This window comes from Patella vulgata, chromosome 3 (assembly GCF_932274485.2).
Source record: "Patella vulgata chromosome 3, xgPatVulg1.2, whole genome shotgun sequence".
NCBI classification, from domain to species: Eukaryota; Metazoa; Mollusca; class Gastropoda; family Patellidae; genus Patella; species Patella vulgata.
Window position 1 is genome coordinate 13,657,312 of NC_065881.2, and position 144,179 is coordinate 13,801,490.

The 144,179-nt window shown below is 38.5% G+C and overlaps 2 protein-coding genes and 6 long non-coding RNA genes across 8 annotated transcripts; 1 reads left to right on the forward strand and 7 right to left on the reverse strand.

The window, feature by feature from the left end:
• Nucleotides 1-17,276: 17,276 nt before the first annotated feature.
• On the reverse strand, nucleotides 17,277-67,281 carry LOC126816140 (uncharacterized). Its single transcript, XM_056099694.1, has 35 exons — nucleotides 67,161-67,281; nucleotides 66,327-66,462; nucleotides 64,445-64,578; nucleotides 63,699-63,828; nucleotides 61,271-61,593; nucleotides 55,552-55,687; nucleotides 55,190-55,341; nucleotides 54,209-54,362; nucleotides 53,107-53,264; nucleotides 52,363-52,483; nucleotides 51,471-51,616; nucleotides 50,616-50,751; nucleotides 49,943-50,091; nucleotides 47,119-47,239; nucleotides 45,955-46,088; nucleotides 45,206-45,335; nucleotides 44,272-44,420; nucleotides 44,031-44,115; nucleotides 42,488-42,612; nucleotides 41,600-41,887; nucleotides 40,095-40,430; nucleotides 39,035-39,367; nucleotides 38,036-38,359; nucleotides 36,751-36,929; nucleotides 35,733-35,898; nucleotides 34,588-34,896; nucleotides 33,298-33,606; nucleotides 31,468-31,687; nucleotides 30,945-31,069; nucleotides 29,803-29,929; nucleotides 28,988-29,278; nucleotides 28,212-28,414; nucleotides 22,462-22,579; nucleotides 20,973-21,245; nucleotides 17,277-19,587 (listed from the first exon to the last, which is right to left on the reverse strand). The coding sequence occupies exons 1-35, from the start codon at nucleotides 67,249-67,251 to the stop codon at nucleotides 19,434-19,436; spliced, it is 6,465 nt and encodes a 2,154-aa protein (XP_055955669.1). The 5' UTR covers nucleotides 67,252-67,281; the 3' UTR covers nucleotides 17,277-19,433.
• On the reverse strand, nucleotides 56,167-60,501 carry LOC126816238 (uncharacterized). The gene is made up of 3 exons (XR_007678272.2): nucleotides 60,234-60,501; nucleotides 59,691-59,780; nucleotides 56,167-58,166 (listed from the first exon to the last, which is right to left on the reverse strand). It is a non-coding gene; the product is annotated as an uncharacterized LOC126816238 (long non-coding RNA).
• Nucleotides 67,282-67,826: 545 nt separating the features above from the next.
• Nucleotides 67,827-71,639, reverse strand: LOC130012257 (uncharacterized). The gene is made up of 6 exons (XR_008787648.1): nucleotides 71,557-71,639; nucleotides 70,814-70,922; nucleotides 69,854-69,996; nucleotides 68,805-68,940; nucleotides 68,121-68,275; nucleotides 67,827-67,955 (listed from the first exon to the last, which is right to left on the reverse strand). It is a non-coding gene; the product is annotated as an uncharacterized LOC130012257 (long non-coding RNA).
• Nucleotides 71,640-76,114: 4,475 nt separating this feature from the next.
• Nucleotides 76,115-77,435, reverse strand: LOC130012258 (uncharacterized). The gene is made up of 3 exons (XR_008787649.1): nucleotides 77,309-77,435; nucleotides 76,521-76,711; nucleotides 76,115-76,216 (listed from the first exon to the last, which is right to left on the reverse strand). It is a non-coding gene; the product is annotated as an uncharacterized LOC130012258 (long non-coding RNA).
• An 8,101-nt stretch (nucleotides 77,436-85,536) lies between these two features.
• On the reverse strand, nucleotides 85,537-86,971 carry LOC130012145 (uncharacterized). The gene is made up of 3 exons (XR_008787473.1): nucleotides 86,844-86,971; nucleotides 86,066-86,140; nucleotides 85,537-85,594 (listed from the first exon to the last, which is right to left on the reverse strand). It is a non-coding gene; the product is annotated as an uncharacterized LOC130012145 (long non-coding RNA).
• A 45-nt stretch (nucleotides 86,972-87,016) lies between these two features.
• LOC126816246 (uncharacterized) lies at nucleotides 87,017-99,123 on the reverse strand. The gene is made up of 3 exons (XR_007678282.2): nucleotides 98,988-99,123; nucleotides 87,814-87,964; nucleotides 87,017-87,155 (listed from the first exon to the last, which is right to left on the reverse strand). It is a non-coding gene; the product is annotated as an uncharacterized LOC126816246 (long non-coding RNA).
• A 1,958-nt stretch (nucleotides 99,124-101,081) lies between these two features.
• On the forward strand, nucleotides 101,082-118,810 carry LOC126815310 (uncharacterized). Its single transcript, XM_050540879.2, has 15 exons — nucleotides 101,082-101,104; nucleotides 102,967-103,082; nucleotides 104,130-104,333; nucleotides 105,129-105,377; nucleotides 106,572-106,732; nucleotides 107,806-107,928; nucleotides 108,696-108,810; nucleotides 109,661-109,821; nucleotides 110,622-110,726; nucleotides 112,134-112,208; nucleotides 113,479-113,602; nucleotides 115,504-115,613; nucleotides 116,473-116,649; nucleotides 117,483-117,585; nucleotides 118,292-118,810. The coding sequence occupies exons 1-15, from the start codon at nucleotides 101,082-101,084 to the stop codon at nucleotides 118,465-118,467; spliced, it is 2,022 nt and encodes a 673-aa protein (XP_050396836.1). The 3' UTR covers nucleotides 118,468-118,810.
• A 2,792-nt stretch (nucleotides 118,811-121,602) lies between these two features.
• Nucleotides 121,603-129,811, reverse strand: LOC126816230 (uncharacterized). The gene is made up of 2 exons (XR_007678257.2): nucleotides 129,573-129,811; nucleotides 121,603-121,875 (listed from the first exon to the last, which is right to left on the reverse strand). It is a non-coding gene; the product is annotated as an uncharacterized LOC126816230 (long non-coding RNA).
• Between the last annotated feature and the right edge of the window lie 14,368 nt (nucleotides 129,812-144,179).

Consider the following 144,179-nt stretch of genomic DNA (forward strand, 5'->3'; position numbering starts at 1 on the left):
CATGTTCTTATCTGGAGAGCATGCGCAATAAATACTATCTGTGTGGACTGGAATAACCAGACGCTAGAGATTGCCATTCGATTGAGACGTCTGGCGTATATCGCCGAACATAACTGATTAGAAATTACAGTAAAAAAAGAAAGGATTGAATGTAAATAGGTTGATATACATAATGCATTCATATTACATTATTATATGCGTTGTGACCCATTAGTTGGGGGGGGGGGTGGACGGCTGAATGGTTAGCGTGCGCGCGCTGTATCATAAAGTCTGTCATTGAGTCGACTGGCGTGGTTTCGAATCCCCGGTTGTACGTGACAAGGAGTAGGGTCGCCTGTCCAACCTCGTGGGTTTTCTCCGGGTCCTCCGGTTTCCTCCCACTGCTAAAGACCCATATGCGCAAGTGAATTATTGAAATAAAATTAAACCATATGTTAGTCCCAAAATGACCTAGTTTGTGTCGAGTGAACGTTAAACCCCTTCTCTCTTTCTCCCCATTAGTGTAATTTTCTAGGTCCCAAATATTAGCGATTTAGCTCCTTTAAAACATTGGATTTGTCTGAATTAATGCAATGGTGTGTAGCGTTCTACTCGGAGTTATAATTAGAATATGAACTTTGGAACTCTGACCTATCTTGTATAGAATCCTGTTTCTATGTTAAGTGGAATGTTTCTAAATATGGTGCAATATTGACGACGTACTTGTAATCCGGGTTGGCCACACTATGACTCATGCCAGATAATTTCATAGTCGTGTGCAATAATAAATACAGTTTTTTTTAATATAGTTAGGTTATTTATCGCTTAACGGCATAAAAATATGATGAAATGTGATGGAACGAAATCAAATGAAGTTTAAACTTTAACGCCCTTAGCGACCCTCCTCCTTGTCGTGTGCAATAATAAATACAGTTTTTTTAATATAGTTAGGTTATTTATCGCTTAACGGCATAAAAATATGATGAAATGTGATGGAACGAAATCAAATGAAGTTTAAACTTTAAAGCTCTTAGCGACCCTACTCCTTGTCACATATAAGCGACTCATTGACAAATCTTACGACCCAACGCACACGCGTTAAACAATTTGGCCCCTTACCGACTAAGAGTCCAGTTAATAATATTAAGGGGGGTTGGGTGGCCGAATGGTTAGCACGCGCGCGCTGTATCACGAGGTCTGTCATTGAGTCAACTGGCGTGGTTTCGAATCCCCGGTTGTACGTGACAAGGTGTAGGGTTGCCTGTCCAACCTCGTGGATTTTCTCCGGGTCCTCCGGTATCCTCCCACTGCTAAAGATCCCTACGCGCAAGCGAATTATTGAAATAAAATTAAACTATATGTTAGTCCCGAAATGACCTGGTCTGTGTCGAGTGGACGTTAAACCCATCTCTCTCTCTCTCTCTCTCTCTCTCTCTCTCTCTCTCTCAATAATATTAATACATGAAACTTGTAAAATGCTGTTAAAGATAGTTTTACTTTGCCCGGGTGGTGGCGCTACGCCTACTCTTATACTGAATTACAACTGCCTTAGGATCTTTTACATACACGCCAATGTGTTCACGGGAACCTTGGATTCTCGTCCCATCCGAACGACTGCACGTTGTCCCTTACAAGGCCCCGTGTACTTCGCCACTGACAAAGGGGACCATGCTGGAAAATCTCGGCCAACACCGGGATCTCACACGGGGCCTACAGGTTAACGAGTCAGTGCCTCGCTCACTGGGTCACCGCGGCTTCAAGCACACACACACTTTATGCTGTTGTCTACACTGGCGGTGTGCTTTTCCAAAACATGTAGATGGGGGGGGGGGACACGGTGGCTCAGAGAGTAAGACACTTGCTAATTAACGAGGAGAGGATCCCAGGTCAGGACCCATATGCAGGGCCGGAATAAGACCCATATAGGCCTGCCTTAGGCACTTAACAGAATTCGGTGTCTCCATATACATGTACTCTCCATACTTCCATATGAAGAGTCCTGGGCCCCCGTTTCTCAAAATCTTAACTAAAGATAAAATCTAAATTTTAGTAGATACTTCAATTTTGATTGGCTAAGCGCTAAAATCAATCTAGTATTATCCAATGAAATTACTAAAATTTTGATTTTATCTTAGTTAAAATTTCGTGAAACAGGCCCCAGGGGATGAACGATCTAAGTCACATTTTTGTCTTTTCGCATAAAGGGCAAAACAGACTTTTGGACGAGAATGCTTGACGCGAACATAACAACGAGTGGGTTTAATTACAACTTGAAAATGATGTTTAATACGAATCATAATTACCAGTCCAACATCTGACTTTTCAGCCAAATTAAGGTCAAATAAAGGGTACGATGGACGTGTATTTGTCCGGGAGGCCATTTCAGAAGGGCCTTGGTTCGATGTGAATCCGATCGTTTAAAATGAAATTGATTATTCCACAGAAAGCTTATACAATTTGCTACCAGATGGCGCCATTAACTGGGGTTCTTTAAAAAAGTGACTTAGATCGTAAAAAAAATGAAATAAAATGGGGTTTAACGTCCTACTGTTCTGCTCCGAACTGGGCTAATGAAGACGGAAAAACGCCATACAGTGTGCTATGAGGAAAATTTTGCCCGGACAGCGGCACTATGGCCTACTCTTAAATCGAATTCCAACCGTCAAGGGATCTTTTACGTGCACGCCAATATGTACACGGGACCTCGGTTTTTCGTCTCATCCGAAGGACTAGACAGCTGTCCTTGTCAGGCCTTCCGTCCTGCATCACTGACAAGGGGAAACCACGCCGGAAAATCTGGATGAACTTTCTCGGCCAATGCTGGAATCAACACCCGACCTCCAGGCTAGCGAGCCAGCGTCTTACCCACTTAGCCACGTGATCCCCAACTTAGATCGTTCTTCCACGGGGCTCTTCATATGCAATACTAGAGGTTTGGTATATATTAACCAGGAAATAAATCTGTCAAATGTGTCAAAATGAGATTTATATACGTCATTATTAATTGAGACAAAGCAAGTAACAATAAGAAAAGACAAAAACAATGAAAAACTAATAGTAAGTTCTTAAGTTTAATATTTTAAATTTGGCATCTAAGTAAGCAGGAACTCTGTGGTGTTCCATGATACTGACGTGGTTTCGATTCTTCGGTTGTATGTGACAAGGAGTGGGGTCGCCTGTCCAACCTCGTGGGTTTCCCGGGTCCTCCGGTTTCCTCCCACAGCAAGCGAATTATTGAAATAAAATTGAACCATGTGTTAGTCCCGAAATGACCTAGTGGACGTTAACCCCCGCCCCCCTCTCTCTATCTCTCTCTCTCATTCTCGCTCTCTCTCTCTCTCTATCTCTCTCTCTTACAGGTAAATCTAATGAGAGATACCAATACAAGGGTGTGCCGATTATATTTAGTCGTTTAAAAATGTCGTATGAGTGGAAAGCAACGTGGCATTTAGTATTTGTTAAAATCTTGAACAATATATGTTTTCGCTATTTATAATAATATAATATACCGTTCAGGCGTTCATATCCAAACTAGTGAGAGCGTGCGCTGTTTGTATTACGTTGACGTATTATTATTATTATTACATCATATACATTGATATAACGCATCTTTCACCGAAGTGTTCAGACGTATATTAGGACTTTTTATGCTGGGGTGCGTAGCTCTAATATATACGTCGAAGCACAGTGCTCTCACAATATTTATTATTCAAGGAAATCTAGGCCCTTATTCACGAAAACTTAAACTAAGTTACAACCGAAATTTTAAGAAATACTGCAACTTCATTGGATATATGCAAATTGATTTTACTGGTCAGCCAATCGAATTGCAGTATTTCTTAAAAATTTCGATTGTATCTTAGTTTAAGTTTTCGTGAATAAGGGCCCTGATCTATATGTAACATAAGTACTAATTATTTGACGTCGAACTGCGTTTATTAACGAATGAACATAATAACACTAATGAAGCTATTGAAATCACAATTAAAACATCAATTACATATTATCTATTATTTGCTTACATTATTATATGTTTATCTTTATTTTATATCTTAATCCAGTGGTTCTCTTTCGCTAACGACACGCGTGAACAAATAGCTTGCTAAATATATATGAAAAATATTTGAATTTTGCTAAATAAAAACATGGCAAGTCATAGACGGCATACAACCGTAGACAGAGAGACTAGTCATAGACACGTAGAATGACTCAAACTGAATAAAGAAAAACACAGCTATGAACTTACCAGAAGACATCAGTGAATACTCAAATGGGATCACGTGGTTTTTCGCATTTTCTTAGAAATGAAATGAAATGAAATGGGGTTTAACGTCCTACTGTTTTGCTCCGAACTGGGCTAATGAAGACGGGCATACGCCATACAGTGTGCTATGAGGGAAATTTTGCCCGGACAGCGGCACTACGGCCTTCTCTTATATCGAATTCCAACTGTCAAGGGATCTTTTACGTGCACGTCAATGTGTACACGGGACCTCGGTTTTTCGTCTCATCCGAATGACTAGACAGCTGTCCTTGCCAGGCCCTGCATTTTCTTAGAGTGCCGTTCAAAATTTCGCGTTACACTCAGGAGGATCTCGCAGCATACTTGTTTTCCGCGGCACACTGTTTGAGAATCATTGTATTAAAATCTTTTAATATATCCATGATTCTATTACCTTAATTAAGTTCATCTTCATAATACGCCCATTATATTGTATACATTACTATCTTAATCTTTAAATATACATAATGCAAGAGCTAAATATGCCTGTTGCGGGTCTTTCTTAGGGTCTGAATTGTTATCTAAATTATTAATTATACATTAATTCACTTATCCAGACCATAATCAACTATCGATATTTACTGGATTAGGATCATATTTGCTGCACAACTTTCATTCATGATTAAATCAAGAAATGGATAACCCAGACCATGTATTTTATTGTACAAACTGTAGTAATGATGATCGAGGCTAGGCCCAAAATTCAATCGCTAAATTCTCGGTTCAGAGTGGATCAATTTCACTGAAATATTCAGCAAATTCCCTTTACATCATCTAGATTTTAACTATTATCGTGAGAACTGCCATCTCTTTATCTAATCTCCCAAAATGTATCTTTAAATATGGTTTTGGTATATTTAACCTCGGTTTCGAAGACTTTCGTTTCTACGGACGAAAGCTTGTCGAGGTGGTGGGTGTTGATATTGTATACACATTTTCGTCGTTCAAAATAATTGTTTTAAATTTAACATGACAGTAGCAAGTCTATCTCTCGTCGTTATCGTTATCTTAGAACCTGACCACAGTTCAGTATGTCATATTATGTTACATAATATAGTATACGTGTATCACTTATGGTACACAACTCATTAAATAATACTCACGAAATGTTAGCTTGTAACCCATTAGTATGTTTAAATGGTCTTGCGACTATCTCTTTCTCAAAGGGTTAATCTTTGTGAATCTACCTATAATCCCAAGGATACGACAGGTTTTTAAAAACAACCTTTTTGATGTCGAATAGAGAGCTGGGATATTTAAATGGGATTATTTGAGACACCTTCCCGTCGAAACGACAAAGCTAAACTGCTTATTCTCACTATCACGATTCGCGCTACGATTCAAATCCTGGGGCCAGTTTCACGAAATTTTAACTAAGATAAAATCCAGTTTAGTAATTTGATTGGATAATATTAGACTGATTTTAGTACTTAGCCAATCAAAATTGAAGTATCTACTAAAATTTGGATTTTATCTTTAGTTAAGATTTCGAGAAACAGGGCCCTGGTTTTTATAGCGGGGTAATCGTGGTGATCCTATCAGGTCTTATCATATATTGAGGCGTTGATCGTATCGAAACGTATCAGAACGTATCGAAACGTATCTGAGCTTGGGCTCAATGGGGACATTCCTATCGTAACGCATCGCATGACAGTCGGAACCTAGCATAATCGATCGCCTATAACTGCGTTTACACCGTTCAGTTCTTGGCAATATTCCTCGGGCGCTGGGGGGGGGGGGGGGTGGATTGCTGAATGGTTAGCGTGCGCGCGCTGTATCATAAAGTCTGTCATTGAGTCGACTGGCGTGGTTTCGAATCCCCGGTTGTACGTGACAAGGAGTAGGGTCGTCTGTCCATCCTCGTGGGTTTTCTCCGGGTCCTCCGGCTTCCTCCCACTGCTAAAGACCCCTACGCGCAAGCAAATTATGTAAATAAAATTAAACCATATGTTAGTCCCGAAATGACCTAGTTTGTGTCGAGTGGACGTTAAACCCCATTTCTCTCTCTCTCCCTCGGGCGCTGTAATGTAATGTGATTGGAGCTATTAGATAATGGGATGCCACGCCCCATTGACAACAATGTTATTCAAAACGCACAAAAGGCACTTATTAAACAAAGGTCAGTAATTATACAAATGTCAAAATCCTATTCTACATTTTTAGCTATATCACTCTCAATCAAATAGCTTCGTTTATGGCCAACCACTGATTTCCCAATTGTTGCGTGGATTGGTTTCAAAAGACAACAAACAATCAATCAGCCATTTGCATCCAGCGTGTATTCTCCAATGATAAGATAAATTCCGCTTCATCCCCCATACAATAAATTAAATTACTTGTTTGAACGTGAATATCTTCCTCATTAAGTTTCGTGGCTTCACGATATCTTTTATACCGCCGTTTCCATTCCGGCCATTCACTGGGGTTAAGAAAATCAAATTCTTTAGGTGGTTCCAGCTTCGCCATAATCAAATAAATTACTTAAATGAAATATCTGGACCTTTCTTCGGTAAATTATTCTGATGCCCACTTCTGACACCATGTTGAGTGGATTGGTTTCAAAAGACAACAAACAATCAATCAGCCATTTGCATCCAGCGTGTATTCTCCAATGATCACATGATACAAACACAAGGAATTCCCTAAAGGATTTCCCTTACGTCATCATCACTATTTAATACCATAACACAATGACTGTAATATGTAAATGTAACGAGGTTTAACGTTATACTTTCTACTCCAACCAGAAAAATAAAGTCTGCGAGAATACGCGGGGTTGGGGGGTGGGGGGGGGATGCGAATCTGTTTTGCTCCGGTACATAAAATTTCTATCTGCGGCATGAACTCCATATGTTACAGGTGTGCTATTAGGACAATTTTGACAAGACAGTGGCGTTTTCGCCTTTTCTTCATCGAATTCCAACTATCAGCGATCATTTTATCAACAAAAATCACAAGAAGGCACTGACATTAGAATGTCCTTGAGTTCAAAACCCCGTTGTAGACCGAGATAAATCTCGTAATGGTTCCGTCTGTGAGCTTGAAATGACTGTCATTTGTTCCCTAGCCGTTGGGATGGGGCGTAAAATCGTGCTTCAACAGTTTTCATGTTGTCATGCACGTAAAATCGTGCTTCAACCGTCGTCATGTTGGCATGAACGTAAAACCGTGCTTCACCCGTCGCGATTTTGGCATGCACGCAAAACCGTGCTTCACCCGTGGTCATTTTGGGATGCCCGCAAAACTTTGCTTCACCCGTCGTCATGTCGGCATGCATGTAAAACCGTGCTTCAGGTGTCGTTATGTTGGGATGCCCGCAAAACCGTGCTTCACCCGTCATCATGTTGGTATACACGTAAAACCGTGCTTAACTCGTGGTCATGTTGGGATGCCCGTAAAACCCTGCTTCACCTGTCGTCATGTTGGCATGCACGCAAAACCGTGCTTCACCCGTCTTCATGTTGGCATGCCCATAAAAGTCGTAATTCGAGGAATAGGAGGCGGAAATGCCACCGCTGCCAGGGTTAGATGCTCCCACACAGCACAGCACATCTGTCCACAGAAAAATCATCGTATACTAGTCTTAAAATAAATGAAATGAAATGAAATGGGGTTTAACGTCCTACTGTTCTGCTCCTATACTGGGCTAATGAAGACGGGCATACGCCATACAGTGTGCTATTAGGGAAATTTTGCCCGGGCAGCGGCACTATCGCCTACTCTTATATCGAATTCCAACTGCCAGGGGATCTTTTACGTACATTCCAATATATACACGGGACTTCGGTTTTTCGTCTCATCCGAAGGACTAGACAGCTGTCCTTGTCAGGCCCTCCGTCCTGCATCACTGACAAGGAGGAACCACGCCGGAAAATCTGGATGAACTTTCTCGGCCAATGCAGGGATCGAACACCCGACCTCCAGGATAGCGAGCCAGCGTCCTACCCACTTAGCCACCGTGAGCCCCGTCTTAAAATAACCGAAGTATTCCGTTTGTTTCAGTTAACGGGGATCACGTGGCTAAGTGGGTAAGACGCTGGCTCGCTAGCCTGGAGGTCGGGTGTTCGATCCCTGCATTGGCCGAGAAAGTTCATCCAGATTTTCCGGCGTGGTTCTCCCTTGTCAGTGCTGCAGGATGGAGGGGCTGACAAGGAAAGCTGTCTAGTCGTTCGGATGACGAAAAACCGAGGTCCCGTGTACACATTGGCGTGCACGTAAAAGATCCCTTGGCAGTTGGAATTCGATATAAGAGTAGGCCATAGTGCCGCTGCCCGGGCAAAATTTCCCTCATAGCACACTGTATGGCGTATGCCCGTCTTCATTAGCCCAGGTTAGGAGCAGAACAGTAGGACGTTAAACCCCATTTCATTTCATTTCATTTTGTTTCAGTTAACACTATACCAATATGTTTCTAATCACAAAAAAGAGTAGCACTATACTTATATTCTAGTAAGTTATTTTTCAATGGCGTTGTTTACCGGTAAACTCCTTGAAAACCGCCTTAAACTTGTTTAATTAGGAAAAACACATGCACTGCCTCGGTCACATGCATTCGGAATCAGCAGGAATCAAGCCGGAATGAAGAATTCTCAAAATTCGCGCCACATTCGGAAGGGAATTTCAAATTGACCAAAACTCTTACAGCTTTGTAAGAATGCCGTTCGAATACTTGGAATACGCCCCGAACTCGCCTCGAATGATTCTTGCACGTTCCGGGTGTAATAGTTCTCGAATGCGATAGGAATATTTAGAATGCTGTTAGAATGCATTCAGAATATTTAGAATGCACCTCGAATGCCGTACGATTGTAGTTCGATTGTCGCCCAAATACCGCCCGCAGTCTGGTTGAAAGGTGTCTCGAACGCTGTACAAATTCACCTCGAATGCAGCCAGAACGCTCCCGGAATGACCGCCGAATTTGGTTCGAACGTCCACTAACTCAAACCGAATGCATCTCGAATATTTAGAATGTTCTTAGAATGTAACAGGAATAGATCCAGACAGCAATCGAGATACATTCGAGGCGCATTCGAAGCATATTCGGTATTTTCTGACAATATTTGAATGTTTCGAATGCTCTTGGGGTGCCGTAAGACTATTTAGAATCCACTAGTGTCGTTCGATATTTCTCCACTTCGAAAGTTTTGAGCATGAGAAAAACATTCGGGCCGGCCACAAGAATGGGCCCGAATAATAGGAATGCACTCAGAATGTCATTAAGTCAAGTAGCGTGTTTTCAATTTATTTCATCACATTACTTATGCCGTTAAGCGATAAATAACATAACATTATTATAGAAACTGTATTAATTATTGCACACGGCTATGAAATTATCTGATATGAGTCATGGTGTTGCCAACCCGGATTACAAGTACAAGTATTCCTTGTCACGTACAACCGGGGATTCGAAACCACGCCAGTTGACTCAATGACAGGCCGTATAAATATATAGAGAAAGATGGGGTTTAACGTCCACTCGACACAAACTAGGCCATTATGGGAGACTAACACGCGGTTCAAATTTATTTCATTAATTCGCTTGCGAATATGGGCATTTAGGGAGGAACCGGGGGACCCAGGGAGAACCGACGTGGTTGAACAGGCGACCCTACTCCTGATCACGCACAAATGGGGAATCGAAACCACGCCACTGACTTAATGACATACCTTATGAACTAAAGCCCACGCTTTAGACCTTTGCCCCAACCCCTCCCCACTACCGCGAAGATAAGAGAATTAAACATACATTATACAAGAGCTAAATCTGTCTATTAATTGGACACTTATTAACAAAACAAGACCATAATCAACTCTCGATGTCATCGGATACTCGAGATTTTAACTAGATTAGAACGGTTCGCCATTTAAAAATTTAATTTAAAAATGGGGAAAGCGAAGCTAAGGCTCGAATATACCAGTGCCCTGGTTACCACAATGCACACATCTTGTCAAAACTACGTACATTGATAACTTGGCTCAGAATGATGTAATTTGAATGAAAGTTTCATTTTAAATATTTTCATTTTACATTATCTATTTTGGGACTTATAAATCAAAACTCATATTTACTAATTATTTATACATATATCGCAACAAATTGTAGGCTGTAGGGCAAAATGTTCCCCGTAGCACAATGTTGGTGTAAAATCAAGAAATGAAATGAAATGGAGTTTAACGTCCTACTGTCCTGCTCCTAAACTGGGCTAATGAAGACGGGCATACGCCATACAGTATGCTATGAGGGAAATTTTGCCCGGGCAGCGGCGCTACGCCCTACTCTTATATCGAATTCCAACTGCCAAGGGATCTTTTACGTGCACGCCAATGTGTACACGGGACCTCGGTTCTTCGTCCCATCCGAACGACTAGACAGCTGCAAGTAGGCTAATGAAAACGAGCAGCAGCGCTGCGGTCTATTAAAGGTTATTTACGCACACGTTAACATGTACACGGGATCCTCGTTATTTTTACCGTCCGAACGACTACGCGCTGTGTAATTTCTTTGAAAGAGTCTCCGCCCTGCGTCAACGACAAGGGGAAACCACGAGAAACATTGTTGGCAAACACGCGGATCGAACCCAGCATCTTACTCACTGAGCCACCGTGGCTCCCTTGTATGACTACAGAACTACCAAACAGAAAATCCACATAAACCAAAGAGGTCATTTTCTATCAAATCATGTATTATGTGTCATTACATCCTACTATATCGCTAGTGTAGGAGTAGCTACCAATAGAGGGTAGACCTGCTATCTATGGAAGACCAAACGACTCTTTATTCAGTGCTCTTAATTCTTAGTTCTTTAATATACATTATGTAAGATTTAGATAAAGAACTAGCCATTCTTGCTATAATAGTTCGAAAGTAGATGGTGTAAAATGAATAATTTGAAAATTTCATTCAAATTACTCTATTGCAAGCGAAGATATTAGCCTTTGAAGGTTTGACAGACGTGTGCAATAATTTCAACCACCGTACTGGTTGATCGAAGCTAAGTCTCGGTCCTCCACATTTGATTAAATCACAGTATCGCTGAACCATTCTAATCTATTTAATATCGGAGAAATCTGATGCCATCGAGAGTTGATTAAGGCCTGGATCAGTTAATTAATGTCTAATTAATACTTTAGAAAACATTTCAGGCCTAAAGAAAGACCTGCAATAGGCAGATTTAGCTCTTGCATAATGCATGTTTAATTCATAGCGATTAATTCTTATTTCTTCATTTGTTGTCGTAATTCGACATTTGTACATTAAAATTAACATTTGTATCTTACATTCAATAGTTGTTTTACAAATCAGATATTTGTCATCAGATTTGTAAAATGTACTTTTGTTTATTTTAATTGTATTTTAATATATAAAGATAAACTTTATTTTAGTAAATCAAAACTACAGCCTACACCTACATTTCAACAAAGACATACAACGAAAACAAATTTCGAACAACAAATTTCCAAATACATTCCTCCAAAAACATTTTTTAATAAACATTTCCCCAAAAAACATTTTTTAATCAACATTTCCCCCCAAAACATTTCTCGAAATTCGTCGAACCGGAACATCATGACGACGTAAGTCGAAATCAACCTGGCATACAATAAGTCACCATACAATAAAGGAGAATCGTGCAAGCATATACAATAAGAAAAATCGCTCGATGACCGTGACTGTAGGCTATTTTTTTTTTGGGGGGGGGGGTGTTGATTTTCTAAAATAAATGTTATCTTATATGACAAAAATGTCTCATTTTTATGACAAAAAGACAAAAATGTCTCATTTTTATGACAAAAAGACAAAAATGTCTCATTTTTATGACAAAAAGACAAAAATGTCTCATTTTTATGACAAAAATGTCTCATTTTTATGACAGACATGTTTATGACAAAAATGTCTCATTTTTATGACAAAAATGGCTGATTTGTCTCATTTTTATGACAAAAATGGCTGATTTTTATGACAAATTTCTGATTTGTAAAACAAATATTGAGTGTAAGATACAAATGTTAATTTTAGTGTACAAATGTTGATATACGACAACAAATGAAGAATTAAAGACTGTGAGTTAAAAACTAAGAATAAAGAGCTGTTTGGTGTTCCATAACTATTTGTTTAAGAAAATCGATATGTCTTGAAGACGGTAGGATCAATTTATCGTTGATGGGTCCAAAGATTAGATCCTTTCTATTCCGACTGAACGACTTATTTTATATGACCAGGAATTAATCAGCTCAGATTCACAGTTTTACAGTAATATCTGGGATTCTAGTTTGGTCCAACAATTTTCGTTATTAGCACTTTTCGATACATAACGGAACGATACAATCCAATGAAACATATTAATTAGCGAAGCTGAAAAGCAGAATCTCTTCGCATCATGAGTATTTGGATTAAATAATGAACGAGTTACACCCGATCAATAAAATCTATTTCAGAAACCTTTTTGTTTGCTGTATTTTGTTGAAACCCCAACACAAAATATCCATTGCATTAGTAAGGAAACATTCAAACTGAATTAGTTTTAGCCATTAACTGCGTCTTTACGATAAGAGCAAAGTTTGAAATGTGGGCAGCGGTTTTACTTTTCTGCACAAATCGGGCTAGTAGTCATTAATACTTCGGACGACTTAAATTTCAATTTACAACTGTATGTGTTCTTTAACGTGTTGCCAATGTCATGTTCAAGATCCCCCATTGAACCCCATACAGCACCGCATACTAAACTTACTCCGTCTGTCTATAAATAGCCCCGTTTGAGAACAGACACTAAGCTAGTTGACCGAGGATTTTAGTCGAAAACCCTGAGTATATTTCGTGAATTTGGAGATGTTTATATTCTGCTTTCATGTAATAAAATTGAAAGTGTATAACCGATGTTAACCGGAGTAAGACCACATTGGAGCCACGGTGGCTAAGTGTGTAAGACGCTAAGAATATTTCGAGAATTGTGAGAAGTTTATATTCTGCGTTCATTTAATAAAATTGAAAAGGTTTAACTATTTTTGTGCATAACCGATAGGACCGCATTACAAAACAGTATACTATTGCATTGTTGTTTGATATGGACACAGATCACTAAAGATTTCCCCATTGACTCCAATGTTAATTCTCGTATCTTAGACTGGCTCTAACTTTTTCCCAAATTTTCGTTGGGTAGAACGCTTTCTACCACAGATGGAGCAACATGTGGCAACCACTTGCCCAAAAGCACGTATGAGGTTCTTCATGAAAAACTTGAGATACACAAGCTGGAAGTAGAGACAAGTAAACATGCAATTTCAGGCCCTACATTTCAACGTAACCAACCTCTCAACTCTTGTATCCTTCCGCATCAAAATTATGAATATTCACCAAAACCTGGCAGAAAATGTATTTTCAAACCCTTTTCCTCAATTCTACACCAAAAAGTCAACAAAAATCGCCATGCAAAAGGGGGAAAAAGGAAAAGGGAGAGGAAGACTAAAAATAGCTTTGGCCCTTGTTTCGTGGGTGACGGCGTAGGAATATTTGGTGATCTGTGTCCATATGGCCGGGGGGTGGGGGGTGGATGGTTGAGTCAACTGGCGTGGTTTCAAATCCCCGGTTGTACGTGAAAAGGAGTAGGGTCGCTTGTCCAACCTCGTGGGTTTTCTCCGAGTCCTCCGGTTTCCTCCCACTGCTAAAGACCCCTACGCGCAAGCGAATTATTGAAATAAAGTTGAACCATATGTTGGTCCCGAGATGACCTAGTTTGTGTCGAGTGGACGTTAAACCCCATCTCTCTCTCTCTCTCTCTCTCTCTCTCTCTCTCTCGCTTTGATATGACGGCTATTTAGGGTAGAGATCTATTCTCGAAGTAGAGTAAACAGTTTTCTCTGTACAGATTGACATTACCGTTATAAATTCAAATGTGGCCATGACCAAACCAGAAACCTTCTGCGTAGATAGCCGGTTCTATATTGTACGCGACCGCGAACGCGCCTCTGAATTATTTGTTCGCGCGGAGATGGACCCGGGACGAATATTTGAGAACAGTTACAGTTCGAGTGAACATCCAACTTTTCTGCACCGACTGGGCTAATGAAGACGGCCATACCCAATATATTGTGCAATAGCGGAAATGTTGCCCGGACAGCGACGCTACGGTCTACTATTATTTAGAATTTCAAATGCCAAGGGATCTTTTACGTGCACGTCAATGTGTACATGGGACCTAGGTTTCTCGTCCCACCCGAACGACTAGAAGCTGCCCTTGCTAAACCCTCCGTCCCGCCCCACCGACACGAGTACGCTAGAAGTTACCTGGCTAAGTGGGTAAGACGCTGGCTCGCTAGCCTGGAGGTCGGGTGTTCGATCCCTGCATTGGCCGAGAAAGTTCATCCCGATTTTCCGGCGTCGTTTCCCCTTGTCAGTGATGCAGGACGGAGGGCCTGACAAGGACTGCTGTCAAAAACCGAGGTCCCGTGTATACATTGGAATGCACGTAAAAGATCCCTTGCAATTGGAATTCGAATGCACGTAAAAGATCCCTTGGCAGTTGGAATTCGATATAAGAGTAGGCGATAGTGCCGCTGCCCGGGCAAAATTTCCCTCATAGCACACTGTATGGCGTATGCCCGTTTTCATTAGCCCAGTATAGGGGCAGAACAGTAGGACGTTAAACCCCATTTCATTTCATTTATCAGCCAACACTAGGGGGGTCAACGTCTTACTCATTGAGCCAGCGCGGCTCCTATTAGCCAATAAAAGTGTGCCAAATCCTCAATGCCCGTCCCACCCCATCCCAGTATTGCCGCCTTTAGTACGAATGGTGACCGAACGGTTTCGGGTTTCGATTCTGATGCTAGCTGAGTAAGTTCCGTGGGATTTTCCAGTATGACCCCCCCCCCCCCTTTTCAGTGAGCCGCACTGGCTCAGTACTCTGTAGGTCGGACATTCGATCCCTGTATTGGCCGAGAAAGTACATTGTGATTTTCTGGCGTGGTTCCTCCTTGTCACTGGTGCAACAAAGAAACCTGGCAAGGGACAATGTTTAAATCGTTCGTATGGGACGAACAACCGAGGTCTAGTGTATACATTGGCGTGCACGTAAATGATCCCTTGGCAGTTGGAATTCGATATAAGAGTATGACGTGGTGCCGCTGTCCCGGCAAAATTTCCCATATAACACACTGTATGGCGTATGCCCGTCTTCATTAGCCCAGTCAGAACAGAACAGTAGGGAGTTAAACCCCATTTCTGTTCATTTTCATTTCTGAATATAACCGATGTATTCAAATGCATGAATTGCCAGGCAAATCTGAGGCGATATAATTAAAATGTGCAAATTATATCGCAGGCAGTGGTGCAGGACGAAGGACCGGGCAAGAAATGACATCCTAGCATACTGTCAGACAATCTGATTAAAATACAGATCTATATTTCGTTTCGTTTTTTTTATACTTTCGATGGCCTCTACTACATGAAGATCTGACAAGTTATAGCCATAGGTCACGTCAGGGGTCAAAAGACCGACTTATGACCCGATGATGTCAGACATTTGATTAACAAATCAGCATTGATGTTACTAGTGGATTACCCACAGTTCCGTGCAAAACACGCCTAAAGTTCGCCGTGACAGACCGTTTCATTGGCTTATCCCTGACACCATTCAGAACACGAGTTAAATAACAACTCTTCCAGACCCAAGTGTAGTAAAGACAAGTAAAACGAAATTTTGAACTATAAAAACGAAACGAAATAGGATCTGTGTTTAACCAGATTGACTGTAAGATGACGTATGTCAATCTTCATTAGCCATGTTGCACCTGTTCCGCTAGCTCAAATGTACCCCTACAAGAACGCTGCATGGTATCCTCCCATGTTCATTAGCCTTGTTAATCGAGAAATGTTTAACATCATTTCACTGTCATATCTCTACCGCATGTTTATCATCAACTACAAAATCGGCCAATTTCAGTACTGGCTAACTACAAAATCGGATGAGTGTAAACCCGGCTTAAGATATCATCGTTTCATTGGATTCATTAACCCCCTGGATGGCACCAAACCACTTTCAATATCGGATAACTACAAAATCGGATGAGTGTAAACCCGGCTTAAGATATCACCGTTTCATTGGATGTATTAACCCCTGGAAGGCACCAAACCACTTTCAATATCGGCTAACTACAAACTTGGATGAATGTAAACCCGGCTTAAGATATGATCGTTTCATTGGCTTTATTAAGCCCTGGATGGCACCAAACCACTAATATACTTGACCTTTATCCGTGATGGTCTATGAATTATGCATTAGCTCACCCAGCGGCCATGAGGCAGACAATCATGATAAGAAAACATTAATATCATAAATATAACAAATATAAACGTTAGCTATGTCAAATATCCAACATGGGGTATGTTATCAATATTGATGGAATAGATTTCCTCAGCATTTAAAAAGCAGTCATCAGTCCAGTTGTGCAAACAGGAAAGTCATTTTAGTGTGTTGGTTTCTGCAGAGATTATTTCGGAATCGATAAAAGATTTGCCAAATGGAATAATTATTTTATCGGATCTGTGTCATTGGTACGAGTGTGTGTGTTTCGTTAGAATACAGGATTCCACTTTTCGTATTAAATAGTGTGAATTGGGAGGGGACGGGGCCCGCCATCATCGTTGAAGTTCCTAAAGCGCACCCATTGTGGTTTTGATACTACTCTTGCAGGTGAAAACACATCTTGTTATTCAGTGCAGAAAATGTTGTCAATGGTATGATTTTTAGAGTGATATATTGATAAATTATTAGAACACTTCCCACACTATCCTCACTAACCTCGTGGGTTTTCAAATGGGTTCTCTAGTTTCAGTCGCATAACTGGACATCTCAAACCCAACAGTCGCACAGGCAACCGTACGCGTACAAGATGGGAATTAAAACCACGTCACTTGACTCAATGACATCCTTATTAGACCCCCCTGGATCCTTTTCCCCGGGCTCTCCCCCGTCTCTCAAAACGAAAGAAAAGACAATAAAAGTTTAGATGCCATCGATGATTTATTAATCCTAATACATGTACAACTTTTATGTGAACTTTATATACAAGAAACAAACTATCAAGATTCGGATTATTATATTCTAGCACTGTTCATCATTTTGTATAATATAAAAATAATATAATACACAATGGGTTTTGACATTATAATACAATTATTTAAACGATTTTATCGTCTTGAGATTATATACAATGTTTACACGAATGATATACGAATAACAAAATGTAACTGAATCCGATTTATTTAAGTACAAATTGTAACAGATTGTGGTTTATTTAATAAAATACAAATTTAACATAATCCGATTTATTTAAGAAAGTACAAAATGGAACAGGATCTGATTAATTTAATAAAGTACAAATTTAACAAAATGCGATTTCTTTAAGAAAGTACAAAATGTAATAAATCTGATGTATTTAATAAAGTACAAATTGTAACAGATTCCGATATATTTAATAGAGTACAACTTTAACAGAATTCGATTACTTATTTAAGAAAGTACAAACTGTATTGAACCCGAGTTCATTAAGCATAAAAAAGTAACAGAATCCGATGTTTTGTTTAAAAAAAGAGTACAAATTGTAACAGGGTTCGATGTATTTAATACAGTACACACTGTAAATAATCCGGTTTATTTAAGAAAATACAAAATGAAACTGTAATGTTTGAACAATATATTGAACAATATATTACTTGGCATTTTTAGCCAAAACATATCTGAAAAGTGTTCTCTAAATACTGACTGAAATAAAAATCACACAGGATAATACCATCCTGGCGTTGATGTTCATAGATGTACATAATAATTATAAGATAAAGAAGATGACCGCCTGAAGGGAATAGAAAGTAAAATGAACTTCAGATTAATTTTAAATAAAAAAAAAAACATGTCCGATTCTTGTACTGACTGAAATAAAAATCACACAGGATAATACCATCCTGGCGTTGATGTTCATGGATGCACATAATAATTATAAGATAAAGAAGATGACCGCCTGAAGGGAATAGAAAGTAAAATGAACTTTAGATTAATTTCAAATAAAAAAAAAACATGTCCGAGTCTTTTACAATTTTTTTTTTTTTTTTTTTTTGGTGCCTGGACCAAGATGAGGGATTTTGAATTGAAGCTACATCGTGTTTTTGTACAAACATGGCGCTATATATTTACCATATGTCATCATCGACATGAAAAGAAAGTTCTAATCTCGTTACAAGGCAGATTTCCGTGGGATTTCTTTTTTTGTAAACTTATAAATATGTGGCTGCTAGTAGACAATATAATGATTTGTTGGGAGATTCTACAACGCCGCGTTTACGTACTTGTGGGTCTTGTGGAGATAATTATTTAGTTGGCCTCAAGTTTATAGACCACGGGCCATACTCAGGGCCCTATACATATTGTAAGGGGCCCATACTCAATGCTCTATACTATACTTATAGCCGGTGTAGAGGGGGAGGGTCTCAGTTCGGAGCGCGGGGGTGGGGGGACTATTTGCCAGAATATTTTCTTTGTTACCCGAATTTTCAGAATATATCAATCATTAACTAAAATGAGTTTTCTACAAAGTTCTATTAAGTATTATAATATTCACAACGTAAACCGCGAGCGATTTCTTTTTACAATTATACATTTATATTTCTATGATATATTGTCTCATTCCCGGATGTTTGTGCCCGAACAACGGAAATACATTGCCCGAAAACTGGACGGTTCACCGAATCTTCAGCAGCCCCACCCCACCCCTCTGCCTATATTCATTGCACATGGGCCATTGTGGTTTTGAATATAGTAAAATACCCGGTATATACATGAAACATGGTTACACACTGGCACGCTGTGTGACAAATTAGTAGGGGGGGGGGGCAGAAGCCCGTGGGCCAATGATCTATTATGCCTACTGCTATTGGCGAATCTGGTCGAAAGATTCTATAAGACAAGTTAAGTAGTTTATAGTATATTATATCATAAACACAATAAGCAACAATAACAAACAAAACACATAGCACTTTATCATCGAAAACAAACAAAATAAACTGAAATGATAGTAGAGTATGTAGGGTAATACAAAAGTATGATATGGAATCAGACCACCAATTCATTTTTATTTATAATCCTTCTAGTTTGATTTCCTTAAACTGAGATTTTAAATGTCATTATCCACTAAGTTTGAAACACACTGAGACGTCAAATCCAAATTTATCTGTAAACCATTGTTGATTTTGAATTACTAACGAGATCTCTAGCGAGCATGTGATATCCAGTTTAAAAAGTTCTCCTTGGAGACACTGTATTACTGATGGAGCTTGACTGAAAAATATAATACATACACATGAATAATAAGTATAACATATGATTATCATACAACGAGTCGACGTTTCTTAAACTCCACAAGTTTATTTTAGCCAAATAGGTGACTAGGTGGTTAAGACGCTGGCTAGCTAGCCTGGAGGTCGCGGGTTCGATCCCTGCCTTGGCCGAGAAAGTTCATCGGGATGTTCCGACGTTGTTTCCCCGTGTCAGTGGTGCAGAACGGAACGCCTGGCAATAACAGCTGTCTAGTCCTTCGGATGATACGAAAAACCGAGGCCCCGTGTATATATTGAGATCCCCTGGCAGTTGGAATTCGATATAAGAGTAGGCGATAGTGCCGCTGCCCGGGCAAAATTTCCTTCATAGCACACTGTATGGCGTATGCCTGTCTTCATTAGACCAGTATAGGAGCAGAACACAAGGACGTTAAACCCCATTTCATTTAGCCAAATAACGCAAATATTTTTTTTTACGTTATTCGTTATATTCTATATTTAGCTTAAACGTACATTATGCAAGATCTAAATCTGCCAAATGCAGGTCTTTCTTTAGGCCTGAAATGCTATCTAAATTATTAATTAGACATTAATTATAACTTATCCAGATCATAATCAACTCTTGATATTTACTGGATTATGATGCCATTTGCTGCTCGACTTCCATTCATAATTTAATAATGAAATGGATGATCGAGACTATGTTTTTTTTTTATCGTACAGTCTTTAGTAATGATAATCGAGGCTAGGTCGCAATTTCAATTGCTTAATTCTCGGGTTCATACATGGTTTTCAATAGAATTTTCACCTCCATATTATTATTCCAGTTCAATTACTAAATAATATTGAAACAATTTAAGATTATTTTTGTAATTTCAAAATATTTTGTAACCGCAATTGAAACAAAATTATTTGACGTTTCCGCCTACACAATCCAACTGTCAACGTTTTGTACGTGAACGGCAACGTGTACGTAAACGGCAACGTGTACGTAAACGGCAACGGTACGTGTACGACAACTTGTACGTGGTGTTTCGTCCTATAGCTTAGCATCTTTGAAATGATATGTGAAATCTTATAACTACAGTAAATTCCCTTCAAGCATTGTCAGATGAACATTCAGTTGTTATCAGTCAGACATGAATCAAGGGAAATAACTCCAACCCCATTTAAGTAGGATTCAGACCATATTAATTCTTAATTGTAAATCAGGCGTATTCGAATTATTTGAGGTTTCTTTTCTGAGAGACTGAGTGGCTGAGAGAGGGAGAGAGGGAGAGAGAGAGAGAGAAAGAGAGAGAGAGAGAGAAAGAGAGAGATTAACGTCCAACTGACAAAAAGAAACATATAGCTCTTTATAACATGGAGTATTATAACACTACTTACCTACAAAGTTGTTGTATTGTAGATGGATCAGTTATAGTAGTATTAGGTGTGGTATAACACTGGGGTAGAACACGTGATATCAATGGTAATGACGTACAACCAGTAGATGGTTGCCACGTCATACCATCACACGCATCAGTATTTAAACCACCAGTAATATTTATGATGTCATCTCTATTCTGACGTAATACAGTGAAAATATCACTTTCTGTACAAATAATATCTCTACTGATCATTTTCTCTGATAAACAACTCACAAGACCAGGAAAATATCTGCAAAAATATTAAAGATAATATTTTACTATGTGAAGAAATATTTAAATGAAAATGTTGAAAGGACAGAAACCAGGAAGTTCTCTGATAAAAGCACCGACATTACATCGCATATGAATAGTTAATTGCGTTGGATTCAGGTGTTCTGGAACTCGCAAATTGGTCCGAATTTTACATTACATCCGTTATTAGTGAAAGCTACCGATCGTTAAATAATGTACTCTTGTGGCAAAAGCCATCATTAGATTCAATGTAATGATAATTTGCATAAATACAGAAATAGGTCGTCTATATCTTAAACGACACAGAAGTCGAATCGAATCGATTAAATTACGCTCTGATCTTTCATTAATGTAACCTCAGGGAAAAGGAATCCATCAAATTCAATGTAAGGATAAACTGGGTAAATTGCAGAAATTAATTAAATAGATCTGTTATGATAAAGAGAGAGAGAGAGAAATTGGGTTTAACGTCCACTCGACACAAACAAGGTCATTTCGGGACTAACATATGGTTTAATTTTATTTACATAATTCGCTTGCGCGTAGTGGTCTTTAGCAGTGGGAGGAAACCGGAGGAACCGGAGAAAACCCACGAGGTTGGACAGGCGACCCTACTCCTTGCCACGTACAACCGGGGATTCGAAACCACGCCAGTCGACTCAATGACAGACTTTATGATACAACGCGCGCACGCTAACCATTCAGCCATCCAACCCCCCTGTTATGATAAAAGGTACAGGAGCCGGATCTAGCAAATGGCCACCCCCAGGAGGGTAGTGTCATCATTTCATTCAAGGTAGGAAGTAGAATTGGGTAAATGGCCATCAGCAGATTTACTGTAATCTCGCTACAAAAGGTCACCAGTCCGATGGTAGATTTAACATTTCTTTCAACATAGGAAGTAGACTCGATACAAGAGTAGGCCGTAGCGCCGCTGCCCGGGCAAAATGTCCCTCATAGCACACTGTATGGCGTATGCCCGTCTTCATTAGCCCAGGTTAGGAGCAGAACATTAGGACGTTAAACCCCATTTCATTTCATTTCATTTCTTTCAAGGTAGAAAGTAGACTCGGGAGAAAATGGCCATCAGCAGATCTACTGTCATCTCGTACGAAATGGCCACCAGCAAGAGTTTTGTCAAGGTAGAATATTACTCGAGAGAAAATGTCTATCAGCAGATTTACTGAACCGGTTAATACAAAATAATAACTTACTGACAAGCTGACATCTGTGATATTTCAACTGCACTTGTTATATTATCAATGACGTCATCGCAATCTTTGTCAACCATTTCAAAATACGTGGCATTAGAACATCTATCAATACGGGTTCCTGTTTTACAAATATTCAAGATTCAAATATGTGTTTTATGTGCTACTTTGTATGAATCGAAATGTGAAATTCGGAAATCTAGATATAATTCAGTGAATAAAACTGACTAATTCTCTGATGAAGACTCTTATAACACTTCATTCTAGCCACAGGCAACTATTTTAAGCTCCGTGATATGTTGTGAGTAGCAATTATCTTGTAGCCGGATAAACATGTCTATAACCCACTGTAGCTGGATGAACATGCCTATAACCCACTGTAGCTGGATAAACATGTCTATAACCCACTGTAGCTGGATGAACATGCCTATAACCCACTGTAGCTTGATAAACATGTATATAACCCACTGTAGCTGGATGAACATGCCTATAACCCACTGTAGCTTGTAGCTGGATGAACATGCCTATAATCCACTGTAGCTGGATAAACATCTCTATAACCCACTGTAGCGGGATGAACATGCCGATAGTCCAGTAACTGATAAAGCTCACAGTCCACTGTAGCTGGATGAACATGCCTATAACCCATTGAACTCGATCGGCATTTTTTTTATTTTCCAGTGAATAATAGCATTTTGTTGTTTTCCAGCGAATAACAGAATTTTGCAATTTATTACCGAGTTTTAATTACATCTTGACAAGGATTACAATCCGTAGAGGTTAGTTACGATTTCCAGAGTTGACTGTTCTACCCATATGCTTTGTTTATTGTTTTCGAGCGAATAATAGGCAGGGTAAGCTTACTCTTCCGGACACCTGTTACCACTGTTTGTCGTGTATTTTGTACACGAGGAGCAGTCCATTTGCTGATTACACTATTTTGCTTGAATACACTATAACGTTTTTTAGGACTTCGAATTATGTCTTATGGTTTGGATTGTTCGTACTTGGTTTTATTTTCTTATAGTTTTTTAAAACTAGTTTACAATCCTGGGCCCTTATTCACGAAAACTTAACTTAGATAAAATCCAAATTTTAGTAATTTGATTGGATAATATTAGATTGATTTTAGTGCTTAGCCAATCAAAATTGAGGTATCTACTAAAATTTGGATTTTATCTTCAGTTAAAATTTCGTGAATCAGGGCCCAGTACATTTATCTGTTTAAAAGTATGTACGCTATTAAATGCCCATTCAGATATGTGCCGGCGTTTGTTTTTTTTCAAATTCATTTCCAATCCAATACATGGGGATCTATTTGAATGTTCGAACAATATCAATTGTCCCTACAGGTATGTGCGCCGTATTTTGCGGGACGCCACGGAAATTTAAAGTATTAATTTCGAAAACTACATAGAGTCTCCATATTTTTGATCGAATGCTATCCGTCTTCCCAGATATAAATGCTAATTTACCTGTAGTAGATTTGCTAATGTCGGGATAGCTAGAAGTTGCATTACTTGGTTGTTCGGAACACTTCGATAAATCAAACTTTATCTTCTCCATGACAAATGTTGGATTCATGGCAAAATATTTACCAATGTCCTCAACTCTGCATGATGCGTTGTTGTCAATATTATTTAATGCGCCAACCAGACAATTCATAAACATCTCACCTTGACTATAAATGAAGAAAATAATACGAATAATAAGAATAACTAGATCTGTCAGGCAGATATGACAGCTTTCATATTCATGGTCACTTCCTGTCACATGTCACGGGTTTATAAAGAATCTCAAAACGAAAAAGGATAATAATAAATCGGTCAAATTCTCGCTAAGTTATCAGCTAAAATATAAGGAGAAACATTTCATCCGGGCTAAAAAAAATGATCCGAAAAATATAAAGGGAGATAGCTGAGACTTATATTCTTGGAATCCCATTGACTTCCTGTTCCAGAGAAGCTTCAGAAAAATTGATCAAACCTTTTAAAAACAGGAATGATCAGAAAATGGCGGGAAGAAACTAAAAAATAAATGGCAGGAAAATATCGAAAAATAAAGATAACTTTGAATGAAACCTATAGTTTTGCAATCGGATTGACCTCAAATTTAGGTCAAATTTGTGAATTTTGAAATTCAAGGAAAACAATTGTCCAGTAAACAACTATGTCGACACGAAAAACTTCACAGTGAAAATTCGAAATTTTGAAATTTGCAAATACCATATGTATTCATTTTAGTATTAGGAGACGGATTCACCAAACTACGACTTAATGTGTTTATTGTCAAGCCCGTTAATGTGGATTTTTCACTATTTTTCATATTCAATTATACATGGTGACATCAGATATTTTTTTAGGCATTCCTCCACGTAATCAGAAAATGTAATTCCAATATCTGTATTTCACGTTTCGAGATGGTGACACTTCCGGATCGATAGACAATCTTCATACTGTGTGCACCCATCAGCAGTGTCTTAGCTAGCACAGGAAAATCCGGGCAATCTGACTTTCTTTTTTCGATTTTTTGAAAATTTTGATCCTTAATTTCTCCTTGACAATTGGAATTCGTAATAAGAGTTGGCTGTAGTTCCGCGTTTACCACCAAAATGTCCCTTATTGAACACTGCATGGCGTATGCCACTCTTCATTAGCCCAGTCGGTGCACGAAAGTAGGATGTTAAACCCCAGTTCACTTTACCTTACCTACAAAGTTGTTGTATTTGGATGGGGTCAGTTATAGTTTCATTCGGTGTGGTGTAACACTGAGGTAGAACATTGGGGATGGATGGTAATGACGTACAGCCAGTAGAATTGCTAATGTCGGGAAACAATTTAAGATTATTTTTGTAATTTCAAAATATTTAGTAACCGCAATTGAAACAAAATTATTTGACGTTTCCGCCTACACTTCATCACAATCCAACTGTCAACGTTTTGTACGTGAACGTGTACGTAAACGGCAACGGTACGTGTACGACAACTTGTACGTGGTGTTTCGTCCTATAGCTTAGCATCTTTGAAATGATATGTGAAATCTTATAACTACAGTAAATTCCCTTCAAGCATTGTCAGATGAACATTCAGTTGTTATCAGTCAGACATGAATCAAGGGAAATAACTCCAACCCCATTTAAGTAGGATTCAGACCATATTAATTCTTAATTGTAAATCAGGCGTATTCGAATTATTTGAGGTTTCTTTTCTGAGAGACTGAGTGGCTGAGAGAGGGAGGGATAGAGAGAGAGGGGGAGGGAGGGAGAGAGAGAGGGGGAGGGAGGGAGGGAGGAGAGAGAGAGAGAGAGAGAGAGAGAGAGAGAGAGAGAGAGAGAGATTAACGTCCAACTGACAAAAAGAAACATATAGCTCTTTATAACATGGAGTATTATAACACTACTTACCTACAAAGTTGTTGTATTGTAGACGGATCAGTTATAGTAGTATTAGGTGTGGTATAACACTGGGGTAGAACACGTGATATCAATGGTAATGACGTACAACCAGTAGATGGTTGCCACGTCATACCATCACACGCATCAGTATTTAAACCACCAGTAATATTTATGATGTCATCTCTATTCTGACGTAATACAGTGACAATATCACTTTCTGTACAAATAATATCTCTACTGATCATTTTCTCTGATAAACAACTCACAAGACCAGGAAAATATCTGTAAAAATATTAAAGAATTATATTTTACTATGAAGAAATATTTAAACGAAAATGTTGAAAAGACAGAAACCAGGAAGTTCTCTGATAAAAGCACCGACATTACATCGCATATATCGCATATGAATAGTTAATTGCGTTGGATTCAGGTGTTCTGGAACGCGCAAATTGGTCTGAATTTTACACTACACCCGTTATTAGTGAGAGAGAGAGAAATGGGGTTTAATGTACACTCGACACAAACTAGGTCATTTCGGGACTAACATATGGTTTAATTGTATTTCAATAATTCGCTTGCGCGTAGGGGTCTTTAGCAGTGGGAGGAATCCGGAGGACCCGGAGAAAACCCACGAGATTGGACAGGCGACCCTACTCCTTGTCACGTACAACCGGGGATTCGAAACCACGCCAGTTGACTCAATGACAGGCTTTATGATACAGCGCGCGCACGCTAACCATTCAGCCATCAACCCCCCCCCCCCCCGTTATTAGTGAAAGCTACACTGTGCGATTGTTTCTACCGATCGTTAAATAATGTACTCTCGTGGCAAAAGCCATCATTAGATTCAATGAAATCATAATTTGCATAAATACAGAAATAGGTCATCTATATCTTAAACGACACAGAAGTCGAATCGAATCGATTAAATTACGTTCTGATCTTTCAGTAATGTAACCTCAGGGAAAAGGAATCCATCAAATTCAGTGTAAGGTTAAAGTGGGTAAATGCAGAAATTAATTAAATAGATCTGTTATGATAAAAGGTAGAGAAGCCGGATCTAGCAAATGGCCACCCCAAGGATGGTAGTGTCATCATTTCATTCAAGGTAGGAAGTAGACTCGGGTAAATGACCATCGGCAGATATACTGTAATCTCGCTGCAAAAGGTCATCAGCCCGATGGTCGAGTTAACATTTCTTTCAATCTAGGAAGCAGACTCGGGCGTAAATGGCCATCAGCAGATCTACTGTCATTTCGTACGAAATGGCCACCAGCAAGAGTTTTGTCAAGGTAGAATATTACTCGAGAGAAAATGTCTATCAGCAGATTTACTGACCCGGTTAATACAAAATAATAACTTACTGACAAGCTGACATCTGTGATATTTCAACTGCACTTGTTATATTATCAATGACGTCATCGCAATCTTTGTCAACCATTTTAAAATATGTGGCATTAGAACATCTATCAATACGGATTCCTGTTTTACAAATATTCAAGATTCAAATATGTGCTTTATGTGCTACTTTGTATGAATCGAAATGTGAAATTCGGAAATCTAGATATAATTCAGTGAATAAAACTGACTAATTCTCTGATGAAGACTCTTATAACACTTCATTCTAGCCACAGGCAACTATTTTAAGCTCCGTGATATGTTGTGAGTAGCAATTATCTTGTAGCCGGATAAACATGTCTATAACCCACTGTAGCTGGATGAACATGCCTATAATCCTCTGTAGCTGGATAAACATGTCTATAACCCACTGTAGCTGGATGAACATGCTTATAACCCACTGTAGTTTGTAGCTGGATGAACATGCCTATAATCCACTGTAGCTGGATAAACATCTCTATAACCCACTTTAGCGGGATGCACATGCCTATAACCCATTGCACTCGATCGGCATTTTTTTTATTTTCCAGTGAATAATAGCATTTTGTTGTTTTCAAGCGAATAACAGAATTTTGCAATTTATTACCGAGTTTTAATTACATCTTGACAAGGTTTACAATCTGTAGAGGTTAGTTGCGATTGTCCAGAGTTGACTGTTCTACCCATATGCTTTGTTTATTGTTTTCCAGCGAATAATATTATAATTTTTAAAAACTAATTTACAATCCAGTACATTTATCTGTTTAAAAGTATGTAGGCTATTAAATGCCCATGCAGATATGTGCCGGCGTTTGTTTTTTTTTTCAAATTCATTTCCAATCCAATGCGCCGCATTTTGCGGGACGCCACGGAAATTTAAAGTATTAATTTCGAAAACTACATATTTCATGGAGACTATAATATAGTCTCCATGTTTTTGATCGAATGCTATCCGTCTTCCCAGATATAAATGCTAATTTACCTGTAGTAAAATTGGTACTTCCGGGATTTCCGGAAGTTGTATTACTTGGTTGTTCGGAACACTTCGACAAATCAAACTTTATCTTCTCCATGACAAATGTTGGATTCATGGCAAAAAATTTACTAATGTCCTCAACCCTGCATGACGTGTTGGCAGAATTTTTTAATTCACGCACGAGGCAGTTCATAAACATCTCGCCTTGACTACAAAAAAAAGTAAATGATGATGATGATGATGATGATGATGTTGGATGATGGATGATGGTCTTATTGTTGTGCCGAACCAATGCGCAAATTACAATCAGAAATAGATTAATTACATTTGTACACTAAAATTAACATTTGTATCTTAAAATTAACATTTGTATCTTAAAATTAACATTTGTATCTTAAAATTAATATTTGTTTTACAAATCAGATATTTGGCATAAAACATTTGTGCATTGTATTTTGGTTAAATTTAATTTTAGTTATAATGATAAAATTTATTGTAGAAAATCAAAAAATTAGTCTACAGTTACATTTCATCAGAGACGTACAATGAAAAACAATTCTCAAACCCCAAATACAAATCTTGAAAAACATTTCTCCAAAAACATTTCTCGAAATTCATCGAACCGGAACTAGAAGGGTGGTACGAAAAACCAGGGCCCCGTGTAAAGATATAAGAATAGGCGGTAGTGCACACTGTATGGCGTATGCCCGTCTTCATTAGTCCAGTCGGAGCAAAACAGTGGAACGTTAAACCCAATTTCATTAAATTTTTAATATTCTTACCTACAAAGTTGTTGTATTTTAATAGGATCAGTTATAGTCTTATTCGGTGTTTGGTAACACAGAGGTAGAACACGTGACATCAATGGCAATGACGTACAACCAGTAGAATTGCTACTACCAGTAGATGGTTGCCACTTCATACCATCACAAACATCAGTATTTAAACCACCCGTAATATTTATGATGTCATCCCTATTCTGACGTAATACAGTGAAAATATCACTTTCTGTACAAATAATATTTCTACTAATCATTTTCTCTGATAGACACCTTACAAGATCTGGAAAATATCTGAAAATAACCAAATAGAATTAATACACATTCTTTATCATACATGTTCTGTAGAAAGCCTATTTCGTAAAACACAAGAAAAAGTCTTATTACGTATACGATTGGAAATTCATACTTTATAAGACAAGTATAAGTCATAGTTTGTACACAAGTCAAGTTTCATATAACATCAATATGTCATGTTTTGTATATCCTGCATGCATACATAAGTTATGTCTTGTATAACGTCATGTTTTGTATATCATCCATAAATAACGTTCATAAGTCATGTTTTGTATATGATGTATAAGTTATGTCTTGTGTAACGTCCATGCGTTTAACAGTTTAATGCTTTCTGTTTTTTGCGATGAGGGCGTAGTCAGCTTCAGTGGGAAATAGTCTGGCGGCACCGGCTTATTCCTACGCGTGACGACTAGAAATTTCAAAGTAAAGGAACTAGCTAAATATTTTAGTCCATTATAATCGTATATACGGTATATACGGTATAACGAAATGTATCATAATAACTGTGAAACATAACTTACTGACAAGCTGACATCTGTGATACCTGAACAGCACGTGCTATATTATCTATGACGTCATCACAATCTTTATCAAGCATTTCAAAATATTTGATATTAGAGCACAAGCTGGTACTGTTGACGGATGATGCTAAAAGGGAAAATATTAAAAGAAATATTAAAATCTACAGGCACCTTGTAACAAATAAATTACCACCCTTGTGGAAACACGGTTTCAATAATGCCGATAATAATTATTTCATTATAAGGAGGTAGTATGTGTCGTATTTAGATGAGTTGAGTTTATTATGGATAACATTGGATCGTATTAGATACTATCCAATGATACTATTGAATAATGGTAGGTCATATTGGATACTATTGGGTTGTATTTGGTAATTTGAATGTGTATATAGGGTAATATTGGTAGGAAATAGGATAATATTGGTAGGTAATAGGATAATATGGTATCGTATTGGATAATTTATTGGATAATATAAGGTCGCATTGGATAATATTGTTTCGTAATGGATAATATTGGTTGGTATTCGATAATATCGGGTCTAATTGGTCAATATTGGGTCGTATCGGATAATAGTGGGTCGCATTGAATAATATTGTGTCGTATTGGATAATATTAGGTTGTATTGGAAAATAATGGGTCGTATTAGATAATATCGGCTAGAATTGGTTCGTTTTGGTTTGTATTCGGATAATATTTGGACGTATTGGATGCTATTGGTAGCATTGGATCATATTGGGGTTGTTTTGGTTGGTATTCGGAAAATATTGGAAAGAATTGGACAATATTCGCAGGCACTGGACAATATTGTGTGGTATTGGATAATATTGGATCCTATTTGGGCGTGTTGGATAATATATTATGTTGGATAATATTATGTCGTATTGATTAATATTGGGTCGCATTGATTACTATTGGGTGGGATTGAGTAATATTTGGTCGTATTGAATACTGTTGTATTGTATTGGATACTATTGGTTGGTATTGAATAATATTGGTTTGGATTGAGTAATATTGGGTCGTGATGGGCGGTATTGGATAGTATTGTATAGTATTGCGTGAGCAGTTTTGATGAAATCATCTTTCTCTAGCAGCAGTGACAATGTACGCCATGAAGCAACTGAACAAGAAAACGGTTACAAACCTTGCCCACTACAGGTAACTGTTGCGGTATTATACTGACAAACTCTATATCCATTCATCCACGATTCCATGACCCATTCACCCTCTAAGCAAGCCTGCAGATTTATGGGACCTTGGTTTTTCGAACTACAGATATAAAATGAAATGAAATGTGATTGAACGTAATTAGACATTAATTAACATATCCAGACCATAATCAACTCAAGATGGTTATGCTAGCCTACGATCTTTAGTTGATTATGATCCGATTTACAGCAAAACTTTCCTTCACGATTTAACGATTAAATGGATAATCGAGACAATGCTGTTTATCGTACTGATGATCGGGGCTAGGAGGAAATTTCAACCGCTTAGTTCTCGGTTCATAGTGGATCAATTTGAATGAAACTTTCAGCAAATTGCCTTTACATTATCTAGTTTTTAACTATTATAGTGAGAACTGTCAACTCGTTATCGAATGTATCTTTAAATGCAGAGTCACATCTATGATAGATAGAAATGAAAATAAACAAAAATGGACTCACCTCGGACAGTAGAACCCTATTTTCCATGCCTCCTTTAAAATAGTGCTATCTCCACTGTAGTATTGTCCTCGCTCACCATCATTATAACCAAGATGCTGACATACTATTCTGGCATCTTCGGTCGAAAAATAGTCAGGATCACAAAAATAGGCAGTCTTGTTAGCCCTGGTAACTAAGAGTCGCCCGGATGAAGACCCACCTTCTATAGAAAGCTCAAATTCTGAAAAAAGGAATGTACAACAGCTCTACAAATGTTTAATAACTATGTAAATATTATTTAAATGTTTTAGTTATCATTTAAATACACTCCGCCCGATTATAGGGTTCATATGCCCCGTTATCCCATTACGTCAGAGCTGATACAATTTACGACGGCTTGCCTAGAGGTAAACTGGCAATGTCATAGACAATATTCCCACTTCTCCAGATGACAACATGAAGATGGCACGTTATTCGGGATTCAGGATTCCAATAATCAGCCAGCTCTGGCCTACTCTTATATCGAATTCCAACTACCAAGGGATCTTTTATGTGCACGCCATTGAATACATAGGATATTGTTTCGTCCACCCGAACGACTACACAGCTGTCTTTGTCAGATCCTCCGCCCTGCACCACTGACAACGGGAAACCACGCCGGAAACTGCACATGTAACATGTCTCCGTTGACCCGTTAAGTCAGAGCTAAGTTATAACAGATTGGTTTGACGTATTAAACAGCATTGTCCAAGACCTAAAGCTACACCTGGGGATTGAGTTATAGTTATACCATGGACCCATGGTTATAGAATAATGAAAACTACAAATGAAAAAATACAAAATACACTTGTTATCACCACGGACATACTGTCTTTTGATCCAAATATACTCTTCCAAAAAAAGTAGGGGATATTCAGAAACAATACAAATTACTTGCTATTATTATTAGAGGTAACCAGTGTATGTTAATAACAGGCTAATTGCCTACACATGAACTTAAACCGTTCATATGGGCGGCTTATCTGACGGCCCCATTTCACTCGCAAAGATGTACACTGTCAAAAGTGAAAATGGACGTTTTTGATTTTTGTCTTAATAATTAGTAATTGCTCCACCAATCCTCAGACATTCAGCAATTCGTCGTGGCATGCTCCTAATCAACCGTCCAATCACGATTTGGGGCAATCTGACCCACTCTTCTTGCAGTGCCATGGACAATTCTTGCAGTGTTGTCGGTTGACGTTGACGTCGACGAACACGTCTCCCGATCACATTAAACGTAACACACTAAAACAAAGATACGTTAAACAGGAATTCTTATGCAAGAACCGAGAGGACAGCAAACGTGGATAGGATAAACCAGCAAGCGGCAGTTTTCATCAACTCTTCCTTGAAGTGTCAAATTTGACAATGAACCCCTCCCACGTGTATGACGCTATTGCGTGTCGCATGTGCAGCTCAGTGGTTCTGTTGGGGCGATAAGTTCTTCATCTGTGAACATACTCTCAAAGCATGTCAGGTGTCCATGACTATTTATCATATCACAACCTGCATAGGTATTTGCATTTCAATATCCCCAATTGTTTTTTTGTTGTTTTTTTTGAATAGTATATTTAGAGCACCATTCACTGACAAGGGAAAACACGCTTGAAAACCCTGGGCAACTTATGCGGCCAGCACCGGGATCAAACCCCGAGACCTTCTGTCAGTAAACAAGCGACTTACTAATTGAGCCACCGTAGCCTATGGCCTGAAAACCCAGACTGAGCCAGTGACTTACTCATCCAGCCACTGTGAGTTAAAAACTTAAAAACTAATCAACGGTAATTCAATATTTAAAAATTCACTTACTGTCATTAGGTTCCAAACATCGAACAGCAACATCGCTATAACAATAAGAATCGGTGGTATTGCCCATACGACTGCTATCACAATCTCTGAGATTAGTTTCAGAACCAAGACACTTCATAGCTGGGAATAGTGGTCGTCTTTCATCCGAATATTTGGAGTTTTTAGTTACTCCTCCCTCAAAACCACGTGACCGACACAATACGTCTGTCTCTGTCTGATTCCACAGGTCGTTACAAACCGAGCCCCATACATTATATTTCTTGATTAGAACTCGACCATCTGGCTGGATCACAACGTCTTGGATTTCATCTAAATGGAACATTAAGTTATGAATGACAAAGAAAAAAGACACTTCACGCAAAATAGAACTCGTCCATCCGACTGGATTGTCATATCCCGGCGTCCATCTAAATGAACAAATAAGTTATGAATGACACAGAATTTCTATCTGCAATGATGATACCAAACATCAACCGGCTGGACCTCCTGTTTTAATTTGACTTTTGTTATGAGGAAGGCAGCAGATAACCTACCCTCTCTTCTCACGTCAGTGAATTTTAACACCGTGATTTAAAGTGGCATCGCTAGCCTGGAGCTCGGGTGTTCGATCCCTGCATTGGCCGATTTTCCGGCGTGATTTCCCCTTGTCAGTGATGCAGGACGGAGGGCCTGACAAGGACAGCTGTCTAGTCGTTCGGATGGGACGAAAAACCGAGGTCCCGTGTTCATATTGGCGTGCACGTAAAAGATCCCTTGGCAGTTGGAATTCGATATAAGAGTAGGCCGTAGCACATTGTATGGCGTATTCCCGTCTCCATTAGCCCCAGTTTAGGAGCAGAACAGTAGGAGGTAAAACCCCATTTCATTTAATTTCATTTAAAGTGACATTTTTATATAAAGAACGGATTTATGTTTACCTATAGTTTTATTACTCCTTCATATTATGTAAATATTCTTAATTAAATCGGGGTGGGGGGGGGGTGGTGGATGGCCGAATGGTTCGCGTGTGCGCGTTGTATCAAAGGCCTGTCATTGAGTCAACTGGCGTGGTTTCGATTCCCCGGTTGTACGTGGCAAGGAGTAGGGTCGCCTGTCCAACCTCGTGGGTTTTCTCTGGAACATCCGTTTCCGCCCACTGCTAAAGACCCCCATGCGCAAGCGAATTATTGACAGAAAATTGAATCATATGTTAGTCCCGAAATAGCCTAGTTTGTGTCTATAATATCACTTGTCTATAATACCACGTATTGGACGCCATATTTGTAATAAACAACAACAACTACAACCTACCTGACACTGTGAAATTGTCTTGACAAACAATTGCTATTGGTTTAGTACAAAAGCCATATTTTAATGTAAAGGGACAATCAGACAATTTAGATTCATCACCCGTGCAGGTATACTGCTTTCCGGCGTTTGAGCGATATCCTGCGAAGTTGATTGGTAAAGCATGCCCTTGGTTTGACAGATTCAGTTGTCGACATATCACATTGTAAGCTGCTGGGTTTAGTTGACCAGGACAGAACATTTCCCATTTCTTCTCCCGGTTAATCATTTGTACCTCACCCGATGTATTGTGATAACCAGTGTTTAGACGAACTGAAAACAAAATATAAAATTGTAAATACAACAAAAAATGAATGTGTTGTTTGTGTTTGTCAATGAACTAAAATCAAAACGGGTTTAACATATAGTCCTATGCTAATGAAGGCTATTAGTTGGTTTTACGTTGACAGCGATTTTTCTGTTCATTCTTTATCGAAATCCAACTGCCGAGGATTCTGTCACGTATGGTAGAAGTTTAATTCTTTTACCATTATGGAGGGAGAGCGAGAGAAATGGGGTTTAACGTCCACTCGACACAAACTAGGTCATTTCGGGACTAACCTATGGTTCAATTTTTTTCAATAACTGGCTTGCGCGTAGGGGTCTTTAGCAGTGGGAGGAAACCGGAGGACTCAGAGAAAACCCACGAGGTGGAACAGGCGACCCTAATCACGTGTAAACGGGAAATCTTACTTTCCGATCCTTGTGGCATACACCACGTACAAGGAGAAACCAAGCTGATAGATCCTGACGGTTTTTCTCAGCCAACATAGGGATCGAACCCCGGACATCCTGCTTGGTTAACCACCGACTTACTCACTGATCCACCGTGGCTTGTATTTACCGTGAAACAATGATAAACACCGCATAACTATTTTAAAGTGAATGCTGTCTTGTATCAAAGACAGTAGGACGTTAAACCTCACTTTATTTCATTTGCATCAAAAACATTGACATTTGCATGTACTATGGTAATTTCGAGAGTAACACACGTTATTTAAATGTCTGACAATTTGCAAGCGGGTTCAAAACGTCGACGACCCGAACACAGTGATCGAACCCCATTTTCAGCTGTTTCTTAGTTTTGTTATAAAAGACATGTACTTCACCTTCTCCGTAACAGAAGACTTCATGCATCATTTCTCTACCGCATGATATTTCTGATGGCACTGATGCATTATTGGCGATCCAGGTCCAGTTACCTGCATTGCGACACACACTAATAGCCGTCTCAGATCCACTACAATCCATTTCAGATCTCCACGAACCATCACTCTGAAATAAACCAATGTTTCATAAGAATGATTATAGGTTCATCATAATATTATTGGATCAAGTGGCATCTTGAAATCAAATATACAAAGAAGGTCCAAAATCTACATGTCAGAAATGTCGCTTAAGGTCCTACTTTTCTGCTCCAGCAGGACTAATGAAGACGAACAGCGTTTCCATATACCCTTCATTGAGGTTCAGCTGCCAGGGGTTCTTTTGTGTGCACTCCAACGTAGTATTGTTGTCCTATCCGTCCTTTTCTGGTGTGGCTCCCCCTTGTCAGTGATGCAGGACGGAGGCCCTGACAAGGACAGCTGTCTAGTCATTCGGATGAGACGAAAACCCGAGGCCCTGTGTACACAATGGCGTGCAGGTAAAAGATCCCCTGACAGTTGGAATTCGATATAATAGTAGGCCGTAGTGCCGCTGTCCGGGCAAAATTTCCCTCATAGTACACTGTATGGCGTATGCACGTCTTCATTAGCCAAGTTCGGAGTAAAACAGTAGGACGTTAAACCCCATTTCATTCCCATCCGTCCTGCACCACCGACCAGGGAAAACCCGTATGCAAAATCCAGGGGAACTTTCTCGGTAAACGCCGGGATCGAATCCGGCACCTCCCTTGCTTATCAGCCTGCTCCTTCCTGGGCCACGCTCCACATCTCAACTGATGGAAGGAGAAATGACAGACCACCGCTTCCCCACTTTTGAAAATCGGTGGCTTCTTAACAATGTTCCTAACTCTTTAGTTCGCATCGGGATAAAAGATGAACATTACATATTTGTTATTGTTTTTTTAGTGCTTACCATTGCAGGGTCTGTCTGGACCAACCTAAACAAAATAAAAATTCCTACCTTTGGCAGTTGTAAATCTGCGTGATAAATTTCACCATCAGTGTAACCTTGACCTCTACATATAACAGGTGCTAGATTGTAAGCATTAGGTGAACATACAGGCCCTTCTTGTCCCCGGATGTTAACATATACCCGTCCATAGTTAGAACTGACACCATCTTGTAATGACACTCGTGGCACTGAAATATAATATTCATTATTATTGCTACAAAACATTTCTATAATGTGATGAGAGAGAGAGAGAGAGAGAGAGAGAGTTTAACGTCCACTCGACACAAATTAGGTCATTTCGGGACTAACATATGGTTCAATTTTATTTCAATAATTCGATTGTGCGTAGGGTCTTTAGCAGTGGGAGGAAACCGGAGAATCCGGAGAAAACCCACGAGGTTGGTCAGGCGTCCCTACTCCTTGTCACGTACAACAGGGGATTCGAAACCACGCCAGTTGACTCAATGACAGTCCTTATGATAAACGCGCAAGTGCTAACCATTCGGCCATCCACCCCCCCCCCCCTTTTAATGTGATGAGAATTCTTGTTATATAGCCGACCATGGCTCACGTTTGGAAATATTCCCCTATTTATCATGGATTGTTTCCCTTATTTTGAGTGAAGCCCAAATCACTACAATCCCGAAATTGTACAGCACAGAAAACGCTTACGGCGTGACCCCCCCCCCCCCGATCCATTCACTTGATGAGATATATATACGTTTCGATTTTGTAGTTTGCAATTTATGTGTATTTCGCGTGTCCTGTACGCCGATTTGTCTTATTTTTGTGTATTTGGTGTGTCCTGTACGAGGGTTTGTGTTTTTTGTGTGTATTTGGAGTGTCCTGTACGAGGGTATTTGACGTGTTCTGTACGCCGATTTGTCTTATTTATGTGTATTTGGTGTGTCCTGTACGCGGGTTTGTCTTATTTGTGTGTATTTTTTGTGTCATGTATGGGTGTTTGTCTTGTTTGTGTGTATTTGGAGTGTCCTGTACGAGGGTTTGTGTTATTTGTGTGTATTTGGTGTGTTCTGTATGTGGGTCTGTCTTACTTGTGTGTATTTGGTGTGTTCTGTATGTGGGTCTGTCTTGTGTGTATTTGGTGTATCATGTACGTGGGTCTGTCTTATTTATTTGTGGGGTGGTCATCCTGTACTTTCTAATATAGCACAGAGTAGTTTATTTGAGTGTTAACATCAATTTGACGAACATTATGATTAACTTTCACGGCCTACACTCGCCGATCCACCGTAGCTCCTTCAATAAAAATATAAACAACTTAGATTCTTACCATCCGCTTCATTGAAACAGAATACTGCAGCGTCATTTCTAGAATAGGAGCAATTATTGTTCTTATCTTCAAGCTCATATTGACAATCTTTCAGAGTCGTTTCGTTTCCATCACAACGTACATTAAACCACCACTTGACGTCGTTGTTATAGTTATAGTATACTTCCTTGGCCAGGCCTGACTCATAACCTTGACCTTTACAATATACAGAAGCTGCCGTATTACTCCAACCTACGGAACATATTCCTCCCCATAAACCATATTTATAAACCAATAGTCGTCCGTCATATGATTCCATTCTTATTGTATTTTCTGCTACTTCATCTAAAAAAAATAAGTACAGTTAATTTTGAATATATTATAAATTACTAGGTAAATAAAGGTATGCAGATGGTGTTGATGTTTGAACCATATTTATAAACCAATAGTCATCTGTTATAAGACTCAATTCTTATTGTATTAACTGTTATTACACCTAAAAGAAAATGTTGAATATATTACAACTCTTTCAATTACTATCGCTAACCCTAGACCTAGACCCAACCAGTATCCCAACTCTAACCCACAAACTCGTCAACATCCACGTGGCCTAAACCTATTTACATCTCGTGAACTTGGCGAAATCTTTAGGTGGCTTCAATATTTAGACCAAGCCTAATTAAACCCATTAAATAGAAACAAACATGTTTCGTCTCAAATCCTGATTAAAGGGAAGAACCAATAAAATCAACAACTCCCCCCTCACCCCACCCTTTCAATCCTCAAAATACTGAAGGGTGTCGAATGTCACTGAACACAAGGAATTCTCAAATATTTGTTGGTTTCCTAAATGATTCACCTGTTTCAGAACCAATAGCATTCACCAATGTTAGAAATTTGTATTGTATCTTGGGAGGAAAAATAAATCATTCGTCTACCAATAACTTGTATTCGTAAAAAGAAAATGGAGAAAAATAAGTGGTCTTAATCCTGATTGTGTGCTACAAATTACATACTAACCTGGACTATTTGTATTACACGTAATAACAGCAGGACCGGAAGTACAGTTTAAATATTCATATTCTGATGACTTGACCTTTATATCACACGTGTTGAGGTCATCGTGATTAGTACAAGAGTTGATACGAACACCAAGATTAACACTGGTAGTCTTAAATGGGTTATATGGTATTAAATAGCCGCCATTGTTAAAGCCGATCTGTTTGCAGACAGCACCGACCGTCTGATTATTCACATTGTCTCGACACACTGAGAATAAAGTCGGTTTGCCATTAAGTGATTGATACATCTGAACTAATCCTGTTCTATTTTTATACTGGGTGTTCAAACGAACTGAAAGTAAAAAAAGACAAATAATACGTTTAATCTGAATAAAATTGTCACTTCAGTCTGGTTTTCTTTTGCCTTGAAGGCCTACCAATGCCCTCGTTGGTGTCTAATAAAATGACCGTGTACAGATGGATTTCAAAAAGCATGACATATGCTCCTCTTCATTGAAAATGAAAATAAATGGGTTTTAACGTCCTACTGTTCTGCTCCGACTGGGCTAATGAAGCCGGGCATATGCCGTTTAGTGTGCCATGGGGGAAATTTTACGGCCTACTCTTATATATGTGTACACGGGAGTTCCTGGTTTTCGTCCCATCCGAACAACTCGACAGCTGTTCTTGTCTGGTATCTTAGAGTTCCCAGTAGCAGTTACAAACCCGAGAAAAGGCAGAACAACTGAAAGATGAAACAGTGATGGATGTCGATCTTATGAATTTAGATCCACAGCGAATCGCTCCGTTGAAGTATCCCACAGTTTTTAAGAAATTTACAGAATGCTTCCCTTTATAGTACAAAGTATCCCACAGCAATCAACAAATTCAGATATTGTAAAGGGAAGGGATGTGTTTACTATACCCAGTATCCAACATCAATTAACAAATTCAGATTTTGCACAGGGAAGCACTCCGTTTCAGTATTCCACTACTTTTAACAAATAAAAATACTGCACGGGAAGTGTGGTGATTAGCTGCCCAGTACCCTACAGACATTAACAAATTAAGATACTTACTAGCACCGTAACAATATACTTGAGGATAGTAATTACAACCAAGAATTGAATCTTTACTGGCAGGTTTTATACCAAAATTATCCTTCAAACATGCCCCAAACGGTGTATAACTGGTTGGGCAATCCACTTCATTTCTCCAAACAGTTGTCATGGATGTGGTTGGTACACGACCTTTATACAATTCTCCTCCACCAAAATTAAGATTCATACAGAGTGCGTTAGCTTCCTTGTCGCCAAAATAATAACTACTGCACAGATACCCCTTTACTTCGTTAACTTTTATAACAACCTGACCGTAGTTCCCAGATTCTCCACCAACTAAACTGAGTTCATATTCTGAAATACAAGAATAGATGTTAAACAACCACACCATGGTGACCAGAACTCATTTATACCCAGTGGGGTCTACAAATCACACTAAAATAAATTTATACAATATTAAGAATGGAGATTTAGCATCACATCATATAAGGAATCACTATGGTTACGAACTTCACCACCAAGTAAACTTCATACACTGAAATAATGAGTTTCACAATCATACCATAGTTAGGAGTTTTCCCACCAACTAAACTAAATTCATATTCTGAACTACAATGTATGGGGGTTAAACATAACAAATTCATACGCTGTGGGTCTAGCAATTACGCTATAGTTAGGCGATTCACTACCAATTAAACTAAATACATCATCTGACAGATAACGTATTGAGACTTATCTCGCCATAGGAGATTAACCAGCGAATAATCTAATTAAGTGCTTTGAAATAAAACTTGTTGGGGCTTTTCCCACCATCGTAATCTAAAATAAAACGTATTGGTACCTTTCTCCCAATCGTTCGAAGCTACATGCTTTGAAATATAACGTATTGGGACCTTTCTCCCAATCGTTCGAAGCTACATGCTTTGAAATATAACGTATTGGGACCTTTCTCGCTATCCTTAGGAGCTTCATGCTCTGAAATATAATGTATTTGGACCTTTCTCACCATTCTTAGGAGCTTCATGCTCTGAAATATAACGTACTTTGACCTTTCTCACCATGGTTAGGAATTTAGTGCTCTAAAATATACCGTATATATGGCCTTATCTCACTAAATAAATTAAATTAGTGCTCTGACAATAACGTATTGAGACCTTTCTCGCTATCCTTAGGAGCTTCAAGCTCTACAATATAACGTATTTGGACCATTCTCACCATCCTTAGGAGCTTCATGCTCTGAAATATAACATATTGAGACCTTTCCCACCGTGGTTAGGAGCTTCATGCTCTGAAATATAACGTATTGGGACCGTTCTCACCATGGTTAGGAGCTTCAGCACCAAATAAACCAAATTTATCCTTGGAAATATAACGTATTGGGACTTATCTCATAGTAGATTCATATTTTACTAATAGTAAAGTACATACATACGTTATAATATGACGGATTTGGGTTCAACATTCGCATTCCGATTCCCCTCCTAATTATAAACTTATCACTGATCATAAAATTAAATACTTACCATCGTTGTAACATATGGCTCCGGCACTATAAAAAGAGCTGCAATTGGATCTGCTGTAATGCTGAGAACAGTTGGAGAGGTTGTCTTCACTTCCTGTACAATCATAGCTGTAATAAGCTCTGTCATATTGATAATTATACACGTCGTCAGCTTGTCCTTCTTTAAATCCCATCTGTCGACAAGCAACTCTGGCATCGTTATCATCCCAACCATAACCACAGACGCTGTGGTTTTTACCGTTCTGATAAATCAACACATGTCTTCCATTATCTAGGACGATGTCGTTTTCTGGAGAAGAAAAAATACCATTTATGTAGGTTTATGCCGAGATGGTTTGATTTAATGAAAAGAAATGAAATGTGGGTTAACGTCCAAATGTTCTGATCCGAACTGGGCTAATGAAGACGAACATACGTGTACACCATACAGTGTGCTATGAGTGAAATTTTGCCCGGACAGCGGCACTACGGCCTACTCTTATAACGAATTCCAACTGTCCAGGATAATTTACGTGCATACCAACGAGTACACGAGACGAGTGGGCGTCCCTCCAGGTGAGTAACTGTCAGGTCATTTTAATGCATCATGACCAAGGGGAAACCAAACTGGACGAACATTTTTTGCCCGGGTTACCGAGTAAGCCTAATCAATTGCACTAAACGTGACTCTCTAAACAGAAGCCCGGAGAAAATCCACGAGGTTGGAAAGGCAAGCATATTCCTTGTCACGTATAACCGATGAATCGAAACCACGCCACTTGACACAGTGACATACCTTATGGTCCAACGCACACGCGTTAAACCATTCGCACCTATCCCCAACTTCGAAAGCTTACATGGATACTATATGCATGACGTTGCAGAAATAAATGAACAAAAATTGCCTTACCAGCACATTTTCTGTATTGGTTTGTATCAAACGTTTTCATCTGATTTGTTATGTCCTCCTCTGAACAATATTGTCCTAGATAATTTAGATTGCGTTCAACACACGATCTGATTAAACTTTGTTGGCTGAAATATATGAATATCACTTCCTTACTATTTTAGCTAAATTAAACGAAAATAAAAATTAAATGGGGGTTAAATGTCCCACCACTACTCTTCTCCGACTTGTATAATGATTTTAAGTTACAATTTCATATTTTTAAGTTATATTTTTAAAATGTATTAATATAAAGCCCTAAAATAGATGGTATCTATAAACAGTCCTACCTTGTTAAAGAATAATCCTATTAATCCTATAATTCACTATTGCCCTTTGAGAAATTGGCAAAATATCATTTTCAACTTCAAATTCAAACGTTTGAAGATAGCTATTCCATGGTGGGGAATAGGAAACAAGGGAGGTAATTGTGTTATTATTTCCAGTGTGAAGATTTTTGAGTGTGAGAAAGATAACCTATGATCGTATAATAGTGAGTTGACAACCTATTGAGCAAAACACATAGAAATAATTATGTTTTGACTTTCTTAGAAAATATGAAATTGTAACTTTAAATAATGTAACATTAGTATTCATACTAAACTTAGGCTGTCTGTTTACAGTTATCTCCGCTTAAGAAAAGGCAATAAGCTAGTTGACCGAAATGTTAAGCCCAAAATCGACAGTGTTAGACGAAAACACCAAGTAAATTTTGAGAATTTTAAGAAGTATATATACTTCTTTCATTTAATAAAATTGAAAAGGTTTCATTAGTCTTTGGTGTATAACAAATGTGAACCGGAATAGGACTGCATTACGAAACTGTATACTAATTGTTGAATATGGCGGTCTTTCGAGGTAGAGATCTATTCTACAAGTATGAAGTAAGTGGATCTCTTTGTGCAGAATGATTAGCATTGTAACGTCATACAATTGCTAATTGGCATTTTATTTTTTTATTAAAAGTCTAATGATGAAGTGAAAGTATTAGCTTGTTTTCATGGAGGTAATTAAAAATCCATATTGTAAGCTTTAGACAAAGAGCTGACAGGTGTCGCTATAATAGTTAAAATAGTTAATGAAAAGGGAATATGCTGAAAATTTCTAAGAGATGATATGGTCGTTAAAAGTACAGTGCAATATCGATTGTCTTTGCTACCGTTGCTACGAATAATAAACATCTCGATTATCTATTTTTAAATTAAATTATGAAGTGACAATCGTGTCTAAATCGGTTGAAAATCAAAACCATCAGATTATCGAGGGAGTTGAATAAATGTTTAATTAATGATTCATACAAGAGGCCAAACGAAAGTTCTGTAATCGACAGACTTAGCTCTCACACAATGCATCTTTAATTCTATATTCAAGATTCCTAATGCAAAGATACATAGTTTTCCATTTGTATCAATAAATACAATGATTATGTCTTCGGGCCTGTGAGCTGGTCGGGGTTATAGGTCCGTGCTGACAACTCTATTCACAAGGATTACAAGAGTGTACTTACCCACACATTTTGTGTCTTGGTTGACACTTGACCATAGTTAACTGATACAAATTCAAATCTTTACACGGTTCGGCCAGATATATATCTACAAATAATTAACATTAATTCTCACACAATAAAGTTTTTACATAAATTCGTTCAAATCAGTATAACGAGGATCAAGATCATTTGTAAAAAAAATAAGTAACACATGTCCACATAATGCTTAAAACCATCAATTTACACCCAAAAATATAGTTACCTTCTGTGCAGGTTTCAGCAGAGAATCCAGGAAGAACAGCTGTGAATTGTGGATGTCTATTTAATGTTTCAATAACAGCTTGGGTAGAACAGTACTCATTATTCCAAAACATATTAGATTGCACACATCTTACAGTATCTTCCCAATATCTGAAATATTTTCAACATAAATATCCGACATGTTTATTAGACATATAGAGCATCTACTATAATTCTATTTTGATATAAGAAATATCAACACAAGTCGATAATGTAAAATACGATATGAAAAAAAGACGATTTGCAGATTTTATTTATCACCCCACCCTTTCTTACAAGCATAAATAAATATTATTCTTTGGTATAGATTGATATGACGATATCGATCAGCCGAATATGAAAGTTATCACACAAGAGATGGGTGATATATCTATATTACGTACGGACATCGTCGTTCACCCTCTACAATCAATATATCACGATATCTCCTAAGATATGAAAGTTATCACACAAGAGATATCTACTACAGAATGTGTTATTGGGTGAGAGATATGAAGTTTAACGTCCACTCGACACAAACTCGGTCATTTCGGGACTAACCTATGGTACAATTTCATTTCAATAATTGCTTGCGCGTAGGGATCTTTGGCAGTGGAATGAAACCGGAGCACCCGGAGAAACCTCATGCGGTTGGACAGGCGACCCTACTCCTTGTCACGTACAATCGGGCAATCGAAACCACGCCAGTTGACTCAATGACAGACCTTATGATACAATGCGCACGTGCTAACTATTCGGCCATTCCCCCCCCCCCCACACCACCGTGTTACTGGGTGACAAATATATGTACTTACGGACATCGTCTTTCACCCTCTACAGTCAGTATCTTATGATATCTCATGGGATACGATATCTACTACAGAATGTGTTATTGGGTGACAAATCTATTTACTTACGGACATCGTCTTTCACCATCTACAGTCAGTATCTTACTATAATTACTGGAACACTCCGTGAAATAATATGATGTTGGTGTTAACCCTTGACATGTGGAAAATTCCATGTCCGTGCCTGGTGTATTAAAGTCTGAAGTAATAAATGAAATTTCGTTTAACGTTCTACGTTTCTGTACCAACTGGGCGTGGTTTAAACCACATTGGGCGCGTTTAAACCAAACTGGGCGGGGTTTAAACCAAACTGGGGGTGGCTTACACCAAACCAGCCCTGGTTCAAACTGGACAGGACATAAGGTATGTGATTAAACAGGTAGCACTTTTTAAGAAAACATAATATATTAATTCTGGGGATTTATTTACATCATTGTTAATTGATCTCAGGAAGTTGGGGAGGGGGTGGGGAGTATACTCCGTGCAGGTATCCTGTGTCACCTGTGACACTATCTTTATTAGATAAAGATTGTTTACATTATAGTTGGCCGTGGATGTACCAAATAATAGATATATATTCACGCTGGTATCGCTGAATGTTTCAAGGTCAAAAGTATCTGTACCTTAATAAATATAGTATATATGTTATTGTTGTTTTTTAAAGTTGATGACAACTGGTGAACACGTTTTCAGATTGTGGTAATAAATTTTGATTTATAAGCATTAGATTTTATTGTTTATTTGTAAGATGTATGATATTTTTAAATATATTAAAATATCTGAAAAGGTTGGGAATGATGAATTTACTGAATACTTACTGCAAGATTTAACATTTCCGACATACATCATACTGGGTAACGATTGTATCATTGTCAGGCTCACCTCTGGTGTACAATACGTGTCAAACGATTGAAAGGTGGACTGCACGCATTTAGTCAGATTATATGTCCTCCTAGAAATAAACAGATCAGTCCGTTTAATTACAGGTTTGAATGATTTAAAAACATTATTTAGATATAGAGCTGTCCATTTTTGCTATATAATAGTTAAAAAATTGATAATAACAAATAACTATATTGAACATTTCATTTAATTAAAGGTTTGAATAACTTAAAATACATTATTTGTCTGTTCTTGCTATATATTAGTTTAAAAATAGATAATTCAGAATTCAGAGAGAGAGAGAGAGAGAGAGAGAGAGAGAGAGAGAGGTAACGTCCATTCGACACAAACTAGGTCATTTCGGGACTAACACATGGTTCAATTTTATTTCAATAATTCGCTTGCGCATAGGGTTCTTTTTAGCAGTGGGGGGGGGGGGAAGAAAACCCACGAAGTTGGACAGGCGACCCTACTCCTTGTCACGTACAACAGGGGAATCGAAACCCCACCAGTTGACTGAATGACAGACCGTATGATACAGCGCGCGCGTGCTAACCATTCGCCCCCCCCCCCCCAGAATTAATATATTGAACATTTGATTCAAATTACTTTATTCTGAACCAAGGTATCACTGTTTCAAGTTGTTGACAAGATGTGTGCAAAGATTGTTTATTATCGTTACAACGTTACTTGTTATTCGAGACATAGCCTCGCTTCTTCAGTTTTAAATCTGATCATTAAATGGCCAAAGCGTTATAATCTACTTAAAATTGAAGCCATCCAATGGTCTGGGCTGATTATAGGCTTCTCATGTGAATAAATGTTTAAATAATAGTTTATACAATTGAAGCCGCAATAGGCCAGTTCACTCAATGACAGACCTGTTGATACAGATCGCACGTGCAAACCATTCGGCCATCCAACCTCAAACTGTCAAAGGATCTTTTACGTGCACGCCAACCCCAGTTTTTCGTCCCACCCGAACCACTCTACGGTGTTTCTTGCCAGGCCCGCGGTCTTGCACGGTAAGTGATACAGATTTCACTCAAAATGAAAAACAAACCAACATTAAGGGAAATAACTCAAGAAAATACACTTACTCGCATGAACTGGATAGATTTTTATAGCTAGCACAGGCATATTTCTCAAGATAGGGATACACCGGTGGTTCGGCGCATAGATTACCTCCCCTTGGAGCAATGACCTGGATTTCAGTGGCGCCTGTTGGAAGAAAGAAATATTAAAATGACAATGTCCAATCAATGAGATCTAGTTCCTAGGAAATCAATCTATGATGTTGTAATATATACTATTCAAAAAAAGTAGGGGATATTTAATTTTGGGGGCATAATTCTAAAATATGCAAATGACTACGAAAAAAGTCACTATAGAACCTAACAGAAGAAACATTTCCAGTTACATGTGACGCCCAAACGCACCAATAGCTACCGCATGGAATGCAGGTGATGCTTGGGATCATCATGGGGGTCCAACCCAAGATTTGCACGACTCTGACTTTGAATGTTACAGTCATTGTGGCATTGAATTCCAGGGTGGAAACATCAGTTTAATTTTTTCGTTCGCACGACGTCATGGCCGCCGTTTCATCTTCCAGGATGACAACGCAAGATGTCACAGGGCCAGGATCGTTACAGGTTACCTCCAACAACAGAACATCACCACATTACCTTGGCCAGCACTGAGTCCCGACCTCTCCCCCCATCGAGCATGTCTGGGACATGCTTGGACAGAGGTTACGTCAACGTCAACAACGTCCTGCCAATGTCCAAGAACTTGCTGCTGCGTTGTAACAGGAATGGGACAATCTGGACCAAAATGACCTTAGACGTCTCATTAGGAGTATGCCACGTCGGATCAATGCTTGTTTGGCAAACAGAGGAGGATTTACCCGTTACTGACTTGGTTGTGATGCTGTGGTAACTTTGCTGTTTGACCCCGGGTATCATTTTACCCTTATAATGGTCAGTCTGTGCCTTACTTAGTCTAACGATCATTTGGAATAAATCGATGAATGTGAACTTCATTTCATTTTGTCATTTGTTTCTTCGTCAGTTTCATTAGGTGACTTTAATAACACTTAAAAATCAAATATCCCCTACTTTTTTTGAATAGTATACTATTCAAAAAAAGTAGGGGATATTTGATTTTGGGGGCATAATACTAAAATATGCAAATGACTACGAAAAAATTCACTATAGAACCTAACAGAAGAAACATTTCCAGTTACATGTGACGCCCAAACGCACCAATAGCTACCGCATGGAATGCAGGTGATGCTTGGGATCATCATGGGAGTCCAACCCAAGATTTGCACGACTCTGACTTTGAATGTTACAGTCATTGTGGCATTGAATTCCAGGGTGGAAACATCAGTTTAATTGTTTTAGTGACCAGAAAACAAATTTTGATATGCGTCGGCTTACCCAAAATGAAAGGTTACGTGCCCTTGGCATGCTACAGATCGGCACAACACAGGCGGTTGTGGCGCGGACGATGAATGTTTCTCAGTCTGTCATAAGCAGGCTATGGTCCAGATACCGTGATACACAATCTGTACAGGACAGACCACGCTCAGGTCGACCAAGGGCGACAACTCAAGCCCAGGATCGATTTATCCGTACCTTGGCCTTGAGAAATCGTGTCATCACAGGAAATCGTGTCATCACAGGAAATCAGATCAGCGCTCGTCTTCAAACAGACACTGGTGTGAGAGTGAGTGGCCAGACGATTCGGAATCGACTGCATAGGGGTCACCTTCGCGCCCGACGTCCTCGCGCGATCCCTTGTTTGAGAGATCATCACATTCAGGCAAGACGTCGTTGGTGTAGGGATCGTCAACACTGGGATAATCGACGCTGGAGCAATGTGATGTTTTCAGATGAGTCAAGGTTCACTGTTGATTTTTTGGACAGACGTAGGAGGGTGTGGCGTCGTCGAAACGAGCGCTTCCAAGACGTTAACGTCATCAGACATGATCGATTTGGGGGTGGTTCTGTTATGGTGTGGGGAGGCATCACTGTTGCTGGTAGAACGGCTTTACATGTTGTTGCAGGGCGTGTTACAGGCCAGTACTACCGGGACAACATCTTGGCAGTCCATGTTGTGCCGTTCGCACGACGTCATGGCCGCCGTTTCATCTTCCAGGATGACAACGCAAGATGTCACAGGGCCAGGATCGTTACAGGTTACCTCCAACAACAGAACATCACCACATTACCTTGGCCAGCACTGAGTCCCGACCTCTCCCCCATCGAGCATGTCTGGGACATGCTTGGACAGAGGTTACGTCAACGTCAACAACGTCCTGCCAATGTCCAAGAACTTGCTGCTGCGTTGTAACAGGAATGGGACAATCTGGACCAAAATGACCTTAGACGTCTCATTAGGAGTATGCCACGTCGGATCAATGCTTGTTTGGCAAACAGAGGAGGATTTACCCGTTACTGACTTGGTTGTGATGCTGTGGTAACTTTGCTGTTTGACCCCGGGTATCATTTTACCCTTATAATGGTCAGTCTGTGCCTTACTTAGTCTAACGATCATTTGGAATAAATCGATGAATGTGAACTTCATTTCATTTTGTCATTTGTTTCTTCGTCAGTTTCATTAGGTGACTTTAATAACACTTAAAAATCAAATATCCCCTACTTTTTTGAATAGTATAGTTCGATGGAATACTTTTTAATTTCCTTACTATTTTAGGTTGTTGTCCAGTGCCAGCACACGCATTTCCCTTACAAAGACCCATTCCAGATACGCACTTGGTAAGAAAAAGTTCCGAAATGTCGCCTAAATAAATCAGTAATTGTTCTTCCATATAAGAATGTGTTATAGTTTATTGCTCTATCCAGTTACAAAATACCTCTAATAGATTATATCAAAGTAGTTACTTAAGAAATTTACCTGAGCATGCAAGCGGATCAAATTTGGGTGCAAACTGTGTAATAAGTGAGTTATTGGCCTTGTATAATGTAAACAGTTGATCCACACTACAGTTATAACCGGTATAGTGGGTAGACATAACCAAACATTGCAGTAAATCTGGTAATATTCTGAATTTATAAAATCAAATCAAATGGGGTTTAACGTATTACTTTGAACAAACCCCGACCGTGACCAGTTATTGAAATTTTGGCAAGGACATTGGTCTATCAGACTTTTTTGAATTCGAGCTGTCATGGGATCTTTCACGTGCAAACGTGTATTCTGGATCTTGGTATTCCATACCATCCGAACGACTATACGTGTTTATTGTTAATTTGTGCACATTTAACATTCAACCGGTATTCATTAATTTGTCAACTTAGCCAAGCGGTAGGCTATTCTGTTAATTTGTCAACATATCAAACTGAGAAAATTCAAACTTTTTCTGTTCATTTGTTAACTTGTACAAATGTCAACAATCAAACGGTGGGCTATTCTGTTAATTTGTAAACTTGTCAAACTATCACGATTCATACTGATTCTGTTAAGTTGTTAACTTGTCCACATGCCAACGTTCAAGTGGTAGTTTGTTAATTTGTTAACTTGTCCACTGCACAGACTACATGTACGTTTTATTAAACTAACTATTCACCTGCATTGTTCTGTTAGGTCTTTTGTTCTATTAATAGCTCGTAAAGAATGATTACAATACAATACGGGATTAATCTCAGATTGTAGAACATTGAAACATTCACTTATATTAGACGTGGGATACGATGGTAACGTACCTGAAATAGACAAAATCATAGACATTAGGAAATGAAATAAAATGGGGTTCAACGTCCTGCTGGCCAAATGAAAACGAGCATATGCCATACAGCAGTGTAATGCGAGGGGAATATTGCCCGGACAGTGGCACTACGACCTCCTCTTGTATCGAATTCCAACTTCCAATATGTACACGGGGCCTTGGTTTTTATCCCATTCGAACGAATATACGTTGCCCCTTCCCAGACCCTCCGTCCTGCATCACTGACAAGGAGGAAACACGCCGGAAAATTCCCGATGAACTTTCTCGGCCAACGCAGAGATCGAACACCGGACCTCCAGGTTAACGAGCAAATGACTTACTCAATGAGTCACAGTGGCTCCCAAAGTCATTAGGAGCAGGTTTTAACTATAATATTTATATCATTTTGAGACAAGCACATGGTAATGTATATGTCAACTTTGTTATTTCTGCCATGTGGGTGCCCTAGGCACCGGTATAATAAATAGAAATGGAATGAAATGAGGTTTAACGCCCTACTGTTCTGCTCCGACAGGGTATATGCCCTACTGTTCTGCTCATACAGGGTATACGCCATACGGTGTACTATGCTGATCTCTAATGGGAAAATTAATATACAGATGTAGCGAGTTAATACAAAGTGTCGTTCGTGACATATTCAGAATATTGATTGTTGGTAGTGTCCCAATATTCATGAATATAATGAAATAAACTTACGATTTGTAGTACACTCTGAGGGGTTGAATGTTATATTAAATTGCTGTAGTAACACTGTCTCTTGTACTAATGCTGTACCGATTTCATCATTTCGACAGTACATTCCAGATGAACCCAGGTTGACCCCTACACACTCTATTAATCCTCTAGAAGAACAAAAATAAAACAGTATTAAATGACAGTACCGACGGGGAATGGGGTTTAACGTCGACCCGACAAAATAAAACAGTATTAAATGACACTACCGACGGAGGCGGGGAGAAATGAGGTTTACCGTCGACCCGACAAAAACTAGGTCATTTCAGGACTAACACTGGATGCAAGTAGGCGACCCTACTACTGCTTGTCACATACAAGCGGGGAATCAAAAACACACATATTAGACCATTCGGCCACCCAGGTACTAACTGAGTGCAATGTGGAATGTGTTGGGTGTATTGTGGGGAGAAGTGGGGGGGGGGGGGAGGAGGTTAGACAGATGCAAGGAATCCGTATCAAGCAGATAAACATTTCGTGTTTAATACCGTAAAGGGTGAATGTCCAGCGTCTCTGATCAACATCCTATACCGGAAAATACCCTAAATAGGTAACCCGGAGACTGGCACCCTAAATAGGTAACCGGGAGCCTGGTCCTCTGTGTGCCTGGGTTAGGGTTAGTTTCCGGTTTATAGTATAGCCCTTCTCCGGGTTACCTATTTAGGGTGGTTTCCGGTATTTAGTGTGTTTTCCGGTATTTAGTGTTTTTCCGGTGTTTTCCGGTATTCAGTATAACACGGTGTTTTCCGGTATATAGTATAGCCCTATTTTTAGCTGTCTTTGAATTAAATAAAAAACGTCTTTCATTTTTAGTTTTTGTATTAGTATTTAGAAACAAAAGACTGTGATGACCTACCCACAGACTCCACCGGGTCTAGACTGGGAAAAACTCAGATACAGAGCACATGTTTGTGATACAGCTAATGACGCCAATACTCTAGTGTCTTTACAGATAGGTTTTGTTGATGGTCCGGAACCTGAAAAAAAAACCCTAAAATGTGGGCTTGATATCTCACTAGCACAATTCATCAGCCATATTAACACTAACGTCCTCTTCTTCTATTTGTGCATAACGTCAAAGGAATTATTAGTGAGCAGAAATTCGGCCGTGTATCTGTTATCACTCGTCGCTTCAGTCAGTTATATAGAGCCGTGACTCGTGTTTTCCTTTGGCGTTAGTCACTTCCGATACGGGAAACCTGTATTACTCAGCTATCGTAGCAATGATCTCTGTGTTAAAAATATATTTGGAATGTGTTTAACCAGTTCTATCACATATGTGATAATGACTGGAACCAATATTGTCCTTTAATGTGTTTGATACGGTTGCGTCTCAGATTACTCGTCGTTCATTTCTAACTGTCCATGTTTATGTTTCCTACACCTGGATGACAAAATGGGTAGTTCTAGTTTTTGTTCTACCCGAACAACTAGACTCTTAACAAAACAATAATGAATCAATAATGTACCTTGATATTACCAACTGTCCATTGTTATGTTACCTACACGAGGATGAGAAAATGGGTGGATCTAGTTTTTGTTCTACCCGAAGGACTAGACTCTTGAATCTTGAAGAAATAATAATGAATCAACAATGTACCTTGACATTTATCAATAGAAGTGTTGGCGTTGTTAAACATTGGTAAAACTGCTAAAGCTGCTGTTAAAATGGGTGATATATTGTTTTCATTACACGAGGTGTTGTAACCTTTCAACTCACTCTTGGCTATCACACACCTTAATGCCGCCGAATACACACTGGAAAACATAATAAAAAACAATGAGAGAAAGAGAGAGAGGGAAGAGGGAGAGAGAGAGAGAGAGAGAAAGAGGGAGAGAGAGAAAGAGAGAGAGGGGGTGGGGGTCTACTCCACACAAACTATGGAAATACATGACAAACATGTTTTAGTTTGGTTCAATAATGCATAGGGAGTAAGCGAGCGAAATAGGTTTAACGTCCACATGACATAAAGATGGTCATTGCAGGACTCACATTTTGTATTTCAATAAGTTGTTTGCGTGTAGGTTTTTTTTAACTGGGGGGGGGGGGGCGGAAGACCCGGAGTAAACCCACGAGGTTGGACAAGCGACCCCACTCCTTGTCACTTACAAGCGGGAAATCTAAAGCACACGACTCGAATCGATGACTAAACTTTTAATCCAACGCGCACGCGTTAAACCATTCGACAACCCAACTCCCCAAATTTAGACGGGACTACAGCAATTGACAAATGAAATGAAATGGGGTTTAGCGTCCTATTGTTCTGCTCGGAACTGGGCTAAGGAAGACGGGCATACGCCATACAGTGTGCTATGAGGGAACTTTTGCCCGGAAAGCGGCACTACGGCCTACTCTTATATCGAATTCCAACTGTCAAAGGATCTTTTACGTGCACGCCAATGTGTACCTGGGACCTCGGTTTTTCGTCCATCCGAACGACTAGAAAGCTGTCCTTGTTAGGCCCTCCGCCCTGCATCACTGACAAGGGGGAACCACGCCGGAAAATCTGGATGAACTTTCTCGTTCAATGCAAGGATCGAACACCCGACAACCAGACTATCGAGCTAGCGTCTTACCCACTTAGCCACCGTGACCCCCACCCCCACATCAATTGACGACCAGCACATAATGGCTATATTGTGATGGATAGCTTGCATACTGATGATCGTGAACATATTTGACTAGTGCCCTTTCTACTTACCTACAGACTTGATCTTGTTGTAGAGGTGACATCATGGATGTAAAGACAGCTGACAAACAGACGAAAGCATTATCAAGACCGCTAATAACACTAGTTGTTGTGGTAGTGGGCGAAGCAATCAGAACTGGACATATACCCTGGAAAGTTCCATTAGCTGGAAAATATACACAATCAGAACAATATTCAGTAGTTGCAATCTGATTAAAACACAGATCCTATTTCGTTTCGTTTTTATAGTTCAAAATTTCGTTTTACTTGTCTTTACTATACTAGGATCTGGAAGAGTTGTTATCATTGACGTGTTCTGAATGGTGTGAGGGCTTAGCCAATGCCACTTTCTGTTAAGGAGAGCTTTAGGCGTAACTTTGGCTAATTCACTAGTAACATCAATGATGATTGGTTAATCAAATGTATAACGTCTTAGGTCAAATACCGCTCGTATGACCTCTGACGCGACCTATCGCTACAACCGGTCAGATCTTCATGTAGTGTGGGCCATCGAAAGTATAAAAAACGAAACGAAATATATTTTAATCAGATTGCATTAGTTGTTTAACATAAATTATTCAAGAGCTAAATCTGCCTATTGCAGGTCTTTCTGTAGGCCTTAAACTGTTAATTAGACAATTTTTAACATGACAAGATCATAATCAAATCTCGATGTCATCTGATGGGTACGATATTAAACAGATGTGAATCCGATCGGCGATTCAACTGCAATTAACGGTTAACTTTACAAATGGATAATCATGGGCTTTGTTTTTTATTGCAACAACGTTAACAATGACAACCGACGCTACAGTGTTTTTGAAATGTGTTCTTCTCGGCTCAGAGTGAAGTAGTTTAACGTCCACTCGACACACTGCTAAGCGAATTATTTAAATAAAATTGAACCACGTGTTTGTTCCGAAATAACCTAGTGGACATGTGATTTTCGTGTGGCGTTAACAATTCTAAAATCTAAAACTAATCTATACTTACATAAACAAGGTGTGAAGTCAATATTGGGGAAGAATTGTTCAAGTAGGTCTTTATTGTCTGTTAATACATTAGCTATTTTCTGAGGTGAACAAGACACACCCAAGGGTTGTAAAACTGATTGGAAACACCCAGTTAAAGGTGTCAGCACCATACTGAAAACAGAAGACACTGATACTTATAGTTTCCGAAACCTGATGTAGATATTGGTAGCTACACGCATGATGTAGTCATATTATACTATGGTTACAACTGTGTTTCAAACTATAAATTACAAGCATACTGTGACCAAAACCTTACAAGCATGAGGTAGTCATATTATATAGTTATGAGTAAATATAATCATGATTCAAACTATAACTTACAAGCATGAGGTGGGCATATTAAATTGAGCGATACTTTTATAAATTGTTGAAACACAGGGCATGGCAATCTCTTTCAGTGTTTCACTGTCATCACAAATAGAAGGTAAGCTGGAGGCATTTTGACTCACAATATAATCTGAAATTATTCATAATATCAATACAATTTCCAGTCACAATATATCAAAACAATTGAGGCTCACAATATAGTCTGAAATGCATTATATTAAAACAATTTACACTCATAATGTAATCTGAAAAATTAATAATATCAAGACAATGTCTGCAATTAATAATAATATCAAAACAATTTCAACTCATAATAAAATCTGAAATGAAAGATATCAAAACAATGACTGAAATGAATAATATCAAAACAATTTACACTCATACACTGTAAAACTTTTTCCGTAAAATTTACGGACAAATGGCTGGCAGCTAGGTTGCCAACCAATGTACGTAAAAATTACGACACACCGTAAATATATTTTTACGAACATGTCGTAAAAATTACGTCCAAAGATTGGCAACCTAGCTGCCAGCCATTTGTTCGTAAATTTTACGGAAAATGTTTTACAGCTGTAAAAAACTTATGGTATGATAAGCATCAAAAAGACATTTACTTAAGATTTAAAACAGAATTTAATTATTCAAAACAATATAAGATACAATTAATTCCTCAAAAATGCTTTTACATGATAGTTTAAGATATAATAAAAGACCTGAAAATACTGGAAATTGGAGATTACTGTCAGTAAGTAAAGCTAACAACTGCCTTAAAAAAAAAAAAACCTGTCAACCACAAATTCATATTTTTAACACATTTGATCAAGAGCAGATTTGATATTACAATATGGAGAATGTTTAGAGATCTAACATATTCTTTGGCTGTCAAGCAGTTTGGTGGTATATTTCAACAAAAACAAAGCTCCTTTCATAATTCTTCATTAATAATAATGAACATTTGTACATGGAATAGTGACGACTTTTAAAAAAAAAAGAAGAGAATTTGTTGCCCTATTAACAAGGGAAATAACTCTCCAAAATATTTATCAAGTTCTCACAAGACAAGCAAACAAAAATTCCCAGCAATTAAAAAATGTATGTGAAAATTTCCATGGATGTATCAAATAATGGGTAGCAACAAAATATAAATTTAACAATAATGAAATTATCCATTCAAATTCTTGTACATGTAACATTTACATTATAATATTTAAATGAATTTTTTTAATAGTAGAACAACAACATTCTGAATCTATTCTACAAATATATAATCAGTGTGTTACAATAGAATTATCCTCAAATCTTTTTCTAAAATCTTAACCAAGGTGTTGTAATATTTACCTCAAATCTATTATTTAAAACATCAACAACATGAAAGTAAATTATAACAGTAAAACATGATCTAATGAAATAATGAAATCATTCAAATTTTTGGAATTAATGAATTTGCATTCTAAATGTTTAAATGAACAATTTAAAATCTAACAATTATTGAACCCCAAAAGTATCATGACTTTAAAACAAGAACAGCATCAATGCAGAATTCCTATTATTCCACCTTAAATGTACAGCTTGTTTCAATGATTAGCTTAATCTCTGTTTGAAAATGTATATCATTAAATTTTCCACAATAACTCTGCCTAAGCATGTACATTCCTTAGTGAGAATGGCATAAATTGATTCAGTCTCGTAGATAAAAATTTAGATGGAACTCGACTACTGACAAAGTTAATGAACCAGTCCCAAAATGAAATGTGTAGATGAGAGTTACACAATTTTAATGTTTATGCAACACGGCCGCATATTTAGAGACAAAATGAACTGAGGATAATTTTACAAATGTACCAAATTGTTGATGGACAAATTAAATGACCAAAAGATTTTTCCATTAAAGTAAACGGACATCTTATCAAAAGTACAATAAGAAGATCAAGTTTAATTAAGAAGATTCATTAAAAAGATTTCTTGCAGTGCGTTTAAAGTCTCATTTACAAAGTATCACTCATAAAAGGGTTGTGGCTCGGTCCCTTATCACCTATTTTATACACACTATGTGCTGGTGTATAAAAACTAACCATAAACTCAATAGGCCTATCCCTAAAGTTTGCATGCATGAACATTATTGCATCATAGGTTGCAACGATACATATCACAGTATTTCTTCTTGGACGTGTTTCCAGCTCCCTAGCCACTGCTTTTCCATCTGACGTTTTTGATTCAAAATGTTCCTATATCCGTGATTTGTGGTTCGCCGGAGGGGAATGTACTTTCAGCGGGACACATGTTTCATTGCCGAAAGCCATCTTTTCTCCTTCTTGTCACATGAACTACAGGGGAGTATTCTGCATCGGATGAAAATGGACAGTTAAAATATCTGTACCATGTTAACCAAACCGTAGTCCAGAATTTAAAGCACCTTGAACCAAAATGTGGCATCTATACCGTCGTATACCTTCTCACAGTACCGGTATATTGTTGCTATTGTTGTAACTGTACTTCATCCATTTAAAGTTTGACAGTTTAGTGATTAGTTATACCACTTTTTGGCACACTCGAGTCTTCCTCTTTTTCATGATTTCTGTGCGTTATCTGGGTTAATTTCAAAAATGCACCTGCAAAACAAATATTCTCAATCAGGTTGTTTCTTATGACATCCATTTCAAAAGAACACATTTTAATTAAGGAAAAGGGAGCTAAATGTGCGAGAAAATGAAGTTTCATGTCCACAAACAGGAGACTAGAGAGAGAGAGAGAGAAATGGGGTTTAACGTCCACTCGACACAAACTAGGTCATTTCAGGACTAACATATGGTTTAATTTTATTTCAATAATTCGCTTGCGCGTAGGGGTCTTTAGCAGTGGGAGGAAACCGGAGGACCCGGAGAAAAACCCACGAGGTTGGACAGGCGACCCTACACATTTTAATTAAGGAAAAGGGAGCTAAATGTGCGAGAAAATGAAGTTTCATGTCCACAAACAGGAGACTAAAGAGAGAGAGAGAGAAATGGGGTTTAACGTCCACTCGACACAAACTAGGTCATTTCAGGACTAACATATGGTTTTAATTTTATTTCAATAATTCGCTTGCGCGTAGGGGTCTTTAGCAGTGGGAGGAAACCGGAGGACCCGGAGAAAAACCCACGAGGTTGGACAGGCGACCCTACTCCTTGCCACGTACAACCGGGGATTCGAAACCACGCCAGTTGACTCAATGACAGACTTTATGGTACAGCGCGCACGTGCTAACCATTCAGCCATCCAACCCCCCCAGGAGACTAAACATATCACAAATACTATCAGTGTATACTGGAATAACCAGACTGCCATTCAATTTGGACATATTTCGCCGAGCATAACTGATTACAAATTACACTAAAAACAGAAACGACTGAATGTAAATCAGTTTATAGACATTCATAATAGATTATTATCGTTGCGACCCATTGTGTTCATTTCTCGGGGCCAAAGAATACAGATTTAGCTCCTTTAAGTTAGGTTGAACTTTTCTGATCATGATTCATATTGGTAGTAGCTGTAACTAACGTAACACCCATTGCTTTCCGGGTTAAAACCCATGCTTTCTTCTATCGTTACCGCATCTTGGGTTTCTGATCAGATTTTTGGACTAACCAGTGGCGACTCTGCACCTATGACAGGTAAATCTAAAAGCAGACTAAAATAGGATTCACCTGTTGCTAATAAGACCTACCCCAAGGTTCAAGCTGGGAGAGAGAAATGGGATTTAACATCCACACACAACACGAACTAGGTCATTTTTGGACTAATAAACATAGAATTTTATTTCAATAATCGCTTTAACCGTAGGTCTTTTATAAACAGTGGGAGGAAAACGAACGACCCAGAAAAAATGAACACGGTTAGTCAGGCAATCTTACTCCTTTCAACGCCACTTGACTCAAAGACATAGGCTTCATTCTGACCTAACTAAGGCCCATGTTAGACCATGGATCTTATATAAGCTCCATGGTTAGACCATTCGTCCAACCACCCCTCAAATTTCAAGGTCCAAGCAGAGGGCAGGAAGTGTTGGTTTTCATTAACAATGCGCTCAACTCCCAAAATTATTATCTTCAGTAAGTTCAATCTTATAATTTTTCTTTACCGGTAGGGCCTACCTTTGAAAAAATTTTACTAACACAGAGAAAGGCTGGGTAGCCCACTCTATAGATGACAGGAATGGCACTCAAGGATGCAATAAGCTGTGCCTAAACAAATTAGTAAAATAAAAAATTAAAGATCATTATCCAGACAATGCATTGACAATTCAATAAATTCTTAATAATGGTTTTCAGTGGTAGGCCTAGCCTACAGACCTGAGACTATGAACTTAATGAAGCCCAGAAATGTTAGCCCTTCATAGTTCATATATTTTTTTTCTATATCAATGTTATTATTATGTCATCCGAGTAGCCTCAACTGGAACTGAAGCCTCCAAAAACAATGCGAAAAAATATTAGGCCTAGCACTAACACCAGAGTGTATGTTTACTCTGTGCTAACACTAACACTGTGACAGTGTATGTGAGTATCATGTATGTCCATTTGTCTAGAAGTAGAAGAGTCTATTCCTACTATTTCATAAATCAGTTACCGTACATTTTTACGAATGCTAAGAATCAATCTATGTCAAACAAAGATGTGTCCCTACTGTATACTTACCTAAAACTGCAATGTTTGGTATTGACTGTAATGTTCAACTATTGTGCTCGATGTTGAGGGATTCCTCTTTGCCGCTAACTAACGGTCTTCGCAGTAATGGCGCCCAGGAAGACCGATGACGTCACTTTAATTTAAACACCCGTATGTCATATTTACGGACGAAATTCTGTATTTCTTAAATATTAACAGACTCGTGTCTGTTATCAGGATAACAGACCTGCGCTGTAGGCGTTTTACAGAAACAAGTCTGTAAAAATTACAGAAAAGGCTTACAGTGTAATATAATCTTAATTAAATAATAATAATATTATCAAACTAATTTACACTCAAAACTATTTCAAAAATTAATCATGTGATGCTTAAAATTGAAATTGTCATCAAACTATTTTTTACTCGCAATAATGAAATTAAATAATACATAATCTAAAATTAATATCAACATCAATACATAATCTAAAATTAATATCAACATCAATACATAATCTAAAATTAGTATCAACATCAAAACAGCTTATACTGAAACTGCTTTAGTGGTCGAGTATCTGACGCTGCTACTTTGTCTTGAACGGAAATGAAATGGGTTCTTACGTACCACTTTTTGGCTGCAATCGAGTTAATGATTAACAGAATACAATTTTTATAGGAAACCATCATCAGTTTTAACATCCTCTTATGATATCAAGCTCAATAATCTACTTATTGTTGAAACGTCGTGCTTTTAGAATAAAACCAGCGATTTCCTCCCATTGTGTTCTGTTAATGCGTTTCCCAGTCGCTATAAATGCTACTTAAAGATTATGTTCGGGCTAATGAAGGCGGATACACGCCATGCGGTGTTCTATTAGGACCCTTTTGCACATCTAGTGGCGTTTTTATCAGCTCTTCGTGAAAACTGATCGTGTAAACGGAGAATCTGATTTTTGCCCAATTCGAACAACTAGACGCAATGCACCCTACTATTTGTACTTTGCCTTGATTGTCCAGCCCACAAGTGCCACGTGAACAGTGACAGTTACAAGCTGTTCTTGGTAACTTACCGGTACATTCTTTGGCGATGCTTGGAATATTTGTTAGTGGAGATTGCTGGTCGGGTAGCTGAATATTAGGCCATGCTGAATTCTGGTTATATGGCTGTTGTGTGGTATATGGCTGTTGTGTCACATATTGTAATGGAGATTGCTGGTCGGGTAGTTGAATGTTAGGCCGTTGTGTGGTATATGGCTGTCGCGTGGTATATGGCTGCTGTGTGGCATATTGTAAAACCATATCAGTGTAAACACCAAGATAGCTATGGAGAGTTGACAGAGTACAGTTGGTTCCTACTCGTTTACTCATACAGTTCAACGACTGGGCATATACTCTACAACATATGAAATAGAACAGATATTGGGCATATAATCTATAGCATATGGAATAGGACACAGATTGGACATAATCTATAACACAGGAAATAATTGGGCATATAATTTATAGCATATGGAATAGAACAAAGACTGGACATAATCTATAACATAGGAAATAATTGGGCATATTGTCTATGCATAGGAAATAGAACAAGCCAACAGTGAGGCTGATGTCCCCCGCCGAAATAGGAAAATAATTAGAGGACACATATAAATTTATCACAAATTATCTTTTACAAAGTATTGAACAATCAAACAGTATATCTTTACTTATAGTTTAAGCATACAATGCTCATTATCGATCTTAGTCAAGGTATTACTGTAATGAAACTATACACCAAGTTTCATCACTCTCACTTAATTAGAACTAAAGTTATAGTGTCCCAAAGCATCAACCAATCAAATTGTTTATCTACTTAATTAGAACTAAAGTTATAGTGTCCCAAAGCATCAACCAATCAAATTGTTTATCTCTGCCTACCCTAAGCGGAACGCACAGTCAAACAGACAGACGTACGAACCCATTTTAATAGTTCCCTGCTTTCTTCGAAAGGCGGGGGACAATAAGCATGAACATTTACTCAATTCGAAGATCAACCAATCAAATTGTTTATCTCTGCTTACCATAAGCGGAACGGACAGACAGACAAACAGACAGACGGACGAACCCATTTTAATAGTTCCCTGCTTTCTTCGAAAGGCGGGGGACAATCAAAGTAGGAGAGTTATTGTTTTCCAAAGTCTCGACCAATCAAATTGCGTATCGCTCTGCTTACCCTGAGCAGAAAATGCTCATTATCAAACTTAGTCAAGGTATTACTGTAATGAAACTATACACCAAGTTTCATCAATCTCACTTAATTAGAACTAAAGTTATCGTGTCCCAAAGCATCAACCAATCAAATTGCTTATCTCTGCTTACCCTAAGCGGAAAATGCTCATCTTCGAACTCCATCAAGGCATTGACCTAATCAACACATACACCAAGTTTGAACATTCTAGCTCAATTAGGAAGAGAGTTATCGTGCCCCAAAGTATCAACCAATCAAATTGCTTATCTCTGCTTACCCTAAGCGGAAAATGCTCATCTTCGAACTCCATCAAGGCATTGACCTAATAAACACATACACTAAGTTTGAACATTCTAGCTCAATTAAAAGTTATCGTGTCCCAAAGCATCAACCAATCAAATTGCTTATCTCTGCTTAACCTAAGCGGAAAATGCTCATCTTCGAACTCCATCAAGGCATTGACCTAATCAACACATACACCAAGTTTGAACATTCTAGCCCAATTAGGAAGAGAGTTATCGTGTCCCAAAGCATCAACCAATCAAATTGCTTATCTCTGCTTACCCTAAGCGGAAAATGCTCATCTTCGAACTCCATCAAGGCATTGACCTAATAAACACATACACCAAGTTTGAACATTCTAGCTCAATTAGGAAGAGAGTTATTGTGTCCCAAAAAGTGTGACGGACAGACAGACGGACAGACAGACGGATGAACCCATTTCAATAGTCCCCTGCTTTCTTCGAAAGGCGGGGGACAACAAAGACTGGACATAATATATAACATAGGAAATAATTGGACATATTATCTATGCATAGGAAATAGAACAAAGATTGAACATAATATATAACATAGGAAATAATTGGGCATATTGTCTATGCATAGGAAATAGAACAAAGATTGAACATAATATATAACATAGGAAATAATTGGGCATATAATCTATGCATAGGAAATAGAACAAAGACTGGACATATAATGTAGAATATATCAAACAGAAAAAAAAGACTGGGCATATAATGTAGAACATATCAAATAGAACAAAGACTGGGCATATCAATTTATAACATAGGAAATATTGGTGTACATGTAACGAAAAGTATCTAAACTAACTTAGATAGTAAGCGAAGCACCTTGTGTCCTTTCAAGAAAATGATTATGGCAGCACCCTAGTAACATAACTAGCTTTTTAATTCGCGTGTGGTGTGGGTGAGGGTGGGGGTGGGGGTGGGGATGGGGGTAAACACAAAGAAATAGCATAAATATTTTACCTGCAGGCTGATGACGTAACATTTTGCAGATATACAAGAGGTGCTAGACAGGGACCAAATATTTGAGGTGAAAGTGACAGTATTGTTTTGGTATCCAAACACGGGTCGTTTAATACGTCCTCGAAACGTTCTAAAATAAGAATAAATATAATTTAAAAAAACGTAGATATACGGTTGTGCGTAGGGGTACACGCGGTTGGACTGGTATCCCCATTCCATATCACGTACTTGGGTGGGCTCCACACCACACCCCTTTATCATGAGTCAATGACAGGCCTTATGATCTATAGCACACACGACATGAAATGGGGTTTAACGTCCAACTGTTCTGCTCTGCTCTGAATGGGCTAATGAAGACGGGCATACACCATACAGTGGGATATGAGGGAAATGTTGCCCTTGGCAGCGGCACTATGGCCTACTCTTGTATCGAATTCCAACTACTATGGGATCTTTCACCTGTACGCCAATGTATACGCGGGACCTCGGTTTCTCGTCCCATCCGAACGACTAGACAACTGTCCTCGTCAGTCCCTCCGTCCTGCACCACTGACAAGGGGGAAACCACGTCGGAAAATCCCGATGATCTTTCTCGGTCAATGTCGGGATCGAACCTGCGACCTCCAGGCTAGCGAGCCAGCGTCTTACCCACTTAGCCACCGTGGCTCCCTATAGCTCACACGTTAAAGCATTCACCCCACCAAATCTTGGGTTACTTTCTGATTAATTGATCATATATGACTTACTATCACAGGCTGATACACTATTCTGTAAGTTGACGTCACTGTTGATTAAGTTCAGAGGATGGATGTTCGAACATCGTCCATTTGTTAACCCCGATAATCTGGCCGCCATACAGGTAATATACGGTAAAACAGTACTTAAAAATAAAACAAGAACAAAAATTATTATGTGTCTTAATGGAACACGTTTAGACGAATACAAATTGTAAGTCAAACACCTTTCGGCATTCCAAATACAAATTGTAAATCAAACACCTTTAGGCATCCCAAATACAAATTGTTAATCAAACACCTTTCGGCATCTCAAATACAAATTGTAAATCAAACACCTTTAGGCATCCCAAATACAAATTGTTAATCAAACACCTTTCGGCATCCCAAATACAAATTGTAAATCAAACACCTTTGGGTATCCCAAATACAAATTGTTAATCAAACACCTTTCGGCATCCCAAATACAAATTGTAAATCAAACACCTTTAGGCATCACAAATACAAATTGTAAAGTAAACACTTTTTGGCATCCCAAATACAAATTGTAAAGTAAACAGTTTTTGACATCCAAATACAAAAGTTAACATTTGTAGACATCTACGTTAATACTGGAAGACATCTCAATTACAAAATGTAAGAAAACGCTGTTAGATACCACAAATCCACTTTTAGACATCCCAAATACAAATTGTAATTAAAACACTTTTAGTTGAATACAAATTGTAAGGTAAACACTATTCGACATCTTAAATACAAACTGTAAAGTAAACACTACACTTATAGACAGATACAAATTGTGAACTAAACATTACGATAAACACAAATTATAAAAGGGAACATTTTTCGACATATTTAATACATAATAGACGGTCACAAATTGTAAAGTAAACATTTATAGACAAATACGAATTCAAAACTAAACACATTTAGACATCTGAAATACAAATTGTAAAGTAAACACTGTTAGACAAATATAAATTGTGAAGTAAACATTTATAGACATATGTAAATTGTAAACTAAACACATTTAGACATCTGAAATACAAAGTGTAAAGTACACACTTTTAGACAAACACAAATTGTAAACTAAACACCTTTAGACAAATACAAAGTGTAAAGTAAACACGCTTAGGCAAATACAAATTGTAAGCTAAACACTTAGAGACACATGTAGATTGTAAAAGGAAACACTTAGAGACACATGTAGATTGTAAAAGGAAACACTTTTAGACAGATACAAATTGTAAAAGGAAACATGTATAGACAGACACAAATTGTAAACACTTTTAGACAAACACAAATTGTAAACTAAACACCTTTAGACAAATACAACGTGTAAAGTAAACACGTTTAGACAAATACAAATTGTAAGCTAAACACCTTTAGACAAATACAAAGTGTAAAGGAACCACTTTAAGACAAACACAAATTCTAAGACGAAACACTTTTAGACAAACACAAATTGTAAGAGGAAACACTTTTAGACAAACACAATTTGTAAAAGGAAACACTTTCAGACAAATGTAAACTGTAAAGTAAACAGGTTTAGATAAATACAAATTTTAAAAGGAAATGTTTGGGGGACTTGTTCCATCTTGTATTATAATGTAAACTCGTTGTTATAAAGTGCGTGCTTATCCCCACCACAGATTAGAAATGGGGTATAAAATTTTACTTTTGATGTCTGCACCAATAAAGACATGCATATTATGCATTATTCTATAAAGCGAAAATTTTCCCCGACAGCTTTTCGTCTAATTCCAACTGTCTAATAGCCTTTTCGTTAACTTGATTTAAACGAAAGTCGATCATAATTATCTATAATGTACACAGAACGAGAAGATTTCTGGTCAATGTAATATGAATAAAGATTAGATAGATTTTTTTTTACCTGCATGGTTGTGAACTATTTCGTGGGTTCAGGTACCCACATGTTGAAGATGTCAGATAATCTTGAACTACAGAACTATTACATAAATCTGGTCCATTAATATCACGTACTGTAGACAATATGCCTCCTTGGTAACCTGTATATAATATACATGTATATAAAATGGGGTTTAACATCCACGCAACTTGGTCATTATCAGACTACAATTTCCCGAATTTCTTGAGCAGTTGGAGAAGACAAAATGACATGCTAGTTCTGCTTTGAGTCATTTCTCTACGAACCCTACATCGAAATGTAATCCTACAAATCCCAGAACACAAAGTACCAGAGTGGTGATGGATTGGGGGAGTGGTCGTCTCTCCGAGCTTATGTGAGGGCGGGGGATCAATATCCTCTGGGCTCCGACCTATGATATCCGTTTTTTTAAAAATAATAACAGTTGCAGTACTCTTCATTGAATTCACAACTGTCAAGTGTTCTTTTACATGTACAGGAATAGGTAGGCCACGGGTTGTCCGTCCAGGCACGTTGTTCTGCATCACTGACAAGAATAACCAAGCTTGGAAAATTTCGAAGAACTTTCAAGGCTAACATCGGCATCGTAACCGGGAATTACTGGTTTGTAGTTGGGTCGTGCCTTACTTTGTGAACTATACTGAGTGTATAATATGGAATGAGTTAAGAATCGACGAGAGACCAGACAATATCCGTTGCAACTCCAAGCCCACTGACAGATTGCAACACTAAAACAATCTTAAGTCATCAAAATGATCTTGAGCGAGTTTTATCTTTGGTATCCCCCTTGCACTATGTTCACCCAAAATAATGTCTTACCTTGACATGATTTTGTATCAAATCCGAACGTAGCCATCATAAAGGATTGGTTGTCTATCGCTAATTGATTTATCCTAGCTACTGAGCACATGGACCATCTAGCCTGTGTGATGATATGGCTACATTGGATCAATTCGGAATACAAACTGAAAACAAACGATTGAAATCAATGAACATAACGTAGATTTGATAAATCATCCAGTTTATAGTATTATTGTGAGTGTCGTTTGCGTGTTTGTGTCTTTGGGTGTTGTCCCGAGGCTCAGATTTGAGATATAAGAGCATGGCTAAATCTATTTGTTAAGGCCAGCTGAATTTTTCTCCAGGTCGCTGAGGTGTAAATAAGTTTAGGGCGCGTGATTGTTGACGAGATTGTAGGTTAGGGTTAGGGTTAGGTTTAAACATTGAGGCTAGGTCCAGGGTTAGGGTTAGGGTTGGGATTAGCGCTTGCCCTGTTTGACCAAACTTGAAGTTGGCCTTATCAAATAGATCTAACCATAAGAGCACATGGACTGGGGAGTGACCTAAACCTGGTGGCGTTTCACCAAAACAAAAACGGCGCGGCAATGCTTGTTTGTTTGTGGTTATTTTACCGAATGTAATAGAAAAAAATGTCGGAGAATGTCTCGAATATCACCAATCACATGACTCCGACTTACCCGCATTTATCCCGAGTCGTGGTATTAAAGGCCGAGATGGTTTCTGCACAATATTGGCCAGCCAAAGAGGTGATCATATCCCACGTACAGGTAGTGGGATAAGATGGCGTCGTCATGGATGGCATTGTTGTATTATCTGCAAAAATAAATAAATATAAAATACATGTACTACAAAACAAAACAAAACAAAACAAACAAAATAAAAATTGAAATGAAATGAAGTGAATTAAAATATATATATAATACATGATATATTATTTAAATAAAGATTGAACTGTATTTCAAAATACAAATAACAAACCTGTTATTCGACAGTTTGTGAAGTTTAATGATGGATACAGTGATGTTATGGCAGGTGCGTTGTTTATCAGAATTTGGGTTACATGTCTTCCAGAACAAGAAATCATGGACGATTTTAAACTATTGATAGCACAATCAACTACAAAGCTCATAAACCTGAAAAAATACAATGACATTTTACACTGTAATTCTCACAATTATAAATGTCAGGCAAGCCTATCTAAAAGACGAAAATAAAGACGAAAAAAGGACAAAAAATATAAATCCGAGTAAGAGCTAATAACCGCTCTTTACTAATTCAGACACGCGTATCTTAAAATCCAAGGTTATACGGTTTGTTACTGTGGATCGCCTGTGCGTTACCGACTACCCGGACGTCTTTGTTAATAAACCGTCACTAATCTGAGCCTCAGATTACAAATTCCGCTTTGAGGAAATTCCAAATACCGAAAATGATTACCTACTTATGTCCATATTCACGATTTTATCAAGTGTCAATGCCCATGCTTTTATTATATAACGTTATGGAAGTATCATAAATCCTGCCTAACGGTCGCCATATTGGATTTCACAATGGCTAGCATTTTTAATCAATTAGAGCTAGAAATTATTTTCGGTTTCTATAATACTTTTCCCCAAGAAATAGCAAGCAAACTCCCGAGAATAACTGAAACATGAAACTTACTGACAGGTCATTTCTTTGTTTGAATTGGGTGGTATGGAAGCCGACTTTAGACAAGCTGCTGATTGGATATATTTCAACATGACATAATCGTTATGACATATAGACATATTAGCATTTGATGATTTCGCAAGTTGATCTGTAAATAAATACAAAAAACAAATTTATGAAAAATGACAGGAAACAGATGATACATGATAATTAACTTACACGTATTAAAGGGCGTATGGCTCTATTTTCCGGAACCATAAATGGGTCTAAAATCACAGATCAATGTAATATGAATGTACATAAAGTGATTTATATTCAATTTATCAAAAGTATTAGTGTAATTTCTAATCAATTAGGCTCTGTGAAATACATGAACAGACCAATTTGTACGAAAGCCCTTTACATCTGCTTAGTCCATTCTACACGTTTTACTTTTTAAATTATTATTTTGTTGTTTGTAAATCAGAAATTACTAATCACTTCAGCATTGTGTTATTTGATATGTTTTTCATTGTTGATTACAAATGTCACCCGAAACCACAGAATACACAACTCCTGTACTGATTATAAAATGTTCACTGTGGCTTGAATATTGGATATTAGGATCCCATATTTTCACGGCAAGAGTTCCGTTAAGTGACAACCTAACGACTGACGTTGCCCACCCCTCATAATGATGGTCCTAATTACTGACCTAGTGAACATATACAGAGAGAGAGAGAGAGAGAGAGAGAGAGAGAGAGAGAGAGAGAGAGAGACTAGGTAATTTCGAGTCTAACATATGGTTCAATTTTATTTCAAAAATTCGCTTGCGCGTAGGGGTCTTTGGCAGTGGGAGGAAACTGGAGGACCCGGAAAAAAACCACAAGGTTGAACAGGCAACCTACTCCTTGTCACGTACAACCGGGAAATCGAAACCACGCCAGTTGAATCAATGGCAGACCTTATGATACATCGCGCATGCGCAAACCATTAGGCCATCCATCACCCCCGCCCCACGACAGTTACAATAATTTCTAAATAGGCAACGTGAGGATAAAAAACAACTGATAAAAGCATACCTTCACAAACACTGAAGTTCATTGTTGTCAGATTGTTCTTCAATAGATTATTAGCTACTTCTGCACTTAGACTATTTGGTGAACATTGTATCCCTTTGTATGATAGATATCTACTCATACACGTCAACCCTCCAACGTATAATCTGTAATAAAACACACAAAACATTCAATATATAATAAAACATTTAACCAAAACCAACTTCCAAAATGATGGAGATAAGCCTTAACGAAAACTTCAAGAAGTATGAAAACCCGAACCGCCAACAACTCTCTGTAATAAACTTCCAAAATAACGGCGATAAGCTTAACCGGAAATTTCAGGAAATATGAAAACCCAAACCACCAACCAGCTTTCTGTAATAAACTTCCAAAATGACGGCGATAAGCCTAACCGGAAATTTCAGGAAATATGAAAACCCAAACCACCAACCAGCTCTCTGTAATAAACTTCCAAAATGACGGCGATAAGCCTAACCGGAAATTTCAGGAAATATGAAAACCCAAACCACCAACCAGCTCTCTGTAATAAACTTCCAAAATAACGGCGATAAGCTTAACCGGAAATTTCAGGAAATATGAAACCCCAAACCACCAACCAGCTCTCTGTAATAAACTTCCAAAATGACGGCGATAAGCCTAACCGGAAATTTCAAGAAGTATGAAAACCCGAACCGCCAACCATCTCTCTCGCGCAGAACCCATACACATGTGTCATCAATACTCAAAGGGAGGAAAATGTACTCAAGTTGAGTTTCACTTTACTTCTGTGAAAAGGTATTTGGTACTGTATACAATATGGTAGACCATTATCAAAATCAGACTGTTTACAAAGTTCAATTTTTATAAGCAAACGTGGTTTTGCCTATATCTGGTTTGTATATAGGACTGCTTCACAGTTTTTTATGCGAGGTACAATGGCTGGCAACCGTGTTTAGCTTAGAGATCATGTTTTATACTTACAGACAGGTATCTGTTAGATTCAGAACGGTATAATTCAAACTCCCCATAAAAGTTAAACAACCCAACATTTCACTATTCCTGGTAACAGCATCTGAACAAGGCACCTCATCTGTAATTAAAATACCAAATATATTTTGCAAGTAATTCTCTATTTCCATCGGCGAGAGATAACTAAATCGATAGCATTAAATGAAATAAAAATGGTATTTAAATGGCGTACTTTGCTGCATTCGCTCGGCTATTGAAGTCGGGCGTAAGCCATGCAGTGTGCCGATCTCAATCGCACATCCAACCAAGGCAAAACCCAACCCGTAAACCACCAGTTTGTGCTTGACGTGTTTCATACTAGTTTTATTAATACCCCGACGCATCTTATTATCTATTTACAAACGTTTGGAGTCCACAAAAGTACGACCTTATAGCCTCATAAAAAGACTTATACAACCGAGGTCACGAGGTGATCTTTCCCAGTGTTAAAAAAGGGATTTCGCGAATCAGTTTGATCAGATATCATGTCAAATCTAAATATAAAGGCGACCTGCAGGTTTCGTCAAAGTCACGAAATGTAAACGGGCTAGGGCACGTGATTGCTGGCGTGGGTTGTGGGTTAGGGTTACGAAAAGCGTTAGGCCTAGGTTTTGGGTTAGGGTAAGGGCTAGCCTTGTTTAAGGAAGGGTACTAAGAAAGATGTGGATTTAAAAAAAATATAATAAATTAATTTTTGATTAAAATAAATAACAAACCTGGTATTGGACAGTCTGTAAAGTTTATTTGTGGAAACACTGAAGTAATGACGTCTGTGTTGTTGACGATAATTTGAGCTACATCTCTTTCTGAACAATATATCATGGACGGTATTAAACTTTTGGCAGCACAATCAACTACAGAATTCATAAACCTGACAAAAAGACGAGAACACTTTAATTATCACAATCAACTACAGAATTCATAAACCTGGTGATATAATAGAAAATAGGGAGAGAGAGAGAGAGAGAGAGAGAGAGAGAGAGAGAGAGAGTAACGTCCACTCGAAACACAAGACACATTGTGCCATATAACAAACAACATTAACTTGTGACTAAATGAAATGAGAGAGAAATGGGGTTTAACGTCAACTCGACACAAATTAGGTCATTTCGGGACTAACATATGGTTCAATTTTAATTCAATAATTCGCTTGCGCGTAGGGGTCTTTAGCTGGAACACCCGGAGAAAACCCACGAGGTTGGAGGCGAACCTACTCCTTGTTACGTACAACTGTGGAATCTAAACCACGCCAGTTGACTCAATGACAGACATTCGCCCCTCCCCCCCCCCCACTCGACGCACGCCCCCTTAAAGAGATGAGATTCCCATGAAATTGTTTATCCAGCATTTTCTCAGAAATAACCAAAACAAGAAAACAACACGAAACTTACTGACAAGTTGGATTTGGTGGTATATTTTCTGACTGTAGACAAGCTGCATGGATAAATTTCAACATGGTGTAATCGTTATTACACATAGTGGCACGAACGCTTGATGGACCAGGAAGTTGAGCTGTAAATCAATTTATTTAATTATTAACACATTTAAATTGGATATAAGACAATTATTTGTGAGAGAATCGAAACAGATTAAACAAAATATAATAATAAAAAAAATCCAAACAGACGATTAAGAGAATCAGTTTCTCAATTTGCCAATGTATGAAATGAAATGGGGTTTAACGTCCTATTGTTCTGCTCTGACTGGGCATACCGCCATGCAGTGAGCTATGAGGGAAATTGTGCCTAATCTTATATCGATTTCTAACAGCCAAGAGATCTTTTACGTGCACGCCAATGTGTAAACGGGGCCTCGGTTTTCGTCCAAACCGGACGAGTAGACAACTGTCCTTGTTAGCCCCCATCCCCCCGACTTGCACCACTGAAAAGGGAAACGCACGTGGGAAAAGCCAATATATGAATATACTGCACAACAAAGAACGAGATGGAGAAAAATGGGGTTTAACGTCAACTCGATACAAACTAGATCATTTCGGGACAAACATATTGTTCAATTTTATTTTAATAATTCGCTTTCGCGTAAGGGTCGTTAGCAGTTGGAGGAAACCTGATGACCTGGAGGAAACCCACGGAGGTAGACAAGCGACCCTACTTCTTGTCACGACCACACTATCAATATACATACCTTTACAAACATTGAAGTCCAATTGTGAGAGATTATAATTCAGTAGCATGTTCGCTACTACAGGACTGAGACTAGGCGGTGAACATCTTAGACCTTGATTTGACAGGTATCTAGTCATACACTTCAAACCTTCACCATATAATCTATATCATAAAATTATAAATATAATATTTAAAGAAGCCAAGTCTCTAACGCAATAGCATCCAAAGTCTTCGACATTAAAAACGCGAATTTTCTGTCAATTCAAATTAATATTGGTGATGTGATCATACCAGCAAAAGATTGACTTCTGATATCCAATATTTAAGACAAAAAAAACCATTTTACCATTGATACATAATGCGTTTCAGCGCCATTTGTAACAAGGGACTCGAGGAACGAGGCTAGACATATCCCACAAATCATGTCAAACGGCTACGTCATGTTCTTATCTAGAGAGCATGCGCATTAAATGCTATCGGTTAACGATTTGCTCCTTTAACAAAATGCACTTCAAGCCTTCGCCATATAATTAGAAGACTGTACATAAGGCGCCTGTCGCAGAAATTGTCAAACACTGCAAATTATCACATCATTTTTTTTATTATACGTTGTGTGATAATTTACGTCTCACAATGTCTGTTATAGATACACAAAATACGTCATGTATAAAAATATACATTATGGAAGATTAGATGAAGAACTGGCAGTTCGCACTATAATAGTTAAAAACTAGATAATGTAAAGGAAATACGCTAAAAATTTCAGTCAAACTGCTTCACTCTAAGCCGAGAAAACTAATTCTTAAAACCATTGTAGCCTCGATTGTCATTGTTACCACTGTCACGAGAATTAACATAGTCTTGATTATCCAGTCTTGCGTTTAATCATCAATGAGCGTTGAACAGCAGATCGGATTCAAATAGGACACATAAGATGGTATCGAGAGTTGATTATTGTCTTGTCATGTTAATAACTGTCTAATTAATAGTTTATATAAAATTTAAGACCTACAGAAAGAACTGCGACGTGCAGATTCAGCTCTTGCGTAATGGATGCTTATAACGTTGGCTTGAAAAAACGGAGTAGATAAGTCATAGTCACAATTATAGTTCATCTTTTTGTAAATAAAAAGGGGACAGATGATATCAAATATCATCATAGTTAGATTTCCCTAATATGGTTTTGTGTCAGCCAAATTTCTAGCGTGAAGTTCCGCTAGAAGGTTCTCCTTACAAAATAAACTATACATTTTTGCAAAGCTTCTAGGTTGGTTGTATGAAGGAATTGATCACAAATTTTATACGGGATCAATATCCGATAAAACTTGCATCACGGCATCCCCTGCATTATACTTACAAACATACATCTGTTAGATTCAGAACGGCGTAGTTCAACTTTTCCATGAAATTTAAACACATTAAAATATCATCATGTCTAGCCACAACACCCGCACAAAATGCTTCACCTGTAAGTAAAGTACAATATGGGTTCAATTTTAGAAATGGGGTTTAACGTCCACTCGACACACACTAAGCGTGTGATAAATATATGCGGGGTGGGGGTGGGGGCGCACCACACGAAAAGAATTTACACAACACAAACCCACGGACAGGCACCACAAACAGTAAGCGCACATATCAGATCCAGTGAACGTCTCCGTGAGCCATCCGTAAGTGTCAATTGTGATGTACAGTCGACAAAAACTACATGTAGGTCATTTCGGGACTAACACATGGTTCAATTTTATTTCAATAATTCGCTTGTGCGTATGGGTCTTTAGCAGTAGGAGGAAACCGGAGGACCCGGAGAAAAGTCACGAGATTGTCACGCACAACCGGGGAATCGAAACCACGCCATTTGACTCAGTGACAGATCTTATGATACAGCGCGCACGTGATAACCATTCGGCCATCCAACCCCGATCAACTTCAAAGACAGGGAAATTTAACTTACTATCGCATATTGAAGTCGTGTCATTGACTGTAAAGTTTTTCACCAAACCCGTTCTGCTGTTTATGGCTGTAACAATCCTTTCCTCCGTACAGTTAGCGCCAAACGTTCTAGTTATATTTCCTGCACATTTCAATAATGACGATGTTGTTGTTACACTGTAAATAAGGATTTTTCAATTAAGCAAATTACATTGTGAGGCGAGATTCTCTGTGGGTGGTGTCCCTTTACTATAACAGAATTACAAATCACATTTACGCATCTGATAATTTTTATCAGTATTTTTAATGTTTGGTGTTGCTACCCGACACGAATTCTATAATAGTTCCACAAGAAATGGGACTTAATATGATAACAGAATTGATTCTTGCGGTAAATGAACTAAATGCCATTTAACGTCATGCATTTCTGCATTAACCGATAGGCAGTGAGTTTTGGGGGCGTGGGTGTGGGTTGCGGACATGTTTATGGGTAACAGCTGATCTACCTACTTGGATTGCAACTTAGAAGAGTTCTCTTACGTGCCCATCAAAATGTAAACGGAACCTCGCACCATCCAACCGATTAGAAGCTCTCCCGTTTCAGTTCTCCTTCCTATACATCTGACGCAGGAAACCAAACTCGAAAAATGTTCTAGGACAACGCCGGGATCGAACCCAGGACCTCCTGGTTAGTGCGCTAGTGACAGCATACTAACTGAGCCGCCGTGGTTCGCACGCCTAGAATCTCTGATCTTTATGCCATATAGATATTCATTTCCAGTATAAATTTGGAGTTCTGCTTCACAGCACGTCCGACAGGCTAGGGAAAAATGTGCAAACTTGTCTCTCCAAAGAACGAGCCTAGCTTATAGGGGATTGAAATGAAATCGTCTTTAACGTCCCATTTTTTTGCTCGAACTGGGATATTGAAGACGGGCATACGTCATGCACTGTAAATTGAGGGACATTTTGGGCGGACAGGCCTACTTTTTTTTCGAATACCATCTGTCAGTGGCTTCTTTTCCGTGCACGTCAATGTGTGCACCTTACCACGCTTTTTTTTTCGTTCCACTCGAACGACTATATTTTGCCCCCTGTCAGACCTTCTGTCCTGCGTCACTGACAAGTGCCAACCACGTCGTCGGAGAATCCCGATTAGGTTTCTCGTCCAAAGCAAGTAAAGAAGATGTTATACATTACCCGCAGTCACTCTGTCCCTGGTTGGTTTGTAACATACATATATCAGATACAATGGTACCAGCTAATAAATCATTATCTTCACAAAGTTGTGGTATAGACGCGATCGACTTCATATAACCTGAAAATACATGTAACGGTTAAAAATTAAAAACATTATCTACACATATTTGTCCCGTGTAAAGGAGCCGTTGACAGTTAAAATTCGATATCAGATAGTAGGCCATACCGCCGCTGTCCGGGCAAAAATTCCTCCATAGTACACTGCAATGCGTGTGCCCGTTTTCATACGGAAAGATGACCAGTAGATTGGTGGATAATATGCATGCATGCTGGTGCGATTAAATATTACGGTTGGTGATTGACTAAAGGAAAGGGAAAGATGGCTGTATTTGATCTTTAACGGGTCGTTTTACATTACCTACCACGACAACTCAGAAGCTGAACAGGTCTCTTGGTATCGCCATAGAAAGATGAAACTGCAGCTAAACCATAAGCGCCATATCCCAACAGCATGTTGATTTGTTCTAATAATATAACAGATATATCATCCACTGAACATTTATTCGTATCACCATATCTCCTTTCTAAACATCGTACAGATTCTACAAACAGTCTGAAATAAACATCGTATAGATTCTACAAACAGTCTGAAATAAACATCGTACAAATTCTACAAATAGTCTAAAATAAATATCGTACAGAATCTACATACAGCCTGAAATAAACATCGTATAGATTCTACAAACAATCTGAAATAAATAGTGTACGGATTCTATAAACAGTCTAAAAGTACACTGTACAAATTCTACAGTCTGAAATAAACATCGAAGAGATTTTACAAACAGTCTAAAATATCGTAGAGATTGGTTGTAAAGATTTTACAGTAGGGTACAATAAGAATGGAGATTTTGTATATGGCAGACAGTCACTGGTTCGTGATCTTATCAGTCGTTGTCTTAATCGATAAATGTGCATAATCGATAAATAGTCAAGAATTATATGAATCATACCAATGAAATGAATTGAATAATTGGGTTCCATAAAGCTGGCCCCCTCTCCACCTTTCCATGTACGCGTTCCAGCGCTCGCTTTCGCCGGTTACATACAAACAGTCAATTATATTTGAGCGACCTTTTCGACGGCGAACATGCGCGCGAACACGTCGCGAAAGCCCGTACATGGAAAACGGGCCTTAGGATGAAAGACTTACCTGCAGAGAGATGAGTGTGGATTACTGCCATGGCGAAGTTGACGAATAGGTGTAAGGCAAGCGGTCATGTCTGCGATATAGTGTGTAGATTTCATACCATAGCAAGAGCCATTTATTACCTGTTCTTTCAGTTCTAGAAAACAGAGACAATTTCACAAAATAGTAGCATTTTATATACCAATATATTGAATGAAGTACCATGTAATCTATCCATACATTATATAAGGTACAATGTAATCTATCCATATAATAGATAAAGTACTATGTAATTTATCAATATATCAGACAAGATACCATGTGATCTAGCAATATATTAGTATACGGCACCATGTAATCTATCATACAGTAAATAAAGTACCATGGAATGTATCCATATAGTAGATAAAGTACAAATTCTATCTATCCATATAGTAGCATACGGTGCCATTTGTGTTGTGGTGGACGCTCTCTACCAGTTTAAAGTGAACGCCATAAATGATAATATATCAAATAATAAAGAATTATTTAAAAAAAAGAAAATCTAACATAATAAATACTCACGGTTACATGCTGGTGCAGCTGAACCAAACAATAGATCGAGGTTCTGGTCAACACCAGTAAGTATTTCAACATATTCACACTTTAATCCTAAACTCGCTAAACTAGAATTTATACAGGGTGACGCTTTCTGCATAGGCCTAAAATACACATTTTTTATAAACAATACTTTTATTCAGTCAATATCTGGTTTTGGATTGGGGAACAGGCTATGCATCTCTTCGATTAGATACATGTTGCTTTAGCTCGAAATGAACCTGGCGGATTTTATGTTCAACTGTGATAGGGAATAACATGCATGTCCCACATATGGACCTAGACCTAAGCCACGTGGAGCGCCATTTTCGAAGTCTCCTAATAACCTGGAAGGATTTTGTGTTAGAACATCATTCTGTATAGATCGATAATTCGGAGTAACATGACATTTTATATATTACTTGTGCCATACATGGGCCTAGATCTAAGCCACGCGAAACGCCATTTTCGGAGTGTCCTAATAACCGGTCTGGATTTGTGTTAGAACATCATTCAGTATAAATCGATAATTTAGAGTAACGTAACATTTTATATATTACATGTACCACATATGGACCTAGACTTAAGCCACGTGGAACGCCATTTTCGAAGTTGCCAAGTAGCTGGGCGAGATTTATGTTAGAACATCATTCAGTATAAATCGATAATTCAGAGTAACATAACATTTTATATACATGTATTACTTGTATGAAAATGAACAAACGACGCCTTTTATCGAATGAATTGACAAATTTATTGATACCATGTAAACCATTTAGCTGACTCCATGAAAAACAGAGTTTGTAATACTTACGCACAAGCCCCTTCTTCGGGTGTCGATTCCATGTAGCAGTCATAAGTAACTAGATATTTAAAAGCATCAACATCTCTACAAGGATTGTGAAAGGGTACATACGTAGTACTGACACCTTTAAAAAAAACAACAATGACCATACCAACTGATTAAATAATTGAATAAATGGAAAAGCGGGTTTAACGCACTACTTTAATGCTTCGACTGGGCTAAGAAGACGGCCATAAACCATACATGGTGATATAAGGGGAAATTGTCCAGATAGCGGCACTACGGCACTCTTACATCGATTTTCAACTTTTAAGGGTCACTTTACGTGCAAGCCAATACGTACATTAGACGTCTGTTTTCTATAATACACAAACGACTAAGAACCTTATTTTATTAACCTTTAAACCTCAAATATGATATAGATATGCAATGTATTTGCCATACTAATTTTCAGAAATATAGAAGTACTGTATTAGTTAACGAACATCGCGAGTTGTGTTTGGATTTTTTCTTTGGGGGGGGGGGACTTAAAGATCATTATTGCTCTTCGCAGAGGATAATCAGAATCAACGAGGCCACCACGTACGGCGTATGGCGGAGTCGAATGCGATATGCGACAGCCACTCAACCCTACCTCGCTCTTTACCAGATGACTAAACATTTTGTTTCCTTGGTAATACATGCAGTTCAAAATGTCGTTGCCTTTCAGTACACCTCCCAGGAATTGGAAGATTTGTTTAATAATTCCGCGTTCTAAGTGATATGGGGGATTAACCAATCACATCTGTTGAGTCTAGCTACAATTAATGAGTGGGTAGCCATTCTCAGCGATAGAAACAAACCAAAACAAAGGTTGTATTACCGAATATTATAACCAATTGGAACACCGATTAATCGAATGACTGGCGTAAAAGGGTCACGACCCCTGACGTGATCTCCTACTACACCGACCTGATTTTAATGCCGTGAAGATCAACGAAATATAAATAACGAATCGAAATAAAGATCCTATATATAAGCAGATTGAGTTGAGCGGATACAGAGAGAAGACACTCGGCAAACCTCAACGGATTCCGTTACTCTACATCTTTTAAAAAGAAGTTGTCCAAATTGCGTCGTTCGAAGCGTGTGTGGAGTTTTTAGTGCAAAGTTGATAAACTTGAAAGAAAAACAGGTTAAGACTTTGAAATATCTGTATGATGAAAAAGTTTTCAAAGGCGTCGACATGGGCAACGCCGTTTTCAATCCAGGAACTTGAAAGTAGTCCCACTGGCGGGCTTCGTCATATAGCCGAGGCCACTTGTAGGGTACTGAAATCTTCTGAGGTTTGCCGAGTGAGAAAGATGACTCACCTGAACAACTGTTTGGGCTTAAATTCAACCAATCAATAGACGGCTGTTGTTGATAATAACCAAGTATAGTATTTATTGTACAGTTCATCTTAAACACATTATTTGTTACATACACCGAACATTTCAATAAACTTTCAAAATGCCTACAAATAAAAACTGGATTATAGCCCATATTAATGGTATTTTTGTTGACGCAATGACGTCTATTGTCGACAACTGACGCAATTTAGCATAATACGACCACCTTCTTAACTATTATGTCAGTACTGGTATTATGTCTGAGAATTCAGCACAATTATAATTAATGATTTCAGACTTTGTTATCGACAAATAACAGAAACACAAAATATGTTTTGAACTTCTCTTTCATTACCTACAGGAAATAAAATGAAATGGGGTTTAACGTCCTAATGTTCTGCTCCGAACTGGGCTAATAAAGAGGGGCATACGCCATACAGTGTGCTAGGAGGGAAATTTTGCCCGGACAGCGGCACTACGGCCTACTCTTATAACGAATTCCAACTGTAAAGGGACATGGGGTCTTTTACGTGTGTAGACACCTGTCCTTGTCAGAAAAGTTTTTTTTTGGGGGGGGGGGACCACGCCGAAAAATCTGGATGAATTTTATCGGCCAATGCAGGGATCGAATACCCGACCTCCAGGCTAGCAAGCCAGCGTCTTACCCACCATTATTACCTACAGGAGACTGACTATTCAATAAGATTCCGTGATATTAAATTATTAAATGAAATGATGTTTAACATCCTTTTTATCTGCGCGGACTGTGCTAATGAAAATGGGCACAAGCCATGCTTTGCTGGACAATTTGACTAGACAGTGGCAATGCGGACTTCGCTTATTTCGAATTTTAGCTGTATGAAACATAGACGACTTACGTGCACTTTTTCTCGGTTGTTGATGATTGGTTGATAACCTTGATAACGTGAGCACAACTTTCACTGATTATGGTTCCAATGTTGGACCAACTAGGACAAGCGTCTCCTGAAATATATCATTTATAATTCACAATATGTTTACTTGAGCTAGACAGAGATGGGGTTTAACGTCTACCCGACACAAACTAGGTCATTTGGGGACCAACATATGGTTCAATTTATTTCAATAATTCGTTTGCGAGTAGGGGTCTTTAGCAGTGGGTGAAACCATGTTAGACAGGTGACTCTACTCCATGCGTACGCAGTGGACCTCCCAACCTCATTACTCGAGTTACAAACGCTGCACATACGTATCTCGTTTATACTCATAAGTTAAAATAAGTTAAATCATCGGTGGGGCATCTTCGGAACATTTTCAACGACTTAATCCACCCTAAAATGACTTGATACAACGAATGAGGCTGAAATCTCTATGGTCAATCCGGTGGCCGAAAGGTCTGTGATCACAACCCCTGAAGCAACAGCACTTGAGGCCGACACCTCTATGGTCACAGCACCTGAGGCCGACACCATTGTGATCAAAACACCGAGAGAGAGAGAGAGGGGGAGAAATGGGGTTTAACGGCCACTATACACAAACTAGGTCATTTCGAGACCAACATATGGATCAATTGTTTTTTTCAATAATTCGCGTCCACGTAGGGGGAGGAAACCGGGGGACTCGGAGAAAACCCACGGTGTTGGGCAGGTGACCCTACTTCTTGTCACGCACAACCGGGAAATCGCAAACACGCCAATTGACTCAATGACAGACATTATGATACAACGTGCACGTGCTAACCATTCGGCCATCCAACCCCGCGTGTTCACAAGCCCTGAGGACGAACCCTGTATGCTGGAAAAGTCAGTGACCAAAACCTTGATCTACCCAGTTTAATATATACATGAATACACCTACTGGAAATATTTGAGGCGGGCGTGGACATTGGCGTAGCAGCAGTCGTGGTATTTTCTGTCTGGAGTTCAGTTGTCAGTTTATCTTGCGGAACAGTAGTATCAGTGGTAGTTTCTGTCCTGGCTGTTGTTGTGGTCTCAGATGTAGTTGTAGCTTTAGTTGGTTCGACTGTCCAGGTTGTTGAAGTCGTAGTTGTACTTGATGACGTCGTTGTTGTGGTAGTTGTACGTGTCGTTGTGATTTGGGGAGCGGTTTTCGCTGTAGATGTACTCGTGGTTGTCGGCTCTGTTGTCGCTGTAGGTGTACTGGTTGTGGTTGTCGGTATTGATGTCGTAGTTGGTGTACTGGTAGTTGTCGGTGCTGTTGTTGTCGTTGGCCTTGCTGTCACTGTTGTTGGCCTAGCTGTCGTTGTCGTTGTTGGAGTGGTTGTCGTTGTTGGGGTGGTTGTCGTTGTTGGTGTGGTTGTCGGTATCGGTGTCGTTGTAGTCACAACTACAACCTCCGTAAACGTTGTATCAATTTCTAGAATATCCTCGGTCGTTAGCCCTGCCTCAGCTTTCTGTTTTTTCACCGTCTCTAAACCTTCCTGAATAGCCTGTTTGATTATATTCGGGGTATTCTTCAGCTCTGCTATTTTAATTTCTTTTTCTGGTGTCGATACCGATTGTTTTAAATGAATAGTATAATTTACGTTCACGCTGCCTGCGCTAAAATAAAAATAAATAAAACGAGGAATAGAAAAGAAATACAATGGGTTTCAGTGACATTTAGTAACTGAAATGGAATATACAGGTCACAATTTCATGGAATACAATCACTTAGTTAATGCTGACCAACCAGTGATACCACTTCTACCTGCATCCCTGATCCGAAGAACAAAAGGAAAATATGTACATGTATGTAACAATCTTATTTTCTTAATGATCTTGCTGGCCGGGTGTGAGACGCTGGCTCGCTAGCCTGGAGGTCGGGTATTCGATCCCTGCGTTGACCGAGAAAGTTCATCCAGGTTTTCCGGTGTGCCCCCCCCCCCTTGTCAGTGATGCCGGATGGAGGGCCCGACAAGGACAGCTGTCTAGTCATTCGGATGAGACGATAAACCGAGGTCCCGTGTACACATTGGCGTGCACGTAAAAGATCCCTTGACAGCTGGAATTCGAGTAGGCCGTATTGCAGCTGTCCGTCAAAATTTCCCCTCATAGCACTCGATATGGCGTATACCCGCCTTCATTAGCCCAGTCCGGAGCAAAACAGTAGGACGTTAAACCCCATTTTCATTTCATTTCATTTCGTGATACAGGGATGTCGGTAGAAGGGCTGTCTCTGATTGGTCAGCATTAACTAAGTATTGTTGTGTGTATATATAATATTTTCTCGCGTTTTCGAATTCCATCTACGTAACAAACGTTCAACCTCGCCCAAACCTATGTGAACTCCTCGGACAAGAAGTGGAACTGGGTGTTCCAAGAAGAGATACTCCAAGCGGACCATGTTATATATACATATGTAAAAAAATAATTTTAAAGCATCCAGGAACAGATCTCAATGGAGCATCGTTACTTTAACTAACATATTACAGAGCTGAATACACGAGTGCAGAGCGACACGAGGTCATTAAACAATATTCAAATTCAAAAACAATGGAATGGATAATACAACTAAAAAAATACAGATTCAATGCCATAAATAAAACATGAAAATCCTTATATACGAAATGTTACTAACCTTAAAGAATGTACCACAGTACGGTTGAACACTGGACCTATTTGACTATTTCTAAATACTTCATCAAGCTGAAAATATAGGATTTTACTATAAATCAAATGATGTGGGGTTGACAGTACTACTTTCCAGTACCATCCGGGTGTATATATGAGGATTTTCAATTGTTAATGGTTCTTTTACGTGCACACATATCTCCATTTTCATGTCATCCGAACGACTAGACAGATTTTTTTTTGCTCTGAACAACAGACTAGCAGAAATCACAATGATATATTGTTACTATGAATCTATCTATACTAATATTTGTGACTGTCGTTTGTCTGTCTGTTTGTCTGTCTGTTCGGGATCACGTGGCTTAGTGGGTAAGACGCTGGCTCGCTAGCCTGAAGGTCGGGTGTTCGATCCCTGCATTGGCCGAGAAAGTTCATTCAGATTTTCCAGTGTGGTTTCCCCCTTATCAGTGATGCAGGATGGAGGGCCTGACAAGGACAGCTGTCTAGTCGTTCGGATGGGACGAAAACCGAGGTCCCGTGTACACAATGGCGTGCACGTAAAAGATCCCTTGGCAGTTTGAATTCGATATAAGAGTAGGCCGTAGTGCCGCTGCCCGGGTAAAATTTCCCCCATAGCACACTGTATGGCGTATGCCCGTCTTCATTAGCCCAGTTTAGGAGCAGAACAGTAGGACGTTAAACCCCATTTCATTTCATTTCATTTGTCTGTCTGTTCGGGGTTGGCGGCTACAGTAGGTATGCCCCGAGTCTGAAATTTGGGGTATAGGGGTAGCTCGGACCGGGGAGTAACATAGGCCAGGTGGCGTTAGTCTACCACTTCTCCGGTTTCGGGGTCATGACCCCCGAGCGAAGCCGGGCATTCTTCTAGTACCATATAATTGAAAAGAACTTGTAACCATATAATGATAGACAGTATGCAAATATGTACAATTCTGTTTTAGACACCTTATCCAGATTTTCCGACGTGGTTTCCAATTGTCAGTGATGCAGGACGGAGGTCCTGGCAAGAAAAATTGTATAGTCTTTCAGATGGGACGAAATTGGGGTGCATGTAAACGAATCCCTTGGCAGTTCGAATTCGATATAAGGGTAGGCCGTTGCGCCGCTTTCTAGGCAAAATTTACCTCAAAGCACACTCTATGACGTATGCCCGTCTTCATTAGCCCAGAAGGAGCAAAACTGTAATGAACCAAATTCGGTTCGGTCATGGTATTGTTCGTGAAAGGTCCTCGAGAATTTGCCAGCCTGGTTTCCATCATGTTCTTGAAGCATCGACTGGGAGTTTTACAATATCTAGCCGTTGCTAGATTAGTCAGAAATTCCCGAACTTATAGGTACGTTATCTCCCTTTACCACAGACACCTGAACAATAGGGTTGTCCAATCAGAGGCCGTGACAAAAAAAAACCACTCAAATCAAACATGGGGATATCAACGGAAACCTTGACCTTGAACGAACTTTGAAACTCCATTGCCACAGGTAGATATTTTCGCTGGAAAGCGCAAGACTTGGTATTCGCGATGATATTTTCTATCGAGGAATCGGAGCGGGAGTCAGTAGTCAATCAAAATTAGTGACGATATATACAGGAAGTGACAAGATGTACGGAGTTTAAGCTAGACCAAGCCTTCGATTAAAGATGGGATTCCGTTTGCTTTTGTTAGTGGTGTTAGACATGGCATCTTGTCGTTAGGAGAAGCACACGCACCAGACATAGCCAAATAAATATCACAAACGACGGACAAGGCCCTTCTCTGCCTACACTGGTACACTGGAAGTGAAGCCGAGAGATCCTGGTTAGCAAGTCAGTGAAACACCACGTCCCCCACCATCCCCCAACCACCCCCCTCTAAAACCAACATGGTATTATTAGTTACCTGATTTTCCATTTCAGCTGCAGTGTTTCTGAATTCATCACTTTCTTTATCCGCCATTCTCGGATCCCAATTATAATTTGTTACCTTCAGGTTCGCCACAAAATCAGGATCTGAAACATCCACAGAATATTATCAGAGATGTCAGAAATTAAACAAATGCAATTGGCCTTAGTCTACATGTGCCCGATACCGAAAGATGTGGAATTTAATGTCCATTTACTATTGACTAGGTCGTTTCAGAATCTGCACACGGTATACCTCTGAGCCAATGAGAGAGAGAGAGAGAGAGAGAGGGGGGAGAGAGATGTGGTTTATCGTCCACTAGACACAAACTAGATCATTTCGGGACTAACATACGGTTCAATTTTATTTCAATAACTCGCTTACACGTGGGGGTCTTTAGCAGTGGGTAAAATCGGAGGACCCGGAGAAAACCCACGAAGTTGGACAGAGGCGACTTGCTCCTTGTCACGTAAAGCCGGGGAATCGAAACCACGCCAGTTGACTCAATGACAGACCTTATGATACAGCCCCCCCAACCGCCCCCCCCCATCATCCATGTAAGAAAAATCAATGAATACCAGCTGCTAGAGGTGACTGTGATTTAGGTGGTGGTGCCCTAGGTATAACTGTCCCATTATCAGTCATCTGATTATCTAGAAAAGACAAAAAAAAAAAAACAATTTCAGGTCAAATATAATTACAGACAAAATATAGATGATAATAAAATTTACAGTAATACACTAAGCTCTGTCAAATATAATACAAACAATGACACGAAATGAAATGGGGTTTACCGCATATAATGAAAATACAAAATATAAATATGATAACATTTGCAGTAATACACCAAGCCCAGTCAAATATAATGAAAGCACAAAATATAGATACTGATAAAATTTACTGTCAAATATAATGAATGCACAAAATATAGATAATGATAAAATTTACTGTCAAATATAATGAATGCACAAAATATAGATAATGATAAAATTTACAGTAATACACCAGTCAAGTATAATGAAATACACAATATAGATAATATAGATAATAACAAAATTTATTGTATTACACTAAGCCTATTTGGAATTCGATATAAGAGTAAGCCGTAGTGCCGCTATCTGGGCAAAATTTCCCTCCTAGCACACTGTATGGCGGAAGCCCGACTTCATTAGCTCAGTCGGAGCAAAACAGTAGGACGTTAAACTCCATTTCATTTCATATTATATTACCGCTATCCGGACAAAATCCCCCCCCCCCACCTTTAACACACTGTATGGCGTAAGTCCGACATTTTTAGCCCAGTTGGAGCAAAACAGTAGGACGTTAAACCCCATTTAATTTCATATCATAACTTACCTATAAAGTAGATAGCAACTGCAAGAGCTGTTATGATTAATAAAACCAGAAGAAAGATGGCGGTGGCTGCTATACAATATCTTTTCCTTCTGACTTTTCTAACATGCTCTTTATCTAAGGCTAATGATTGATCCGATTCGTATCGCTCGCTAGAAACGGGTCGGAAATTTGGGTTATCGTAGGAATTATGTCGACTCGCTACCACTTTTAAATCCATCTTTTTTGGTGTGAAGAAATGCTCCTCTGGTAAATCTTGATACGGTCCTAAAGTAATAAATCTCTTTCCACTGCTCTTTCTATTCGACATTCTTCCTACAATATAAAATAAAGTACGATGCTATATAATAGTTCAGCACGCATAGAACATTATAAAAATTTCATGACGGTGAGTTTGAGTTATATGCCATTTAATGGTATTAGCCAAACATTGCGTTAGAGCTATATGCTTTAGAAGAACATTACCCAAATATTGAGTTAGAGCTATATGCCTTGAATAACATACCCAAATATTGAGTTAGAGCTATATGCCTTGAATAACATTACCCAAATATTGGGTTAGGGGTTTATGCCCCTTTAATTAATGATAGTACCCAAATAATAAGCTGGAGTTATCTGCCCTTTAATGATATTACCCAAATAATGAGCTGGAGTTATATGCCCTTTAGTAATATTACCCAAATCATGATATTAACCAGATATTTATTATCCAAATATTGACTTAAAGTTATATGCCATTTAATGGCATTACCAAAATACTGAGTTACAGCAATATGGTTTTTAATGATAAAACCCACATATTGAGTTACAGCTTTATTATGTTCTTCAATGATATTAACTCAAATGCTGACAGCCACATACACAACGTACGTTTTGTCCAGTTTGCTGGCATGTGTATTTTGGATCGTGAACATTGAAATAATACTGACAATGTTATTTTTCCACAGTTTTATTATAAAACTCAATTTCTTACCTTTAGGACGAAGTGTCCAGGGTGATCTATATTCGGAACACTTATAGGCAGGGTCTAATCTCCAAGGTGATGCAAGACTTTGTGGATAATGGCAATAACTAAGAGCTACTAGACCAACTGGTTGCTTGTGTTTTTCTTTCTTTGTCAACGACTGAAACAAAATAAATAAATTGGTTTAATGATTTATATTAAAATCCTTTCAGGTAAATTAATAGCAAGGTTTATTCACATATATATTCTGCCACGTCATTGAGCCAATGATTCACGCCGCGTGATGTGTCGTCACATGTTGAAAGCAGTCATATTAGAAGACTTTCGCAATCTTAAACCGATTGATGTTGTGGATTTGAAACCAAGAGTGTTGGGACCAACCGTAAGTGTTCAGACACTTTGTGTGTCTGAAAGCAAGAGTATTGCAATCCATCGTAACTGTTCAGACATGTTGTGGGTCTACGAAAAACTGTACTGGGACATATTCGTGGGACTGCGACCGACAACACTGGGTCTTAGAAACAGACGTATGCGGACCAACCGTAAGTTAATCGTAATTCTTTGTGGACTTTTTGTGGACTATTTCGTCTGACCCAACAATTACGATGGGCTCAAAATTTGAAAACATTCCACATAGTTTAGTTTCAACGTATATTAATATATTGGCATCAGATTTTTTCCGGCTACATCGGGAATCGAACCCAGGACCTCATGACTAGTGAGCCAGCGCCAATACCCACTGAGTCACCGCGGCCCCTCTCTCCCGTGTCTAAAATAAAACTAACACAAGGTACAATTTTATGGATACACAATTACTGAGTTTAATACTAAGCGAAGTTTACACGAGGATACTTTCGTCTTTATCAAGCAAATTCTGTATATACTTGCCGACTATTCACATACCCGCGAGTGTCCTCGTCGAAATGTCGCTTAGTATTAAACTCAGTAATTGTGTATCCATAAAAATTGTACCTGGTGTTGTTAATATCTTGAATTACTAAATGCCAATCAAAGAAGATAAAATAAAACTAGTTATGTTTAATACTTGAGATAGTCCACCCGAGTCTTTTATAACTGAGTGTGAGAGTGATATTAATCTACAAAAGATGCTAAGTCACGTATATATCTTTTATATACATCACTTGTGTCAACATCAATATCAGGTTTCAATATTATAAAATTCTTTACTGATCCATTGATAACAAGTACGTCATATAATTATATCCGTTTTTTTGTACCTTTAAAATATTTCCTAGAAAACCACCTACCAGTTACACAATTGCTTTGTCTGAAATGGGTTTTAACGTCCTACTGCGACAGGGCTAATGAACACGGGCATGTGCCATACACTGTGTTATGTCGGAAATTTTGCCCGGACAGCGGCACTATTGTCTACTCTTTTATGAAATTTCAAGTGCCAATGTATGTCGCCAGGGTATACACGGAACCTCGATTTTTCGTCCAATCTGAACGACTAGGCAGCTGGCCTTGTCAGGCCCTCCGTCCTGCACCACTGACAAGGGGAAAACACGTCGGAAAATTTCTATGAACTTTCTCCTCCAATGCAGGCATCGAGCCGGCATCTCACCCACTTAGCCACAAGGGGAAAACACGTCGGAAAATTTCTATGAACTTTCTCCTCCAATGCAGGCATCGAGCCGGCATCTTACCCACTTAGCCACAATGGCTCCCGCTTTGCCTGAAACAAGCGCACGTGCGTGCGGCGGCTCTCTAATCTGTAGTTCTCAAGATGCTACAGATTTTCCGATGAGGTGACCCTATAGCAATTACCGTGTTTAGTCGTATTGAGAAGAAAAACGGGGCTTGCATTAAAAGAACCATTTATAGTTTGAATTCGAAACAAGAATAGACGGTAGCGCCGCTATCCGGGCAAAAAGTTCCCTTGTTCCAAGTTTTTGAAGTCTTTTAACTGAGCAGAACAGTAAGGCGTTAAACCCCATTTCATTTCATTTTGCGTACTTCTAGCTTGAAACATCCTGGTTGATTAACTCCATTTTATTTCGGTTAATTGCGTTTCATTGGTGAGAATCTGGAACATTGTAAATTATGAATAATGCTCTATTTGTGGTTCATGACGAATGACATACGAATGCCTATAAATGTGTTGTTTTGATGTATAAGAATCCTGTTTATCCACGTAAAAATTACAGGTATGCTCTTCCAGAGATATAAACTGTCAATCATTACGAGAGAGAGAGAGAGTTAACGTCAACTCGACACAAGCTAGGTCATTTCGGATTTCGGAACTAGACAGAGAGAGAGAGAGAGAGATGAGGTTTAACGTCCATTCGACACAAACTAGGTCATTTCGGGACTAACACATGGTTCAATACCGGGAAATCGAATCCACGCACGTTGACTCATTGACATACCTTACGATACAGCGCGCACGTGCTAACCATTCGACCATTTCCCCTCCCCTTTTTCAGAACACAAGGTTCAATTTTAATCCAAACAAACCCTTGTGCGTGTTTTTGGGTGGGGTTGTTTGTTTTTTTTTTTTTTTTTTGGGGGGGGGGGGTCCAGTGGTGGCAGAAAACCGGAAGAACCGTGGAAAACCCACGAGGATGGACAGGCGACCTTACTACTTATATAACGTTTAAGTGGGAATTGAAACCACACCACTTGACTCAATGGCAGACTTTGTGGTTTAACGCGCACGCGTTTAACCATTCGACCATCCAAGCCGCGCATTTTTTTTTTAATACATTATATAAAAGTGTTTTTTTTTTTGGTTTTTTAAAAAACGTATGTTTATGAGAAAAAGGAATCATATGTCTACCTCTTAACGTTTTTTTTTTTAAGGATGAATTTTCAAGAAAAGGCATAAAGTTGTATAACTATTTGAAGAATGCTATAATGTCTAAGGCCTGTAGCAGTAATTTAAAATTGACGAATTAGACGAAAGATAAATCATCAGAGTGCACGGGTAACATAAATTAAATATGAGAAGTCATGTCAAAAAGAAAATATACGTATATAATTATGGAAGACCAAACAGCTCTTTATTCAGTGTTCTTAGTACTTATTTCTTAATTCATCGTCCTTATAAATTCTTATCTCTTCAATTGTTGTCGTATTTCAACATTTGTATACTAAAATCAACATTTGTATCTTAAAATCAATATTTGTTTTACAAATCAGACATTTGTCATATCAGATTTGTAAAATGTATTTTTGTTTAATTTAATTTCATTTCAACACAAATTTACTGTTATTTGTGTTTTTAGTGACATGATTTTGGGCGAGCAGCTAGATTGACTGGAGGAAATTTGTTTTGCTACGGCTATTTTCTTGTTATTGGCTACATATTCTTGAATATTGCGCTTTGAATAATCTTTCATTTCCATTGAGAGATAATTATCTTTTGATCCAATTACATCCGCGACCTCAAGGAAATAACATTCAAGCGTTCACGTGGTTTTAGATCTTTGCTACGCCTGATGAATTATGTGTATATGCGGCATAAAAGTTCAAATTATTTCACATTGAATCATATCTAATAACAGCCTGGGAAATATCTAGCTCATTGCACTCACACTATATTTTAACATTGAGGATCATATAACCGTCAACTTCTCACGTTATGGGTGTCACCTGATCCCGCGTTCGGTCTGTGCTCTAGTAACAGAGAGAGAGAGAGAGAGAGAGAGAGAGAGTGGGGTAAGGTCCACTAGACACAAACTCGGTCATTTCGGGACAAACATATGTTCAATTTTATTTCAATAATTCGCATGCGCGTAGGGGTCTTTAGGAGTGGAAAAAAACCGGGGGACACAGAGAAAACCCATGAGGTTGAACAGACGACCCTACTCCTTATCACGTACAACCGGAGAATCAAAACCACGCCAGTTGACTCAATGACAGACCTTGCGATACAGCGCGCACGTGCTAACCATTCGGCCATCCAACCCCCCTTCTTAGTAACAGGGCACTGGGTTTAACGTCGTGTATTTTTTCACCAACCATCCGTCTTCATATCCCCAGTCGGAGAACAGTAGAACGTTAAACCCCATTTCCTATTGTTCTGTGCCAACCTGGCTGATGAAAACCAGGCCCCGAGTTTTCAAATGAATCTCAGACTTAAGTTAAGATTTGTCTCAACTTTCAATCACTGTTTATGAAAAATATCTTTCACCCAGAACCACAAACCTTGCACATAGTTTCTAATTGATGTATTTGATACATTAAAACAACAAAAGTTTTATAAGGGTTATATTTTAGTTAAAATAAGGCTAACAATTTTGAGTAAATTCTTTAATTAAGTCTGAGAATGTTTTGTGAACTGGGGGCCGGGATAATTGTTCATCCTGGGTGAAATGTAACCGAAATTTTTTATCCTAGTCTAGTAAACGTGTGTAATAGTATTTTGATGAAAAACACGTCGCTTAATCTGTATTTACAGTACTTGATGATCGAAGGTAATTTGACGTCATGTGTTTTCGGTGGTTTCCCTCGACTTTTCATCAAACGTGATCGAGATAATGACAAGAAATTTTTCTTTTATGACATTTAATATTCTATTCATTTAAGATGAGTGGCAGTTCACGTACGCGGTGATAGTAGGACGGTTTACAAAGAAATCAACAATTTGAGCAAGTAATGGCCTTGAACAGCTTGGGCTTGCAAAACATGTCAAGAGATTTCGTTATATTTTAGACGCACAACATGGGGGGAGGGGGCGAAGTCTCTAGAACCCAATATCACGGTTATTTTCAGACTGCGTGGGGAGGTGGATGGAGGTGTGTGTGGGTGTGGGTGGGGGGGTTCCCACCAGGGGCGGATCTAGGAATTTTAAAAAGGGGGGGGGGCGCAAAATGAGGGCACTGACCGCGGAGACGGGGCACGCCGCTGAGGGTTTATTTTTGTTTTGTTTTGTTTTTTTTTTTGGGGGGGGGGCCGCTAAGAAAATTATCCTTCATTCCCTTGCATCTGTAGCCATTCCAGGAGCTTTTGACTGATATTTTCGTCTAACTCTAAGTAAACGTTCGTAAATCAAGCAAAAAGCCAGCTGAACATGCGACCCGAAAATTGTCAAGGCGAGCGAGGTATTATGATGGGAAAAAGGACGAATCTATTCCCTAACCCAGTGATTCTCAACCAGTGTGCCGCGAGATCTTCCTAAGTGTGCCGCGAAATTTCGCATACAAAGACAATTTCTCACTAAAAAAGCCAGTTATTTAACTGATGAAATTCGAAACACTGCAATAAAGTAAGTTCACAACTGTGTTTCTCGTGATGAAGTTTGTGTCATTCTATGTGTCTATGCCTAGTCTGTGTCTACGGTTGTATGCCGTCTATGACTTGCCATGTTTTTATTTTGCAAAATTCAAATATTTTTCATATATATTTAGCCAGGTGCGCCGCTATTTTTCCATGTGTTCCAAGGTGTGACTTTGGCAGAAAAAGGTTGAGAACCACTGCTCTCATGCGCGTCGGTGATGGGCATGAGTGTATACGCCGTCGATTCCACAAGATGCTATCATTGATGTATATATAAGGGCTATAAAGAACGCTGTGTTCTGTAAGGGCTATAAGGAACGTTGTGTTCTGTAAGGGCTATAAAGAACGCTGTGTTCTGTAAGGGCTATAAGGAACGTTGTGTTCTGTAAGGGCTTTAAAAGAGATTTAAATGTTATAAGAACCGTTGTGTTCTACAAAGTAAGCACAAATATAGTTAGGTATGTTTTCGTATCGGTCGACAATGAGTGTAAAACCTTTTTTAACGGGTCAGTGATTGTCCACTACAAAAACAATTGTTACTGCTAACGGCGGTTTTAATATCAGATGACCGCTCATGGTTAGACTTATTATTGTCTTCGAGGTAAAACAGTTCACATGTAGGTCAATATCAAACTAATAACAGGTGAGAGCCGACATTATAATACCTTGATTGAGCAATATGAAATGAAATAGGATTTAACGTCCTAATGTTCTGTACCGACTGGGCTAATGAAAATTTGTCCTGTACAACGAAGTTACGGCCTACTCTTATTTCAAATTCCTAGTGACAAGGGATTTTTAACGTTCACAACAAAGTTTAGAATAGACAGCTTACAAGGGTGAAACCGCGACGGAAAATTGTTAGGAACTTTCTCAGGCAAGACCAAGAGCGAACCCGAAACGTCCAGATAATCGGTGTTTTCAACAACAGTGATTTAATATTAAAATATTAAAGTACGTTTTCGTTGTCGGGAACCACGGTGGCTAAGTGGGTAAGACGCTAGCTCACTAAACTTGAAATTAGGGTTTCGCTCCCTGTGTTGGCTGAGAAAATTCATCGGGATTTTCTGGCGTGGTCCCCCCCCCCCTTGTCCGTGATGCAGGACGGAGGGCATGACAAGGACAGCTGTCTAGTCGTCCGGATGGGACGAAAAAACCTAAGTCCCGTGGACACATTGGCGTGTACGTAAAAGACCCCCTGGCAGTTGGAATTCGATATAAGAGTAGGTCTTAGCGCCGCTTTCCGGGCAAAATTTTCCCCATAGCACACTGCATGGCGTATGCCCGTCTTCATTAGCCCAATCGGAGCAGAACGGTAGGACGTTAAACTCCATTCCATTGCATTTTATGCACTACTTTGTTTCACGGTAAACGATGAAAAGATAATAGGTGTTTTCAACCGTGATTTAATAACATGTTAACATATTAATGTACGTTTGCGTTCATCTGGGGAGCTATTCAGAAATAATGTCACTGTATAATATTGTATATCTATGTGTACATAGCTGAAAGAATGTAACATGCCGAAGTATGTTGAAATATCGTTCTTCTCTTACGAAATATTATAAAGAACAATTCAGCGATATCTCAGTTCATGCGTGTCCACTATTCATAATGGGATTGTACAATAAAAACAATACAATATGAACCGATAATATGAATAATGCTCTATTAAGTTTAACGTCCACTCGTTATTTAACACACAATCGGCCCATAATAAGTCATTTTGCCTTCGGGATTAACATATGATACAATTTTATTTCAATATTCCAATAATTCGCAAGCGTATATGAGTCTTTAGCAGCGGGAGTATCCGGAGAAAGCATCAGGAATTTGTCACATACAAGTGTAGGATCGAAAGCACACAACGTGACTCAGTAACATATCGTTTGATCTAATTATTATAGTCGTTTGGATGGGACGAAGAAACGAGGTCCCGTGTGTGTAAATATTGACGTGCACGTAAACGAACCCTTGATTTCGAAATAAAATAAGACCATAGTGCTGGTGTCCTGTCAAAATTTCCCCGATAGCACTCTGCCTGGAGTATGCCAGTCTTGATTAACCCAATCGGTGCAGACCAGTAGGACGTTAAAGGGACAATAACACTCTTGCTGGCTTGAAAGCTCCAGAAAATAAATAATATCTCTATCTAAGTACTAGTTGTTTAAGTGTCCTACCTGTTGTGTAAATTATCCATTACATCCTATTTTACTTGTCCAGAGGGCTCGAAAATATTTTTAAATCTAAGTTTCATTTGAAAAGGTTTACGTTAGACGTTTCAAACCATTATGTTAAATTTTCCAAAATTTTTAAATAAGGTGTGTTAAGATGAAATTTGTACCATCAATTAATTGAAATATTCTAAAATAGTACAATTTGTTGACCAGAATAAAGATTGGGACATATTATTCAGTTACAACAAGAGTGGTATTGAGCCTTTAAGCCCCATTTTATTTAATGTTGTATGTGATTAGTATATGTCCTGGAGCGAGTGGGGAATGAATACATGTGTTATTGAAGATTGTAACAATAGCTATTCAATCATTCGTATTATCTAGAGCAGATCATTGTTATATTAACACATCGTGGACCAGTGGGACGTTAAGCCCCATTTCATTTCATGTTGTATGTAATTAGTATATGTCCCGGAGAGAGTGGTAAATGAATACGTGTTACTGAAGATTGTAACAATAGTTATTCAATCATTCCTATTATATAGTGCAGATCATTGTTATATTCACACATTGTAGACATTTCTTCACAGCACTATATAAATATATACTGAAAATACAACATTGTAGACAGGTCTACACAAACTGTATATCAATACTGAAAATACAACATTGTTGACATTTCTTCACAGCAGTATATAAATATATACTGAAAATACAACAACATTGTAGACATGTCTACACAAATTGCATTTAAATATATATAAATACTAAAAACACAATGTCTACAAACTGTGTATTTATAAATATTGAAAACACAACATAGTAGACATTTCTACACAAACTGTATATATGAATAAATTGTGTATTTATACATACTGAAAATATAATAACATTGTAGACATTTCTACACAAATTGTAAATAAATATATACAAATATTGAAAATAAAATGTCTACAAATTGTGTATAATAGATATATAGGACACACAACATAGTAGACATTTCTACACAAATTGTATATATGCATAAATTGTGTATTTATACATACTGAAAATATAACAACATTGTAGACATTTCTACACAAACTGTAAATAAATATATACAAATATTGAAAATAAAATGTCTACAAATTGTGTATAATATATAAATATAGGACACACAACATAGTAGACATTTCTACACAAATTGTATATATGCATAAATTGTGTATTTATAAATACTGAAAATACAACATCGTAGACATGTCTACATTCACACGAGGGTATTGTTTAACGAATTCCTCAGGGCGAGAGATCATTTTTTAATTTCGGCACACCTGAGAGGAATTATGCGATGCCGGGGACTTGTGTTTGATGTTACACGTGTGATGTTTACGTAAATATAGTATACCAAAAGATTACGATTTTCAGTTGAAATTACCACTCGTGTCCCACTATTTCACAAATAGTATCAAAAGATCATGATTTTCAGTTGAAATTACCACTCATGTCCCGCTATTTCACAAATAGTATCAAAAGATCATGATTTTCAATTGAAATTACCACTCATGTCCCACATTTTCACAAAAAGGAGCAAAAGATCACGATTTTCACGTGAAATTACCACTCATGTCCCACTATTTTTTATATTTTTGTACGAAGCAGTGGGACAGGTGTTTGTCAATACTTGCCCACTTCTACAGTCACACAACTCCATACAAACATTCAAACATACAAAAGTGTTCTAATAAATAATGAAAATACCATATCCTATAGTGTAAGAAGAGAAATAATGCTTACCCTATTGACGGTTAACGGTGTTTAATACATCCCTTATTAAGTATCATCTGTGAACCAGAGCAGAGATGATCTTTATATATCCTTCACTGAATATTGCGCGTTTTAAATTACAATTAAAGACCAAGCCAAAACATTCCTTGGTTGGTTATTAGGACTTTAAGGTCCACCGATTTTCGCTCGAATTCCTTTGTGGTCGTTGAAAACATACACCGCTCGTGACTGAATGGCAGGTATAAACAATCAGATATATATATACTATGATGGTCACTGGAGTAAATACAACCCGAGACTACAGTTAACTCGATCACCAGGTTTTACTGTTATAAAACATAAAGCTACGAGGTTACTGGATTCGATCAATTTCTAGTCTATACAGTGTTTCTTGATCACTAGATCTTTCATTAATATTTTATTAATAGTACGCCCTGCGTGAGAAAGGATTCAAACCGCTATGAAGGTCACGACAAACAATGGGTGTGTACTTAGAATACAACACAATAGTGATCCATCGGGTGAATGAGTAACAGGATTTGTATATAGGATCTTATGAAATTTAATAGATTGCCCGAGGAATTCACGAAGATGTAACATTTTTTTTAAGTTAGATTTTTTGTAAAAGATTTTAAAATGTCATATGTTGGTAATCTGATTTTATAGTTACGGTAAATTTCATGTTAAATTAGAATACAACACACTAGTAATCTATCGGATGAATCAACAACGAGCTATATATATAGGACTTTATGAAATTTAAACATACATTATGCAAGAGATAAATCTGTCTATTGCAAGTCTTTCTTTAGCCTAAAACAGGACAAGGCTATAATCAGAGAGAGAGAGAGAGAGAGAGAGGGAGAGGAGAGAGATATATTGGGGGTTTAGCGTCCACTCGACACAAACTAGGTCATTTCGGGACTAACGTATTGTTAAATTCTATTTTAATTACTCGATTACTCGATTTAGCAGTGGGAGGACCCGGGCGGACCCGTAGAAAACCCGCGAGGTTGGACAGGCGACCCTACTCCTTGCCACGCACAACCAGGGAATCTAAATCACGCCAGTTGACTTAATGACAGACCTTATGATACAGCGCGCACGCGTCAACCATTTGGCCATCCAAGCCATCCGATATTAAGTACGGTTCAGTCACATTTTGATTTAATTTTAAAAGGGAGAAGCGAGGCGTGACTTCGAACAACCAGTACGATAGTTATAACTGATGCACACATCTTGTCAAACCTTCAAAGGCTAATAATATTCGCTTGCAATAGACTCATTTGAATGAAATTTTCATTATATTCATTTTGCGTTATCTATTATCGAAGTATTGTAGCAAGAATGGCAAGCCCTTTATCTAAATCTTACATAAAGAATCTTTAATAAATTGCCCGAAATGAAATGGGTTTAACGTCCTACTGTTCTGCTCCTATGCTGGGCTAATGAAGACGGGCATACGCCATACAGTGTGCTATGCGGGAAATTTTGCCCGGGCAGCTGCACTATCGCCTACTCTTATATCGAATTCCAACTGCCAAGGGATCTTTTACGTGCATTCCAATGTATACACGGGACCTCGGTTTTTCGTCTCATCCGAAGGACTAGACAGCTGTCCTTGTCAGGCCCTCGGTCCTGCATCACTGACAAGGGGGGACCACGCCGGAAAATCTGGATGAACTTTCTCGGCCAATGCAGGGATCGAACACCCTAAATTGCCCGAGGACTTTAGGAAGATGCATCGGGTTTTTTTTAAGTAAAAGAATTTAAAATGGGACATGTTGGTAAACTGATTTTATAGTTACGTTAAGTTTAAAGATACATTATGGAAGATTGGATAAAGAGCTGACAGTTCTCACTATATGCCCGTCTTCAATAGCCCCTAAGACCCTTGTTTGTGCATGTCACGTCTTCATTGATCCAGTCGTTGCAGAAAATTAGGACGTTAATCCCATTTCATTTGTTAGAGTGTTTAGTATATTGTCTACTCACCATGGCTGTTTCTGTTACTCGACAAAAAAATCCTTCTTTATAATTTGTCGTGATGTATTCAAAATGTCACTTAAAACATTCAAATTAATTCGTTCTAACAGAAACTTTCGGCCAACAAACACGCGAACAACATTCCTCGGCAACACACCTCCAACAACCAAACATATCAAGACACAAACAACAGCTGAAACTGAATTTAATTGTAAGATGCATTCACTCAAACAGGAGTTAAATCTATTCATGACTGGGAATGTAAATGATCAAAGGGAGACAACCTTTTTTAATAGAATACTGTAGGATGCAGACTACCACTGACTGTATTGTAATCATTGTCGTTTGCCAAGCTCTTCCTCCAAATAAATGCACTAAGTGACAAAGAACAGCCGAAACTGAATTTAATTGTAAGATGCATTCACTCAATCAGGAGTTAAGTCTATTCATGACGGGAAATGTATATGTCAAAGGGAGACAACCCTTTTTAAACTGCCACTGTAGGATATAGACCACCAGTGACTCTATTGTAATTATTGTCAGTATCCATCTTTTCCCCAATTCTCGTTGGACTAATCGTTTAACTCTGTTATCCATATCAACCAAGTCAACAGCAGCAGTGAATTTCTCTATTTTTGCAGGAATTTCTGGAATTCGATATAAGAGGAGAACGTAGCTCCGCTGTTCGGGCAGAATTTCCCTCATAGCATACTGTATGGCGTATGTCCGTCTTAATTAGCCCAGTCGGAGCAAAACTGTAGGACGTTAAACCCCATTTCATTTCATTTTGATCTAACTTCCATAGCCACAGCTCCTACGCGTATCCGAATTATAGAAATTTAATTGAACAAAATGTTAGTACGAAAAGACTTAATTTGTGACGAGTGGACGTTAAACCCAATTTCTCCCTCTCGAAAGATAGAAGAGGAAAATGTAATTAACATTGATTTGCTTTATTGAGTTGTTATATGACTATAAATAATTAAGTTGACATTGAAATATTGAGTTAGCATATCACTAAAATATTGAGCTCTTATATCACTATATAAATTGAGTTGATATATCGCTATAATCATTGAGTTGATATATGACTATAAATAATGAGTCCAATAATTAATATGCCTCTAAATATTGCGTTGAAATGACTATGAATATTGAGTTCATATATCACTAGCTATAAATATTGTGTTCGCATATCATCACTATAAATATTGTGTTATTGGCCGATACAATCATTTTATCTTATCTGTACGAAGATTAAAATGTACACAATACGGTGACGAATCAGAGACAGAGAGAGAGAGGGGGAGAGAAAGAGAGATACATGGGGTTTAACGTTCACTCGACACAAACTACGTCATTTCGGGACTAACATATGGTTCAATTTTATTTCAATACTTCGCTTGCGCGTAGGGGGTCTTTAGAAGTGGGAGGAAACCGGAGAACTGGGAGAAAAACCACGAGGTTGGACAGGCGACCCTACTCCTTGTCACGTACAACCGGGGAATCGAAACCATGCCAGTTGACTCAATGACAGACCTTATGATACAACGCGCGCGCTTTTTTTTTATTATTCCAGTTACACACATTCAAATGTGTCGCTAACCAGGAGGTCATTGTTCCGTTGTAGGCAGACAGAAAGATCCTCGTAATTTTGCCAGTCCGTTTTCTCCAGTCAGATCTAAATATTAAGGCCACCTGCAGATTTTGTCATTGTCGTTAGGTGTCAATAGGGTTAGAACATGTGATTGTTCACGAGATTGTTGGTTAGGGTTAGGGTTAGTGTTAGCCCTGTTTACATCTCGTAACCTTGACAGTAAAACACGAATCTATGATAAATTATCTCTGATAAAAATAAAATACGGAATATAAAACAATACAAACACGGACAGAAAAAAACAATCGAATTGCAATCTGACATTATAGAGCCAAATGATATAAAACAAGTGACAATGAGGATATGTTATAACCTGTGTTGACCTCACGAGGGGTCATAGGTCATGGATAATAAAAAGGATGAACACTGATTAAAATGAGTTGCATTAATCACGTATTATTATCTTATCATAGAATAACCTTTGATAGGTTATATACTCCACCAAAATGGCCTCCCTCCAATATGTATTGTAAGTAATTTCTAAATTGACTTTATTTTAAATTTCATTTATTAGCTGAGACATTAAGACATTAAGAATTACCGAACCTTTTAATGGTTTTATTACGTGATTTCGATCAAAGCTGTAGAGGTTGGGGGTGGGGGAGGGGCATAAGGTATGCCAATGAGTCAATGGACCGTATTTCGATTCCAAGCTGATAAGTAACAAAAATAATTGACTTCATTTTAACTCTGTGTTTGAATTTAATTTATTATTTGAGACATTGACCTATTTATGTAAGAATGACCACTCCGTTCGCTGCTTTATGACGGGGTTTCGCTGACAGCCATAGCCGAATAATCAAACGATTTCGCTTTAGATCATAATGTTTTGTCATTGAGTCAATTGACGTGGTTTCTCCTGATGGAGGCAGACCACCATTAAATTTCATCATCTCAGTACCCACGAATTGTAGTTCGTCTATTTATAGCAATTCTCTCTCTCTCTCTTTTCTCCCCTTTTGCATGCCCATTTGTGTTGATTTTTTGGTCTAGAATGGACGAAGAGGGTTTGAATTAACATTTTCTGCCAGGTTTTGGTAAATATTCATGATTTTGAGGCGGAAGGATAAGAGGGTTATCAGGTTAGCTACGGCGATATGTACGGCAACTAGTTACATGTTTTTAGTATGCTTCTTCAAGTTTGTGTATCTCAAAATTTTGGTGGTCAACCTCATACAAATTTTAGTGCAAAGACATGACCATTTGTTCCTCTGTAGTGAAAAGCATTCAGCCCAAGTTGGAGGTGGGCAAAGAGGCCAGAATTAACATTGAAGTCAATGGGGAAATTAATGGTGGTCTGCCTCCTGATGTTCCAGTTTCCCCCCACATGCACAAGCGAATTATTGAAATACAATTGTACTTTATGTTAGTCCCGAAATTACCTACCTTTATTGAGCGGATGTTAACCTTCCCTCTCTGTACTTAGGTTATTTATTTATCTAAGTGGGTAAGACGCTGACTCGCTAGCCTGGAGGTCGCTTGTTCGCTCATGGCGTGGTGTTCCCTTGTCAATGGTGCAGGACGGAGGGCCTGACAAGGACAGTTGTCTAGTCTTTTAAATTGGACGAAAAACAGAGGTCCTGTGTATACATTGGAGTGCACGTAAAACAAACCCTTGGCAGTTGAAATTCGATCTAAGACTAGGCCGTAGCACCGCTATCCGGGCAAAATTCACCCCATAGACCACTGTATGGCGTATGCCCGTCTTCATTAGCCCAGTTCGGAGCAGAACATTGGGGAGTTAAACCCCATTTCATTTCATGTTTCAAAACTTATAATAACTGGAACATCTACATTTCACAGCTCCCACGAACGAGAGGGCAGTTCAATTTATTTTGTATTACTATACACACACCGACAAGGTGGGGTCGGGTAATTATATAGTGCACATTTTGAGAAATAAACTTTTAATATCAACCACGCGATAAACAATCGAATATTTATCAATCACCCTAGTCTTGAAATCACGCACGGGTTTAATCAAATTTCCCTCGTAGACTAGTAGCACATACGGCGGATTGTAAGCTAGACTTAAGTTAAGCTGGCGTGTTATTTGCAAAGGAAACATTACTTTTTGTAAGTAACCGTCTCGGCACACTTCATTATAATTATTTCCTTACCTAGTAGGGGAGTTAGGTCGCCGAATGGTTTAACGCGTGTGCGTTAGATTATAAGGTCTGTCAGTGATTCAAGTGGCGTGATTTCGATTCCCCGCTTGTGCGTGACAAGTAGTTGGGTTGTAGGGTGTCCAGCCTTGTGCTCTCTCTCTCTCTCTCTCTCTCTCTCTCTCTTTATAGTATGTAACGGTAACGAGTTTAATATCTATTTCAGATATATATCCCTAACAGTATGGATTATAACGATCTTAAGTTTAGTAAATGGTGACGTAGATACTAGTGTTTGTGATCCACAAAATTACGCTAAATTGGCAGCTCAAAACCCACCAGGTGCTGTAGCATTATTTTACATAACTTATATTATATCTTACCCACCCCACCCCAACCACACCCCAACCCCACCCCAACACCAACACACTAACCGTGAAAGAAGATGTACCCCAACCCACCTCAACATCGACCTTTAGAGGAGATGCTATGATAGAAGTAGACCGGAATGACCGAATGAAACACTGCCAGAATATATATACCCCCTTATACTGAAATGCTCCGAATGCATCTTTAAGGTTCAGGTACGACAGACAACAAATACTGTATATCATTATCCCATGGGAAACGGATCATTCTGACAGTTGTCGTCGTGACATCAATTAAACTGGTCTGATTGTAAGTAATATACATTGAATTTCAAAATAAAATCTTAAGCCGTAGTCGTATATAGCCTATCAAAAGGAAGGTTTGGGGGTAGGTGTGGTAACATCTTACTTAGTGTCACCAGACAACCTAATCAAGACGGGCATGCTATACATTGTGGTAAGGGACATTATTTATTCATGTACATGCTCATCTGATTCGTAATTTGGCGTGTTCCTGTCCTGCACCAAACGGGATAATGTGTCGGACATTCGCCATACATTGTGCTATGAGAGTAATTTCCCGGAACAGCGGCGTTATGACCTAATTTCGAATTCCTACTGTCAATTTCTTTACGTGCACGCCGACGAACTCTCGACCATCACCTGGGTTAACCTGGACCACCTGAGCCACCAGTGTTCCTTCATTAGAACCATTTGAAGTTTTAAAATTGTGATCCCAGTCAGAAATTGACCTACAATTAAGCGTGTTAACCCATTCCAATGTAATTGCAGATTTACAGTTATTTCAGATTTTTCGATTCCCCGCTTGTACTTTCCATGGAGTAGGGTCGACTGTCCAACCACGTGGTTTTTCTCCGGGTCCTTCTTTTTCCTCCCACTGCTAAAGACCCCTACGCGCAAGCGAATTATTGAAATAAAATTGAATTATGTGTTAGTCCCGAAATGACCTAGTTTGTCCCGAGTGGGCATTAAACCTTATCTCCTCCTCTCTTTATTTCAGAACACCCAGTTCCACAGCTACCTGATCATTTTACAGTACGAGTGGAATGTAACATATTAGATCAGAATATTACAATTGATATAAAGGAGTTCTATGATGGTCCAAACGATCGAGGTGCCGTCCATATGTGGCAGAATGGTACTAATATACATTTGCTCTTCAGTTATAAGACGGACGAACTGTTGGCTATTGTTGATCAGGATGGTACGTACATAGTTATAAATAGAATCGGGATGGTACGTACCTAGTTATAAATAGAATGGGGAGGGTATGTACCTAGCTATAAATATAATCACGATGGTACGTACCTAGTTATAAATAGAATGAGGATGCTACGTTCCTAGCTATAAATATAACCAGGATGGGTCGTACGTAGTTATAAATAGAATCAGGATGGTATGTACCTAGTTATCAATAGAATCAGGATGGTACGTAATCTAGTTATAAATAGAATCAGGATGATGCGCACCTAGTTATAAATAGGATAAGTATAGCACCCACCTAGTTATAAATAGAATCTGGATGGTGCGTACCTAGGTATGAATAGAATAAGGATGGTATGTACCTAGTTATAAATAGAATCAGGATGGTACGTACCTAGTTATAAATAGAATCGGGATGGTATGTACCTAGTTATAAATAGAATCAGGATGGTATGTACCTAGTTATAAATTGATGTTAAAATTTATGTACTCGAGAAGTGTTACAAATCCAATCTTAGTCCTCAATTAGGAGAAGATGAATTATCTCACACAATATTTTTTATAGCTATCTAGTGCAATGTCTTTCATTATAATTTACCAGTAAGTGGATAAGACACTAGCTCGCTAGCCTGGAGGTCGTGGGTTGGATCCCTGCGTTGGCCGAGAAAGATCATCGGGATTTTCCAACGTGGTTTCATGATTATGTGCTTTGCTTTTTTGTCCATTGTCATGAATGTACCTGTTTCTTAGAATAATAAATAAATAAATAAACGTTTAAATTGATTGTATAATGCAGATGGCATTGCACAATGTGCAGTACAGAAACTTTCCACCAGTCCCTTCCAGTATTTATTTGGTTTAACAAAATATACAAACGGCACAGACCGGGTGTCCTCACCGCAAATGGCGTTTAAATTTGGAGGAAACATACCGGAAGTGTACAATGGGACAGACGTTGTGCGCGGTATTATCGTTAGTAAATGGGAGAGCTGTATTTATTGGGCGAAAGACGATGCTACCATGCGGACTACTTATTACTTCAGTTGTAAGTTTTTAAATATCTGATACCATTTCCCATTTTAGTATTTTACCTGGTGATCAAACGTTTTGTTAAAGTGTCCCTCTTGTTAACTTGTGGGGCTCACGGTGGCTAAGTGGGTAAGACGCTGGCTCGCTAGCATGGAGTTCGGGTATTCGATCCCTACTTGGGCCGAGAAAGTTCATCCAGATTTGTCATTGATGCAGGAAGGAGGGCCTAACAAGAATGGGACGAAAAACTGAGGTCCTGGGTACACATTGGCGTGCACGTAAAAGATCCCTTGACAGTTTGAATTCGATATAAGAGTAGGCCGTAGTGCCGCTGTCCGGGCAAAATTTCCCTCATATCACTCTGTATGGCGTATGCCCGTCTTCATTACCCAGTTCGGAGCAGAACAGTAGGACGTTAAACCCCATTTCATTTCATTTCATTTCATTTTGTTAACCTGAAGGTCCCATGTTCGATCGCTGCGTTGGCCGAGAAAATTCAGGGAGGACCTGGAAAGGAACAACGTTTAGTCGTTCGACAAACTGATGTTACATGTACACATTGACAGGCACGTTAATTAACCCTTGACAGTTGGAATTCGAAATAATTTCGAAGGAGCGCAAAATTACCCCTATAGCTCACTGCATGGCGAATGTCCGTCTCCATTATCCCGGTCGGAGCAGAACCGTAGCATGTTAAATCCCATTTCATTTCATTTCAGTGCCCTTTCATCCTCGACAGCTCCAACAATAATCTTATTTAGCTATTTCCCGTACTGCAGAGCACCACCAAGAAACGTTAGCAATTCACTGTTAGCTACTCAGTCGACTGTATCACTGGCAGTAATCGCATCTAGTTATTCGGATGGGACGAAAATCCCATGCCCATCAGTGTGCACGTTGTCATGCACGTAAAAGATCCATTGGAAGTAGGGAGAACACGTCACTGGAGCACAAACGTAGAAAGTTAAAACCATTTTCATTTCTATATCTGTGTATATTTCTAGCAGAGGTCATAAGGGATAATGTATAATCGTTCGGATGGGATCAAAAACCAAGGTACCGTGTACACATTAGTATGCACGTAAAAGAACCCTTGACAACTGGAATTCGGTATAAGAGTAGGCTGTAATTCCTGTATCCGGGCAAAATTACCATCTTAGCACACGTTAAACTCTTCTCCATTTCATTTCATTTTTATGTCTATTTCTAGCATCGGTTAACTGGACAAACTCACTTGTAGAAGTTGAACCGGTGAGAGCGCATGTGTTTGGAAGAAGTAAAAACGCTACCGTCACACGTGACTGGGAACATATTTATGATTTTGCCGATTTTACAGACAACATTGTGGGCGATGAAAGTGAGACATATGAAGTAAGTGTATTTCAAATTAAAGATGCATTATGTAACATTAAGTGTATTTCATATTAAAGAAGCATTATGTAACAGTAAGTGCAAGGGGACCGCACTACACGCAAAACAAAATGGACAAGAAAAACCTGTTTTAGTATGTTATATTTGGTATTGTAACATGGACGGGAAATCTTCCGTTGTTCTTTTCGTTGAATACGCAGATTGTTTTCCCTCTAGTATATTGGGTGGAGCTTAACCGTGCAATAATTAGACATGTTCAATGTTATAGCACACTTTTGCTGGTTTACACTAGTTTTAGTAGAAATCATAAATAATAGAGAAGTGGGGTGGGTTTTCTGTGCAATAACAATAAGCATGTTGAGCAGTTGTCAACGTTACAAGTCATTTATAGCACGCTTCATTCGTTAACAGGTTTAACCCCTCAGCCTTCGGCCTCTGGTTAAACCTGTTAACTTAAGAAAGCTGTGCTATAAATATAACTCATATAAGGTCAATATTAAAGATGCATTATACAGGAGTTAAATCTGCCTATTGCAGGTCTTTCTGTTGATGTCAACTGTTAAATAAACTATTATTTACTATTATTTAGACATATATTCACATGACAAGCCTATAATCAACTCTAGACCATTGGATGGCTGAGATTTAAATGGATTGAACACGATCGCCATTTAATGATAATATTGAAAAACATTTCAGTCAAATTACTGGCTCATGATACTGGAGGTCCCGTGTTCGATCCGGTGAGGGCCAAAAAGTTCATCGGCATGTTGCGTCTTGGTCCCACTTTGTCAGTGGTGCAGTACCGAGGGCCCGCCAAGGAACACCGTATAGTCGCTCGGATAGAACGAAAGAAAACCGAGGTCTTGTGTACATATTGATGTGCACGTAAAAGAACCCGTGACAATAGTTGGAATTTGATATAAGAGTAGGCCGTGGTGTCGCTGTGCGGGCAAAATTGTTCTTCAAGCACACTGTTTGGGAGCACACAGTATGGCGTATGCCCGTCTTCGTCTGCCCAGTAGGGCGTTAAAGTCCATTTTATTTATTTAATTTCGTCTTGTGTATTTCAGGTCCCCCATCAAACATACTGTCCAGGACGTATTGTAACCAAGGAGATACCCACAATAAGCGACGCCTTTACTTTCTCGTCAGAAATCCTCGACTTAAACGCTCAGACAATAAATATAATCAAGGTAAAGTTCGGGCGTTTTTATATTCACCAACTCTCTAGTCGACAGTTATTAATAACAGTTATATGGACAACAATCATTGGATTATTATACACCTGTACGACCTTTCGTTAAATTTCCGATAACAATATCTAGTGTATTATACCCCGACGCGACGTTTCTATAACAGTCCGCTTTATGGCGATGCAGCTAGAAGGGTATGATTTATGACGAAACTGCAATTATACGAAAACAAATGCACTCTTGAGCACCATTGTGGGGCGAAAAAACTAGGCCATCTGTGCACCTTGGCGCACTCGGCAAACCTCAGCAGACTCCAGTACCCTACATCTAGCATCGGCTGTATGACGAAGTTCGCCACTGGAACTACTTTCAAGTTATCGGATTACCAACGACGTCGGCCATGGCGACGCTCTAATTTGAAGAATGTATTATCAGTCTGAAACTATTTGTCTTTCAAGTTTATCAATGACAACTTTGCACTGACAATTCTTCACAGTCTTCGAACGACACAATATTAAGAACTTCTTTCTAAAAGCGGCAAGTTTTCCTAATAAGTAAACCGATGCCGCATCGCAATTGTATAGGTGTAGGTACATACCACTTACCGTCATACAGCCGAATGCACCTTGGCGTAGGTTTTAGCGCCGCTGCCTGGGCAAAATGTCTTCTATAGAAAACTGTATGGTGTATACCCGTCTTCATTACCCGAGTCGGTGTAGAAAGTAGGACGTTAAACCCCATTTCATACCTTTCATTATTTATTGCAGGAATATTATGACTTTAACAGTCATCTCTTTCGCTATGATTATTACCCCGATGTTGCTGAAGGTACCCCAACCTATGGTACGAACTTGTTGACCAGAATACATGACTTCAATACAGGTAAATATATCATATATCTCCATGGCAATACAGGTAAATATATCATATATCTAACTGGTAATACAGGTAAATATGACATATATCTTCATGGTAATACAGGTAAACATAGCATAAGCATCCCCATGGAAATATAGGTAAATATACCAAATATTTCCATGGTAATACAGGTAAATATAGCATATGTCTCCCTGGTAATACAGGTAAATATATCATATCTATCCATTTTAATAACAGGTAAATATATCATGGATATATATATATACAGGTAAATATATCCTATACATCTCCATGGCAATTGAGGGACACAAAATATATTCTCGGGATCTAATCAAGACGGGTACTAGTGCCAGGCACTTTGTTACGTTCCGATTCAAATATCCGTCATCATCAGCATAGTTGAGAATTAATTGCGAGATGGTGGACCAATTTCATTTCATATCACCAGGCCCATTTCTTGGCGCTGCGGTGGCTTAGTGTGTAATAAACGGAGGTCCCGCGTACACATTGAAGTTCGCTTAATAGAACCATTGGCAGATAAGTGTAGGTCTTAAGCCCCATGTCATTTTATATGTTATTTCAGTTCAACAGACCATTTTATGTTGTCTGGGCTGCTGTATTACAATAATTGTTATGATTTAGGTGTATTGCCTGGTTTGTTGTACTACACAATTATGATTTAGGTCCCGTGAAGATATTGGCGTGAACGTAAAAGATACCTTGGCAGTTCGAATTCGATATAACAGTAGGCCGTAGCCCCGCTGTCCGGGCAAAATTTCCCTCATAGCCCGTCTTCATTATCCATGTCGAATCAGAACAGTAGACCGTTAAACCCTATTTTGTTATAATTTAGGCGTGGCATATATTGTGGATACTGTGAATGGTAATTGTTCTGTGACCCCCATAGATGCTACTGGATTAGATGCAGCTGTTGCACCTGGAGGAAATGCTCGCATCAGGACAAAGGAGGAATTTTTCGATCTGGCGGGGGTAAATTACGAATATACTGGAGTAGTAAGTGAGATTCTTTCATTAATTTGAATTGATTAATAGGTTGAACGACGGATTACAAATCCGCCAACTATGCAGCTCGTGAGTTCCATCCCACGGTCGTACGTGAGAAGGGATAATCACGTTTGCTTTCTAACTGTTCTTCGGCGATAATGTCAACTTAATAGTAAATAGGTCATTTCCAGACTGTTATATGAGGGCGAGAGAAAGAGATCATTGGTTGCACCACGGATTACAAATCCGCCATCTATGCAGCTGCGAATTCTATCCTAAGAAAGAATAACCACATTGCTGTCGACATGTTCTTCGTTGTTAACGTCAACAGAACAGTAAATAGGTCATTTCCAGACTATCGTATTATGAGAAAAAGAGGGGGAGGAACGATGGAAAGAGAGCGCGAGACAGAGAGACGGGGGCAGGGGAGAGAGAGAGTGAGCGAGAGACAGAAAGAGAGGAGAGAGGGGAAGGGGGATTTCAATACTATCATATGAGAAAGAAAGGAAAAGACATGGTTGGTGGGAGGGGGGGGGGGTATAACGTACACATGCTTATAAATAGATTTTTTCCTGGTATATCTTTTGCCAATAATTCACATGCGTACAAAGGTCGTGAGTAACCCTGATAACTAACGACAAGAGTTAAGTCCCTTGATAAATTGAAACAAGTCCTTTGATAAACTGAAACAAGTCCCTGGATAAATTGAAACAATTTTTGAACACTCTGTATATAGATGAATGCATGAATAAAGATATATGTCTTGATATGCTGGTCTACATAAACTGAATGTATATTCTATTATCCAGAAAAAAATTCGGGGAATAGACTGTGATGTGTATACTGCTCAACGAAATGATTGGCCGGTACCAGGAGATAATATTATCTCGAACTGGGAATGGTCGTTTGCTACAGTAAGTTCTTTTATACTGAATATTAACGATACGTGATGAGTTGCGTCAATGTAGTTTTAGAGTTTTGGCTTCGGCAGATTTTTGCGCCGCGTACGTATGAGTTCTGGCATTGGGGCGCTCTTTTTAGTGATTAAATTCCAGTTCTGATCATGCGTAAAACCACATCAAATAAATGCCTTCGTGTTGTAGTATATTAACAGATTCATAAACACCCTATGACACAAAATTCAGCGTCTAAAAGTAGGAAAAAAGACGCTAAAAGGAGGAGGATTTTATACGGACCTTTTCCGTGTGAATGCTGTTTGATACGTGCTGCCGTGTTCGTATGCCGCGTTACGTGTGGGAACTACACACAAATTGATGACGTAATACGACAAATCGTTACGGACGCGCTCTATGGACCAGGATTTTCGCTTGCCAAAAGTTTCCATTATGCAGGTCTATTTCGTGGCATCAAATATTAAATTAATTATTATTTAGACATTTATTCACATGACAAGCCCGTAATAAACTCTAGAACGTCGGATCACCGCGATTTAAATCGATTTGACTGGCCGCCAGATTTAACGATTTTTAACGATAACATGGTTAATCGAGACTTAGTCTCGGTTCTCATGTACCGTTGTTATGATAATTAACGATCTACGCCACATCTTTAAACTGTCATAACTTCGCCCAGAATAAAGTAATTTGAATGTAATTTAAAATATATTAATTTTTTATTATCTATTTTTGAATTATTTTAAAAAGAACGGTGGGCTCTTTATCTAAATCTTACATAATGCATCTTTAACAAACTACAAATCAGATAGGCTCTATTAATCAATCTGATCAAAATACAGATCTATATTTCGTTTCGTTTTTTATACTTTCGATGACCTACACTACATGAAGATCTGACCAGTAGTACTGGAAGGTCGCGTCAGGGGTCGTACAAGCGGCTTTTGAGCCTATGACGTCAGACATTGATGAATCAATCAGCTTTGACGTTTCTAGTGGTTTACCCACAGTTTCATGCATGACACGCCAAGAAGTCGCAGTAACAGATGGTTTCATTGGCTAATCCCTCACGCCATCCAGAACGCCTGTTATATAGCAACGCTTCCAGACCCTAGTGTACTACAGACAAAACGAAACGAAATAGGGTTTTAATCAGATTGTGACAATCTATGAAATCTGGTCTCAGGTCTCATTTAAAAAATGTATATTTTTGGCGGATGCATTAACCCCAGCTCACTAACCAGGCCGTCCAGAGTTTGGTCCCGGTGTTGCGTTTTACAGCATTATTTCACTTCGTCACGGGAAATTTTTTGGCCGACACCGGGATCAAACCCAGGGCCCTCCTGCTACCATGATCATTGAGCCACATCAGCTCTGTTTTATCATAATAATGTATTATTATTTTAGCAAGATTGGTTAGAAAGTGTTGGTTATCAGTTTGAATTTAATCTTCCAATTCAGTTTAGAGTTACCTCTTATGATGTAAGTATATCGGGGGGTTTGATGGCCGCATGGTTAGCACGGGCGCGTTGTATCATAAGGTCTGCCACTGAGTCAACTAGCGTGGTTTCGATTCCCCGGTTGACGTGACAAGGAGTAGAGTCGCCTATCCAACCTCGTGGGTTTTCTCCGGGTCCTCCAGTTTCCTCTCACTGCTAAAGACACCTACACGCAAGCGGATTATTGAAATTAAATTGAACCATATGTTAGTCCCGAAATGACCTAATTTGCGTCGAGTGGACGATAAACCCCATCTCTCTCTCTCTCTCTCTCCCTCTTTAAGTATATCTGGTTTCGATTCGCAACTTGTGCGTGACTAGGAGTAGAGTCGACTGTCGCATGTGGTGGGTTTTCTCCAGGTCCCCCGGTTCACATCCACTGCTAAAGACTCCTATGCAAAAACGAAATAAAACTGGACCATATGTTGGTCCCGAAATGACCTAGTATGTGTAAATTAGGCGTTAAACTCCATGTCGCCCTCTGTCTCTCCCATAGATACTACATGACCATTGACAGTATTATATTAAGATAGATATTTCAGGCTCCAATCGATAGAGTCTGAAATACTAATTTATATTTCAGACTATACCATATATAGTACGTATATGACATATATATTTAAAACTCCCATATATTGATAATACTATTTATCACCTAATAATACTTTCTACAGTAGATAATCGCTTGTGTGATAAATTTCATAATCTACTACGGAGATATCGCTTTACATGAATTTGATTGGCCAGTTAAAAAGGAACTACTTTTTTATTTTCAAAAGAACAGTTCATTTCTTTATTAAAAGTAACTTTTATTTTATTAAAAATGAACTGTTTTTGTTTAAATGACCTTGATGCAAACACTGGGTCAATATAAAGGAATTTGCAATGGTTGAATTGCTGTTAAAATATGATGTATCACTATGCCGTAATGTAATCAAGTTCAGTAAAAGTGAAGTCTATAGCAAATAATTATATTTATTTATTTGTGCATGTAAGAACGGATTGGGTGATAAATAAAATATCCTACTCGTCTTTTTTTATATCAAAAAATATCAACACTCGTCGTTAAAGTAAAAAAATATCTCGGCAGAACCTCGTTTTTGTTTTATTTTATCGACTTGTGTTGATATTTTTTGATATCAAAAATGACTCGTAGGGGATTCCCTATTTAACCTGCATTCGTATTTTAGACTATTCTGGATACTATATATATTGATGTACATGTATAATATTATATATAATTTATCTTTCAGACTGACATAGATACTGTATATAACCTCTATTCGTATAAAGAGGACAGACCTTATATCTGGAAGTTTGATATTTCGCCTTGTTTTAGTTTTGATAACAGAAAGGATATACAGTTTGCCTTAAACGGTAGGTTGGGGGCAAAACAATATTAGTAATGGGGAGTTATCTTCCGCTGATGCATTGGTGGGAAAACAGTGTCACATTTACTGATGTTATTTGGTGGGAGGGGGGTTGGATGGCCGAATGGTTAGCACGTGCGCGCTGTATCATAAGGTCTGCCATTCCGTCAACTGGCGGTGTTTCGATTCTCCGGTTGTACGTGACAAGGTGTAGGCTCGCCTGCCCAACCTCGTGGGGTTTCTCCGAGTCCTCCGGTTTCCTCCCACTGCTACAGACCCCTACACTCAAGCGAATTATTGAAATAAAATTGAACCATGTATTAGTCCAGAAATGACCTAGTTTGTGTCGAATAAACGTTACCCCCCCCCTCATCTCTCTCTCTCTCTCTCTCTCTCTCTCTCTCTCTCTCTCTATTTAGTGTGAAAAATATTACAGTTATTTGGTGGAAAAACAATATTAAAATAGGAAAGCCAGCCAGAAAATCTAGTTAAAGTCTCATCTTTATTCGCTGCCTTTGTTCTCTTTGGTGGCTGTTAACTAAACGTACGCTTTCCGACGACAATTCGCTCCGCTTAAGAACAGACATTTAGCTGGTTGACCGACTTTTTAATTCCAATATTGACGATTTTAGTCGAAAACGCTATGTTTATTTTGAGAATGTTGAAGTATATATCCTGTTTTCATTTAATAAGATTCAAAGGGTTTTATTAGTCCTTTTTTTGTATAAACGGAGTAGGGCCGCATTACAAAACAGTTGGATATGGCTGCCATTTAGGACAGAGATCTATTCTAAAAGAAGAGTAGATAGTTCTCTGTGTCCAGAATGTGGTGTCTAGTGAATCTTGTCCAATCTAAAGGTACCCTGGCTTGGTGAAAGTTCTGGCGTTTCCCTGACCACCAACCATCAACATAGCGAAAAACTACTTAGGTAAAGTGTCAAACATAGGTTGCCAGACAACGAAACATACGCCCGGGGAGTCAACGAGAGTTGTCGCATATTTTTTTTCTTTTGTCAGATATTGGCTTCTGCCCTATTCTAACATTTAGCATACACAACATTTAATATCAATTGCCATAATCATCAGAAATTGTTGAAAATTGATAGGTCATAACTCTGGCAGTATGACCGTAAACAATGTGTATAAATTTAAATTCAATCGCATATTAAGTTTGGCCTCTAGAGCACCCACAAGTAATTCGGGACGCCGGGCCGATGGACGGACGGGGACGACGACAATATACGACCACATTTCTATGTGAGGCTATAAAAATGAAATGAAGTGAAATGGAGTTTAACGTTCTACGGTTCTGCTCCAACTTGGCTAATGGAGACGGGCATACGCCATATAGTGTGTATGCGGGACATTTTGCCTGAACATCCCCGCTACGGACTTATATCCAATTCCAACAGCCCAGGGGTATTTTGCGTGCACGCCTGTGTGTACACGGTACCTCGGTTTTTCGTCCCATCCGAAAGACTAGACAGCTGTCCTTGTCAGGCCCCCTTGCTGCTCCCCTTACAAGGGGAAACCACGCCGGAAAATCTCGATAAAGTAAAATGGGTTTAACGTCCTATGGTTCTCTCCAACTGGGCTAATGAAGATGGGCATACGCCATACAGTGTGCTATGAGGACGAATTTGCCCGGACATCGGCTCTACGGTCTACTCTTATGTCAAATTCCAATAGCCCAGGGATATTTTGCGTGCACGCCTATGTGTACACGAGATCTCAGTTTTTCGTCCCATCCGAACGACTGAACAGCTGTCCTTGTCTGGCCCCCGTTTTCTGGATCACTGACAAGCGGAAAATCTGGATGAAGTAAAGTATCAAACATTTTTAATTATACTAAGAGGAGAACGCATGTTACCTTTTATTGATTTTTTTTTATATTTTTTTGAATTTCAGGACAGTTTCGACAGATAGTGGAACCGAATGAATTGTTATTTAAAGATTTTGTTGTTGTCAGTATCGCCGGATTTAGTAGTGTTTCTCCTCTACGAGTAGCTAACTTACAGGTTTGTTGTGCAGTTAATAAGTTTCTAGCTTTCCCGATTTGGCTCTGGACTGATTTTGTTTCCTAGCCAGTTTGCCTCAGAAGCCGTTTGGACTCGATGCATGATTTGAGTCAGTATCTAACATAAAGTTTTGCTAAATAAACTATAAACATACTTATGGAAATCTGCTACTGATTTATTTAGGCGACGTTTCGAAGAGTATTATCTCAACGTTTTCAAGCTAATAAGTATGTTTATAGTTTATTTAGCTGCCCAGGTTCTAAATGCCACTTAAAGAATAATAAAGGTTTGCTGTTTAATTAATAAGAAATAGCGAGAACTTAGCTTTGTTTTTGGATTCATTCCTGTTTTGCGGTTTGGCTCAGTATTCGGTTTTGCTATGTACAGGTTTGGTTCGGTATCCTGTTTGACCCTGTACATGATTTAACCCAGTCTACGATTTTACACGGTGCTCGGTTTGGCTCAGGACCCGGTTTGGATTTGAATTTGATTTCACTCGGTAGCCTACCTGGTATGACACGCTACCCAGTTTAATTCGGATCCTGGTTTGGCTCGGTACCGGGTTTTGATTCAGTATCCGGTTTGATACCTTATTCTTCTTTTATTAGTGTTTATCGCGCGGGTCCTTCGAGAGTATTATCGCAGGGGTCTTTCCTGTGGGGGAAACTGGAGTGCCCGGGGTAAACCCATGGGAATCAGAAGGCGCCACATCACTAAGCAACAGAGATTGAAAACACGACCCGCAAACCAGGGTTGACCGGTAAGCTGGAAGGGCGACACTCTAGGCCACTGGACAATGCCCAACGCTGCACCTAAATTACAACATGCTTTAATAATAATATACCCTGTTTCTTTTTAGTTCTCATACATCAATGATGATATTATAGTCAGTTTCTCGTTACTGGACGTAGCACCTATAACCGGTGACGTACAACACATAAAGGAACTGACGTTAGAAGAAGCTGACGCATTGTTTGAAAAAACAGTAAATAGTGGAGATTTTATAGTCAAAATGGATGTCGATACATTCAATGACGTAAGCAATGATATTTTGTACATTTTGGATTCTCGAATCCGCGAAGTGTCCACTAAAAATGTAAATCATAAAAGATAAAAAGGACAGGATGATAACGACTATATGTTAATGGAGGCCTATCCCGGGTTTCTTTTACAGTCACGTGTGCAATGGTAGTAGAATTGTGCCCCTTTATCTAATTCTTACAGTCAGATGATCTTTTAGGCTCTTGTAAACGACTAGAAATTATCTTGTCCCGATAACATTACCCTAGATTCGAATATTGTCCTTACACCATCCAACAAAGTTATATAAATTAAAGAATAGCCACAGATGTATAATTCATTTAAAATTTACGTCGGTTTCTGATAATTTCACACCGCCATCTCTATAAGTCATAAGCAAATAAAGTAATAATAATTATGTTTTAATGTTTGGTATACACGCCAACCCATGTCTGCTATGCTTGAGCACAATACAGTTCTTAGAACTAGATATTGTAATTGAGTGAACACATTTAAAATTTTAGACGGCAAACAAATCAATTCTAAAAAATTCGTCGTGATCACTGTTTAAGGAAAAATAGAAAAAAAAGTCAATGAAACTGTCTGTTGTGGCAAGTTCTTTGCAGCGAAGATAAAAGCAAAAGTTGTATTTCTAAATACCGACGTGAAACATCAAGTGTCTGACGTCATGACCCCTGACACGACCTCCCATTACAACCGGTCATATTTCATGCAGTAGATTCCATCAAAAGTTTAAAAAAATAAATAAATGAAATATAGCTCTGTATTCTAATCAGACTTAATTAATAGGATCATTGTTCATCAGATTGCATGATTTTCTACTTTCAGTTAGCAACATTACGAGCTACACCATATACTTATAAATCAACTGATGTGTATTTAAATGCAGATAAAAATGTATATATTACTGCTTCTGATGGATATAGCTCAGGTAATTAACGCGATGGGGGAGATGGGGTTTAACGTCCACTCTGCATTAACTAGGTCATTTCGGGACTGGTATATCATTCAGTTTTATTCCACGAATTCCCTTACGCGTTTGAGGAAACCAGTGGACCCTGGACAGGTAACCCTACTCCTTGTCACGCACAAGCGGGGGAGAGGGAGCTGATATCTTGCAAAGTACAAAATACACGCGCCCGCCTTCATTAGCCCATTATGTGCAAAAGAGTAGGACGTTAAAGCCCATTTCATTTGAACAGTATATTGGGTTTTTCCATGCCCACGTGAGCTCAAAGGTAAGGGTAAGAAATCATACTTTACCTGTTTTTAGAAATGTGTGGAGAGTGGTAGAATTGCCTAATCTTGTATCGAATTCCAACAGAAAGGGTTCTTTTACGTGCACGACAACTATACGTTGTTGCTTGCCAGGATCTCGGGCCCTCTGTTCTGCACAACGAACAGGGAGGAACCGTACCGAAAAATCCGATGAACTTTCTAGAGAATGGCATAGTATCGTACTTTTGAGTATAACCCAAACTGGTTGGGATAAAGGTATTCTAAATATACACAGTCGGTCAGTGGCTTGATTATAACCATCTCATTACATTTCCGTGACGTAACATTTACCGTTGTAATACTATGGGGGACAGTCACTGCTATGTGTATATAGTATCTACTAATATTTTGTATTTCAGGGTCAATGGCTGGCTTAGGAATTGCTATGATTATAATTTCGTTCGGAATCGGATTTGGTATTCTATTTTTCGTATTTAAAATGAAGGGCCGTACAATGCCGAATCCATTTGCCGTTGGGTTTTCGCCAAAACGATTTGGAGACAATACAGAGATAAAGGCTGAAGAGGGCAAATAATTTAAAAGGTGTATTCATAAAACAGTTTGTGGGACTTTATTTAAATCGTTAAAAATCATGTACTTTCAAATATCACTGTTTACAAAGACCATTGGAAATAGTAAATCTTATTCGATTCTGGAATGACAAAAAAAAACCAACAAAAAAACAAAACAAACAACCCCCCCCCCCCCAAAAAAAATTTTGAAGATTAAAACATGCATGGATACACGTAGTTCCTTATTTCGTTTCGGTTTTATTTTTTAATTTGTATTATATAAATTTTGTTTCATAAAGGTTAGTATACAACAACAAAGCGAAATCCTGAATAACAGAAAAACATTATTAAATATTAACAAATGCACGGATACACAGTAAATTCTTCATTTCGTTTCGTTTTTTTTTTAAATGTTTATTATTTAAATTTGGTTTCGTATAGTATAGTATATATAACGACATTTGATCAGATTGTGTATATGACGAATTATTTATTACTAGCAGGATACCCGGCTTCGCTCGGGGGTCATAACTCCGAAACCGGAAGAGGTAGACTAACGCCACCTGGCTTATGTTACTCCCCGGTCCGACCTACCCCTATACCCCAAATTTCAGACTCGGGGCAGACCTAGTGTAGCCGCCAACCCCGAACAGACCGGCTTCGCTCGGGGGTCATAACTCCGAAACCGGAAGTGGTAGACTAACGCCACCTGGCCTATGTTACTCCCCGCTAACCCCGAACAGACCGGCTTCACTCGGGGGTCATAACTCCGAAACCGGAAGTGGTAGACTAACGCCACCTGGCCTATGTTACTCCCCGGTCCGAGCTACCCCCATACCCCAAATTTCAGACTCGGTGCCGATGTAGCCGCCAACCCCGAACAGACAGACTTCGCTGGGGGGTCATAACTCCGAAACCGGAAGTGGTAGACTAACGCCACCTGGCCTATGTTACTCCCCGGTCCGAGCTACCCCTATACCCCAAATTTCAGACTCGGGGCAGACCTAGTGTAGCCGCCAACCCCGAACAGACCGGCTTCGCTCGGGGGTCATAACTCCGAAACCGGAAGTGGTAGACTAACGCCACCTGGCCTATGTTACTCCCCGGTACGAGCTACCCCTATACCCTAAATTTCAGACTCGGGGCAGACCTAGTGTAGCCGCCAACCCCGAACAGACAGACAGACAGACAGACAGACAGACGACAGTCACATATATATATATAGATTTATTCATTTATTTCATATTCAACCTTAAATTAAACAAACACCCACGGCAAAATCTAAGGCCCAATTCAGATTTCGTCAAGGTCGCAAGATGTAAATAGGGTTAGGGCACATGATTGTTGACGAGATTGTAAGTTAGGGTTGGGTTAAGGGTTAGCGCTAGAGCCGTGTACATCTCGTGACCTTTGACCAAATCTGCAGAGGGCCTTAACTTTTAAAACTAACAAACTCCCAAACATCAATTGCTGAAAGGTGTGTAATGCTTCGAATCAAGATATTCACTCGGAGTGGATACGACATTTAGAGGGCTAATAGTTCTATTCTTTGGAACTTTAAAATAGATGAAATTGGGTCTAAAAGCACATATTAATGTAATATGAATGTATATAAATTGATTTATATTCAATGTTTAAATTTTTTATTGTAATTTCTAATCAATTATGTTCGGTGAAATACGTGAACAGTTAAAATTTAACGCCTTATACCTGAGGGTTTTTTTTGTTTTTTTTTTTGTTTTTTTGTTTATTTTATTATTAATTTGTCGTTTATGAAACAGCTATTACTAATTAATTCAGCATTGCCTTGTAGGACATGGTTGTATTTGTTCATTACACATGGCCCCCGAAACCATAGAATACACGATTCGTGTGCTGATTTTAAAATGTTCATTATGTCTGAAATATTGGTTATTAGGATCCCATACTTTCACGCCAAGATAGCAACATCAATATTGGTTGCTGTGAATCAATTTTGAATTGTAATTGGTGTTATTTATTTTGAATATTATGGGAAATATTGAGTTAGAGGGTTAGCTCCTTTAACCAGTCAAAGTTAGTTTTAAATTTATTATATAATATAACGTCTAGTCAAAAGTTCCAACAAATATGGCACCATGACATTAGGAATGACCTAGTGAACAATACAAGGGGGGGGGGGGGGCGGGATTTCGTAATGTTATAATTTTAAATGTTTGGAAGGTATACCCCATCATTGATGCAGGACGGAGGGGCTGAGAAGGAAAGCTGTCTAGTCGTTCGGATGGGACGAAAAACCGAGGTCCCGTGTACACATTGGCGTGCACGTAAAAGATCCCTTGACAGTTGGAATTCGATATAAGAGTAGGCCATATTGCCGCTGTCCGGGCAAAATTTCCCTCATAGCACACTGTATGGTGTATGGCCGTCTTAATAAGCCCAGTCGAGCAGGATATAGGACGTTAAGCCCCATTTCATTTCATTTCACACGCCATCATTTTTACAAACACGTTGACATACTGTAAATAGCCGCGTCACAGTTATCGGACAAACTCTCATTAAAGGGGGATAATAATATATTGGTGATAATGGAATAATCGATGTTGTACAAAACTTGCCATATTCTAAAATGAAATAAGATGATTTCAAATTGGTATTCAAACTTGTATTTAGAAATTCCATTTAATTATATACAAGCAAATAATTTAATGTAGTTTAACGTCGTATTTTTCTGCAACAGGGTAGGTGATTGGCGGAATTGTTTACGGGCGGGGCGAGTGCGATGACCAGGTCACGCATTGATTCAAGTGGCGTTGATTTGATACACCACTTGTACGTGACAAGCGGTAGGTCGCCTGTACATCCACGTGGTTTTCTCTGGATATCCCTGTTTCTCTCCACTGCTAAAGACAACCACGCGAAATGACCCAGTTTGTTCCGAGGGGCCGTTAAACCCATCGCGGGTTTTCTCCGGGTCCTCCGGTTTCCTCCCACGCGCAAGGGAATTATTGAACCAGATAATTTAACCAGATAATAGTTCCGAAATGAACTTATAAATGAATAAATGAATACAATATTGTTGAATGGCACAAGCGGGGTATTTTGCGCCAAACAGTTTGGGTTAGGCTTAGCATTAGGGTTATGGTGACGTTACTCGAACATTATAAAAGCAAAGTAGATAATTTATGCAAATTTATTCAATTTGATAAATGACATCATCAGAAAAGAAATAGATATATATGGTTTGAATTTTGTTTTTCAAAAATTCTAAATTTAAAGAATCTGGTTTTCACTTCCGCACGCCATTAGACATTCGGTAATGGTGTCAAACTTGTTCTCGTTGCCAGAACATCCACCGTAGATGAATTTTTCACATCTTTTGGTTTCTTGATCCCAATGATATCGTGGAAAGAATCCTTTGCACATACCCGGCTTCGCTGGTAAATTACAAACTGAAAATAAACAAATACGTCAATAATTAGAGATACACATGTACATTATGTAAGATTTAGATAAAGAGCTGGTCGTTCTTGCTATAATAGTTCAAAAAGAGATAATGCAAAATGAATATACTGAAAATGTTATTCAAATTACTTTATTCTGGGCGACGATATCAGCCCTTGAAGGTTTGACATCATTTCGTGTGCACTAATTGTAAGCACCATACTGGTTGTTCGAGTCTTAGCTTAGCTTCACCATTTGTAAATTAAATCATAAAATGGTCGACCCGATCTAATCTACTTAACATGGGACCTTAGGTCCTATCCGATGGCATCGGGAGTTGATTATGGTCTTATCATGTAAATACATGTCTAATTATCATTTAAGGCCTAAAGAAAGGCCTGCAAATAGGCATATTTAGCTCTTGCATAATGTATGTTTGAATAAATAAATAAAAATCCGGACATATATTCCCACGGGACACCACGACATCCTACTCAGTGAGTCAGTGCATTGAACATATAACAACAAATATATAATTAAGTTTTGTACCATCATAATAAAGCTTTAAGAATTTGACTGTTCTGTCGTTCGGATGGAACAAAAAAACGAGGTCTCGTGTAAAAGAACCCTTGCCAGTTGAAATTCGATATAAAACTAGGCCTTAGTGCAGCTGTCCGGGGAAATTTCCCTCCTAGAACACTCTATGGCATATGCCCATCTTCATTAGCCCAGTCGGTGCAGAACAGTAGGACGTTAAACCCCATTTCATTTCATTTACTTATATTGAGGTATCTATCGCGCTATGAGGAAACTTTCGCATCAGTACGAAAACGTCATTGGTTCGTGTGTACATGTGACATCAACCTGTACATGAGTGTTCGGTCAGTGAAAAACTGGATTGACGTACGTATGCAAACGAAAATGTTTCTTGTGTCATTATATTGAATTTTCACATTTTTGAGGCCTTGTTTATATTGTTGATTGTGTAGAATTTGTAGAATGTGCTCAAATGCATTATTATGCTTGATTGGTTGTATATCTGTCAAAAAATCTATTGGAAAAACTTTGCCTGGAACGCGAAGTTCATGGAGTGAAATTAACGCCATCTAGCTATTATCGTAGGTCGGATTGTGAAACCGTTTGTTAGAGGACATGAAAACAAAAAATATTATGTTCGTTTTAGTGTTCGTTTTCGTACCGTTAAAGGTCCATATTGACCCCTATACGCTTCCATACTTCTCTTCTCTCTCGCATATATTGTCGTAATCAACGTACACAACACATACCATCACGGCCGAACTGACCTTTGACCTATTGTATTCAATAAAGAACAATGAAACGGGTACATGTGACATAACCATGAATAGTTCACGACCAGGAAATAAGATCAAAGCTAACGTAGCAAATAGTATTTTATCATGTAAACATTAGACTGGGACCAAAGAACGCAATAAGAGTTCGAGCGATTGACATAGTTCTGCCGAGACAAGTTGTTACATTTCAACTGTATGAATGACAATTTTTGACAACAAACTCTTCGAAAATAAATCAAATTTATATTTCAAGAACTGTTAAAGCGTTAACTCACATTTCTAATTAATGTGTGTTTGTTAAAAAAAAATAATGCTTGACACTTTTTAAGGAATTTCAAGCACTGAAAAATAGCAGGGTCCACCCCCCCCCCCCAATTACGTACTATATTAATTTAAAAATGCTCTGCATGACCGTGCTGCATATTTCCCTTACTGTATAAAGCCCACGACACCCTCGTCCGCGATCCAGAGCTGGACGTTTTCAACTGATGGATTTCTCGAATTTTATAACTCAGGTCTGTTAAAATAGGTTTACGTAGTATGTTAAAAAGCCAAAGTGACGAAATTGATAGTTCCCCAAGATTTTCCAGCGTGGCGCAGGACTGAGGTTCTGACAGGACCGCGTCTAGTCGCTGGATGGGACGAAACACCGAGGTGCAGTGTATACGTTGGTGTGCACGTAGAGAAACCGGGACAGTGGGAATTCGATATAATCAATGAAAGAAATGTTGCTTAATGGCAAGTCAGCACCAATATCGCGCCAAATACATTGTGATAGTAATTAGACAAGTTAAATCGTGTCACAAAATATTACATGCATAAATAAAAACAACGTATAGTCGTTCGGATGGGACCGAGGTCCTGTGTACACACTGGCGTACACGTAAAAGAACCACTGAAAGTGGGAATTCGAGATAAAAGTAGATCGTAGCGCCGCTGTCCGGTGCAGAAAATTGGGACGTTAAAACCCATTTCATTTCAGGTCACGTCTGTTAACATTACATGTTTTACCAGGGGCGCTGACAACACGTGATAAATAAAGGGTGTTTCATGTTTCTACGCCCCTGGAGATTTACTAACAGGATCTGGCGCGCTTTCTCGCCATTTGTTCAAAACAATCGATACTACTGAATTCTGTTTTTTGAGATGGCGACTAATAATTTTAAATAAATACTTATTTTAATTTACAGTAGCTCTGTGTCGATCTTCACAGGCTGGTTAAAAAGCTAATTTTCGATTTGTTATGATTTCATGGCAAATTGTGCACAATTTTAACGGCGAATTAGTTTAAACATACATTATGCAAGAGCTAAATTTGCCAACTGCACGTCTTTCTTTAGGCCAGAAATGTTATCTAAATTATTAATTGGACATTAATTAACTTATCCAGGCCATAATCAACTCTCGATGTCATCGCTAGCCTGCGATATATAATGGATTAAAATCATATCTGCTGCTTAGCGCTCATTGATAATTAATTTTTAAAAATGGATAATCGAGACTATGTTTTTTTTTATCGTACCGACTTTAGTAATGATGATCGAGGCCAGGCCCAAAATTCAATCGCAAAATTCTCGGTTCATATTGGATCAATTTGACTGAAATTTTCAGCAAATTCCCTTTACATGATCTAGTTTTTAACTATTATAGTGAGAGCTACAAGCTCTTTATCTTATCTCACATAATGTATTTTTAAATATGCCAGTGCGCTTGAAAGATCAATAATTATTGTTAAGCAATATGATTATTATCATAATTAATGAAAATGAAACTTGAACAAAGAATCACGTGTCAAGAACTCCAGAGTGGCACAAAAACTTAAGGAGTCGCAAAATTTCTAACTACTTGCCGCAAAACACGTCATTGCGCGTGATTCACAAAGCCCGCTAATGATGTATTTGCTCGATAACGTTAAGCGAATACTTTTCGATGCGCCGCCGAAAAAGTTTGTAAATGGTTTCTTTTATAAAGTATGTGTTATAGATTATTACCCTTAATTATGGCTATTTTGAACATTTTATTATATACAAAAATTACATTTTTTGTCTCTTTAGACGGAGACCGTTATAGCTTAGCACTATCACTCAATTGATAGTGCCACGGTAACCCAGTAACTATGAAGTAAAATGAAATGAAATGGAGTTTAACGTCCTACTGTCCTGCTCCGACTGGGCTATTGAAGACGGGCATACGCCATACGGTGTGCTATGAGGGAGGAAGGAGATTTTGGAGTACAGTAGGACGTTAAATCCCCTTCATATCATTTAATTTACGTTCCTGTACGTAGTTGTTTAGTGTAAAATTTATGCCTCACACCCAAATATCAATTTAGTATTCCGATAATACAACCCCACAATGATCCCCATCTCACGATAACCTGTTACATCCGACCAGTGTTAATCCCATTACTTGTTATATCCGGCCAAGGTTAATCCTACTAATTAGCCACCGACTTTGATGCTGAATTAGCCATCACAACTTTTAGTGAATATCGTGCAGATATTGGCTAGGTTTGGAATATCAATTGACTAATGAACTTGTAGTCAAACTAACAAGTCATTATTTTTAAATAAAAGTCAACATTACGTAATCTATATAAGTCAAAAACTGCGTAATTTAATCAATGGAATACCGCTTTAAATATTTAGTTCCAAATGAACCAGTTATCGCCCAGGTTATTACTTTGATGAAGCCCGTTTTCCATGTGCGCGTTTTCGCCCGATACATGGAATGAATGAATGAATTAAATGTTGTTTTATGGCACGTCAGCACCAACCGAGCTATATTGCGCCAAACATATGGTGATTTATGCGATACAGGTTTAAAAATATATATCACAGAAAATAAAAATATATGCATAGATAAAAAAAAATATAACAGTAAATAAAATTAAAAATACAAATAATCTTTTATATAACTAATTAAAAGATACATATACAATTAAAATTTTTGTTACAAATCTGTCTCTTTTAGATTATCACATCCAGTTTCTTCGAGTGTTTGTAACACATCTACCGTAACAATGATCTCTGTGTTAAAATTATATTTGGAATGTGTTTAACCAGTTCTGTCGGGGGACCACGTGGTTAAGTGGGTAAGACGCTGGCTCGCTAACCTGGAGGTCGGGTGTTCGGTCCCTGCATTGGCCGAGAAAGTTCATCCAGATTTTCCGGCGTGGTTTCCCCTTGTCAGTGATGCAGGACGGAGGGCCTGACAAGGACAGCTGTCTAGTCGTTCGGATGGGACGAAAAACCGAGGTCCCGTGTACACATTGGCGTGCACGTAAAAGATCCCTTGGCAGTTGGAATTCGATATTAGAGTAGGACGTAGCGCCGCTGCCCGGGCAAAATTTCCCTCATAGCACACTGTATTGCGTATGCCCGTCTTCATTAGCCCAGGTTAGTAGCAGAACAGTAGGACGTTAAACCCCATTTCATTTCATTTCATTTAACCAGTTCTGTCACATATTGTCCTGTAACGCTCTACTGTTCTGCTCTGACTGGGCTAATAAAAACGGCAGTGTATTATGAGGTAAATGTTTCCCGGACAGCAGCGCTAAAGCTTATTCTTATATTGAATTCCGACTGCCACGGATTTATTTACATACACGCCAATGTGTACACGGGACCTCGGGTTTTCATACCACCCGAACGACTATACAATAGTTGTATGGCGCATATGAATCCGTGTGTGAATATATTGGAGTATGGTATGTACATGTAAAAGGTTGGCCAGCGGTAACATAAATATAGCCGATTTCTATGTTTCTATTAAGAATATTTTACGAGCCTATATTAAGCAAATGGTGTCAGGCATTAAACTAAAGCTTGTCAAATTACTTATCGAAACAACCCAATTCACAACTTTATTTAGACCAAAAATCGGAAACCGTAAAATAGTCCAGATATCATGAAAATCTTATCTTAGATTAGAATCGATAGCTATAATGTCAAAAACTGGATATTATGCTCCTATAATATAAGAAATTGCCCCGAATTAACAATGCATTCTCAAACTTAAGTTAAGAATTTGCTCAAAATTTTTCGCCTTTTTTAACTAAAATGTAGCCCTTTAGAATCGATAGCTATATATAATGTTAAAAATCGGATATTATGCTCCTTTAATATAGGAACTGGCCCCAAGTTAACAAAGCTTTTTCGGGCTTAAGTTAAGAGTTTACTCAAAATTATTGTTCGCCTTATTTTAACTAAAATATAGCCCTTTATAAAACTGTTGTTGTTTTAATGTATCAAATACATCAATTGGAAATTATGTGCAAAGTTTTGTGTTACTGGATCAAAGATATTTCTTGCACAAACAATGATTGAAACTGTCTGAGTATGCTTTGTGAACTCGGGGCCCAAACTGAAGGGAATGAAAGGGATTTAGCGTCCTACTTTTCTGCATCAACCAGATAATGAAAATGGCCATACGTTTACGAGGGACATTATACCTATTCCTCGTCGGATTTCGCGGTGTTGGGTGGCCTAATTGTCTGGCATTGAGTGGCGTGGTTTCGATTTTCTGCTTGTGTGACACGGGCTAGCGTCGCCTGTCCAACTTCGTGGATTTTCTCCGGGTCCCTGGTTTCCTCCCATAGCTAAAGACGAAATATTGAAATAAAACTGAACCATGCGTCTCAAAATGACCTAGTTTGTGTCGAGTGAACGTTAAACCCCATTTCTCTCTCTTGCGTTGCATTTCGAGTGACACGGCTTCTTTAACGTGTACACCAACCTATTCCTTGACCGACCCCCTTCTTCATGTAACCACTGACAACGGGGGATCACTCTAATAAATCTCTACCAACACCGGGATTGAACCGTCACCACCTGGTTAACTAGCCCAAACCTTACTAATATTATAAGAAATGTTTCCATACACAGATTTACAAACCATGTATCGGTCCACTGTTGGATGAAATTAATTTCGAGAGAGAAAGAGAGAGAGAGAGATGGGGTTTAACGTCCACTCGAAACAAACTAGGTCATTTCAATAATTCGCTTCCGCGTAGTGGTCTTTAGCAGTGGAAGGAAACCGGAGGATCCGGAGAAAACCCACGAGGTTGGAAAGGCAACCCTACTCCGTGTCACGTACAAATTGGGATTCGAAACCACGCCAGTTGACTTAATGACAGACCTTATGATACAGCGCGCACGTGCTAACCATCCGCCCCCCCCCCCTTTCGAAAGAACATAAACATTTAACTTAACTAAAACTTTGAATTCAAAATGTCCTTTTATGATACGTTTGAAACATAATTTAAGCTACTAATCGCATTTCAATTTAGAAGTCATGAAAGCTCCGTGATCATGGCGCTGACTCCCTAACCAGGAGTTCACGAGGTATTTTGGGACTTTCCAGGTTTGCCCTGTAAACCAGGAACTCACGAGGTATTTTGGGACTTTCCAGGTTGGCTCTCTAAACCAGGATATAACGGACTAGATCCCATGCTGACAGAGGAAGTTCCTCGAGATTTTCCAGTCTGTTTCCACACACGAAAAAGCGTCTAGTCGTTTGGATGGGACGAAAAACCAGGATCCGCTATGAATGCCGTTGGCAGCACTTTAGACATACCATGACAATGAAATGAAATGAAATGGGGTTTAACGTCCTACTGTTTTGCTCCTAAACTGGGCTAATGAAGACGGGCATACGCACAGTGTGCTATGGGGGAAATTTTGCCCGGGCAGCGGCGCTACGGCCTACTCTTATATCTAATTCCAATTGCCAAGGGATCTTTTACGTGCACGCCAGTGTGTACACGGGACCTCGGGTTTTCGTCCCATCCGAACGACTAGACAGCTGTCCTTGTCAGGCCCTCCGTCCTGCATCACTGACAAGGGAAAACCACGCCGGAAAATCGGGATGAACTTTATCGGCCAATGCAGGGATCGAACACCCGACCTCCAGGCTAGCGAGCCAGCATCTTACCCACTTAGCCACGTGATCCCCCACATACCATGGCAGTTGGAAATTGAACAAAAAAGTAAAACAGTAGCGCCACTGCGAGGGTAAAATTTTCCGCATAGCACACAGTATAGCGTATTCTCGTCTACATGAGCCAGGTTGGCGCAAAGGGTATGATATGCTAGACTCCATTTTGTTAAAGACTTTTACAAATTACTTGGTTAGAAATTTTAAAAACACAATATTTAATTTCATGTCTATCCCTGTAATTAAAAGGTAATCATGATTTTCATAGTTTTAAAACACACCAAGGCGTACGCCCGTTTTTAGCATGCTAGACGCCAGTTCATACCATTTTTTTAGACATATATACACACCTCTTATTCAGAAATTTTAAAAACAAACTTTCAATTGTATATATTATATAACTTTTAATGTTATGATTTTCCTTAAAAGGTAGAAACATATATAAATTTACTTACTCTCAGGTATGGCCTCAGATGGATACAAGAGACAAGACAGGGCAGCTAGACATAATATAACGTTGATCTTCATGGTGTAGAGGTATGTATTTGAACAAATCGTCGAGATAGATAAAGACCTGATATAAACTTGTAACACTGTTAATACACAGTAGACTTGTCGATAGAGGACAAACCCAACGACACACCTGTATATTTATATATACAGTATATTGACACAAGATTATCCAGTTGCTTTATTTATGTATTACGTCATTTAAACAACGGGAAGTTGTTGATAACCACGTATCGTAAAAGGGAGATACATCGGGTTAAACGCCCTACCTTTCTACATCGACTGAGAAGGGGGGGGGGGGGTAACGCCCACTTGACACAATCTGGGTCATTTAAATTTTATTTCAATAATGTTATTTAGAAGTGGGAGTAAAACAGAGGACCCGGAGAAAACCCACGTGGTTGGAGAGAGAGAAATGGAGTTTAACGTCCATTCGACACAAACTAGGTCATTTCTGAACTAACTTTGGTTTAAATTTATTTCAGCAATTCGTTTGCGCGTTACGGTCTTTAGCAGTGGGAGGAAACCCACGAGGTTGGACAGGTGACCCTACTCCTTGTCACGTACAAGCGTGAAACCAAAACAACTCCGCTTGATTCAATGACAGACCTTATGATACAGCGCCCATGTGCTAACCATTAGGCCATCCAGCGCCCTCTCCCACGCCCACGTGATTGGACAGGCGACCGTACCAATTGTCAAGTTCAAGCTCGGAATCGAAACCACGCAAGTGCATGTGTTAGCCCACTCAGTCACTCAACACCAAAATCTTAGAAACCAATTTAATGATTACAACACGTTGTACGGACGTTAAAACATCATCATTGCAAAAATGAATTAGGTCTACACTGAGTTTGATTTTCAAGGAAAGGAATTGATAGATAAATATTTCGCGCCTGGATGACCAGATCTACAATACCAATCTGTGTTTTCCCACCCTACGACCGTGTTATAATTCTAGATCAAGTATTCACATAAAATAACAGGAACATATTGAAATCACTTGGCCTCGTTGATTTGGCCCACTAAATAGGAGGCCCCGAGTTCGACCCCGGTGTTGATCTGCCTTGTGGGTGATGCATGACTTGTGTATTTTAAACCGCCTCCTTATATCATTATATAATTCCGTTGCAATGGAGTTTAACGTCCTACTGTTCTGCCCCGACTGGGCTAATGAAGACGGGCATACGCGATACAGTGTGATTTGAGGGAGATTTTGCCCGGACAGTCGCCCTTTTTTCGGCATTCGCATTTGCGTCGCAGTAAAGGCCAACTGGTGACAACAAGCCATAGACATTGATATAAATAGAACAAACAACTACTGACTCACGGTCTCATGCAAGAACTGTCAACATTTTCACCATCCCTCACGCAAGATGTATCTTAATTTTCATCATCCCCCATGCAAGAGCTACGATAATTTCTATCAGCTTGTGCAGAAGAAGAATATGGTTTACACTTATTCAGTTGGATCTAATTTCTTTATATATTTATTTTATTTTGGAATCCATCAATGTTATTCATTTCCAATAAAACATTTTATTTTTGCTTACATTTATATGTTGCTATTACGAAATTTATTTTGACTTCAAATGTTATATAAATTATTATACAGACATGTATTCACAGGACAATCACATGGCAATAACGTGATTCTGATTGTTAAGTATATGAGAAAGCTTCACCCATTTAATGATTTAATTTAAAATGGAAAAACTAGACCGAGTCTCGATTAACAAGTATCGTTGTTACGTTAATAAAAATTATAAGATGTCAAAACTTTAAACTGAGATAACCTCACTTAGAATAAAGTAATTTGAAATTTCTTCTATATACTAATTTTGAATTATCTATTCGTTAAAGGGACAATAACACTCTTGCTGGCTTGACAGCTCCAGAAAATAAAAAAAATAGCCTTATTCTAAGAGTTAGTGTCCTACCTGCTTTGTAAATTATCCATAAATCCTATTTTATTTGTCCAGAGGGTTCAAAAATATTTTTAAATTCAAGAAACATTTGAAAAGCTTTACGTCAGGCTTTTCAAATCATTTAGTTGAATTTTTCCAATTTTTTTAAATTAGGCGTGTTAAGATGAAATTTGTATCATCAATTAATTGGAATATTGTAAAATAGTACAATTTGTTGACCAGAATAAAGATTGGGACATATTATTCAGTTACAACAAAAGTGGTATTGAGCCTTTAACTATTATGCATAATGCATCTTTAACTTATTCCATGTTCGTATGACTAATTTCTGTAGCTGAGTTACATCTTTCAACGACTTTTTAGTCTACTTCTACAAATCTAATCATTGGATCCCAGGTAAGAATATTTTTCGTAATTGGCATTTCAACTAATTTCCAACCACCGTTGGGCGCGAGTAATAAATTTCAATACAAATACAATGAGATATGCCAACACAAAATGGTAGACACGCTTCTTTTTTTAAAATAATACATAGACATGGTTTTTGTTTAGTAGAATTAAGTTGTTATACACACTTTAAAAGCGTGTATTAGATGACAACCAAACGATGGTAACCAACCGTGTTACCTTCCTTACATGTTCAAAGTATGTTTAAAGGGACTATCCCGATTTAAACAAGAGTCTCAAAAATAAAATTCTGAGTACGTATGAAATTTGAGCGCCAAAATACAGAGGAATTGTATATTTACCTTGTCTCAAAATTTCAGCTCTAAATATTGAGTTGTTTGGACGTGAACGTCAAAACTGCTTATCCGGACACGTAACCCTTTTAATAGTAAGTGCAGGAGGACCGCACTACACGTAAAACAAGATTTCAGGTAAAGTTTTTCGTTGGGTGACCTGATAATCGACCCCCGTTCCTTTAGAGGTCTATACAATTAATGACCAATGTGTTGTACTTGATAACGAAAGGTAAATTTCAATTACACATTATTTTTATAAAATAAAAGCCTGGTTTTATCCAGACACCGCATAATGCAGCTTGAGACGCCATTTCCAGATAAAGACTGACGGCTTTAAGTTGTTTGAAAACGTATTATCACATATACTGAGTTAGTTGCTCGGCCCTAAGGTAGAGAATTTAATGGGATTTTAACACATAATTAAGCAGTTTTAATCTCGAAAATATTATTGGGATTGGCCTTTCAAAGATAACAGTGAACTCACCTTAAAAATTTGTCCATCATATTAATCTCAGATTTAATAATTTTAAAAAAGTAAAATAAAATAACAATTAACAGCCATGGGTGTGCAAATATTATTTCTTTAATTCATGTATTATTAAATGTGCAGGTCGTCATTCATATCGGAATAAAACCAATCATTTGAAGTGAACTGAAATACGAAGACCCACATCAATTAACTGAAATATAACAATCACATTGAAACGAAGAATAAATAGTTATCTGCATAGAAAATCCCTGCATCTTTTGATATCAACTATACTGTTCAAATACTTGATAAAATACAAAACTAACCCAACAATACACGCTAAACACAGTAGATCCCTACATTATAAATGTTACCAGTACTCGAGACAATTCGTTCAATAGACGAAGAACTAATCTATAACAATATGACTCCCTACTTAACAACCATCTTAAACACTTCACAGATATTACTAAATTGTGATCAAACATTTCTAACAATAGCACGAGAACCACTTCATTGGTCAATCGCGTTCAAACAAAGGTTAATAGAGTGATCTTTTCCTAACGATACAAGCGCCCCCTATAAGCTGTCACACCCCCTATTGTTGGACCACACCCCCTGTAATGAAATGCTGGATGTTGATGCCCTGGCTACAACGCGACACCATGGTTGCTTATAATTTAATAATTCCTAATTCTACAAAAACAACAAACAAAAAAACAAGACTATAAGGTGTTATCTTTATTTATTCAACGAAAAAGAATTTGTGAATGTAATTGAAAAATTGCATATGACGTCCATGAAGGAGAGTGGGGTGACGTAATCCACCTACCCAATTCGAAAATGGCTGGGGATATTAGCCCAATGCAATTGTAGTAAATATGGCCGAGTTGCCAAGTACAATGCGCGAAAGACTAGTACACATCAAGAGGCGGACTTTATCCATTTATATCGCCTGTTCTATTTATAGGATTTATAATGCTGTTAATGGATCGTCTGGTGTTCTCAACTGGTATAACTCAGTTGCAAACATGTAGGGAGTGAGTGGGTATGGGTACGTCCATGTTGGAGACAACGTCCAAGTTTGGCGTTAGGGTTACTATCTTCTGTGATAAAATGAAAACTCCGAATTTAGTTTTAACCATTGTTGTCACTTTATTTTAGGTGGTCACTAATGCTCTAGGGAGTTTGTGTGAATTTCAATTTAACCATTTTTTGTTATTTGCATTTTACAGAGAGCAATGTCATCACCCCTTTTGTTTCGTTTTGATTTAGCTTGTAACTATTACTGCAACAACACGACAATACAGATTTTTTTTCTCAGTCTACTAAGTACTTTTCCGTGTACAGGATGATACCTCTTGTACTTGCATGCAGTATTGTAGTCGACACTGACCCCTTCAGCGTAAGTAAAATGGTAAATCAGGATGATTTTTGATGAAGCTAGACAGTGGTTCTCAACCTTTTTTTTGCTAACGGCACACCTGGCTAAATATATATACATATATAAAATCATGGCAAGTCAGACGGAATACAACCGTAGACACAGACTATCATAGACACGTACAATGACTCGAACTAGATAAAATAAACACAGCTATGAACTTATCAGTACTCAGTAGACACCTGTGAATACTCAATTGGGATCACGTGTTTTTTTCGCATTTTATTAGTGTCCGTTCAATTTTCGCGGCACACTCAGGAAGATCTCGCGGCACCCTGGTTGAGAATCACTGAGCTAGAATTTATAAAAAGCAACTAAATAGTGGGTATATAATAAGCACCTGTAGTAAGAGGGGTTGGTTTCTACAAAAGTAACGGATAAACTGAACTCCGGTTGTGATAAATGACATGGATTTATCACAAACTGATTAACTTTGTGACACAACTTTAGTTTTAACAAGCCAATAATGAGGCTGATGTCCCCCGCCGATCTCTCAAAATAAATAGATGGCACATTAATTAATCGCACATTTATTTTTTTTCAAATCAAGCAATCATATTGATTATCAACTATACACTAAGTTTCATCACTCCCTATCAGACAGAATTTATATTTTCCAAAAGTATCAAGCAATCAAACTGATTATCAACTATTCACTAAGTTTCATCACTCTGCTTAGCTTTAGCTCGAAATGTTAATCATTTAACTCAGTCAAGACATTCACCTAATGAACATCTTCATCATGTTTAAACATTCTACCTGAATAAAAAGCACAGTTCTTATGTTCCAAAGTCTTGACCAATCAAATTGCTTATCGCTCTTTAGCCTAAGCAGAAAATTCTCATCATCGACCTTAGTCAAGGTAATGATATGGTGACTCTATACTCGGAATTTCAACACTCTCAATTAAATATAACCAAAGTTATCGTGCACCAAAGCATCAACCAATCAGATTGCTTATCTCTGCTTACCGTAAGCAGACAATGTTTATCATCGAACTTCATCAAAGCATTCACCTACTGAACGCCTACACCAAATTGAACATTCTACCTCAATTAGGAGAGTTATTGTGTTCCAAAGTCCCGACCAATCAAATTGCTGATAGCTCTGCTAACCCTGAGCAGGAAATGTTCCATTATCGAACTTAGTCAAGACATTGATGTGATAATTTCCAAGATTCTATCCGGATTATCGCCCTTATTGTTAAAATTGTTTGACGTTCTAACTCATGACATCAACTGGCAGACTATCGCCCCCGGATCCATTCACTTGATTTGATATTTGTTTATATGGTGCAATGTCTATTTTCTGTCGTGTTCGCAGGTTTATCTTGTAGAAATTTGTTTTACGTGTAGTGCGGACCTCCTGCACTTACTATTAATTAGAACTAAAGTTATCGAGTCCGAAAGCATCAACCATTCATATTGCTTGTCTCTGCTAACCCTAAGCAGAAAATTCTCGTCTTCGAACTCCATCATGGCATTCACCTAATTATATAATAGACACCTACACCAAGTTTGAACGTTCTAGCTCAATTAGACGGAGAGTTATTGTGTCCAAAAGTCTCGGCCAATCAAATTGCTTATCACTATGCTTACCCTGAGCAGAAAATGCTCATTATTGAACTTAAAAGGTATCGAAGATGTAATGAACGCGTCGTTTGACGTTGAACTGAGAAAAACGCATTTAAAGTTTGTAGCAATTTTCTATCGATTAAACCGTTTTCAATATCCTTCAAAATCATTCTATGACATATACTAGACAGATCAAATTATATCTTGTTTTTACTTTGTCAAATACAAGGACATTGGACTTTTCCACATTTATAAAAAAAAAAAATAAAATAGCCAAACAGAATGACTGACTTATTCGTCGTTCTGGTGCATAGTTTCGTAAATAAGATATTTTGGCTAAGTACCGAATATGCCTATTCGTCACTTCGTCGAAAGTTTTATTGAATACAATTCTTCAAAATTCTTTGGCGAACTACGGAATAACATAATTTTTAACACGGTCTGGCGCCTGTACTGAGTGTAACATTATAATTTTCTGTGTCTGCTAGGCTTATAAACGAATGGAAAGTAACATTCTATTGTTCTGTATCTACTAGTCTTATAGACGAATGGGGTGTAATATTCTATTCGTCTGTGTCTACTATCCCAGGTAGCAGTCCTACGTTGCGCCAACATTGGCCCAACGTAACTGCATACGTTTTTTTGTCCATCGGCCCAATGTTGGCCAAACTTACATTGGGCCAACATTGGATCCTGTATATTTACATTTGTTGGCCCAATAACTTACATTGGGCCAACATTGATCCAACGTTGCATCAAGTGTATTTACATCTGTTGGCCCAACATTGGGCCAACTTACAGCCCCCCCTCCCCTTTCAAAATAGCCTAGACCTCATTATGCATGTACGGTAGCACTATATGGCCTCAAAGCCACCTAAATCTACCAAAATCCACAATTATTTCAACTCCTGTCACACAAATGCTACTTTTTAAAATTAAAAATAACAAATAGGCATATAAGGAACAATAAATTATTTTGATATGAAGTGATATAATGGTGGATTAGGTATCCCCCCCCCCCCCATCAACCTCCCCAAGGCACACTATTTAGTATAAGGGCTATCTAAATGTCTTTTGACCAGAAACAGGACCCCAAGCACTACTTGTTTTATTATTATTTTGGGTGGGCTCTTAAAAAAAGCGAAAGTCTCACACAGTTCAAGTGCAATGACATGAAACTTGGCATGCTTCTTCAACAATTCTGCATTCATACTTCTGCATGTGATTCTCAAAGACAAATTTTGACTCTGAAAGACTGGGAATAAATAAGAAAACTGCAAAAGATTATTAATATCTGTTTATTTTAAATTTAAACATGCATTATGCAAGAGCTAATGAAATGTAAAATTGCTGCAATGACTGTAATATGACGAGAGGCAAAGACAGCTAGGTGTTAATTGGGTTTGTTTAGCCAAAATTTACAGACTAATTAACAAAAGATAGGTTGCCAGGCAGCTAAATCGCCCGGGCTGTAGTCAACAAGAGTTGTCGCATATTTTTACTTGTTTCGGTAATGAAATATTTATAATACACTAAAATCTGATTAAGAGAAACAACTCATTAAGTAATTATCAGAAAATCATTAGAATTTGTTTGGCTTTGATAAAGTTCATGGATTTAGCTGTTCAAGTTATCAAAATTCATTCAAAATCAATATACTTGTTTGTCTCAAGACCTTAAACTCGGTGTATCAATCTAAAGTCAATCGGATGATAACTTTAGCCTCTAGAGCGTCCACAAGATTTTTTGAAGTGATCAAAGGCCATAACCCTGGCATTATTTATTGGAAATCGCTGAAAATCAATAGGCTTCTTCGTCTTATGACATTAAACACTATGTATAAATTTAAATTGAATTGGATGTAAACTTTAGCTTCTATAGCGTCCACAAGATTTTTTGAAGTGATCAAGGGCCACAACTCTAGCAGTAATTATCGATAATCGCTGAAAATCAATAGGCTTCTTCGTCTCATGACCTTAAACACTGTGTATAAATTTAAAGTCAATCTTCAGAGGACAGCAAATCTTCAACTTCAGTAGCTACAAATAAATAATGATTTAGATTAATATAATTATGTCTAACAATATAAACAATAATTAATTTTGTCATTTTAATATATGAAATTTAGGCTCCTATACCATTTCATTCAGGAGCCAAGTTGGCTAAGTGAGTAAGACACTGGGTCGCTAGACTAAAGGTCGTGGGTTTGATCCCGGCGTGGTTTCCCCTTGCCAGTGGTGCAGAAAGGATGGCCTGACAAGGACAGCTGTCCAGTCGTTTGGATGGGAAGAAAATCTGAGGTCCCATGTATACATCGGCATGCACGTAAAAAATGTAAGAAGACTTTCGAAATAACATACCTTTCCTCACATGCTGCACCTTTTTCCGTCTCAGATTCCTGCCCCCGTCCCGGTCCGAACTGTAACGCAGCCAAGCTTTGATTCGCTCTTCTGCCTTGGCCTCAGAATGGCCCTGTTTTCTACAGGCAGCTATAATTTAAAAACAAAGAGGATAAAAACTATTTAAAATAAATTCTTATACCATAAAGATGCATTACAAAAGATTTAGATAAGGAATTGGCCATTCTTGCTATAATACTATAGTTCCAAAATAGATAATTAAAAAGAAATATGTTTAAAATTTTATTTAAATTACTTTATTCTGAGGCGATGTAATCACTGTTTTGATTTTTGACAGATATCTGAGCAATTTTTCTTGTTAATCAAGAGTCAGTCTTGCTTCTGCATTTTTAAATGAAATCTTTAAATTGCGATTGTATTTAATCTATTTACATCTGCGCCATCTGTTGGTGTAGAGAGTTCATTATAGGCTTTTCGTGCATATAAATGTCTAAGTAACAATCTATATAACATTTGAAGCAAATGTAAATAGGCATATTTTGCTCTAACATAATGCATCCTAAGGTCATCGTATACTTTTATCATCTAAGGAATTAACGTTACTTTTACTTCAATGTTGTTCATAACTGCATAAATGAAGTAAAAGTGAAGTTTATTCCTTTAATTTACATTTAAATGACCCGTTTCATATTAGAAATCAGTCTAGAAATAGTACAATGTATACATGTAGTTCGTGATTGTTCATAAATTTCAGGAATCATTTCCTTCAGTGCTACAGACATGAAAATTTATCAAAATGCTAAAATTAGATTATGAGATAGCTTTGTGATGTCAAACCAGGTCTATCAATGACGTAAAATGAAAATAACATTATGAAATGAATATTTTAGTCTCACTACAACTACAAGCAATGTTTCTAATGTTGTTAGATTATATGCACAAAAACAAACATATTGCCATTGAAAACTCCACAGAAATGTAAATACTTAGATATCTACTTACCAATTACAGCCTTGGATAAAATTAAGCCTGAGAAGGGAAATTTAGATCCCCTTCCCTTCCAGTTATATTTGGTGGCAAGATTATTGGAGAAAACAGAGGACATGGATCTTTTGACCATGTCCTCTAGATTGGCACCTCCAAGGCTTGTGAGATGAGTTACCTATAACAAGATATAAATGAAACACATCTAGTATATTATAATTCAATCATTTTAATATTTACAATAACTGTCAGTTCAGTTATGTAGGTGTATGATTATGAAGATTGATGTTGTAAATTTACTAGACAAATTACCCAGCAGAAAGCCTTAAATAATGGCCTAAAAGAGGCCGACAATGGTTTGTGAGGTTAACATCAACCAAGGTAAGATGTAACCCACACAAAGCACTTACTATCACCGTAGTATACCACTAAAAGTACTACAAACAATACACAGGCTAAATATACCGGAGATGCTCATTACATGAATGTTATGATGTTCCAGAAAGGATAGCCAATTAACACACAGGCAACAGAAATGTTATAAATAACCAACAGGGATATCCATTTGCTTTTACACTTTAAATACATGTACTATAATTCATTGATATTCAGGTACGTTAACGAAAAAATCGACCTAAAATCTTTCAAATACATTTCCATATTAAGGAGCTAAATTGCTAATACTAGGGACCTAGACATGGACACAAATGGTTCATAACGCATATATAATAATGTAATACGAATGGATATCAGAAGTCTCAATCGCATGGCAATCTCTAGCGTCTGGTTATTCCAGTCTACACGAATAGTATTTATTGTGCATGCTCACCAGATAAGAATATGGCGTCACTATTTGACATGGTTACAAATAATTCATGTTTTCAATGTCCAAGACTTTGGATGACATTGAGTTAGAGACTTAGCTACTTTAGAACAATTGAATTTTGGAAACTTAATTCTACAATTATTCAGCAGTGAAATTTCGAAGGAATTGAAATGGTGCAGATTGGTGCAATATCTATATCATTGATTACTCAGAGTTTCATGTATTTAAAATTTTCTTACAAGTGTTTTTAATTTACTCTTCTCTTTTAAAAGGGTTTCCACCTTGACTACTTGGTCTTGGTTTGTCAGGGGAAACCCAAATAAATCTATGTCAACATCATCAACATCTGCTACAGCTCTGTTACTTATTGCACGCAGAAGCAACGTATTTTGCCTAACTTGGCCCAGAATTAGCTCTAATCTATTGACAATCCATTCATCTGTTTCTGTTTGTAAAAATAAATGTCATTTTATATTTCCAATAATTAACAAGTGGTTACCATGCAAGATACACCAACATTTTATATTTCCAATAATTAACAAGTGGTTACCATGCAAGATACACCAACATTTTGTATGGCAGGGAACACGCAAAACAGGCGATTCAATAACATCTTAGTATCTGTAAAAAGTCAAGGAAATGTCATCATCTGATATATTATGCTTAATACTTTGATCTATTCAATCCAAAAATTCATCAACAACTAATAATCTAAGGCAGTTAACATTCTTCTAAGAACATTATTTTAATAACATGGAAATACATACTGAGGCAACGGCTTCCAGTTGGGTCTGTTCTTGACTGCGGCGGAGTATCTGAAACAAATAATATCTTATTTTATTCGTATAATAGGACACATTTCATTAAAGATCATACTTTCTCAGAAAAGTATTTATGGGGTGGGGGGGGGATTTCCAATAAAAGTATATGGAAAGTAGACATATCCAATCTTACTAGAAACATACTGGATTCCCTGAAAAACACTCATGGAGCGTATACAGGAAAAAAATGTAAGGGTTCCCCTAATCGACAGCCCGATAATTGATGTCTGCTCGAGTGACGTCAAAGCTTGCATGAATATGTTTTTAGTCCAAATATATCACCAAGTTTGTTCGCGGGAAAGTAACTTTAATGATTAACTACAATAAATAATAAGGTACATTAATTCCAAAGGTTTACAGTATAAAAAAAGAGTTACCCGAAACTATTTTGATACTTTCAAAATACTTACTGAGGTAACAGATTTCAAATGGGGTTACGGGAGGTGACGAGGTTCTTGTCAACGAATTACTTGGTGTTTGCATTTGAGGATCTGCAAAAAAAAAGAAAATTTTTTATCTTTTGACCAGTTGGGTCTGAATTTAAAGTAGCACCGGTTCTTATTGTCTGCGGCGGAGAATCTGAAACAAATAATGTTATTTTTAATGTGTATAGGACAAATTTTATTAATGGTTCGCTACAATAAATCATAAGGTACATTAATTTCAAAGGTACCTTAACAATATACAACTTTTTTCTGTAAAAACGTCACATACAAAACTAAGTTTCGAAATACTTACTGAGATAACAGCTTCCTGAAGTGGATGGGGAAACCGGTTGAGATACTGTTCCAGTTCTTGGTGTCTGCACTGGGGGGCCTGAATAAAAATAACATTATGGTTAAAGCAGCCAGGATTTTCAACTTCAAGATAGAATTGATTAAAGGGGGTAATATAGAGTTACCTCCCCTTAGACCACAAACGTTATGATGTCCTAATTCTTACTGCAGGGCATGTTCTCAGATATATAGAAAGAGTAAACTATTATTATCACTGACATGCACCTAAAGAAAGAGTTATGTCCCAACTCAATAATTAACAAAGATCTCCCCCATGTAGCATGTATTTTACACAACAGAACTGCAGTCTGACACTTATGTACTTCAACTAACACAGTTAGTTGTGTTCTGTTTCCATGATCGCTAAATCCCACTAAAAGACTTATGTACTTACTAGGAATTTGAGGCAATGGAGGCCAATTCTGTTTCTTTACAATGCGCTTTGATGGTCGAACTTCCTCCTGATCACTTGATTCGTATCGCAAATGAGCCTGAATACTAATCAAAAAAATACCTTATTGATAATTCAATGTTTTAATACACTAAAATGTTCAAAATTAAATACACTGGTGCCGAAATAATATCAATCTAATTTGTCTTATCGAAAGGGGCTCTGAGTCCGGCCCAATCTAGCATAGGCGTACGAGGCGGGGGTCGGGCGGCCCCAAATATTTTCATGAAAAAAAAAAATAGAACTCTGAAAAGAGCTCAGAATTTTGAGATCGGTCATTAGCCGAGAAGTTTTTTGAAAATGGGGTGGGGGTAGGGGTATGGCCTTGTCGGGGAAAGCTATGGTCTTGTCGTGAATGAATGCTCAGTTTGTCGGGAAGCGTCGCGCCGTCTGTCGGGTTTTGAATATTTTTAATAATATGGAAGCGGAAAGAAAGCAGTCCAGTCAATGATGAACACGTACGCCATCTGAATAGAACTAGCACGTACACATGGCCTTTCTCAGTTCTTGAGTACTGTGTTCCTGTATACTGGCATCCAACTCCATGCACCGGACGAGCCCAGTGATAGAAGTGAGCAGCTGAAAAGCAGTATAAACCCTCTGCTTATGCTTTCCCTATCCATACATACACTTCATATGCTACCTGTCGATGCCAGAGGAGATATAGATATTGATAGATACCACTGATACCCCCCACGGCCCCAACCATTACAACATATCTATATGTGAACTATAGATAGTAGTGCATTGCACTTTCTGGCCAATACTAGTCGATATTCGGTACTAATTGAAACCATGCCTGGAAATCGCGTCTACGGCCGTCTGGTTTTCACAATTTTTTGGGGGGAGGCCCCCCTGAACCCCCGTCGAACGCTTCGCGCCTCCGGCGCTCGAGGGCGTACGGCTTCGCTGCCCGCCGATCCGCGGAATCTAAAGAAGTAAATTTGGCGGGAAAATATGCTGCCCCCCCCCCCCCAAACAAGTTCGGCCTCGTACGCCTGTGCGATCTAGTAGATTACTGGGTAAATAAAGTATGTATTCACTTGTCGGTATATTATTTTAATTATAGTGCCGAAATAATATCAATCTAATTTGTCTTATCTAAAAGGGGCTCCGGCGCAATTTACAGTTGATTATTGGGCGTAGAGTCCGTGATGTATTTTGGCGAGTGATTATATTCTGGGTGACCGAGACTATGCGAGTCGCCACTCTGGTTATTCTTACTCTGTGTAAGTACGGAAACTACCGAAGTCGAGGTCATTTCTTCAAGACCCCGTTCTGATTGTTTGAAATATAGTGTCACACTGATGAGTGATCAGCAGTGAATATTCGCCTGGTCGTTACAATATTAGCAGACTTTCGGAATGTTGTGTTCTGTGAGAATGTTTAGATAATAACACCTAATTTATCGGCTATTCAGCTACAGTAACACTTCTCTACTAACTCAACTGTATTCAGAAAACGCCTGAACTCATCCACGTTTACGGGTCGCTCAAACGCAGACTCGAGTTGAGTTGCACGCGCAGAAGGTGTATATAAAAGACAGGAGAGTAATTAGGGGTCGCAGACGACACTTGGGAATATTAGTGCACGTCAAGCAGACCTAGTCACCCTAGTGATAGCGATTAAGTTTGAAGAGTTTAAATGTAAGTTTATCTAACTTTCCATTATTAGGCAAATCACTTTAGGAACCCTCTGTGAAACAGATTGATATTGTGTGTGTCTGACATGTCTTTCATACTTGTATGTCAAATATAGTTTACTACAGGAGACTTAAAGGAACTAAATCGCTAATATTTTGGACCAAGAAATTGGCACAAATGGATCGCAACACACACATTAAAGTTATATGAATTTATATAAACTTTTTTACATTCAATCGTTTCCGTTTTACTGTGAATTATCATCCGTTAAGTTCGCGAAATACCAGAAGTCTCAACCGAAAGTCAGTTTTTAGCGTCTGGTTATTCCAGTCAACACTGATAGTATTTAATTGCACATGCTCTCCAAATAAGAATATGGCATCACCGTTTGACATGACTTATGGAATATGTCTAGCCTCATTCTTTGAGCACCTTGTTACAAATGGCGCTGAAACGCATTATGGCACACGATTCGTGCACCAATAGTAAAATGTTTATTTTGTCTTAAATATTGGATATCAGAAGCCCATTTT

Bases quoted from the DNA above. Each gene is read 5' to 3' on its own strand.
- LOC126815310 (XM_050540879.2), top strand. From the start codon at position 101,082: ATGGCCTCCCTCCAATATGTATT. The intron at 112,209-113,478 runs GTAAGTATATCG...TTTATCTTTCAG, and splicing joins TTAGAGTTACCTCTTATGAT to ACTGACATAGATACTGTATA. The intron at 113,603-115,503 runs GTAGGTTGGGGG...TTTGAATTTCAG, and splicing joins TATACAGTTTGCCTTAAACG to GACAGTTTCGACAGATAGTG.
- LOC126816140 (XM_056099694.1), bottom strand. From the start codon at position 67,251: ATGTGCTCAGTAGCTAGGATAAATCAATTAGCGATAGACAACCAATCC. The intron at 54,363-55,189 runs GTAAGTATAGAT...TATATTTTCCAG, and splicing joins TGACTTCACACCTTGTTTAT to CTAATGGAACTTTCCAGGGT. The intron at 36,930-38,035 runs GTAAGAATCTAA...ATTATATTTCAG, and splicing joins CTGTTTCAATGAAGCGGATG to TGCCACGAGTGTCATTACAA.